Raw genomic sequence first — 121,896 nt, 5'->3', positions numbered from 1 at the left:
GCCTGACCAGAAAAATTGTAATGCAGGAAGATCTGCCTTGCCCATGGAGAAAAGGGTTTGTACATGGGGCGGGTCAAAGCCTTTTGAAGATGAGATTTTACATTGGTTTGAACAGGCCAGAAGCTCGCCTAGTTGTACACGATCCTCACAGGAGAGAGTTGCAGGCCTGCATGCGGTAGGGAAAGCCAGGGCTGCCTCTCTCATCGAACTGTCAAGAAATCAGCTCACACAGGTCACAAGCTGGGTCTGGATCTCTGGGTGTGATTCCTAGCTGTGGGAGTGAATCAATGGGACTTTGATCTTAAATGTGCTATGTAGGCAAAAACTGAGGAGAAATGATTTTAGTCAATCAAGGGGGGCAGGTATTTAAAGGCTTGAAAATCCCAGTAGGCATGAGTGGACATGCACAGACACTGAACCACCTTCCAAAATCTGCCCTCAAGCTGCTTTGCTTCTGTCCCACTCTCAGAAGTGACTGTAGGCCCCACCTAGTAGGGCCCACCAGCCTACTTTCAAAGGTCACTGCATGACCCATGTGATTCAGCTTGTAGATGGTGGTATAGACAAGGCAGTGACAATCTCTCTCCTGCCATTTACATCTGCTGTGGGTACAACTGTGAAGGCCAATAGCCCTGCTTGAGTTTTTCGGCTGGAGTTTAAGTGGTTTCTTCTAAGCTCCTCAAGAACACTCCTGCAAGGTGCTGGCCTATCCACAGTGAGAGTATGCTTTAATGTTATCTTCCTGGATTTCCAGCAGTGAATCCAAAGTTCTGTCATCAGGCATAGCTCGAAGGGATAGGAGCCCCAATTATGGAAGAGCAGTCTTAAGTTTCCTGTACCTGAATCAAAAATCTAGCTCCATTCATTGATAGCATCATGGAGGTGCCAGTTGGAAGGGAGCTCTGGATGTCATCTAGTCCATCCTTCTGCTGAAAGCAGACTGATGCAAATGCTAGATCAGGTCAGCCATGGCTTTGTCAAGCCAAATCCTGAAAACCTCCAAGGACAGAGAATCTACCACTTCTCTGCTGACTTATTTCACTGTTGCATCAACCTCCTGGTGAAGAAGCTTTTTCCTAATGTTCAGTCTGAACTCCCCAAGCTGCAGTTGTGGCCATTGCCCCTTGTTATATTTTCTGCCCCTACAGAGAAATGTCTTGTTCCAATATGCTTGTAAGTGCCATTCAAGTAGTTGTAGGCAGCTATTCAATCCCCCTCCTCTTTGCCAGATTAAACAAGCCCAGCTCCCTCTGTGTCGCTCTATGAGTCACATGCTCCATTCTCTGGCCAATTTGGTAGTCCTCTATTGGATTTTCTTCAGGTTCTTCTTCTCCAGTTTCTTCACATTCCTCTTGAACTGGAGGGTTCATCAGACCAGACACATTCCAAGTGCAGCCTCAGCAATGCCACGGAGAAAGGGATTGCAACTTTCCTTGATCTGATGACATGCTCCTCCAGCATTCATTGCCGTTTACAGAAGAACTTACCTTCCAAGAATGTTAGTATATGTCAGTTGGCTGTAGCAACATGCTCCAGGAAGAAGATTAAAAGCTCTGAAGATATTTGTTCAACCGCTTTACATGGAAGTGAACATACATGCTTCAAATCTCTTCAGTATTGGGAAAGTTTGAATCTAGAGAGGAGCCAAGTGCATCACTTAGAGTAAAATACCTTCCCTTGAAGAATAGTCAACTTTTGAGGCAACCTGATGTCTTTATTTCACATTTCTTGATCGTCTCTTTAGAATGATATTGAGAGGATGTGTCTGTAGAATGGAATACATAAAATAGGTTAGCATGCACATAAAATAGGTTAGCATGCACTGCACTGGACAATCCTAGGAGAGGCAAAGTTTTTGCTCTATTCACAAGGTAAACCAGGCAAGCTCAAAGACATGCTGGCGCATCCCAATGAGCAAGAAGTTGAGAAAAGGGGGAAGGAGATCTGCATGGATGAACAAGCAGCTCTTGGCAAAACGCAAACAGAAGAAGGAAGTGTACAGAAGGTGGAAGCAGGGACCGGCCGCTTGGGAGGAATATAGGGACATCATCTGAGTATGCAGGGATGGGACTAGGAAGGCCAAGGCCCATTTGGGGTTTAACCAAACAAGGGATGTTGAGGACAGCAAGAAGGGTTTCCTTAAATACATTGGTTACAAAAGGATGGGGAAATGTGGGCCCACTGCTCAATGGGGCAGGAGCTCTGGTGACAAAGGATACAGAAAAGGTTGAAGTACTGAATGCCTTCTTTGCCTCAGTCTTGATGGTAAGACCGGCCCTCAGGAATCCCAGGCCCTGGAGACCAACGGAAAAGTCTGGAGAAAGGAAGACTTTCCCTTGGTGGAGGATTAGGTTAGGGATCCCTTAAGCAAACTGGACATACAGAAGTCCATGGGCCCTGATGGGATACACCTACGAGTGCTGAGGCAGCTGGCAGACATCATTGCTAGGCCACTCTCCATTATCTTTGAAAGGTCATGGTAATCAGGAGAGGTGCCTGAGGACTGGAAGAAAGCCAGCGTCACTCCAGTCTTGAAAAAGGGCAAGAAGGAGGACCCAGGGAACTATGGGCCAGTCAGCCTCACCTCGAGCCCTGGAAAGGTGATGGAGCAGCTCATCCTGTATGCCATCTCCAAGCATATGAAGGATAAGAAGGTAATCAGGAGTAGTCAGCATGGTTTCACCAAGGGGAAATCATGTTTAACTAACTTGAGAGCCTTCTATGCTGGAATGACTCGCTGGGTAGATGAGGGGAGAGCAGTGGGTGTTGTTTACCTTGACTTCAGGAAGGCTTTCAACATTGTCTCATCCTCATAGGCAAACTCAGGAAGTGTGGGCTAAATGAGTGAACAGTGAAGTGGATTGAGAACTGGCTGAACGGAAGAACTCGAAAGGTTGTGATCAGTGGTGCAAAGTCCAGTTGGAGGCCTGTAACTAGCAGTGTCCCCCAGGGGTCAATACCAGATCCAGTATTGTTCAACTTATTCATCAATGACCTGGGTGACGGTACAGAGTGCACCCTCAGCAAGTTTGCTGATGATACAAAACAGGGAGGAGTGGCTGATATACCAGAGGGCTGTGCTGCCATTCAGAGGGACCGCAACAGGCTGGAAAAATGGGCAGAGAGGAACCTCATGAAGTCCAGTAAAGGCAAATGCAGCGTCCTGCACCCCAGGAGGAATAACCCCATGCACCAGTACAGGCTGGGGGCTGAACTGCTGGAAGGCAACTCTACAGAGAAGGACCTGGGAGTCCTGCTGGACAACAAGTTGACCATGAGTCAGCAACGTGCCCTTGTGGCCAAGAAGGCCAGTGGTATCCTGCACTGCACTAGGAAGAGTGTTGCCAGCAGGTCGAGGAAAGTGATCCTTCCCCTCTACTCAGTCCTGGTGAGGTCACATCTGGGACACTGTGTCTAGTTCTGGGCTCACCAAGAGTCTCTGGGCAGAGAAATGAGCACCCGGAACAAACCTTTAAATCCAATCCAAATATTTGGCTTGGCCAGAACACCTCGTCCCATCATCACTACCTTCTCCCATTCCTGAGAACTGGAACACAATATAATGACCACAAATCTCTGTCATGCCCTACAAAACAGGTGTAGCAACTCAGCAGGGTACCTCCTCTTCCCCAGCCAGCTCAGTCCTGTACATCACCCAAGGCAGTGGACAACAGACACTTACAGGGTGTGACCTCCAGTCCTCCACCCAGGGGTATATATTCTACCACTGCCCCAGCTTGTCACACTACAAACTACAACTCTCATCCTGCTGCTCCAACCCACTCCAACCCCACAACGTTAACACTATGTTGGGCAAGTCATGCAAGTTAGTAATAGGTGTGCAATGATACTACCCCAGGTAACAAACTTCCGATTACAGCACGTATGATTGGTGGAAGAGGGTAAATGATAGGTAATTTTTTCTGTCCTAAGACGACTTAGGGGAGATCTTATCGATGTGTATAGATATCTGAAGGGAGGGTGTAAAGGGGATGGGGGCAGAGTCTTTTCAGTGATGCCCAGCAATAGGACAAGAGGCAATGAGCACAAAGTGAAACACAGGCAGTTCCGTCTGAACATAAGGAAAAACTTCTTTACTGTGAGAGTGACTGAGCACTGGAACAGGTTGCCAGAGAAGTTGTGGAGTCTCCATCCTTGGAGATATTCAAAAGCCGTCTTGGACACAATCCTGGGCAACATGCTCTAGGCGACCCTGCTTGAGCAGGGGGGCTGGACTAGATGATCTCCAGAGGTCCCTTCCAACCTCAACCATTGTGTGATTCTGGGATGCTCCCTCACCTACATGCATCATGGTAAAAACAAGCTGTTTCCTCACTGGGGTTCTCCAGTAAAGTAACTGTTGAATTTCCTTCTATGGACCCTCCTGCAATTTTGACAATGCGGGCAAAGTCTCAGGCATTACTTCATAGGGTCTGACAACTTTGGGGGAGTGAGGGACAGCATCTTTACCTTCTTTTGATAGTTGAAGGGACTCTGGCACAGACAAAATTATTCATCCAAAGTAACGCAAACAAACAGTGGGTAAACTGGATGAAAACTCAAGCTTTTTAGTCCCTGCTATGCTGCTTAAAATATTTCTGTTTTCTTCCAGTTTTCTTCCCCAGGTTTGACTGTTACAGGCATGGTTCTTGAAAAGCAGATCTACTCTTCCTGGGAACACTTCCAGCTTACCCCCCTCAGCTCTGTGAACTCTACATGAGGCTCAGTAGACATCCACTCAGCTGGGTATGCAAAGGCCTGTATTTTCTCCTTGCTCTGCCCTGATTCCTCCATGTGTTACTTCTATGAATGTCAAGCCTTGCACACCCAGAGATATGCAATGGAAGGTGTTCTGTAAGTGACACTGTGAGGAATTTGCTGCTGCATTGCAATTGGATTTCTCAAAACTGCAATAAGCTGCTTCTCCCAACCAAGTGATGCAAGGACAATTTCAGTTATTTGAAAAAAAATCGCTGGGAGAAACATAAGCCCACCTTACACAGTTCTGACTGTCATGTGGAAAAACCTGGAAAAGAATGCACATCTGCTCTCCAGTCATCCTAACAAAACTAGCATTCAGGTAGATTTTCTGCAGCATAAAGACCCCAGTGAGATCCCACTCTCAGTGTTAGCTGTGTTTTGTGCTGTCCCACTCCCCAGCTTGTCTCTGCTCTATTGCATCTGAAAGCTCCTTGTAGTAGGACTTTGTCCAGTGCTTCCTCTGTCTGCAGTGTGAGACAGTGGTGAAGAAGGAAAGACATTCTTGGTTGATTCAATTATAATAATGCACAATTAACTCTATTCCTATGACTCCAAAAGTCAAGGCTCTTGACTAGCATGGTCAAAGTTGGCCTATAAAACATTATGTGCAGCTGACAGAAATAGAAATTTCCAATAGAAAAAAGAAATGACACAGATACACACTTTTGGTCCTCTACAGTACTGGAGGTTTATTTTCGTTGTTGGGTTTACAGAAGTTGCAGTCTCATTTCACCTTCCTTTCTCCCATTCAGAGCACTGGGATGCAAAGGAGACACTGGGAAAAGTCTGTTTATATGTTACTGGCAGCAAACAGCAGGCTCCATTTTCCAGGTCTTGCTGGCACCAAACAATTCAGACAATGGGAGAGGAAATAAAATCTGGTGCTCAGCAATGGAGAAAAACAGCCAAATCGATCTCAGAGATCTGAGGACCTAGTGTGTGTTGTGACAAAAGCCCTAGCCCTGGACACGATGAGGAAAGACAAGGACAAGAAATACATCCTAGATCTCATCTGGTCACAAACAGCAGTAAACCAAGAGATACAGATGTAGTACTGAGGATAACTCACCCTTAAGGGCAACAAGCCTGTCCCTGCACAGCACCTTGGTCAGGGTATGGAAAGAGCAAGGAACAGACCTCACTCTTCTGTACAGCTTTGGTTTGCAGGATCAAGATCGATCTGTGCCAGTGATGAGATAGCTGTGAGACAAATAAGTATAGGGATTTATCTAAGAGCTTTCTCACAAATCCATGGAGCAGAAAATTCACAACTGGACGCCTGAAAGTGATCTTTCATCAGGACAACACATTGCTGCACAGGGCTGTTGAAGAGGACCCTGCAAAAGACATAGAATAAAAGTGAGACCAAGCAGAATGCTGAGATTGTCTTCTGGAGGCAAGGAAGAAGAAACTTCTGATTTTGAAAGGTGAAGTCCAGAGGAGGTGACAGAACCCAGCTTCCAAAGGGCAACTATTACAGAAGGAGTAATGTACACCAAAATAAACTATCTACTTCAGAGATTGCATGCCCAAGTCATTTTACCATTGTGGAACCCAAATCCGAATTACACGGACATGATGGCCTGCAATGACAGTGTCGTACAGCCATTAGCATGTGAATGGCAATGTTGAGAGCTTCACTGAAAGATGATGGCCTTCAAGGAGCTTGCAAGAATAGAAAACTGAATTTATGAAAGGAAATAAGCCAAGTAGATAGAATACTGACCTACTGAGAGCATGATATTTGGCGAGTTTCCTTGAAAGTGGGAAGTGTTAGAGACTAACTCATTGTATTGAATGCTAGAAAAAGGAAAGGGCCAGGTCACTGGAACAAATCATAATGTGTTCCCTTAGGCAGAATGCTGAGTTTTGTCCAAGGAAAGACTGAGCCAAAATGAAAGTTCTACCTTGGGTTGGCACCAGCCAAACAACAAAGGGCCAAGTCCTTGCATCCACTCTATGACACTGGCATTTGGCATGCCCAGCTGGTCCATATGCTTTTCTGCCTACGCAGCTGTGGGCAGTGCAGGCAAATAACCTGAATGTCTAAACAGCTGGACAAAGCAGTGAGTGAGATACTAACATCACCTCTGCTTTTTACAGGTCCATGACTTTACAAGGTACAGGGCAGTAAAAAGCAGGCCTTTTGGAGTTCAGTGAAATACAGGTGATGGTAAGAAAAAAAAATCTGCCCAGGAAGAAAGCTTCTTAGATCTTATGCAGGAGTTCTGGCTGTCTAGTGCATCAGGCAATCTGAATTAGCACTGTTGTTTTTAAAATGGAATCAAACTCACTTTGTGCCGTTGAGTTTAGAGCCATCTTCCCAAACCCATCCAGAGCCTGTGCTGTTGCTCAGTCCAATCCAGAAACATCCTGTTTGAATACTCTTGAGCAGGTCCTAGAAGTGGTGAGGAATTATAGAGAGACTAATCAGAGCCAGCCTGAAAATGTAAGTAAGAATGAGTCAAGAGAAGAGAAACCAAGCTACTTCTGCCCCGCCTGCTTCTTTTGTGGCTGACAATACTGTTTCCCCGTATCTTCTAATCAGAAAGATCAGCCCTGCAGATCATGTCTGGAGTAACCAGTGTGTGAACACTCATGAGGAAGTAAGCATGCTTTCAGGGGTCCTGGGCTGATTCTTCACAGGACATTTCTCAGGAAACTAAGTGAACTAAATGCACATCAGTCTCCTGGAGTTTCCCATACAGAGCACTATGTAGGAATGTTTGTTACGAGTATTAATACTAATGCTCTACTACGTATCTACATAGCCAATACACAGCATTACCAATCATAGGGTAAAATCAGGTTACAGCAGGAAGTGAAGGCACCAAGAGATCTCTGCGAAGAGCTCAGGACCAAAGCTCATTAAAATTTTATAAAAACTTTCCTCCTACATTTTTTCAGTGTTCATTACCTTTTGCCTAACCTTTAACTCCTCTGTTAAAGAAGAAGCCTGTTATTGTTAAAAGGTGAAGCCTGCAACAGAAATTCAATCCTAAAGTAAATCCTATAAAAAAAAACAAGAGAGAGAAAATTGCCTCTCCCATATTTGCAATGAATCCCAACAAAAACAAGCTTTCAGTGACTGGGCTGGGCTCCATCCTTATTTCCTGCTGCCATAAAGAAAGCTCCAAGGCAGACATCTTCACACAGAAGCATTAACAAAGCTGGCTTGGTAAAGTGCTGGGAATAAGAGTTGTTTGAGGAATGTCTGAGTGTTGCTGGTGGCTTGGGAGTGGTTGTGCTTCCATCCCTGGAAGAGGGAAGGGACACTGAACACTGACAGCCTTTGCAGCACAGGGCATGTGTAGGTAGGAAAGTCCTGCTTATGTGGGGAAGTGTTAGCAGGGATACTGGGCAACACTCAGGTAGCAGAGACAGTGGTGGGAAAGCAGCAGGACCATGGAGGCTTTCTTCATGCAGAAAAATGGGTAATTGGAGAGGATGGTTGTTTCTTAAGGAGTCAGGATTTACCTTAAGCAAGTGCGAGGGCCTGGTGCATTCTCCCAGTCCAGCAGAGAGCTGGCTTTGTAAGTCTGCAGAACATCATACAATGCAACTTCTGTCCAAGGACTGAAGCATTCTAGCCACATTCACTGGACCTAAGCAAATAAGCTCTGGCTTGTACAGAGCCAGATCAAGTGTTTCTGCTCCACTGGTGCAGACGTGCCTCACTTCCCTCATGATCAATGACCTCAACCCATTTCTTCAGTGGTCATTAATGCCCTTGCCCCCAAGAAGCACTTGCTAGAAAATGAGCAGTGGAATAGACAGGTTTTGGTATCACTAGCACAACTGAGTTCTTGGCACGGAGAGGAAGTAAGCATTGAAAACAGACTGAGAAAGAAATATCTGTGCATGAAGACAGGGAGTGGCAAGTGTCACCGAGTAGGAGCTGGAGCGGGTTGCAGGGAGGAGAGTATTCTGAGTAGCTGCTGATGACCTTCCCCTCTCCTCCGTCCCATCTGCTTCTTTGCCTGCTGGGAACTTCTTAGATGTACACTGAGACTGGAAGTGCACTATAATGTCACAGTCTTAAATCCTTCCTCTGTTTTAACGTTATGATATTGCCAGAATGACAGCACCACCCAGATGCCTTGTTATTTGCAAGGAAATGGAAGGTCCTCAAATAATAAGACTGTAAACCATTACCATTTCCCTGGTATCACTGATCACCAGGAGATGAGCACCCTGTGCCCAGCAGGATTCTTGGCTGGAACTCCAATCCTTCCTCTCTTTGGAGAAGGTGTAGCAGCTCCCTCTGTAGGCTATCCACTGCTCAGGGCAGCGTGGATGGGAGTCATCTGTAAAGGAATCAAAGTACCAACTATTTTTTACCGTTAACCAATCTGAAGGGCACTTGCAAGCAAGGACCTACTGAAAAGCAACTCTCTTGGATAACGCCAAGGCAGAAATCACAAGTCAGGATAAATATCTAAAAATAACAAAACATGAACATGTAATCTCAGGCAGGCCCTTTGTGCAATTTCCACATCTTTGTATATGAGTCACATGCACTCTGCTGCTGATCAGAGGAAATACCCCTAGATTTCCTCTGAATTGCTCAGATACTTGAGAACCAAACTTGGCCATCTGAAAGCAAAAGACACTTGGGGTGTGCAAAAGTAAGTGAAAAAATTTCATCATTTTGTGGGTATGGTGTGATCATATCACACATCAGGTGAACAGATTTTAAGCAGCAAACACTAGGCTCTATCATATGGTTTAACACCTTTGGTGTGCATGCAATCGTGTTATACACCTAACATATTTGTTTTACAGTTTGCCACAATGAGTACAGCAGGCAGATCTACAAAGAGCATTCAGTATGTTTCACTGCTTTTTGCCACAGAGCCTGAGATGGATTGCCTGGGGTTGGCACAAGGAATATATTCCTCAAAATACAGGAATTAGAACTGGATAGGTGTTAACAGCTGGTAGACAGCTAGAACAACTTCTTGTTTAGCCCGATATAATGGAGTTCAGGATCTGAACTCTTTTGCTTAGATGAGTCTCCAATCCCTTGCTCTTGGGTGTTCACACTCAGCACCCCTTTGTGTACTTACTCATCTTCCAAATCAAAGTAGTCGCTAAGGAGATGCTCAGTATCCCAAAACCTATAGCCAAGCCCTGTACAACTGCTGACCACAGACGGGGAGCTATGAAAGACAAAAAAAAGAGAAAAAAAGAGAGAAAGAAACATGGTGAACAGAAGCCACAGGAAAACGAACAGTTTTCGGTAGTTTCCTTGTGTCAATTCTCTAAGGCAGTGGCATGTTCTGTAAGGCTTGGCAGTTCTGTAAGGAACTAAACTATTTAGAACATCCTTGTCCCAACATTCAGGATAGATACAACAGAGACTTTGTTTGACATGTTGCAAGTCTTCACCTCTGAAAGAAAGAGAAGGGATGCACTATAAAATCTTTCCACAAGTCCTTTAGTAATATACCCATGCTCTGTGTCTTCAAGAATGAGCTATGCACATTCTATGCTCTGTGCATCACAACCATTCTCCAGGGTAACACATTTCTGCATAAACTTGACACACTGTCAGGGCCCTGAGGCCAAAAACAGGCCTTATTGGTCCTGTCCAGCCACAGCTACTATTTTCTGGTTTGAATGCAAAACCAAGACCTTTCTCCCAGCTCTCTCAGCAAAAGCATCCTGTTCACAGACTTAGTCACATAATTGTGTTCCATCTTCCCAGGACACTCCCAAGTCAGCCCTATGTTCTTATCCATATATTTGTTGTGGAAGTACCAGGATGAGGGGACCAGCCCTGCAAGGCCTTTGGATGTCTCTCCACATTTTCATCACCACTACCAATTATTACTTTCTGCCCCTGGCAGAAAGTGGTTTCTTAGTGCAGCCTCCACCATGGTCTAGAACAACTTCCTTTCAAACGGCAGGACAGGACTGCAATTTAGAGGACTAACAAAACCATTTTCAGATAGTAAGACCAATTAATTTCTGATCTAATCTTATTTTCCATTGTCATGTACTGGAGCTTGTGTTTGACCCAAGAGATGTTCAGTTGCTATAAGCTGTTTGAAATCTCAACACTAAAATCTGCTCTCCCAGGGATGGAGAGAAGACTACATTTACTACCACAGCTGAGCTTTAGGGGGTTTTGGTTTGCTTGTTTTAGTTATTAATCTCAATATTACAGCTGAATAGACAATAAGACTTTCCATAAAGCACGGAATGTGCAGCTAATAATTGCTGATATTGAGGGATCGAAGATTCTCCTGTGTTTATATATTAAGTTTATATATCACATCCTTTTATTGTAGTATGCCAAAGCCTTCTATACAAATGCAATGGCAAAGTCCCTGGTGGAGCTCATGGAATCTCAGATGCTTTTCTGTTTGTATTGTCACAAAACCTAAACAAGCATATTTGTACTGCTAAACAAATGCTAGGCGTCTAAGGAATAAAATAGAAAAAAGTGAAGCCCTAGATTTAACCAAAGATACTGCCACAATAAGCATATCAAAAACTTGATAGAAGGGCTGTGAGTAGTATGTTATAAAACTAGAATACAAAATACACAGGGAAGACAGAGGAGGCTGGGTTTTTTTTCAAGAGTCAAATTAGATTAATAAGTTAACTGCATCAACAAGCAACAGTTAGAGGAACCCCGCAGACCAGGCAAATACCAGTAAATACACAGGATTAGAATTATATATGGATTGCCAGACAAGGATGATAACAGCAGTCATGGACTGGTGAAGAAAATAAGAATTACAGTGAAAGAAGCACAGAGATAATGACAGGCATCAACTAATAGCATTAAACTAATCAAATGTCATGTCAGAATATGATGCTGAGACTAAGTGTTTAGACAACATCAATAATCACAGAGCAGCAAGTCAGGAAACACACAGAAGTGGAAGCAGCTTGTGACTGTGTACATGCCCTGGCTTACCATGATTCCATCCAATAAATTCTCTGTCACAGTGACCACAAAGGCATTGAGATTCAACATCTTTGCAGGAGTAAAAAAAAGCCAAAAAATCACTGTAGTATAATAATTGCAAAATGGGAAACTTCAGGAAAATGAGAAAGTGTGTTAAAGACAAATTAAAATGGATAGCTAAAAGAATAAAGTTTTTTTAAGCAGTAGTGGGGACTATTTAAGGATCCCATTGTAGAGGCTGAAAACACACACACATCACATGTCAAGAATACTGTGGAAACATCAAAAAAAAAAATCCATGGTGCTAAAACCAAAGGGAAAAGGTCTTCACTCAAACACAAGAATGCATCCTTTAAGATTAGGAAGGTTGTCCAAACAAGGAAAATAGAACGGATCATGAACTCCAGCAGATCAGTGTTAAACTATAGAAAGGCAAAGAGATTATGGTGGGGAAAGATCACTCAGTATTTAGCCTGCTATTATGCTCTTTCCCCAAGGTCTAGCTATTAGTCACTTGCAGGGAAATGTTACCAACCATGATGGACCTTGAATAGACTAGAAAGGGCTATTCCTAAATTCTGTTCCTCGACTCTGTTTGAGAGACTGTGTTTTGTTTCTTACTTGTATTAATTTATTTTTATCTTTAGAGAGGTTTTTAGGTTTACTGGTTTTAATAGCTTTTCCTGTTTTACAGCAATATATTTTACACCTGCGGTTTTGGCTAAAAGGAGTTCCCAGTGTAACCAGGGAAACAGTGTGAGAGAGTTTAGTTGTGAGCACCATTCTTCTGGTAGAAAGATGTTTCCTAAGACAAAGGTTTTGAGTGTTTCTTGAAGGCCAATCAGCCTGGACTTGCAGTATTTTCTAGCTGCCTCACTTCTGATTAAAAAATATCAACATTTATTTTAAAATTATTATTGAAGAATAAAAAAAGCTTTTCAGTTACAAAAACAGAATCCTCTACTTTACACATAGAAGGACAATGGGAGAACTGAAGATCTTGAACTAAGTAGCTGTTCTCTCTACCTGTTCTCTATTCCTCTTGTAAGGCACCTTTGTATCTATGGTAACTTAGTTTTTGCCGTCAAATTAATCCTCAAGTTAATGGTGTCAGCCTGTGGTTAAGTGGCAGGGTGGAGCTGCTTCTCTGCAGATTACAAACTGAAAACTGAGCAAAAGGGGATAAATATCTGTTGAAACATAATTCTTTTTTCTGAGACCACACTTCTGAGCAACTGAGCATTCGCAGTTCTGTTTTCCTTCCTCTCTTGCATCTCAAAGAGGGTGTCGCCTGCATCCTCCAGATCACTGTTCCTGATTTTAGGGAAAACTACTTCCAGGACAAGGTTACTGGAACAATACACAGTGAAACAGCTAATCCTTAAATGTTAGCCCAGGTATCTGAGCTGGTGCCTACTAGCAATGAATAGAGCTGTTCATCCTCTATTGTTTCAAACCAAATGCAGAAAAAAAAGGAACTAACTTGAAACAGTTCAAAACAAAATCCCAGTGCATCTCCACATCCAGAAGAGGAGAACAGTTCACTTTTTTTTTTAATGAAAAATATAAGAAATGAAAAAATATGCAAATAATGAAAAAAATAGGCACTTACATAATTTATGAGGAAAAAAACAGTATGCAACTGACGGGAGCAAGTCATATTGAAGCTTTCAAGATGAATTTGAGCCTCACTTGAATGGCAGTGCTCAACTCAGGGAAGTGGAATAAAATTCGATAAATTAGCATTTTTCTCTTAAATGGAGTCCCTGCAGTTCCCCTTTTTAAAACAGACTCAAGAGTCTGTGCTTGACCTTCAGCCACTGGAATATCATGTGAAGCTCCTTCTGGGAAAGAGAGGGAGAAGTAGCCAAGATGAGTCTGAAACAGAGGGGGAAAGTCTGAGTGGAGCATTTAGAAATATTCTCCTGTAGTTGTCTGGGATACTGTGGAATAATCTCCCCAAGGGAAGACAGAGGTGGTCTAATTTGATATTTAGTGTAAAAATCCAATGTTATAATTTTCCTGTATAAAAAATATAAAGTTAGATCTGTTAGAGCTCTGGGGAGTTAACTGTGATAAACTGTATTCATCCACAATATGAACCAGTATTTTTAGGTTTGGGAGTCCAGATTCAGTTCAGAAACTGAAAATTGCTGTCATTTAGTAACTCAAGTCTTCAAGGACAATAAGAAGAATGTCATTGCACTGTCCCAGATAGATCCCCTCAGCTCGTCTCTACATTGCTATCACAGCAGCATGACTACATGGGGCAGGGTAGGAGGATTTGAGGGATGAAGACCTGGTTCCTTGCTGTTACCGCAAGCATGCTGCACTGGTGAACACTGTCTCAAGTGACTACTGGACTGGTATGCTGGTAGTGTGGAATATTTCAAACTCTCTGGCAGCCAGAGAGAACACAGCTAGTGCAACTATTCATGTTAGTGGAGTCTATGTGAGCCAGAACCAGTTGTTTTGACCCGGTTATACTGGGTCACAGGTGTGATTCAGTAGTAAGGGTGTGCTTAAGAAAGCACAGATGAAATAAATAAAACAGAGAGGCGGGGGGGGGGGGGGGGGAAAGCATGCAGAGAGAACTGAAAGTCAAAGCCTTACTAAAGAAAGGTACTTAAGCTGTGCTCAGAGCAGCAGTCCTTTGCAGGCAGAAGGGAGCCAGAAAATAAATAAATAATATGCACAGAAATATGTGTTCAAATAGTAGTTTCCTCTTTTCAGGCCCTCCTTTTTATCTCAGAAGGAACAGTTTGCCTATGGAGATTTGGAGAAGAGGAACATTAAAGAGAAAACTGTAAACATCTCAACAGGGTATCCTGGAATACCCACCTTTCATAGGATTGGATGAGCACAAGCAGTGAGGAATGAAGGGATGCTTCTGCATTTTCTCATGCATCTGAAAACATGCCTAAAAGCAAGATCACCTTCCAAGTAGGTTCAGTGTGGCTAGCAGATTATAACTTTGGGAGTTCTGTGCCAGCATTGTTTTTATAGCTCAGCAAGCAATGGGGCAGCACTAATAACTGAAGATGTATACAGTTACTCTGAACGGGGCACACAAATATATTCCAGAGTAAGATCCCTGGTTGCTATAACAGCTCTGAAAAAAGTTATGGACAGCCAGTAGTGTTGCAGCCAACACAAAGCACTTCACCTAAAGCATACAGGCATTTAGAGGAAAAGCAATCAACTTCTAGGTAGGAGACATTTATAAAGGTCACCAATGCAAAATCTCACTATTCAAAGGCACAAATAAGGGGCCAGAGAAATTGTTCAGTATGACACTTGCAGAGTTTAAACAGAGGGAATGAAATGGAAACTAAGAAAGAGAAAATTTAAAGTACTAAAAAAATCTTCCTGATAGTAAGCTGCCATGTAGAACTGTCTCAGAGGACAGGCTGAAATTTTGCTTACTAGGTAGTATATAAAACTGAGAAAAGCAAGCACAGAAAAAATGTATCACAGAACAATCCTGCAGAGCCCCATGGGAGAGAGAATGGATGATCTCATACGTCTCTTCTGTCTCCAATCTCTGATTAGCATATGCCTTTAATATTTTTCTGTAGCCACATCTCACCTGCCCTTCAAAGAACTATTGCTGACAAGCAGACAACTTTAAAATGTGCAAACCTCTTTTGGTGAAAGGGGTGCCTGAAATGAGTGCCCAGCAGGAGACAATGAGAGGAGTCTGATGGAGAGAGGGAAGGGAACAGTGCTGGGTCTCTGGCCCATTGGCTTTTGTCACAGGAGAATTCTCAGATAATTTTAAAATCAAAGCTACAGCACCCTGAGCTGGTTACTCAAAATCTGTGGCCAGCTCAGAGTGAGTTTGCTAGATATTGTGGAAATACCATGATATAAAATCCTTTGTTCGCCTCCCTCATCTAGCTTCCTTACCTGTCCTTTCCCATCTAGCTTTGGCCTGCAGTGGAGGGGTCTGAGAGAACTTGAGAGATGTATAGATTATATCTTCACTTGTTCCTGCTGCATAAGTTTCTGACCTGCTTCCCTCCATGCCAAAGCAAAGAGTGTGTATGACAAGATGTTTTGATCAGGCTGTTGAGAGACGGGGTTGTTGGTCTGTGAAACAGAAAACCTGAGGCTGCATTCAGAAGACAAGAAATGTGAAGTTGCAACCTATACCTACAGTTGTGCAAAATAAGCAAGCTCACACCAGAATGGAGAGCACTGGAGGTGCAACAACTTCCATTTCCTAATCTGCTGAGGGGTGACTATATATAAAGCAGTAGTAAGGGGAAGAGGTGATTAATCACAATGTTAATGGGTTTTCTAACTCTGAAGAACTCCCTCTCAGGAAATGGCATGAAGCAGGTGGATAGGGATAGTACACGGTAAAAAGGACCAGTGGGATAAACAATGGCTACAGCAAACTGGCAGTCCTATTGCTGTCAAAAGCTTTAGAGTGAAGTAGAGGTGCACACCATGGTTTTGAGAAGGAAGCCTGTGCACTTTGGACACTTACTGGGAACTCTTTCTACACCCAGTACAATGTGTGAAGGTGCCTAAGACACAGGCAGGCACTGAGAGCTAGCATCCCTCAAGACGCTCTGAGTTAATATCTCAGCAGCATCAGAGATAAGAGGACAGGATAGTTTTCTTCTGCAGTAGGAATGGTGGGGAGTACCAATGCTTCTAGCATGCTAAGAAACCCCTTTGTTGCATGGCTGCCTGATTATCCTTTTGGGTCTGGATTCTGATCCCCTCCAGTTCCTGCTCAATTTGAGGATGTTTGCTAGGTTTGGGGGATACACCTTTCTTACTGGTACAGCCCATTTATGGGAATTGCCTGGGCATTTTCACCAAAGGGCTTTGCCATGTTTTTAAGTTCTAAGACAGGGATGTTTTCTGTCTGTCCTTGTGGCACACTGTAAATTGGAGGAGTGGTTGTGGGGGAGGATGTTTCACTCAATATAGATTGCTGTGGACAATTTGCAACATGTGCATGTCCAGGAAGATAAGGACTGGCTATTCCTGCAAACTCTTCCATCACACAGTTGCCTCTAAGGGTGGCACATTGCATCTGTGAGATTCCTTCCAATCCTGTGTTTCTATGTGGGGCCTTTAGATGGGAAGACAGGGAGTCTGTACTTGAGGGAAAGGGGGAGTTAGAAGAGATCAAAGAAACATAAGAAGAGGAAAGCCTCCTGAGTGCTTTGAATGGATATTAGGGGAGTCTAAAGAGAGCTGTCAAGCCCACACAGGGAGAATTTGCTGTAGTCAGGATGAGAGCTTAGCTGGGAATGTAATCTGTGTGGCTGGAAAAAGCTGACAAGATTTAGAAGCTGCTTAAATGCCCAGACCAAGGGAAAAGGGCTGTGATCAAAGAGGGACCACTGGCTGGCTGCAGGGCCTGCATGTTAAGGAAGGAGCATGGCATTGTTATTTGTGAAGAAGCAGAGAAGTGAAGGCTGGTGTGGAAGCTCTGGTTTGATAGGTTTTACCTTATTCTCTCAAATATCAGTGATAAGTTGAGTTCTTTGTTTGAACAGGAAACAGTGAAGTGATCACACCATAGGAGGGTATAGGGGCAACACAGTTAATATCTAATTGTGAATATAAATACATCTGACTTCTGCTACTGAGATGTCTATGCTGTACTCCCAATGGAATCAATAATAGGACACAAATCAGCAGTACTAAAATGATCAGTTTGCCAGGAGCCAACAATGTTCCTTCCCACTACTATCAAGAAGCATAGCTTTGGGAAGTCTCCCAAACTCCTCACAAACAAGTGGCTTCTCTAGCATGCTTACAGACTCACCGAATCAAAGATTATTTTCCTACTAAAAGGTGAGGCAAGCCTCAGAGATCTCACAGAGAACTTCTGTCATTTGTCCCCATCCCTTCTAATAACACATCTCTGGAAACCAGACTCTTCTATCTCAGCAGTGAGAGTATGACTCAAGAAGAGAGGTATCTTTCAGATGGGTCACTCTCAGATCATTTATAGCCTTATAAATCATAGTCATGATATTCAAGTCCACCAAGTTTGCGCGTGATCAGCCAAGACCTGGAACTTGTCTGTGGCAGAAAAATTTGCAACAGCTGTGGGAGACACCTTTAATCAAAAATATAACAAAACAGCATGCCAGGCAGGAACAAAATCAGAAGGACCAAAGCCACAAAATGATCTTATGAACGATGGTACCCCTTGCCAGTTAAACAAGAAATCATTCTGGAAGTACATAAGTGGGATGGCAAAAGCCAAGGAAAGTGATGGTTTATTACCATCAGTAGAGGTGATGAGGGAAAAAGGCAAGCTACGGCTAGATGATGCTAAGAAGTATTTTTTCTTTATTGGTATATTTACCTGCTTATAGTTGATCTGAAGCTGTATTGAGGACAGGGGTGAGATTTCAGCTTCAAAGAGGAAAAGTTAGAAAGTATTAAATGACATGTTTTCATCTTGATACCTGGTTCGCTTCAGCCTACAGGACTGGCTCTGACTCTGGGCTCTATAGTGACTCTTAGGGCGTTCTGTAGAGCAGGAGAAGAGAGTACTAATGGCAATTTAGTACCTGTGTTTGAAAAGACACAAGAAAAAGGATGAATCCCAGAAAAATACCAGAGCAAGCAAGGTGTTTGTAAACACCTGGAAGAAAAAGGTAACAACTGAGATCAACTTGCCAGGAATGAGTTACATTAAGCCAATCTAATTCTATTCTGCTTCAGAGTAACTAATCCTATAGGCAGAGAAGCAGCAGAAAATCTTAGATTTTGACTTTACCAAGGTTTCTAATGGTGCCTTGCATCCTGTTCTCATGAACATGTTCTAGAATAAACTACAAAAAAGAGGGTGCAAAACTGTCTAGAAAACCATACCTCAGAGATTAACTGTCAACAGTTCACTGTCAACAGTGGAGAGAGGTACTGAGTGGAACGTGACCAATACCAATCTCTGTTAAGGACATGAACAATGTGGGGAAAAGTACAATTGCTAAACTGATGACAAATGACACCAACTTGGAAGAGCTGCAAGTTCACAGAAGTGCACAGGCTGACCAGATGAGCCAACGGGGAAAATAAAAGGGACACCATTCACGTCCAGATTGCAGGTACAGATCCGCACACGGCTGCTGGTATAGATAACTCCTCCGCTGAGGCAGCGGCGCCGTGGCCCAGCAACCGTCTAGCGCCCCAACAGCCGCCCCGCGCCGTGCGCAGCCGCATTACAGCCCCCAGCAGGTACCGCGCGCCGCCTGAGCCGACAGCAGAGGTATGTTCACGCGGTGGGGCGCCGCACGTGACGGTACCTTGAAGGCGCCACGAGGAGAGGTACAGCGGAGGCTTCTCTGCCATTGGGCTCCCGCCTCTAGCCGCGCTTCTCAGTGGCTATTGGGTGGGAGGGGTTAGTGGGCGGGCACTATGTGTTCCTTTCTGCCGGCCCTCATCACTCATTGGAGAAGATTAATTTGCAAGTCGGGGAGGTCTGCACGACTCTTTCACCGCCCGTTGGACGTGGATGGGGACGAAGGCGGGCTCCAGCGGGGCCGCTTTATTGGCTGGGGAGAGCTTTAGAACGCGCCTCTTTCCAGCCGCACTCCTCATTCGGTGAAGACTCTAAGGAGGGCGCGGAAACCCCAGCGGCTCCCGGGTTCTTATTGGCGGAAAGCTGTGGTTCTGTCATCCTCTTCCTGCTTCCGGTCCGGGAGGGGCGGGGGCAGGGGCAGGGGCGGGGGCGAGCGAGCGAGCGGAGCCGGCTGGCTGGCTGGCTGGCTGGTGGGGAAGGCGGCAGGCGGCGGAGGCTTGTCCTCCTCCCGCGTCAGCGGTCCCCCGGGAGGCCTCGCCGCCGAGCGCGCGCGCGCAGCGTGGGCCGCTCGTGAGCTCTGACTGACTCTGAGCGGGGCCGTGTCTGCCTGCCTGCCGGGCGGGCGGGGCGAGGCGAGGCCGCGCGTGAGGGGGGCTGCCACGGCACCAGGTGGGGCGCGCCGCGCGCGGGGCGGACCTGCCCCTCCCCGAGCCCTGAGCGCGGCCCGCGGCGCTTGGCGGGACGGTTGGCCCCAGCCGCGACCGGCGGGGTGGGAGACGCGGTGGGGACGGTGCTCCGGGCCGTGCCCTCACGTCCACCCCCCTCAGCCCACGAGCCTCGGCGGCCGCAGGGAAATGAGAGGCTGTGGGGGGAGGGGGCGGTCGCGTCGGGCTCCTGGGACTGCCGCGGGGTGAGACTGCTCCCTGCCTCGAGCCCTTCGGCGTGGTGCTGCGCCGCAAGCGGGCAGCTCTGTTTCAGCGATGGGCAATGGCCTGTGTAGAGGTGCTCTGTACTGAAATCTGTTTGCCTGAGGGATCCCAGGCAAGGGGCAAACAATAGTATTATGGCATCTCTTTGCACCTTAGCAAGTACATGAGTTAAATGTTTGCAAACAGGTTGCCCAGAGAAGTCTTCTCTAGTAGTAAGAGAAGACTTCTCCTTGCTGTCTTGTAAGAGGTAAATCATGAGCTGTTGAGTCAAGGGCTTCCCCAATTAAGTATGTCTAACCTCTTTATATTTACATCTATGATGATTAAAATGTTGGCTAAATAGTTGTAACTTCTCATGATGGACCCTGTGGGGGTGAAGGATGATAGTTATATTCAGCAAAACAGGCTGTCCACCTAAAAGGCTATCTGTCCACAGCTAGGTGCTTACTAAATTGTTGGTCTGTTGGTTAGCTCCCACCAGCATGTGGAACTATGCTGAAGTCTGTGATGGCAGAAGCAGAGGGGAATCTGTTGTGTAACTGCACGGGGGGGATGGGGCATGATCACTGAATGGTTCATGTATGATTACAGCAAAAGCCTGAAAGCCAAAGTTCCAGGTTTCATTCTCATCCTTGCTACTGCCTCTTCTGTTTATCTTACATAGACTGTTTCATTTTCTTTCTTCCCCCCTGTAAATGGAAGAAAACTGTTCTGTGAAGTTGCAGCTTTGTACAACTAAATGCTTTCAGATTCTCAGCTAACGTAATTAAAGAAGGATAATGTAATAATCGTTCAGTTATTAGGATTAAGGAGCTTGAACAGGCAGAGCCTGACTAATCATAGTTGCTGTACCCTGCAAGCTCTTTACACAAGAGCTGCTGAGACAATTGATTAGAGGGCTGGTAAATCATTTTCTGCTGGCTGGCTTCTCAGTGGGATGCAATAATAAACAATGGCTTATGTCTGAAACTTATTCTGGTGTTCAGTCTAGAGCTTATTGGTCTCTGCTTTGGCTGAATCAATGCTAATTAATGAGTTCAGCGGCAAAACTTAGAAAAGAAGCCCAAAGAGACCCTCTGTATCAGTGAATTGTTTTTGACTGTGCTGAACTCTGAGGTTTCTTGTCTCATGGGAACTTTGAGACATTTCTAGGTTTTGACTTCCCCCTTTTTGCAGTCCGGAATGAGTAAGTGGCCAATTGCCACCTTTTTAACTTTCAGGTTAGCTTGCTAGGTGATGAAATGGTTAATCCTTTGTGTTCTATGTGGTTGATATGTATCCAGGATGTCATCAGCTTGGCATACCTCTGGTCTGTTGGTAGTCCTTGTAGCCCTTGTTGTCAGTGTGTGGGCTGAAGAGGTGAAAGAGAACAGCTGTGATGTGATTGGTGATCAGAGCAGCGAGTCGCAAATGGAAAAAGCCCTGCTGAAGAAACTGGAACCTCTGAGCCAAATGAGGTACATTGCAAGCACATATCAACTCACTGCAAGTCTTAGGTCAGGGAGATCGAAAGCTTTGAGGCCAGACTGTAGAATGGGCTCCCCATGGTATGGGCTGTGGCTGGCTCCCAGGGTCCTGAATGACTGCTTTCGGCCTATTCTTTGTAGTTCAGTAGGCTATCTGTTCTCTGCCCTCTCTTTGTTGCAGGTTTAACACGACTGTGGAGCTAGGCACAACAGAAAATTACACCTATCACTTCAGAGTGTGCAGGGAGGTCGACAGCTCCTTGCATGATTTTGCTGGCCTAGTACAAATTGATAGAAAGACTGGGAAGACTACAGTGGTAGGAAGAATCAATGAAACCCAGGTTTTCAATGGAAGTAAGGTTCCACTTGATAACTTGCTTGCTCAATGTCTGCCTTTTACCTTTTGGTCTGAATCTATAGCCCATGTTCTTTTTCTTGGCAGGTGACTGGATCATGCTAATTTATAAAGGGGGTGACTCATATGGTAGACATTGCAGTGGTGAGAAGAGAAGAGCTGTGATAATGATTTCTTGCAAGCGGGAGGTTACAGCGGTGAGTGACATATGAGGTGGGAGAGGTTATCAAATGGTCAGTTATCAGCAGAAAGGCTTTGAGGAGGCAGTGAGGTTTTCTTCTGTTTTCCGGTATCCATTGCATAGCTGCACCAACAGTGATAGAACTACCTTCTTGTAAATTTCAGCATGCCTAGGCATGTTTTCACAAGACTTGACTTTTCCTAAATTAGAGTTCATTCAACATTATTTCGGAAGAGCGAGAAAAGGAGCAGGAGTGTTTCTACCTCTTTGAGATGGACAGCAGTGTGGCCTGCCCAGCTGAGGATTCCCGCCTGAGCATTGGCTCCATTCTGCTAATGATGTGAGTTATTGGAAGGGCTGTTCATTCCTAGGCCATAATCTCCAGTGCTATTTAGAAACATAGCAAATGCTGTACTAGACTAGACAATTGTAGTACAGCTGTCTGCAGCCACTGTTAAGTGCTACTGTATTTCTGAGCCTTTGCGCAGAAGTTGTTGCTTAAAGCATGATGGTGTAGAGCTGCCCTGCTCCCTATAGGCATTCTGCTTCCTACTTTACAGACAAGCATACTGAAACATGGAAGGTATGACCTCCTGAAATTGTACTCCAGCTCTTTGCCAGAGCTGGGAATTCAGCTTTACCAGAGCTGGGAGTCTTTACTCTCCATTTTCTGTGTTTGTGCTTAGAGGCATGACTTCATGTGATGCTGCTGAAAGATTTATACCTGCAGATCAATATTTTTGGGTACCTTTCCTGGCCTGGTCTCTGTTTGTTGCTCTCTTCTAAAATGGTGCTCAGTTACTTGCTCCAGTACCAATTTAAGGCAGGTAGCTGGCTATGAAGAACTCGTCTGTAGAATTTCCTCAACTCTGACTTTAGATTCTGTCTTCCAGATTTGCTTCACTGATTGCAGTCTACATCACTGGTGGGTTCCTCTACCAGCGCCTAGTGGTAGGAGCTAAGGGCATGGAGCAGTTTCCTCACTTTGCCTTCTGGCAGGATCTAGGCAATTTGGTGGCGGTGAGTGAAAAAAATTTATTTTTTTGCAGCCTGGCCCATGTGTTAGTGTATGAAGAAAATGGCAGTTGAGACTTGCCTTGTCTTCATGGACTGTGTCTGGGTAGACCAACCACAGAGTAACCTGAGGCAGAAGAGGGTGTGTGTCTTATTCTGTAGAGTGCTTGCTTCTTAAATGTTAAGAGTCTGATTTTCTCCCCTGTGGTGCTGATATCCTGTGATTGCCACATAACTACAGCATGTGCTCATTAGTGGCTAACACCTCTTGGGTAGGAATGGTAAGCTGGGGACTGTGAAATGTTCATGTCTGGTTCCCTGAAACCCTTCCTTGGTCACCTTAGGCTATGTTGTTTATCCTTCACTCTTGTCTCAGTGTGATGTCGCTGCATACTATTAATTGGTACCACGTTCTACCCCAGAGTTGACCAGTCTTCAAGACTGAGTAGTATCTCTGTATGCATGCTCCGCTTACCAAGACAAGTTTTGTGGATCTGTCCCAGATGGTTTGAGGACAGGCACAATCTCTTAACAAAAGAGAAGTCATAGAAGCAGCTTTGCTTTGGTGCTAAGTTAACTGTATATAGTCTGATTCCAGTGCTCTAATAACCTGTATTTGTAGGATGGCTGTGACTTTGTCTGCCGATCTAAGCCTCGAAATGCACCAGCTGCGTATCGTGGTGTGGGTGATGACCAGCTGGGTGAGGAGTCAGAAGAACGGGATGACCACTTGCTGCCAATGTGATAGGCTTTCAACACTTTTCTCTCTTCTTCCTCCCTGTCTCCCTGGTGCTCGTTTAGCCAGGTGCCTCCCAGACAGTTCTCCTCTTGCTTCTCATTTTCTTTAAACTATTTGCTTTTGCTCTTTCTGGTGTGTCATGTTCTTGGCATCATGAAAGCCTCTGGGTATGAGCACCACCAGTCCCTGAAGGCATGTCTTATGAATAAAATGCTGTTTTAGGCTTTCAAGGAATGCAGCAGAGCTGGGGGGAATATGTGTTGAGTGGAATAGGAGACAGCAAAAATGCATATTCAGCATTCAGTATTGAGCAGGGCCAGGAGATGAATTATTGAGAAGGGCATAGACGGGTGTAAAGAGGGGGTGGGGAAAGGAGACAGTGGGTTAAAATAGCTGAGATTCTAGGAGGAGCCTTTTATGTCTCTCCTAAGGCTTATTAGATCTGTAAGACACTGGCTTTATTCTTCACATGCATTTTTTTCAGCTTTTCTAGCTTCTGCACTGTTACGCAAGCCATTTTCTGCCAGCATAACCTACACAGGGTGCTCTATGCCAAACTCTCTGGGGATGAAAGAGGCATTAGCACTTCTCTCCTTTTCCTAATGGTAAAGTGTTGGAAAAATACACACCAGTTCTTTTGAAGAGATGCAGAGAGATGTAGGCTATCAACACGTATCCTTTCAGACTGGAAAGGGACAATGCTTGAAAACTATGGGAGTTAGAATACTGTTTCATGTCTTTCTCCTTCAGTCCAAATGACATCTTTGTCTTCTCAGTAACTGGGAAGTTGAAGGAAATGATGTGCTGCTAAGTAAAAGGGACATGTGCTGAAGGTGAAACAGAAATCAGGGCAAAATGAGAAAGTTAGAGAGAGCTGCAATTTGGGTTGTTAAAAGCCTTCCTGAGGTTAACTGCCCACACAGCTCAGTCACTGTCAGAATTCTGATCATATGCTTTTTAAAGTTTCATTGTCTGGTAGAGGGTTTTTCTGTGAAGCTACTAGATCTTTTTTCCTTTCAATAAAAAAAACAAATATAGAAGCCAAGGATAAGAATGCTAGCGCATTCAAAACTGTGTAAGGGACTCCTGAGCTTACAGTCAGTTTGGATAAACTACTGTCCCCCTAAGCATGATTCAGGTTAGTCTTATAACACTTGCCCATTGCAGGTGGTACTTGCATGCTGCTACTAGCTGGGAAAGATAACTTTCCCCTGGGGCCAAGGCAGCTTTAGCTGAGTTGTAAGACTTAATTGGAGTGTTCAGGTACTTGGCACCTTGTTTTCTAATTGCTTTTCATGTGAGGGGGTTAGACTCTAGCAATCATCTTCTGCCACACTGTAAACTGTCAGAGACCTGCCTTCAGTCTTGAGGACAGAGACTGAGTAAGCCACTGCTGCTAACAACAGGGAACAGAAAAGGTTTATGCATTCTTACACTGCAGGTGCAGTCTGAACAGTGAAACTGAGAAGCAAGTGACCCTGCCTTCTTGCTGGATTGAGTGGGCAAATAATTCCTGCTTTGACTTTTGTTATGGTCTCAATCTTTCTCATAACATGGGAAAAAAAGGAAGTCACTAAGTCTGCTGTTAATTTTTTTCATGGTGGTGTTTAAGATAAGTTGGGTTTTTTTGTACAAAACATAACTCTCAAAAATAAAACAATCAAAACCTGAACAAGTGGTGTGACAGCAGCTTTCTTTGGTGCCAGGACAATTTTGTTATCAGAGGTGGAGGGTCCTTACTATATAGTGTCTTGTGCCTGAATTACTCTTGGCAGGAATGGATAGCCTCTTATTAGCATAGGGTCATGGCTTCTACCTTGTATCAAGCCAGTTCCCTCAAGGCTTGACAAGAAACACATCTTTCTGGATTGAAACTTAAAAGCTCTGGCAGTTATGGATCAGAAAAATCTCCAATGCTGCCTACTTTTCTGCAACAATAAAATCAAAAGTAACTTCTTGATAAAAGATGAGGGGCTTTAATTGTTTTGGGAGGATGATATGATGAACAGATTAATGGTCAGGTTGGGTGGTTAAAAAGTAGCTAGACTTGTGAAGCCTTGAGTGTTTTCCTTTTTATTTTTTTTTTATTAAGAACCTTGAACATATACAATCAACTTTAGGTAAGAGGTAATACCTTTCCCTTTGGGTAAAATAAACCCTGTCTTTGGAAGGTGCTAGTAATTAAGATGCTGTCTTTCTCCCCTGCCCTGGGTTAAATTGAGTTTTGTTACACAAGCAACTTGCTAAGGCTAAAATGGTCTAAGGGTGGCCTTCCTCTGCTGATTGCTGTTACAGATACTAATTTCCCTCCCCAACTTATATTGGATCTAGTATTACTATCAGGGTACAAGAATGGGCAGCATCCCTTGGGCCTACTTTTAATAGACTGCAGAATCTTTCTTAGGCGTGAGGATGTCATTACCAATGTCACACTTAGCATTTGAACTAAGACTAGGAAGTTGCTTTCATGCTCTATAGCTATTTGCTAAGCACTGTGTGCTTCCTCTCAATAGTACTTTTGTCTAATGCGGGGTCAATACATAGCCCCTTCCAAAGACCTGTAATGTTTTCCTACCCATGCTATTAGGCCTCCTCATAAGAACCTAAAGCTCTCCTCCAACTGCAGGCACTTCCCATACAGAAGAGACTTACGGTTCTCTGGAAGATTCATCTGAAACTTACAAAAACAGAAGAACTGAGATGGTTTAGAAGATGTCTTGCTTTCAGGGCACTTACCTCTTAGTGCTTTGTGTAATTTCCTCAGTGTGTGTGTGTGTTGGTTTGTGGGTTTTTTTTTTTTTTTTTTAAAGCAGAGTTGCTTCTGGAAGAAGAGAAGAGAATTCTGCTCAGGCTCATCTCCTCTGGCAAACTGGCTAGAAAACTTTAGAATACCATATTTGGTCCTTAAAAAAAGAAATGGTGTGTGGGCTGGAAGGGAGGGTTCATCTAACACTACCACTTAGAAAGGAGAAGTAGCATTAAAGGATCAGAATTCAGTTGGTGGGAGGCTGTTTGTTTGTTTTTAAACTGTGGAAGAGAAATACTTGTTTTACAACAATGACAACCAAAAAAGAGCCTGAGGCAGGAGATACAATCCTGCCAGCTTAAACTTTGTCCCATAAGCTCTCTTGAGGATAATGAAGACAGACACAAAAAAACCCCCATGAACTGATAAGAGAACACACGCACCCCCTTCCCACCCCCTGAACTCCAGCCCATTTTATGAAGAGCCTTAGCACTTCAGAAGACTGCTTTGGATCTGTAAATTATGCCCTAGCACAATAGCAAAACAAACCCAGTGCTGCAGGGTTCCCTAAGGTAAAGCACCCTCCCCCTTTCTTTTTCTCATCACGTTGAACTTGGTATGAATCCTCCACTGACTACTGGCTTAAAGGGGAGCAGCTCGAATGAGCAGCTGCCACAACGCTTAGCCTTCAGTCTGCATCTCTACAGGAGACAATAAAGGCAGCTCCTATTGCCCTTGGTCTTCAGGTTTGGTATGCCTGCAGGAATGGCTATTAAACCCAGTTCATGAACAGCCTAGGTATTTTTAGAACAATGGAACAGAGGCAGCCCCTTCAGCTCTAACTCTCATTTTCCTACTTGTTCCCTTTCCTAAGTGTCTGAAGAACAGCTGCTCACAATATTAGTGCTGGGCAGGCTTCTCCCATGCCTCAAGTTCTGGCACAGCAAGATTCAAAAATAACTACATAGGATCTAACAGACCTGCTGTGGCAAAAGGGTCAGGGCAGTTCCCTGTTAGAAGTCTAGTAGAAAGAAGTCCTTTCCCCTTCTTTACATGGTATATGGAGAAGCATATTCAAAACCACAAAGAAGGAAAGAAGTTTCAAGGCCCAGGTGGGAGCTTTCCTCCCCCTTGTAGCACCATAAAGAGACCAAGACACAGGCTCGTGCATGGCAGTTCAACTCAGTTCATTTCCTTCTCATTCTTTTTTGTATGCAAGATCATGTGGGATGGTCCTCTCTTTCGCCACCTGAGCAGGACACTCCAAAGCTGGCAGCTGCACTGGGGTCAGAGCAAAAGTGAGACCTCTAGCTTCAGGGCTGTTAAGTCTCCTTGAGGACATTGATCTTGGCACAAATCTTGAGAGCTGGTCCCAGCTTGATGTTCATGGCACTCATGAGGTGCTCCTCCTTGAGGAGCAACAGAGCCTGGCCATCAATTTCCTGTGACCGAAACTCCTCAGCAATCTCCTGGCAGCCTGTGAAGCCAAGAAAATAGCACTGATAAACACATGTGCCCCAGGCGCTCTCCTCGGGACAGCTGGCAGGTACAGAAAGCAAGCTAGGAATCTAACCAGTTCCCCCTTCTCCCACCAAGCTCTATTCCACAGGCTGCCTGAGGCCACAGGCTGCTTGAGAAATTAAGGGGATCCACCAATATAGGCTGCTCCAGGTCAGAGACTGTACAGCATGCAATAAAAGCACCAGGCACCTCTCATTTGGACTTCCAGGGCCTCTCACTGCCAGAAAGACAGCCAACAATTTTTCCCATGCTGGATCACAGGACAGCAGGAGAGAGCTTAACTTCACCTTGCAGGGATGCAATGAACTCAGACACTTCCTCTACGCTCCAACGACTAGGATTGCTGGATAGGAAGACTGGGTTGATGCCATGTAGATCTGGGGTGGGTGGGGCCATACTGGAGTTTGACAGGTCCCTCTCTCCATGACTGGCCCTCACTGATAGGGGCCCTGGAGATGTAGGGGACAAAGCCTCATCATAGCTGGAGTTATCAGAGCCTCGACTGGAATCTTCTTGGCCCTACAAGCCCACAGGAAAGAAAGAAAAGCAAAGGTGTTTATAGGAAATTCACAATTATTAAGTGCAAAACACGACACTGGGAACAGCAGAAGTTGTCTCAACAGTCCCTGTCTCAGGCTGTTGGTCCAGAGGCAGCTGACACAAGAGCTCACTGATGCCAGAAGAGGCAGGCCTTGCCCTTTCCTCCCTTCCTTTTTGCTCTTCTTTCTCTCCACCCCTAGGCCATTCGTCTTCCTCATGCCAATTCTGGAACTCATTAGATCCCTTCTATGATCTGATTTAACTCATTAAGCTGGAAGAAAGCTAACCAAACAGGAAAAGTGAATTGTTTTCTACCAAGGTTTTCACTCACTGAGAGCTCTGTAACACATGCTGGAATTTAACATAGAGCAAACAGAACAAGTGCAAGTGTGAATCCACTATTTGCAGCTGATGTGCAATTGGAACAGTTCACTGTGTCTTGTGTAATAACTGTGTCAATGTGCACTTTGCACATGCTGTATGTCTACAGATGGGTCATGCATTTCACCTCAGCTGTGAATGCATTTACAACAAGCAAAACCACACTTCACATCATTGTCACTAAGACAGGAACAATACAGAGGCAGAGTGAGTTAGGTCTGAACAGTGTCTTGTGAAAGTTTGGCCTAAGCAATTGCAAGTGTCCAAGAACTTAGTCCTTGCCTCAGAGAAGAGCAACCAAGACCATCCAGCAGCTAACACAGCTACAGCACAATACAGGGGCAGAGCATGTCCACTGTAGAAAACCTATACATGCAGCAGTGACAACTTTTACAGTGAGATCTGCCTGGACAGAGGCAGACAGGACTATGTCCTTACCCTGTGATGCTTGCCCTGGATCTTTGCTCGAGCAATTTCAGAGCTGCTGCGCCGTGGTCCCCGTCGGCGCACGCGAGCATAGTTAACCTCCTGGAACTCCTTCATCTTCTTTCTCTGCAGCCGAAACTGATGGCTGCAGCTGACATTGTACCTCAAATAAGTAGAACCAGAGCAGCAGTTAGGAAACAGAAACTACTTAAACAGCAACTGCTTCTCCTTTCTCTAGATGGGAATAGGACTCCTCTTTACCATCAGGTTCTGTTCCTCTTCCTCCTAAGACTTCCCCTTGAACGGAACCAGTCCAGACTTCTGACACAAGCAATATTTGGACATCAGAGTTTTGATCTAACATGTGAAGGTTAAGTGATTCCCCTAAGGGGAAAAAGACCCATAACATGCCCTCTACTGTCAACAGGAGACAGCAATGACTAGTCCAACTTCTCCCCACATTCTTCTCCCTGTACTCCCTTGTGTCTTTGTCTAGTACCAAAATGCAGCAGACAGCTAACAGTAAGCATCTGATTAGTCAGCCAGATGTACATCTGACTGAAGAGTGGTTCTTCAGAGCCCAGTAAGAACTTCCCCCTTCCCATCTCATTTCCTGAACAACTCAAATCCTGTTTACACTCAACATCACATCTACCTCATCCAGGTCTAAAAGCATTCACAAACCATTAGGAGGTCCAATCCTAAAGGATCTCTATGGTCAGTGTATCCCATGGAGGGTAGATCAGATGTACTGAAGTACTGTACACTGCTTAGAGTAGAGGCAGATGCCCAGTTCCAGATAATGGATAGTCAGAGAAAAGGAAGATGTCTTGCTATTACCTTTTAGCACAGGTCATGGAACAAAATCTTTTGGAGCCACGGAACTGGGTGGCTGGGGCATACTTTCCACAGTATTCACACTTCAGCAAGTTTGCCTTCTTATCAAGCTCTAGTGAGATACAGAGATGCACACCACTTGATGGTTTGAACTGAAGCAAACCACACATCATCATTCATCATTCCACTACTGTTCCTCAGAACAGACTGACTCCAAATGCTATTTTCTATTCAGTATACTAAGCAGTTAGCTTGGGGAAGAATCTGGGAGAGGGGAGGCAGATGCCCCCTAAATAGGGCCCTACGATGTTGCACAGTACAGTGTATTTCTCCTTTTATTATCCTTTTGCTGAGCAAGTAAGAACTAGTATATCCCTCACATCCTACAAGGCTATGGGGAGATCTTCATCACTGCACCTCAGCTGTATCTACACATCTTTCACAGCCTTCAAAAAGTCACTAGGGACAGGAATGTTTCACAATCTCCTGCTTCTTACTGACATAGGGTGTATTAGATCACATTTAAGAAAAAAAAAAAAGTATTATCTTGTAGCGCTCAAGAAAAGGAGATCCTATGTCTGCAGCCTGAGTTTGAGTCTCTAGAGAGTTATCAGAAGGATAAGAAGGAATACAAGTTCATAATCTACGAAGTAGATAAGGAAGTATCAGAGAATAAAAAGCTTTCACTAACAGAGAATAAAAAACTTTCAGTAACATTTGCTAGATTTCCTGGTGCTGAAACTCACCCATAGAAGCACTGTCCCCTCCTGGGGAATTGCTGGACAGGTTTTCACTCTGTCCAGAGGGAGCCCCTCCCTGCAGTGGTTTCTCAGATTCTTTCAATAGCTGAGAACAACCAACCTGGACAGGAAGAGAAAGAGTTCTGCCCATCAGTAAAGGCATCTGTGTGCCTACCACCCTGTGCGAGGTATATGCCACTTGCATCTTGTTAGAGCTCAAAAGAATCTTTCTGCCTATGGGAGGAGGAGGGATGCTGAACAAAGTTATTACTTCCTTCCTGACCAACAGGCTTGGCAATACTGGATGATCTTTGATATCTGCTTTGAATATCCTGCAATTCCATGTAACTGTATTTCCCCTTACTTGCTTTAATTCACTTGCTGCGTGTTCAACATGCAGTGCATCTTTCCCTCCATTAAAAAACGGAGAGAAGAACCTTCTTATAATTCCTACATAAAACCTTCTTATAATTCCTACATAAATTATTGTTTTGAGAACTACTGGAGAAAACAATTCCCATCACTTCCCTCCAACCCACTTTCTTTAAAAACACCACTTAATGCTTGCTTCATGAATGAAACCTTCCTCCTTTTCCTTCCTCTTTTCACTGCCTGTATCTCAAGGAAAAAAAAGCAGACCTGGAGCACAGGGATCTCAAGGAAAAAAAGCAGACCTGGAGCACAGGGAAAGAAAGTCCTGTCCAAAGAAGGTAGATCACCACCCTCTCAGAAGAGAGATCTCCTTCTCTGCAGCAGTGGACACTTACCGGAAATGGCTCTGCTCCTTCCTGGATGACAAAGCCCTCTATAATGTGTGTGAGGATCTGGGGCTTCACGATGGCTTGTGGGGGTTTGGAGTCTCCCATCTGACGTGACACCATTGCCAGGTTTGGGGTGGGAGCTGAGGTGGGTGTGACTGATGTTGTTTCACTTGAGGTGGTATTTGGGGTTGCACTGGCAGCAGGATCAGATTTATCTGGAATGTTAAGACGATAGGAGTCACTCTAACCTTTGCTCTATCTACTTCTAATGTTCCCTTTGCAATATGAGATCAGATCATTAGCCAACATAACACATAGCTTTCCTTTGCACCTCACCTCCAAGGCCACTCTTCTCCTCCATGTTTTTGGGGCTGTCTGTCACAGGAGAGGATCTAGCAGGCAGGACTGCATTGACACTGGGTGATTCCTCCTTCTCCTCCTCTGACTCTGCCTTGCGCTTCACTGCTAAGGTCTGAGACTTGCCCTATGTGAAGAAAGAGGAATACCTAACCAGAAAGAGGACCCCACCAAATCACAGAACACCATAGACTGAAAGCAACAGGAGGATACACCCTGCTCCATCTTCCTTCCTCTTCTGCCTAGTTCCTTCCCCTGACACCTCAAGCTCCCTCAATAGTACACTCCTCTGCTTAAGGACATTTGCCTAGTGGGGAGCAAAACTTAGGATATTCACCAGCACAGCACTATGACTAGGATATGATGTCGCAATTCATCTTGATACACTGATATAACATCAAGACACTAGCACTGTCCCAGTCTCAAGAGATTACTCCAAGGAGAAGGGAGTGGAATGGCAGTCACCCACCAGTTTCCAAATAGGCCTTTAGCTAGATCACTGTTTCTACAAAGGAAGAGAGTCAGAACAGTAAGGGGAAAATGCTGGACAGAAGCAGAGCTGTCCTCTAGTTCTCAAAAATCAGGGAGCCATCACAGGATTTGCCTGAAGGAGGAGCCAGAGTTTAGGAACCAACTGGTGCATTCTGCCTTGACTACACAAGTGAAATCTCATTCAAATGAACAGTCTGAGGAGCCTGCTAAGGATACCTGGGCTAGTAAAGTGTTGTTGTCACAGGGAGTTGGGCAAGCTCTAGCTGGACAGTTCAGAGCAGCATGAAAGAAGCCTGTGAAGCGTGAGCCATCTTCATTTTCCTCTGCATAACCTGTTGCTAGGGAAACCTTAGAAGCCTAGAGCAAGCCCTAACTCTGTGGACAATACCACACACCAAGGGGTCTCTGACCTGGTGGTATCCACACCTACCAGGGAGAGAGGAGTTCAGTGTTCATGGCCCGCTCAGCCTTGGTCTCTCTCCTGAGAGAGACAACAAAGAGGCCAATTATTGCTAATTGTGATAGTATGTGATGAGGACAAATACTCCCATTTGAAGCAGGACTGAGTCTCACCAACACGTTTCATGCAAACCTTTGAATGATCATGTGAAAGAGAATTACTTGCAGTCAATAATCTCTAGGACTGGATTGGAATCAATGCATCTGAAAGGAAAAATCTCCATATTCCTTTCCCCAAGCACCTTACACATCCCACCTCACTGACCCAGGGCTGGACTGAAATTGGTGTCGTAGGAACAAACAAATAGAATCCATATGCTATCCTCTTTCTCAGCAGTGTCACTTACCGGTAACTGGACAGACTGCATGTAGAATGCTGCTGGCATCTGAGCCACAACTGGAGAGGAGGCTGTGCTCTTCACCATGTGGGCTGTGCCTTGAACTTGTGCCAAATTTACCCCTGTGGTGAGGGGAGGAGCTTCCTGCGAGGATGCTGGAGCAGAAGATGGGGAAGCAACATGGGCTTGGGAAACAGGCTGGACCACAGCTGGCATTCCCCGGGAGGAGGGCACGGCTGCAGCAATCTGAGCCAAACCCAGTGCCTGAGCTTGACCTGAGCCCTGCTGCCGTGTACCCACCACCTGCACTGGGATGTGTGGTGGAGGCTGCTGTGTTGCTGACATTTTGGCAGGCCCAAGCTGAGGTGGTTTGATGGGGGTGACCAGAGATTTTGACTGAATTGTAGCAGGTGATTTGGTGGCTGGCTGGCAAGGGCTGTCCTGCTGGAGCTGAACAGGCTGTGACTGGGACTGCAACATAGGTTGCACCACAAGGGTCTGGGCTTGCTGTTGGTTTTGAGATGAAACTTGCTGCTGTGGGCTTTGAGCTTGCTGCTGCTGCTGAGTCAGAGATGGCGCTTGCTGCTGTTGCTGCTGCTGCTGAGCCAGCTGGAGATGGGTAGCTGTATGGAGGAGCTGGGACTGGCGGTGTTGAAACTGCTGCTGGTGGTGAATGGCAATCTGCTGCTGGATCACTACTTGCTTCTGCAGGTGGATCTGCTGCTGCTGCTGTATCAGCGAGTGGGGCTGGATCTGTGTATATGTGGCTACAAACATGGGGCACGAAAAGAGGGCAGTACAGAAAATTAGCAGCAGGGCAGCCAGGAACAAAAAGGAGCAGGGATGGGAAATGAACTTTTTACCTCTCAACACTGGTTCAAATTGTTAAGCTCCAAAATGACTGACAGCTTATTGGCAGAGGAGACTGGGGACTGAATGGGCTGAGATCAAATTCTCTCATTCATAGAGAGGGATAATTCCTAGAGAAGAGCATCCTGGAAAACTGAGGCTGGGAGGCATGTCGGGAAACCTCTCACCACTGGGCTTTCAAAAGAGACTCTTGTGAAGGTCCAATGGGCTAAAAGAGGAGGAGCAGGTCCCCACTTACCTGAGCTGATCAATGTCTGGCTAGGTGCTGGTGTAGCTGTCCTGGTCAGGTTCATGCCCACTGTTTGCTGTCCACCACTGTCTGCTTCACCCTTCTTTGTGGCTGCATTCTCTGTTTCTGTTTGGCTTCCCTGGCTGACAGTCATTGCCTGGGCAGCTGCTACTGGTAATGGCTGAACCACCCCTGTGCCTTTCCTTTGGCAACTGCCAGCAGGGCCTGCTGAGGATGCCTGGCTCAGTCCTGTTGAGGTCTGGCTCCCACTGCTTGCCACCACACCCCCAGAGACACCATTGCTGCCTGTGGCCCCCTGGCTCAAATTAAGGGACTGGCCTGTGCTGCCAGAAGAAGCCTGAGCCACTGCCAACGTCTGGCCTGTATTTGTGGCCTGTGGTAGGCCTGAAGGCTGGGAGTTTCCTGGCAGAGCTGTCTTCTGAGCAGAGCCTTGGAGCTGGGCATTAGTGGCTGAGGTCTGCTGGCTCCTCACAGCCAAGTTCTGCACCTAGAAACACACATACAAAACAGTCCATTTGCTTTATGTATGTTACCTCCTGGGAGTTTAACAGAAGCAGAGAACTCAGATGCAATATGAGCTACTGGGATGCAGGCTAAGCTGATGCTTAAAGCCTCACACTGGGAGCTGGCTAACATTGCAGGGTAAAGTTCACGTGCAGCCCTCCCCAGAATTCTCATTAACCTGAACTCCCTTCTGCCCATCTCTGATGGAAGTTAAAGATCTCGTGGCACTTTCTGAACAGAACTTGAGGATAACACCATTCTCTCCATACAGTAGATTCCAACATCAGAAACTAAAAGGCATGGGACAGCCTTCAGACCTGCCTGCCTTGCTCCTGCATTGGTAGGATCCACTTTAGCATGGCTCAGAAAGCACTGAGATTCCCCTTTAAGTTCAGCAATTCCTTTTTAATTTTTGTGCCACCTGCCTCCTCTCTCTGTGCAGGGCTTTCCACTCAGGAGGCCCTCATCTCTTCTCATGGCATGCAGCCCTTCTGATTTCTCCAGTTTCTCTCTGCATTTTGGTGCTGCCATCCTCTGTATTTACTTCCCCTCCAAATGCAGTGTTATCTTCAAGTTTGATCGTGGCTGACTTCACTTGAAAGAAAGTGCTCCAGACAAGACAAATATGAGGTAACTGCAGCAGGGGCAGAAAGGAGCAGTTCAGGTTGTTCAAAAATGCCTCTGGAAATCCCCAGAATGGGAAGCCATGGCAGCTCCTTGACCTGGAGTAATATTTACAGATGAATGCAGGAGCTAAGACCTTGTGGTCTGTTCAGTCTTTGGCATCTTTACAACGGCAAACTAACTGGGTCAAGGAATACCACCACTGGCAGAGACTCTTCATTGCAGAGCACCTGTCCCACTGAAAACTGGACACGGAACCAACAATTCTTTCCACAAAAGGACAACCAAGAAATTGTGAAGACAGGATTTATCCAGCCTGTGGTTCACCCAAGGAATTTTAAGCAGAAATTAATCCTCTCTTTGAAGGCAAAAAGCAAACATAGAAACATAGTGGCAAGAAAGAACAGACCCTTCTGCATGCAGCAGTTATAGGGCTACAAGATGGGGATAAAATAGAGGTAATCGTCTACACAAGGAGGACTGGAAACAAAGACCAGAGTGTGGGGCGACTGAGTGCAGGAGAGAGGGAAGGACCCTTGGAGGGGGTATCACTGACCTGGTCTGTGTCTGCATGGACCCCAGGAGACTGAGTGGGTGGTACCTCCTGCTGGACAGCAGCCACGGCCCCATTAGGCATCAGGATGAGTTGGGAGGCAAGAGGCACATTGCGGCCCAAGGTCCGGTTTACCTGCAACAGGTTCCCCAGCTGCGGCTGTTGGGGAAGGGTCAGGTGATGTGGAATGAAAAGAACAGAGAGGAGGAGAGAAAGAAAGGCAGCGAACCACAAGCAAACAGATTACAAAGCAACACTGGGCTGCAATGTCACACACTGCAAAACCCCCAACCCTCCTTGCACTGTAATGCTGAGCACAACCTGCAGGAGCAGGAAACTGGAAACAATTTCCTTATGGAAATGAGTGATCTTTATCAAATGTGGGCCTGAGCTGACTCCCACAGACTGCCCAGCACTGGCTAGAAGGCTGAGGTATAATTTTCAGATATATATCCAGGACTGGTTGAGAAGCAGGCATACAAGAAGTACATCCAAGACGGGCTGTTTGAAAACAAGGGGATTACAGTCTGTACCTAAAGCCAGCCAAAGCCAGCTGAGCAGCAGAAAATATTTTTCAGGTAGATAACTAAACCCTAGATTAAATTTGACAATAATCAATGTTTTGTACATAGCAGCACCTCAAACTGACTTAAGGGATGAGATAATTTCTTCACATCAGTCTATGCACCCAGACTTGCTTGAATCATGACTTATGTGCCCAAGCTCAGCAGTGGTTGAAAAGAGTAATTTACCAGACATATATCTGTTCCAGCATTGAATGAGAAGAGTAGATTTATTTCTGTGAGCTATACTCAAGTCTAGGATATATATTTCACATCTATACTCTAGTGAGAAGTGCCATGGGATCTTTAACATCTATGCAGAGCAGAGACAAATGCAGTTCTTAAGGATCTCACCTGCACATCCCTAAACCACACAATATAAAGTTCACCTATTCTCAAAAGCTGAGCCGAGAGTCAAATCTGTGGTTTCAGGGACAAAAGATTCTCCATTTGCATTTAAAATATATCACATGATCCCTAAAGCTGGAGTTAGTCCAGAGGTAAGAATTTATGCTGGCAGTCCCACACAGCAAAGCACTGGAGTGGCTGGGAAATGGGGTTCATGATCAGGACATGCTTTGTGTATACATCTCTTACCCGGAGATACATCTGGGCCTGTGACTGGTTGAGAGGCGGTGAGGTGGTATTCCCAAGGAGCACAGACTGTGTCAGGGTTGTGGCACTGGGGGAACTCACACTCTGTGAGCGACTGATCAGCTGCGCAGCTGATGTGGTGGCTAGGTTGATCTTAAAACAGAGAAAAGCCCCAAATCACATAGGAAATGATGGGGGCAAAGAAGCAAGTACAAATTCTCTCATTGGGGCACAGCCAGAAGAGGCATTTTACAGCTTTTCCCTGCATCCTGCACGGGGGACAAGAAGAAAGAAACTATTGTCTTGAGGGGCTATGCAATCTAAACTTCTGGCTAGTTTAGATTTGTTTGCTGAGTCCAAGTATCACTGTTAACATGCAACTTTACAGAGATCCAAAAAAACAAACAAACAAAAAAACTCTTCTTCCAGCCTCTCAAGATAAAAAAAAGAATTAATCTACTCTACAAACTCTTCTATTCTTTAAATAAATCCCAGTTCCTCAACACTCAAGACAAACCCAGACCTCCTCTCACTCAACAAGCCACTTTTCCTCTGCCCAAGAAAAAGAACAATCCCTTTCAAATTGATCATAACTTCTTCTCCTTCTAAGAAGTCTTGATCCTCTCCTAATCCATGATAATGTATTCTCAAAGCCTCAGCAAAAAGAGATCAGTTTCTACCTTTCCAGCTAAGAGGCCTCTCCCACTCAGAAACCTTCTCTTGGCTCCTCAACCCCCACCAATAATGACAGCACCCCAAATCCTCAAAGTTGTCTGTATCATGTGGATTCCCAGCATCCTTAGCAGCTGTGTTTTCCTGGCTGATTTCCTTCCTAAAAGACAAAGAGGAGAAGGAACACGGGGGCAAGGCTTTGGTATGTCGAGGAAGCAATTACTTACAGAGGCCTGGGTAGTGGTGGTCTGCTGTGTGGTGCTGGTGTTGGGGGAGCTGGCCTGTCTACTGGCTGCAATTGTAGCCTGCAAGAGAGATTGGCAGAGAAATGAGCACCCGGAACAAACCTTTAAATCCAATCCAAATATTTGGCTTGGCCAGAACACCTCGTCCCATCATCACTACCTTCTCCCATTCCTGAGAACTGGAACACAATATAATGACCACAAATCTCTGTCATGCCCTACAAAACAGGTGTAGCAACTCAGCAGGGTACCTCCTCTTCCCCAGCCAGCTCAGTCCTGTATATCACCCAAGGCAGTGGACAACAGACACTTACAGGGTGTGACCTCCAGTCCTCCACCCAGGGGTATATATTCTACCACTGCCCCAGCTTGTCACACTACAAACTACAACCCTCATCCTGCTGCTCCAACCCACTCCAACCCCACAACGTTAACACTATGTTGGGCAAGTCATGCAAGTTAGTAATAGGTGTGCAATGATACTACCCCAGGTAACAAACTTCCGATTACAGCACGTATGATTGGTGGAAGAGGGTAAATGATAGGTAATTTTTTCTGTCCTAAGACGACTTAGGGGAGATCTTATCGATGTGTATAGATATCTGAAGGGAGGGTGTAAAGGGGATGGGGGCAGAGTCTTTTCAGTGATGCCCAGCAATAGGACAAGAGGCAATGAGCACAAAGTGAAACACAGGCAGTTCCGTCTGAACATAAGGAAAAACTTCTTTACTGTGAGAGTGACTGAGCACTGGAACAGGTTGCCAGAGAAGTTGTGGAGTCTCCATCCTTGGAGATATTCAAAAGCCGTCTTGGACACAATCCTGGGCAACATGCTCTAGGCGACCCTGCTTGAGCAGGGGGGCTGGACTAGATGATCTCCAGAGGTCCCTTCCAACCTCAACCATTGTGTGATTCTATGATTTCTGAACTGATATCTGAGGACTGCAACTACTGATGAAGATGTTACAGAGAGAACACTACTGTCACATCACACATAAAATTCATCTTCAACTGAGGATAAAGTCTGACAGGTGAACAAAGTTGCTAAAGAAAAAAACTGCCCAACAATTAGGCATCATACATCATTTTGATTTATACAAACAGATCTCAACTAAAGAAACACCCTCCTTGCTAGAGAAGACCTTCCCCAGATCCATCTTGCTAGAGAAGACCTTCCCCAGATCCATCTTGCTAGTAACTGATAAAGAAAACATGGGATACTAAGTATAAAGACATAGAAAATTCAGAGGACACCGTGTGAAATTTCATGTGCACAAGACCACATGCATTCTCACAGAAACAACAATCCATGGTTCACTTTAAGACAGTTTTAAAATTCTACTGTATCCACTACTGATGTAATCATCCATTTTTGATTTAAAGGAGGTGCAGAGGCTAATCATATCCCTCCAAAAAGTATGTTCCCTTACGGGGATCCCAGATTTTATCTTGTCCTGCTCTGTAACTGAAAGTCAAATGGATCTTTCCATCTAGTTTCCTGTTTCCTAGTTGTTTGCATTACCTTTAAATACATGTTTAGGGACTAGCTGTCTAATGAATCAGGACCTCATCATACAAGTTACTGCATAAACAGAGAATGAAGCTCTTCCCCAGAAAGGATTTCCTTTCCTTCTGCCCCTTGGTAACTCACCTGCTGGACAGCAGCCAAGCTGTGAAGCTGGGCACTGTTAAGCTGCTGCTGGAGCATAAACTGATGGAAGTATTGCGCAGCATTAGGCTGTCTCTGGAGTGCCTGAAGGGCCTGGAGAAAGATGAAAACCCAATTGTCAAAAATATTGTGCCCTTGAAAGATGATTAGACAGAAATCAGGATCTAAATAACAGCCACGAGACATCTCTGGTCCCCAGGAAAAAAGTGAAGCCACCAGATTAGAACATCAAAATACGTAGTACAAGTACAAACTCAGTAACAGACTGAATCACAGGTGTATTCCAGGACAGCAGGAAGTACACTTGTAAAACTTTAAAAAACTCTTGGAATTTGGGGATGTGCATAGCTGAGTGGGCAGACCAGTGTTGCTATATAGTACAGATGTTCCAGAGGAACTGGGATGATATACTGAAAGACTTGCTATAGGACAGCAGGCTAAGATCAATCTGCTGGATCACAAGACTGATTAAATTTAAGAGGCTAGACACTGGAGGAGTCACCTATAAAACATGACACAGAGCATCAGGCCATTTGGAGTAAATATCTGGCCTAGCGCGAGAATTCCTAAATCTGCAAACATGACAGTCCTCTACGCATGCTCCTACCTTGACACATGACAGCTCAGAGCAATACAGAAGGCTCACTGCCACCTTCCATGGACAAACATCCAGTTCTAGAATGTAACAGTGCCTTACCTGTACCGCCTGTCGCTCATACAGAGACATTTGTGATATCTGAGGACGGGTGCTTCCTCCGGAACTGGAGCTCCCACCGGTGGAACTGGAGTTCTGCTCACTTTCAGTCTCCATAGTGACAGGATCCTGGGAGCTCAAATTGAGATTGAATCCAGACCTAAATCAAGAGAATTAAAAAATAAGTCATGCTAGAGAAAGAACCAAACTGTACTTCATTGCGTTATACAGCTGTTTTACTTGAATATCTCAGTACTAAGCTTCTCACACCGCTTTGCCATGTCACAAGGCACTGGGGATGCCAGGGGTCTGAAATCACCCAGAAGTTATACTCATAGTTTAAATCTTTTATTACCACAGTGAAAAATATAACGTACATATTCTCACATTTTTATTGCCATGCTACAGTGGAAGCTACACCTATTCTGAATTCTTGAAAAGGCAGAGGGTTAGCTACCAGCTTCAGCTCATTCAGACAATCATTTCGTTTACAGATCTGATCACCTCTACTTCAAGGCTAGTAAATTGAGGCAAATTACACTGTGCTTCTAGTCTCCCATTTTCCAGCTTGTGATCCCCCTTTTCTCTAGTCCCAGAAGAAGTAAAATTATCCCACAACTCCACTGTCCTGCTGCAAATTTACCAACTCAGTCCCTCCTTCTCATAGTTTAGCCCCCAACCCCTAATTATTCTTTCTTTCTCTGACCACGCACACTTCTGGGTACTCATTGTTCCTGACCGTTCATGACTTAAATATTGGACTGGAATACATCATCTGTGGTGGCAAGTTGCTTTAAGGAGGAATGGAATGAGTGCAGAGTGAACAAAGGGATCAGTAGGAACAAATGCGAGGGGAAAAATTCTGAAGAAGTCATGCAGGGCCAGAGATATCTTCCAGCAGCAGAAAGATGGATTGTGGTGAACTACAGGACTGAGATAAGATTAGAGAAGGCTTTCATCAGCCAAGAAGAAGAAAAGCAAGACTGAAAAAAATGTTCAGCAGAAAAATAACATGTAGGGATGATGAAGGAGTCTCCAGCAAGAAAAAAGGTCTCCAGCAAGAAACATGGGTTACATAGGCAATAATAGTAGGAGGGATTAGAACCAGAATGGGGCAACAGCAAAAGTGATTAGATTTATTCAATGGAATTCCATTGAAAAATGGATTTCCTAGAAGCAAACCACCCCATGTAAGATGTAAAATATTTTTCAATAGTCTGGATAATACTAACAGCTTGTTTGTTTCGAACAGCACCAGCTGGCACCTCTGCAGCCTATCTGATACACCTTTAAATGAGACCCCTTACACTTCCAAGATCTCATAGCGCCAGCATAGATATTAATCCTTTTCAAACCCAGAAATTATGGGCTTCACAGCTTCACTCACAGCCTTCACTCTTCTTCACACTACTTTTTCCAGGCAACTAAACAAACAGACCAGCACAACAGAAAAGGAGGTACAGTAATATTCTCTCCCAGACATAAGTTCTTAAATTCTGGAATGGTATTAAGGGCAGCAGGTGACTTTACTTAAAGTAGGACAGTAGCATTAACACTGCTGAGGAAGGCTGACTAAATCAGGGAACTGTTGCTCCAAACTTATTCCTCAAAATCTAGAAAAAAAACCCCCCATCTATTTTCAATAAGCACATAGCTGCTGTTCCAGTTCTGGCTTCCATGTGTGCCTTTACCGCTCCGACTAAGTCCTGCCCAGGGATCTCCCTGCGATTCTAACACTACCTTCCTGTACTGCTTAAGCAGTACTATCAGTAATTCTGCCCTGCAATCATCTTTTCCCCAACTGTGAGACACAGCCTCTTAAGTGGCCACTGTCTTCATGCACAACTCTATTACAGTTAGAAACAGTTAGTCAATAAGCCTACCTAGAACATAAAGGCTCTGGAGAAGACAATTGCCTTAAAGATTTTCCCCAGGAGGCAGCACCACAAGTAAATAAAGCCTGAAAATGAATTAATTGAGCAACTGAGAAGGGAAAGAATACAGACTGTTACAAAGGAAGAAACTGGGGGAAATACATGAAGTACACTGAACGGGGTTAAAATGCAAGACAAAGTGAAGCTACACACATTACAACCAAGTTATCTAATAGCTCTGCTACCATTAGAAGGGGGAAACTCCTGCTCTCTTGCCAACCCTCAACCTCCCCTTGCAGGTTCTTCCTACACTTACCTTGCTTCTGGTACTCACTAGATCCCTCTATCAGTTGATTCAGCTTGCTAACTTGGCAGAAAAACTAACCTAAACAAACAAAGGACATCATTTTCCATCGAGTCAGTGATTTGAATCAGATCACTTGTGATCCCACAAGTGCAAGTGAGAGAAAAGGGAAGGAGGAAGCAGCAGGCAAGGAAACTAAGCTGTTAGATCCGCTTAGTTGTAGCATGTAACCTCACCCTCAACAGCTGCACTAGGAGGAGAAACCTGGCTTCTGACATGGTGTTCTGCTCACTAATGTCTGTTTCCTTGGTATACAACAGTAGCGATGCTCAAGATTTCCAGCATTTTTTGAGAGTTTCACACTGATCTAGATTTTCTTAAAAATCAGGCCCTATCATAAACAGAATCCTAGTGAAACACTGGTACCTCTGGGGTGGGAGATGTCAAAAAAAAAAAGGTCTCTGTGTAGGCAAAAGGCCTTTCGGGGACACTGATAAAGCGTCATATTGTCCTTTCGCAGAAGGATGATAAGAATTTTAACAGTCACTCATAACATGCAAGGTTATCTAACAAAATCCTTTCCAAATACAAAAATCAAGCAGCATAGTACTTCACCAAGCAAGTGGATGCAGTTCCATGTTAGGGTAATCTGACCCCAACATAGGCTACTCCTACACAAGATAGCCCTGATTTCACCCGCTCCCCTCCTCCAAGCACATCTTCCAGCACTCTTCTTTTACATCAGTCCAGTGATCACTGGGCTGCCAGACTACTTGATTCAGCTGGCTGCTGCATAAGAAGATAGATAATCTATCTAAAACAACCAAATGATTGTTTTTCCCAATAGCTTGAGTTAACCAACTCACCTTGCAAACATAATCAGTAGATCCCAAGCAAAAAAAATGAGGTAAAATATGTGGCCATTATAGGGAATTAACCTTTGAAGAGCTAAATTGGATTAAGCCTAATGCAGAACTGCACCCTAAAAGACAGACATGTAAGAATACAAAGGCCTATTAATAGCATGACAGGGATCACAGCACCGCAGAAATGAAGCAAACAGGTGAAAGCTAGCTCATGGAGCAGTATGAGCATAAGGACATGGGCTCAGCCTACAGCCTAACCTGCACTGCTGATTTCAACATTTAACAAAAAGAATACAGGTAGCCTGTCTACAACTTCTTGACCTTTCTCAAGTGCAACAGCAGAAAATTCAGGCCAGACATCTACACTAGAATGCTAGGTAGGAGGTAAAGTCTTATTTGCTCACCCCATCAATTCCTCCTTGCACAGGATTGCTGCCTGCAGAATACTTTCTAACCTTACAACTGGTTTTGCAGCTTCATCCTTGGGAAACCAAGTCAGTGAACAAGTAAGATATGCAAAGGATGGCCCACAAAATTTAGAGGGAAAAATTAGCTACCAAGAGTATAGCACACCCATCTCTCCTTGCTCTGTTACCATAGTTTCCTACGGCATACTCTCCAAACTTCACAAGCAGAGAATTGAAACTACAGGGACAGATAAATTTGCCTTCCCATGCTTTGGAAGCAGCGAGATCCTGTAGCACTGCACAAGCTGTGCATGGGAACACTACCACCTATTCCACACTTATGTCTGCTCTGCGCATCTGTGTTTCTAACACGAGTGTCCACCAGACGCCTCATGAAGTGGGGCACGAGTTCTCTAGAAGTGTACAGCACAACCCCAGCTCCCACGTTGCTCACAACTCCAAGACCAAACTTCAGCGAGTGCTGGCTCCATCCAACAGAGGGTGTGCACGCGTCCGTGTGCGCTCTGTGCGCAGACACTTCATTGCAACACGTATATACAATGCAACACGGCCCCACTGCAGAGGGAGGTGGGGAAACCGCCGCAGGATGCTAGCGATGACGGAGGGCAGGGAATGAAATAAACACAAATTTTTAAAGCAAAGTCAACAGCGCGAAGGAACGAGAGACTCCGGAGTTACTTGGACGGCGGCAGCGGGGCTGAAAGGCGAAGTTGTTCCGTCTGCTGTTCCCGATGCCCGGCGCAATCCGACACGGGGCAGGGCAGACAATGGCTGCTCCACAGGCGCTGTCAACTTACAGCCCGCCCTGACCCCACGAAACTCTCGTCGCCGCGGCAGCCCGCAGCGGCCCGGCCTCACCTGCGCCTGCCCGCGCCCGAAGCGCCCCGCGCCCGCCGCGGCACCGCCCCCCCACGCCGCGCCTGCCGGGCCCCCCGCGCCCGCCGGGGGCCGCGCTGCCGGCACAGGCGTTACCGCAGCCCGGGGCCGCCGCCGCCACCTGACACGCCCCCGCGCGCGGGCGGGTGGGCGGGCAGTCGAGCTGCCGGGCCGAGCCAAGCCGGGGCGAGGCGGTCCGGGGCTCCTCCGTTCGGGGAGGGAGGCGGGAGGGGCGTTACCTCACACAAGCTCCCCGCGGCCCCGGCCCGGCAACAGCCTCATAGGGCAGCCCCGGGGCCCTGCGCTGCCGCTGGGGCTGGCGGGGCGGGGCGGCGGGGGCGGAGCCGGCCCGCGCGCACCTCGCCCAACGCTCCGCGCGCGCCTCGGCCTCGGCCGGTTCCGCCCCTCCCCCTGCCTTCCCCCCCTCCCTCCTTTTTTTTCTTTTTTAATATGTTGCCCTCTGAGGCTCCCGCGCTCCGTCACTTCCCCCTCCAGGCGCTTCCGGGGCATGTGATCCCCCTCCCGCAGGCGCCCTTTCTTTGCCGTTGCCTTGGCGATGAGGGCCGGGGCCTGGCGAGAGGCCGCGCTGGGGCCGGCGGGCGATGGAAACAGCGAGGGGTAAGGCGCGAGCCGGCCCCGCCGCTTCCCGCCCCCCTCGTCCGCCAGCGGTGGCCGGCGGCGCTGACGGGGAGGGGCTCGGGGCTGCTGCCGCCGCTCCCTGCTGTGCGTGGAGGCGTCTAAAGGGCTGGGGCAGGCGCGGGGCCGCGAGGGGCGCTGGCAGGAACACGGGGCTCAGCCGACCCCGACCCGCTGCATCCTGGCCACTGCTCTGTGGCAGTGTCACAGGCAGGGAAACAGCTGGGAAAATGCTTGTAGGGGAGAGCTCGTGTCCGTAGTACATGTTTTATGTTCTTGTTTGAATTAAATGACTCAAGGTGTTGAAAACCATCTGTGCTTCCCACGCAGCCCTGAAAATTCTTTCATTGTATGTGCTGCCCCAGGTGCTCCATGCCCCTCACCCCTCAGCTTCTGCTGAACCAAAAGGCTCTGGCCAGGCTTCAGCTTGTGCCATCTCCTAGCCCACTGTCTCAGAAGGTTGCAGGGGAAGGGGCCAAGGGACCAAAGACAGGCTGGGGTCATGATAAGCATCATGACCTGGCTGTACAGCTGTCACACAGTACTTTTCTCCATTTAGGGCAGGTGTCCTCTCTGCTGAGACACACTTTCCTATTGGTCCTTGTTGAGACTTGTTAACTTTAGTAAACATTAATAATTTTATGTAGGTTGTTAGCTGTTTATCTTAGTATTTGGAACAAATCATGGTGAACTAACAGAACACAGTGGTAATAACCATTACTGGAATGATTTCTGGCCAGGTGACTTAGAGCATGTGTACAGGTGCACAGTGGGGAGTATAAAGAGACCTAAGTGCCAGGGCTTACTGGCAACCTTTAGTCATGAGAAGAGAAGATATGCCGTACAGCCACTTCAGCCTTGCTTCATTTGATTACCTAAGAACTGATCACTTGACTTAGGGTAACCATGGCTGGTTAGATAAGTTGTTACTCATTTGTAATGACAGTGTTGTCATAAGCATGACTGTTTCTAAGAACATGAGGAGTGCTCTACTGGGTCAGACCAGTGGCTCATCTTGAGCAGGCTTGAGTTTCCTTTAAAGATGGTGGCTTATGCACCAAGGAAGGGTGGAAAGAAGTTGATCACTGAATCATGCTCCATCTACATGTAGAATGTGCTGAAGCAGGTTCAACCTGACTCAAGTATCTCTAAGGCTATGAGCATCATAAATTCTCCTGCAAGTGACGTGTTTGAGATTTATGCATCTGACCCAGTAAAACAAGGGCTGAACTATCAATTCACTGGAGATCAAGTCCCCATTCAATTAAAATCACAGACTATTTGCTATTGCCTGAAAAGCTGGCAAAACACACCATAGAGGAAGGTGTTTGAGATATTATCAAACACTGCAGCTCTAAATACTTGGGAATTCTTTTTTAATTCAGATGGAAAAGTGTCTGGCTGATTCTCTTAAAAAAGAGGAGTGATAAGAGATATTTATGAAGCAAACAGCTATTCAAAATAAAGACAAAGGTCAGCGAGTGATCAGACGGACAATGACAAGATGGGGAACCCAGCCACCTTAATCCCTCTGAATCAACCACTCCACTGGATGAAAGACTAAACCATTTGTCCCTGTTGCAAAACCTACTGAAGGTGATTTAACAGAAGAAACTCTCTAGAATCTATGCAAACTAAGGGAAGCTACTGCAATAAAGGGGCATTAAGACTTTTTATGGGGTGTTTTGAGGAGGGGGATTTGGGGACTGAACAAGAGACTTTGGGGCTTTACAGGACTATAATGGGATGTTTAGAATCAGGACCACAGAAATGGAGGGATCAAGGTGGATCAGAGATGAGCGAGCATCAAACAAGCATCAGAAAATGAAGAGAAAGCATAAACTGGGCTGGTCATATGTAAGCAGCTACTTGTCAGTGTGCTCATCTGGACAAATTCTGCATATGATCACCACAGTCTGTATTATATTCTTAATAAAATATTTTTAATTATTTCCTTTGTGATTGTGCTCTCTATTTTGTGTGCATGTGTCTGTGTGATCTACTAGCAAACTTCAAGTCTGACTAGCCAAAAAGTAGGAAGAAAGGTTTGGGGGCCAGAGACCCAGGAAAGGAGGTTTCTCTGTGCACTAATCCTTAGTAACAGGATTGGGCTATTCATGCTGTCTGTGTTTATATGGGTGCTTTAAAGTATTGTCTCCTGTCTGTGTTATTATGTGTGTGGCCAGCCATCTCTCTACAGGATGTGTGCACATCTTTTGGTTATTTCTGCTCCACCATGCTACTGAAGAAATGAAGGTAAGAAGCTGCCACTCAACTTCATCAGCCCAAGAAAGAATGAATCCTGTGGGTCTTTTAGTCCTCCAGATTTGGCTGCCATTAATACTTTTTAGGGAGAGCAGAGGAACCTGGCCACTATCTACATTCCATTACCCTTGTTCTACTCCAGCATCCAAGCACTGTACTAAGGATGTTAGAGCACACATCACTATCTATTACCTTTAGTATATGTTAATGGACCATTTTTTCCATTAATTTGTGTAATACCTTTTTGAACGTGCTGATATTATCTGCTCCTATAACTCCTATAGCAACCGGTTCTTTTGCATAAAGTACTCTCCCAGTCCCCCCCTTTTTTTGGTTGAAACTGATTTCCTACTGATTTCTGTTTTTTTGGTTGAAATTGATCTCCTACTGAAACTGGTTTCAGGATTTGCTGAAAAACTATTTTTTCACCTTAACCAGTGCCTTCATTATTTCTGTAAATCTCAATCCCACATCAGCCTGCTGCTCACCAAATAGTAGAGTCCCAGCCTTTTCAGTTTCTCCTCATGAAGCATGTGTTCCATCCCATAATTATTGTCATCAAGTCTCATGCTATAATTTTTTAAACTTGCTAATAGAAACTGGCTGGAATCCTTTCTAGCAATGTACATAAATATAAGCCAAGATTCATTCCATAGGTAGCAGCTCTTGCTTACCCTTTAGGAGCATTCTGTATATTTCCATAGCACAGAGTGTCCGGGGAACAATTTGCAGACCTTCCCAGCTCCGGGCTTTTGAGCAAGCTAGGGCTTTTGAAAACTATTTTAGCAGAGGACTTTTACTGGAGAAACTGCATCTTACAGAGCAAGCCATGGAGTGATGGTGACACTCAGTGGCCATACAGAAAAAGTGCACCTTCTGAGTTCACATGTGTTTTCCAAGTTATCAGGAAGACAGTGGTAGGGAATGAACCTCATACATAGGTAAGTAAACAGCATTACTTAACATGAGGATGAGTCTGTACACTCTGCTGTACAGATTCATATAGTACAAGCATATAAACGGACACCTATCCTATGTATCTGCATTTGCCTTCTTTCCCTTACACACACTCCCTTACTCACTTTAGTCTGGAAGTGAGACAATAACCTGCAGATACCTCAGATGGAAAAGTCTTTCTCTTGTGATGGGGAAGACTGGAGTTTTCATACATACTGTCAGGGAACATGACAGGTTGTAGGGATATTTAGCCTCAGTCTTCAAGAGTTAGCTCCTTAGACCTATAGTATGGAAAGTGCAAAGGGAGCCAGAAGTCCCATTCAGACTGACTTCCAGGCATGGGATGATTTCCTGCTCAGAGAACAGGCTGACTTGACACGACCCAGTGAACTGGGAATAAGTGAGATAAGTCAACACTGCAGTCACTGTTGTGACTGTAGGTCACACATATGCATCGAGCTAGTTTCATAACAGCTAGATCCTGCGATACTAATATAGTAACAGCATGGAGTTTGATGCAGACTAAACATCAGCGATTTCTCCACCTCCTCAAGTAAGTTCTGTAAGCCACACTCTGCTGCAGTAGCAATATTAACAGCACCATCCAACCTACCAAATTTGGAGCTGTTTGTGATTTGTGGTAACTTGCAATGTCTCAAAGACTACTTCCAAAGGGGCATTTGTTTAGTTTGGTGAGTCCTCTCACCACAAGTCAGTACTTCTAGAGGTCACACACGAATGAGAGGAAAGCCAGTTTAGCTACAGCATTGGAATGCCTACTAATTATGAAAAACTTGCTGTCTATTATTACTGAATATGAGAATTAATAATGTACACAAATGTACCTAATAATGGTTTCTTATAAAGCATGGCTTACCTGTGGGAGTCACAGACTGTCTGGACATACAGGCAGCTCACCATAAGCACTTTCTACCTACCACAACTGCTTTAAGATAAGATTAATGATAAATGATTCACTGAATCCATCTTCCTATACGGGGCTGTTGAGGTGAGTCAGGAAAGCAGTTTGATAGCTCCAGATAAAACTGTCTTCCTCAAGGTGTGGACTAGCTGTTGGTTTCCACAATGCTTGCTTCTGGAAAATCCATGTAGATGTCCAAGAAGGATGAGACAGTTGTTTTCTCTATTCATTCAGAACGGGGGGGGGGGGGGGGGGGGGGTGTGGTTCAGTGTGGATAAAAGGTACTACCAGGTGAGAAGACAGCACTGCTCCTACCAATACCTTCCACTGCTCACCAGAGATCCCACCTTCCAGTCACCAGTCTTGCCTGCTAAGCCTCAGAAAAAAGCAAGTCTCCCCCCTACCTGGTTACCTCTTACAGGCTGCCCAGATCTCCCCCCTCTTGGTATCTGCACCTTCTCACACATACACTAGCCTACCCACAGCCTCATCACATCATTGGAAATCTTCATCAACCTCCTGCTAGCCCTGACCAGTTGGCCTATCACTAGCTTCAGAAGGAAGAAGCTGGACAGGAAATATTCCTAGCAGTCCCAGGGTCTAGTGCCATTCTGTCCTGTCTCTAAGCAAGGAAGCTCATCTGAATGTGCTTGCTTCTAAGTCCTCCTCCTGCCCTCTCCAGCTCCACGTTTCACACAAGTCTGAAGATGTGGCCATGTCTTCCTTCCCTTCTCTACATTCTGTTTCCTCTAAGAATGATCCTAGTGTGAATCTGCACTTCTGCCATGACCAGACTTCTCCATGTTTGCCAGCTGAGAAAGGAGAGAGGCTGCAATTTCTCCGCACCTTTGTTTCTCATCCCTCAAAATGCAGACGGATGCATGCCAGATGGCCTCTCTGCTCCCTGCGGTGAGTGGGATGTTAGAAAACATAAGAGAGAGAGATTGGAATGCTTTGTCTATGTGTAAGCAGCCAACATCAGGTGTCAGTTACCTGCAGTACCCTGAAGGCACCCTTCTCCTCTCCACCCTCTTTAAAATGTGAACTGCATATAGAAAGCAAAACAGATCAACAAGCAAAAACTGATACATATCAATCTACTTTCCAAAGTTACTGGGCCTGGCCACTAAGACAACACGAACTGTGTCGACTATCAGCATAACAGAGAGAGATTTTAATGGGCTGACCCACTATTTAGAGTGACCCATATGAGAAACAATCTGGCAAACTGTACAGCTCAGAAAGTCACGTATTTTGGACATTTCTGAGTGTCAGGAAAGAAAACGCTTTGGATGTCAAAGACAAGCAACATTCCAGGGCCTTTACCCTTAAATTAAAACAAACTAGCTGAACAAAGAAAATATATGCATGCTTAAGAATTACTTATTTATCTGCTGTATGTCTTCGCTCAAACTCTGAGATGAGACAAACATCTTGATGCAGCTGTTTGAGCTCAGTAGAAAACTAACCTCTAGAATAAGATAAAAGACTAGCAAGCCATTGCATGTGGGTCCACAGGTATGCTTGGCGTGCATAGAGACAGTACAGATCATGAGATCGGTTCATGGAGATCTACATGGTTCTCAGTGATAGCTATATAAATGCCTATTATTGTCCTGCAGCTATTAGGTAAAAATCTAGGTCATTGTGTACCTCAAAAAAGGGGAGGAATGCTTGGAACAAATGTGAGATTCAATCCGATATTGTCCAGCATTCCCAGATAACAGCAAGCCTTAACATTCCAACCTACAGGTCTATAGCGTTGCATTTCTTTACTGTTTTGGGAACTAAAAGTCAGAGAAATAAGAGGCAGATTCACAGCACATTGCTCTGTCTCCAAACAGGGTATATGCTGGCTGAGTGTACGATAGAGTCAAGAAAGCAGGCATGTGTCCAAGCTTCTAGGAGAGTTTGCAATTGAGGGAGCAAGATAGAAGTGACCAGGATCTTCTGAGACCTAAGGAGATGTCAGGTGTTCTCCTTTTCAGAAAGAAAAGGGAGGACGTTATCAGGCACAGCTCAGTGTTTTAGGTTTCCATAGATGTATAAGAAGTTCAACTTTCAGGTAGATACCTACCTAATATTCTACCAGGATTAGAGCCTGAGGGTTTTCTAAGCATAAGTAGGTGTTCAGAGTATCAGGACACAGGTAACTCACCCATCCTGTGTCCTAATTTCTCTTTGTATGAGGGCTCCTTTCAGTTTTCCATATGACCATCGCAAAGACTCTGTGAAAACCTAGGAAATGGATCTCTTCCAAACTCACCAGAAGCAGTGCAGTCTTCCAATCCTATTTGTACGCTACTGGCAGATGTCCAAATAAACCATATTCAGCAAATTTTTATGAGTATTTCATCAGCTCCTTGCCTGTTCTTTACACAAACTATCTTCTTCATATATAGATTTTAAGTATGCTATGTATTTTTAAGAACAGCTCCCTAACAAGTTCAGAATCCTTTTGGGGCCATGTCATGTGCTTACATTCCCACCTACTTCCTACTCCAGTTAGGTGCTTTTCTCCACAGAATAATCTTTTGGTATTTGAAATGCTATTGCATTTCAGATGCAGATTGCCTGTTAGTTGCCTTCTGGATTGCGTTCTCCAGGAGCTTGTTTTTGTAGGCTGAAGCTGCAAAACTTTCCAGGAAGTTTCCCCATTGCTTCCAGGCTGTCTGGACAGTCAAATCCTGTCCAGCTACTGTTGTGAGGTCATGGGAGGAAGTCTCCTGACCACCTGACTGCTACTCGTACCCCACCTTTGTTTACACATAGCAAAGGTCTCCTTCTTGTACTGGAGGATGTTTCTGATGGATATCACCAAGAATATGGAGCACTTATCCTACAGTGAGCAGAACTGGGCAGGCTTCAGATTGCCCACCTAGCACATAGACTAGTCACTTATCAAATCCCCTAACATTTGCTCCAAGAGGCAAAGATCACACTGACTCTTAAAATACACTCCTATCTTAAGAAAGCTTGCTACAGGTTAGCTCTTTTTCAACCCTCTGCCTTCTCAGCTTCCTCAGCTTCCTCTTATCATTTAAATAGCTGAACAATATCCAGTCAATCTGATTTGAAACCACAGCCCAGAAACATCTGTTTGCATTCACATTTCACACACTCCATTTCCTTACCTACCTACCGCATCCAGACACAAAGTAGCAAGACTTCTTACCATCAGATGAAGAAGGGGAAACTTGGTGGGCCAATTTCTATTCAGACCTAATTTCATGGCCCTTTAATGATACAAGCTTGAAAATAGTTCCTTGTCATGTGCCCATTCAAAGGCAGCAGAGACACAGTGTGCTCTTGTGCACAGTGAATGTAATGGGCTACAGTCTTCTCTTTTGTATTTACAATCACCCTGTCTGCAGTCCAAGCTATCCTTATCCAATCTCTTTCTATCCAGCCTAAATACCCAGAAAAGGAAACTTGCCAGGAGGGCACCTTGGAGATTTTGTGGTCCACTTTTGCTCCCTTGTCCTGTTCTGTCCATGGGCAGAGCAACACAGGGAAATACCTAATGCCTCCCAGGATGTCTTGGGAAGTGGCAATGCTCGAGTAACTCTGCTTAGAGACCTTTTTCAGTTTCCTCATGTTTTTGATCCTTTGAACTCAGTCCTGTCCTCTTTCTGTATCAGCTGGCCGCAGAATCACTTAGTTGCTCAGGTTTTCTGCCTCCCCAAAATGCTCGTTAGCCACTGCTTTGAGTTTTTCATTTTCATTTTTTTTCCTGTCCCTACTGGACAGCACCAAGAACATGGCTGTGGGAGAGGGTTGAAAGACCTGGCTCTGCCCATTTTTTTGGACAGATGCTACAGATGGTCAGAACAAAACCAAATTTCTTGTCCTCCTCCAAGCTGTTTTGATCAAGCCTAAGCCTAACTCTAAGCCTGAGCCTAAGCCTAAACCATGTCTATCCTTTCTCTTTCTCCAAACCATAATCTTAACCTTAATTGGACACTAGCCTTTCCCTTTCTCAAAACCCTAACCCTAACCTGTCTGTAGCCTTTCTCCAAACCCTAACCCTAACCATTCTCTCTACCTTTTCACTTTCTCCAAACCCCAACCCTAACCCCAACCCCAAACCCAAGCCCAACTGCAAGCAGAAGCCCAAGCCTAAACACTCTCTAGCCTTTCTGTTTCTCCAAACCCTCATTCTAATGCTAAGCCTAAGCCTAAGACTAAACCTAAACCTTCTCTAGCTTTTCTTTCTCCAGACCCCAACCCTAACCCAAACCTTGACCCCAACCTGAAACAATCTCTAGCCTTTCTTTCTCCAAACCCCAACCCTAACCCAAACCTTGACCCCAACCTGAAACAATCTCTAGCCTTTCTTTCTCCAAACTCCAACCCTAACCTCAACCTCACCCTAAACAATCTCTAGCCTTTTTTCTCCAAACCGTAAGCCTAACCCTAAGCCTAGACCATTGCTAGCCCTTCTATTTCTCCAAACCTCAACCCCAACCTCAACAGCAAACCTAATTAGAACTCTAACCCCAACTGTGATCACAACTGCAACCCCAACCCCAACCCTAATCCATCTTTAGCCTTTCTCTTTGTCCAAACCCTAAATCTAAACCTAAGCCTAAGCATAAACTTAGGGCTAAGCCTAAATCTAGGCCTAAGCCTAAGCCTAACCATAACCCATCTCTAGCCTTTCTCTTTCTCCAAATCCTAAACCTAAACCTAAGCATAAACCTAGGCCTAAGCCTAAACCTAAGGCCAAAGCACCTATAGACTTTCTCTTTCACCAAACCCTAAGCTAAACCCTAAGCCAACAATAACCCTAACACTAACTGTAACGCTAACCCATTTTCTAGGCCAATACTGGCACTGCGAGCCCCACGACTGCCCTACAGCAGAACCTCCTCACAGAACAGCTCTCTTGCCACCACACACCTTCCCTTGGCAGCCCCTTTCCAGACCCAATCCAACAGCACCTCTCGCCTTTCACTTTCTCAAAAACTTTACCCCGCTAAAATGTTTTTTCAGGCCAATGCTAGCACTGAGACCCCCGTTGGCTGGCCCACAACAGAAGCTCCTCACAGAATAGCTCTCTTGCACACCTTCCCCAGCCAGCCCCTATCCAGACCCACTCCCATGCTGTCTCTACTGTTTCTCTTTCTTCAAAATCTAACCCAAACCCTAAGTCTAACCCCAAACTCTAAACCTGCCCCAAACCCTAACCCGACACTAGCCTTTCTCTTTCTTCAAACCATAAGCATTAGCCTATGACTAAGTCTACACCTACACCTACGCCATCTCCAGCCTTTCCCTTTTCTCCAAACCGTAACCTGAACCTCAACGCCAACCCCAACCCTAATCTGTGTATGGCCTTTCTCTTTCTCCACACCCCAACCATAACCCTAACCTGTCTAACGCCTTTCTCTTTCTTCATACCCTAAACCTAAGCCTAAGCCTAAGTATAAACCTAGGATTAATCGTAAACCTAGGCCTAAACCTAATCCTAACCCTAACCCGTCTCTAGGCTTTCTACTTCACCAAACCCGAAGCCTAAACCAAACCCAATCCCTAACCCAAACCCTAAACCAAAGTTTAAGCCTAACCCCAAACCCTAAAACTAACCCCCAAACGTAGCCCCAAGCCCTAAACCAAACCCTAACCCTAACCCCCAAACCTAAACCTAATGCCTAAACCTAACCAAAACCCTAACTCCAAACCCTAACCCCAACCCTAACCTATCCTAACCTAAAATAACACTAATGATAACCCTAACCTTAAACCATAACCGTAAACCTAACCTTAACCCAACCCTAACAAAGCCTAAACCCTAACCATAACACTAGCCATAACCCTGACCCTAGCCCCAAGACCTAGCCCTAGCCCCAAGACCTAGCACTAAGCCCTAAACCTAAACCCTAAACCTAATAACCGTAACATTAACCCCTAACGCAACCATAATCCTAATCCTAACGCTAACCCCATACCCTAGCCCTTACAACAAGCCTAACCCTAACGCCTAACCCTAAACCTATCACCTAACCCTAACCGAAACCCTAACCGTAACACAACTGCAACCATAACCCTAACCCTAAACCTAACCCCTAACCTGACCATAACCTTAACCCTTAACCCTAACACTAACCCTAAACCATAACAGTAACACTAACCCTAACCTTAAGACTTAACCATAACCGTAACCCTAAACCATAACACAAACCCTCACCTTAAGACCTAACGCTAACGCTAATATTAAACATAACACTAGCCCCTAACCCTAACCCTAATGCTAACCCAAGCCCGTAATCCTAACCCTAACCCTTACCTTAACCCAAACCTAACTCTAACCCTAACTCTAAACCCAAAATTTAACTGTAACTGTAATCCTAACCAATCCCTAACCCTAACCCTAACACCTAAAACCTAACCCTAACCGGAACACTAACCCCTAACCCTATCCCTCACCCTAAATCCTAAACCTTACCCTACCAAAACCCTAAGTGTAACCATAAAGCCTAACCCTAACTCCTAATGATAACCCCTAAACCTAACCCTAAGCCTAACCATAACCCAACCTAACCTAAAATACCCCTAATGTTAACCCTAACTCCCAACCCTAACCCTAACCTCAATCATAACGTAACTGTAAGCATAGCCCTAAGCCTTATCGTAACCCTAAGCCTAACTTCTATGCCAAATGCTAACCCTAACCCTAATCCTAACCCTAATCCTAACCCTAATCCTAACCCTAACCCTAAGCTCTAAACCCTAACCCTAAGCTCTAAACCCTAACCCTAACACTAACCTGAGCCCTAAGACCTAACCCTAACCATATCCCTAAACATAACCCTCAACCCTAACCATAACAATAACCCTAAAACCTAACTCTAACATTAACCACAACACTAAACCCTGATGCGACCATAACCCTAACCCTAATGGTACCCCATACCCTTAACCCTTACAATAAACCTAACCGATCCCTAACCCTAACCCTATCCCCTAAGCCTGACCCTAATACTAACCCTAAACCTAAACCTAACCCTAACCTTAAATGCTAACCCCTAAAACTTAACCGTAACATCAACCCCAACTCTAATCCCTAAAACTTAACCCTAACCCTAACATCAACCCCTAACCCTAATTCTAACCCTAACCCCTAAAACTTAACTCTAACTGTAACATTAACCCCTAACCCTAACCCTGACCATAACCCTAATCATGACACTAACCCTCACCCCTAAATCTAACACTAACCCAAACCCTCACCCCTAACCCCAACCCTAAGTCCTAAACTTATCCCTAACCCTAACCTAACTGTAAGGATAGCCATAAGCCTTACCCTAACACTAAGCCTAACCCTTACGACAACTGCTAACCTGAACCCTAGCCTTAAATCCTAACCCTAACCCTAACCCTAATACTAGCCCTAACCCTAATACTAGCCCTAACAATATCATTAACGATAACCCTAACCCCTAAACCTAAGCCTAATCATGACCCTAACCCTCATCCCTAAACCTAACACTAACCCAAAACCTAACCCAAAACCTAAATCTAACCCTAACCCCTAACCCTAACCCTAACCCAAAACCTGAACCCAGGCCCTAACCCTAACCCTGAAACCTAAATCTAACACTAACCCTAACCTCTAAAACCTAACCCTAATCCCAACACTTACCCTAACTCCTAACCCTAACCTTATCCCTAACCCCTAACCCTAACCTTAAACCTAACCTAACCGTAAGCATAGCCCTAAGCCTTCCCCTAACCCTAAGCCTAAACCCTATGCCAAACGCGAACCCTAATCCTAAATCCTAACCCTAACCCTGACCCTAACCCTAACCCCTAACCCTCACCCTGACTCTGACCTGACCCTGGCCCTAACTCTAAGCATAACCCTAACCCCTAATCCTAACACTAACACTAATCCTAAACTTAACCCTGACCTACCCCTAACCCTAACCGATGCCTAAGCCTAACCCTACCACTAACCCTAACCCCTAACCCTAACCCTAGCACTAATCCCTAACCCTAACACTAACCCTAACCCCTAACCCTAATCCTCACCCTGACTCTGACCTGATCCTGGCACTAACCCTAAGCATAACCCTAACCCTAACACTAACATCCTAAACTTAACCCTGATCCACCCCTAACCCTACCGCTACCCCAAGCCTAAGCCTAACCTCTAACCCTAAACGTTAACACTAACCCTAACCCCTAAAACCTAACCCTAACCCCAACTCTAACCCTAACCTTAATTATAAGGTAACTGTAAGCATAGACCTAAGCCTTACCGTAACCCTAAGCCTAACCTCTACGCCAAATGCTAACCCTAACCCTACCCTGAACCCTAACCTAACTGTAAGCATAGCCCTAAGCCTTCCCCTAACCCTAAGCCTAACCCCTATGCCAAACGCAAACCCTAACCCTAACGCTAACCCAAACCCCTAATCCTAACCCTAACCCTTACTCTAACCCAAACCTAACTTTAACCCTAAATCTAAACCCAAAATTTAACCCTAACTATAACCCTAACCAATCCTGAACCCTAACCCAACCCCTAAGCCTAACCCCTAACCCTAACACTAACACTAACCCAGCCCTAAACCCTAACCCTAAAACTAACCCTAGCCCTAAGACCTAACCCTAACCATAACCACAATACTAAACCCTAACGTGACCATAACCCTAACGGTAACCCTATACCCTTACAATAACCCTAACACTATTGCCTAACCCTAACCCTATCCCGTAACCCTACTACCAACCCTAACCCTAAACCTAATCCTAACCCTAACAGTAACCCGACCCCTAACTGTAACTGTAACCCTAACCTTAAATGCTAACCCCTAAAACTTAACCCTAACCCTAATGGTAACATTAACCCCTAACCCTAACCCCCAAATCTTTACCCTAACGGTAACATTAACCCCTAACCCTAACCCCTAACCATGACCCTAACCCTCACCCCTAAACCTAACGGTAACCCTATCTCTAACCCCTAACCCCAAACCTAAAGCTAACCCTAACCCTAACCAAAACCCTAACCGATCCCTAACACTAACCCTAGCCTCTAAAACCTAACCCTAACACTAACCCTAACCCCTAACCCTAACCCTAACCTAACCATAAGCATAGCCTTAAGCCTTACTCTAACCCTAAGCCTAGCCCCTACACCAACTGCTAACCGAACCCTAGCCTTAAACCCTAACCCTAACCCTGACCATAACCATAACCCAAACACTCACCCTAATCCCTAACCCTGATCCTAATAATAACTCTAACCCTAACCCCTAACCCTAACTCTAGCGTTACCCTAACCCTAACACAAACCCTAACCTAATCCCTAATCCAAAACCTAAAGCCAACCCTAACCCTAACCCCTAACCCTAAGCCTAACCCTAACCCAACCTAGCCTAAAATAATGCTAACCCTAACCCTAATGCTAACCCTGACCCAAGCCCAAACCTATCCCTAACCCTAAACCCTAACCCTAACCTAATTCGAGCCTTAAACCTTGACCCTAACCCTAAGCCTAAATCCTAACCCTAAACCTCACCCTAACCTTAAATCTCTAGCCTTTGTTTCTCCAAACCCTAGCCCTAATACACCTCTAGCCTGTCTCTTTCTCTAAACCCTAACCCTAACTCTGCACATGACCCTAAACCTAACTGTAAACCCTAAACCTAAGCATAACCCTAAGCCTAACCCTAATCCAACCTAACCTAACACTAACCCTAACCCAAAACCTAACACTAACCCTAACCGTAACCCTAAAGCCTAACTGTAATCCTAACCCTAACCCTAACCCTAACCCCTAAGCCTAAGCCCAACCCTATCCACAGCTCTAGCACTAACTTTAATCCTAAACCTAACCCTAAACCCTACCCCAAACCTGAGCCCAGAGCCCATGCCCCAGAGCCCACAGCCCACTAGCCCCATTCCAGGCCCAAACCCCAAAGGGGCCATGAACCCCAAAGGGACCCCGACCCCGTCCCCCACCCTGGTCCTGCCAGCACTCTCCCTCCAGCCCCACATTGTCTCAGCTAGACACAATCCACACGGGGCTTGACACCTCCGCTCTCTCCTAACCCTCACCCTGTAACCCTAACCTGAGCCCACAGCTCACAGCCCAGAGACCACAGTCCAGACACGACAGCCCACCAGCCCCATTCCAGGCCCAAACTCCAAAGGGGCCCCAAAACCCGAAGGGACCCTGGCCCCAGCCCTGCCAGCACTCTCCCTCCATCCCCACATTGCCTCAGGCAGACCCACTGCACACAGGGCTAGACACCTCGGCTATCTCCTAACCCTCACACCCAAGACCTAACCCCTATCTCTAACCCTAACCCCTATCCCTAACCCTAACCCCTAAACCATAACCACTAAGCCTAACCTAAACCCTAAACCTAACCACTAACCCTAACCAAACCCTAACCCTAAATCCCAACACTAACCCCTAGCCCCAACCCTAATCCCAACACCTAACCCTAACACTAAGCGTAACCCAACCCTAACTCTAAACCCTAACCCTAACCCCTAACCCCTAACCCCTAACCCTAGTCCTAAACTCTAACCCTAACCATTAATCCTTGCCCTAACCCTAACCCAAAGCCTAACTCTAACCCCTAACCCTAAGCATAATGCAACCCTCACCCTAACCCTTACCCTAATCCAACCCTAACCCAACCCCAACCCTAAAGCTAACCCCTAACCCTAGCCTAAACCCTAATCCTGACAACTAACTCTAATGACTAACCCTAACGAATACCCATAACCCTAAACCCTAACAACTAACCCTAACCCCTAAACCTAATCCCTAACTCCAACCTCAAAGCACTAACCCTAAGCATAACCCAACCCTCATCCTAACCCCTCACCCTAACCTAACCTTAACCCCTACCCCTAACTGAACCCTAACACCTAACCCCAAACCTAAACCCTAACCCAACCTAACAACTAACCCCAACCCAAACCCAACCCTAACCCTAAACCCTAAGCCTCACCGTCACCCTAACTTTAAATGCTCACCCCTAACCCTAGCTCTTGAACTCTAGCCTCTAAACCCAAGCCCATAACCCTAACACTAACCCCTAACCCTAACCTGAGCCCACAGCTCACAGCCTGGAACCCACAGCCTGGAGCCCAGAGACTACCAGCCCCATTCCAGGCTGGAACCCTGAAGGCGCAGTGAACCCCAAAGGGGCACCAGCCCTGGCCCTGCCAGCGCTCTCCCGCCAGCCCCACATTGCCTCAGGCAGCCCCATTCCACACAGGGTTCAACACCCCTGCTCACTCCTAACCCTCACCCCCTAGCCTCTAACCCCTAGCCTCTAACACCTAGCCTCTAACCCCTAGCCCTAAACCTTAACCACTAACCTAACCCTAATCCCTAACCCTATGCCACCATACACCTTCCCCAGGCAGCCCCTTTGTAGACCCATTCCCATGCTGTCTCTACTGTTTCTGTTTCTTCAAAATCTAACCCAAACCCCAAACCTAACCCCAAAGCCACAGCCACACCCCAAAGCCACAGCCACACCCCAAAGCCCGAAGGCAAGCCCTTATCCAAGCCCTTATCCAAAACTAAATCCTAACCCTAACCTGACAGTAGCCTTCCTCTTTCTCTAAATCCTAAGCCTAAACCTGCACCTACGCCTACACCATCTCTAGCCTTTCTCTTTCTCCAGACTCTAACCCTAACCCCAACCCCAAATCCAGCCCCAAGCCCAACCCTAACCGCTCTCAGGCCTTTCACTTTTTCTTTCTCCAAACCCTAACCCCATGCATATGCCTAACCCTAACCTCATCTCTAGTCTTTCTCTTTCTCTGAATCCTACCCCTCAACCTACGCCTTAACCTACAGCTAAACCTATGCCACGTTTAGACTTTCTCCAAACCCTACTCCTAACCCTAAACCGTCTCTAGCCTCTCTCTTTCTACAAACCCTAAGCCTAAACTATATCTAGCCTTTCTCTTTCTCCAAACCTTAACCCCAACCCTCAACCCTAAACGTAACCCAATTGCCAACCCTAACCCTAACTCAAATCCTAACCCCAACCCCAAGCCTAAACAATCTCTAGCCTTTCTCTTTCTCCAAACCCTAAGCCTAACCCTAACTTGAACCTGTCTGTAGCGTTTCTGTCTCCAAACCCTAAGCCTCATGCTAAGCCTCATGCTAAGCCTCATGCATTTGTAGCCTTTCTCTTTCTCCAAACCCAAACACTAACCCTGAACCATCCCTAGACTTTCTCTTTCTCCAATGCCTAAGCCTAAGGCTAAGCCTAAGCCTAAGCCATCTCTAGCCTTTCTCTTTCTTAAAACCCAAACCCTAAGACTAAGCCAAACCCAAACCCTAAGGCTAGGCCATTTCTAGCATTTCACTTTCTCCAAACAAAAAGCCTAAGCCTAAGCCTAAACCATCCCTAGCCTTTCTCTTTCTCCAAACCCTAAGCCAAACCCAAACCCTAAGGCTAAGCCTAAGTGAAACCCAAAGCCTAAATCAAACACTAAGCCTAAGTGAAACCCAAAGCCTAAATCAAACACTAAGCCTAAGTGAAACTCTAATCCTAAGCCTCAGGCCCAGCCAAAGCCAAAGCCTCAGCCCCAGCGCCAGCCAAAGCCCCAGCCGTTTCTAGCCTTTCTCTTTCTCCAAACCCAAACTCTCAGCCCAAGCTGAACCCAAAACCTAAGCCTAAGCGGTCTCTAGCCTTTCTCTTTCTCCCAGTCCTATGCCTAAACCCTAAGCCTAAACCAAATCCTAAGCCTAAACCTAAACCATCCCTAGCTTTTCTCTTCCTCCAAACCCTATGCCAAAGCCAAACTGTAAGCCAAAGCCAAAGCCAAAGCCAAAGCCCCAGCGTAGAGCCAAACCCCCAACCTAAGCCTAAAACTAAGCCAAAGCCAAACCCTAAGCAAAACACTCAGCATAAGCCAATTCCCAAGACTAAGCCAAAGCTAAACCCTTAGCCTAAACCTAAGCCTAAGCCATCTCTAGCCTTTCTTGGCCTTTCTCCAAACACAAACCCTCAGCCTAAGCCTAAACCCTAAGCCTAAACCTAAACTGTCTTTAACCTCTTTCTCCAAACCCAAAAGCTGAGCCTAAGCCACGTCTAGGCTTTCTCTTTCTCCAAAGCCAAACCCTAAGCCGAACCTTCAGCCTAAGACAAACCTCCAGCCTAAGACAAACTTCCAGTCTTAAGCCTAAGACAAACCTTAAGCCTGAGCCCTCTCCAACGCCAAACCCTGAGCCAAACCCTAACCCTAAGCCAAACACTGAGCCATATCCATAGCCAAAACCTCAGCCTTATACAACGCCTGAGCCAAAGCCACACCCTGAGCCTTCTCCAACGCGAAGCCCTGAGCCAAAGCCTGAGCCTTCTCCAACGCCAAACCCTGAGCCTTCTCCAACGCCAAAGCCTGAGCCAAAGCCTGAGCCTTCTCCAACGCCAAACCCTGAGCCAAACCCTGAGCCTTCTCCAACGCCAAAGCCTGAGCCTTCTCCAAGGCCAAACCCTAAGCCAAGCCCTGAGCCTTCTCCAACGCCAAACCCTGAGCCTTCTCCAACGCCAAGCCCTGAGCCAAACCCTGAGCCTTCTCCAATGCCAAACCCTGAGCCAAACCCTGAGCCTTCTCCTACGCCAAACCCTGAGCCTTCTCCAACGCCAAACCCTGAGCCAAACCCTGAGCCTTCTCCAACGCCAAACCCTGAGCCTTCTCCAACGCCAAACCCTGAGCCAAAGCCTGAGCCTTCTCCAACGCCAAACCCTGAGCCTTCTCCAACGCCAAACCCTGAGCCTTCTCCAAAGCCAAACACTGAGCCAAACCCTGAGCCTTCTCCAACGCCAAAGCCTGAGCCAAAGCCTGAGTCTTCTCCAAGGCCAAAGCCTGAGCCAAAGCCTGAGCCTACTCCAACGCCAAACTCTGAGCCAAACCCTGAGCCTTCTCCAACGCCAAACCCTGAGCCTTCTCCAACGCCAAACCCTGAGCCAAACCTTGAGCCTTCTCCAACGCCAAACCCTGAGCCTTCTCCAATGCCAAAGCCTGAGCCAAAGCCTGAGCCTTCTCCAACGCCAATCCCTGAGCCTTCTCCAATGCCAAACCCTGAGCCAAACCCTGAGCCTTCTCCAACGCCAAACCCTGAGCCAAACCCTGAGCCTTCTCCAATGCCAAACCCTGAGCCTTCTCCAACGCCAAACCCTGAGCCAAACCCTGAGCCTTCTCCAAGGCCAAACCCTGAGCCTTCTCCAACGCCAAACCCTGAGCCAAAGCCTGAGCCTTCTCCAACGCCAAACCCTGAGCCTTCTCCAACGCCAAAGCCTGAGCCAAAGCCTGAGCCTTCTCCAACGCCAAACCCTGAGCCTTCTCCAACGCCAAACCCTGAGCGAAACCCTGAGCCTTCTCCAACGCCAAACCCTGAGCCTTCTCCAACGCCAAACCCTGAGCCTTCTCCAACGCCAAAGCCTGAGCCTTCTCCAAGGCCAAACCCTGAGCCAAAGCCTGAGCCTTCTCCAACGCCAAACCCTGAGCCTTCTCCAACGCCAAACCCTGAGCCAAAGACTGAGCCTTCTCCAACGCCAAACCCTGAGCCTTCTCCAACGCCAAACCCTGAGCCAAAGCCTGAGCCTTCTCCAATGCCAAACCCTGAGCCTTCTCCAACGCCAAACCCTGAGCCAAACCCTGAGCCTTCTCCAACGCCAAAGGCTGAGCCTTCTCCAACGCCAAACCCTGAGCCAAAGCCTGAGCCTTCTCCAACGCCAAACCCTGAGCCTTCTCCAATGCCAAAGCCTGAGCCAAACCCTGAGCCTTCTCCAACGCCAAACCCTGAGCCTTCTCCAACGCGAAACCCTGAGCCAAACCCTGAGCCTTCTCCAACGCCATACCCTGAGCCTTCTCCAATGCCAAACCCTGAGCCTTCTCCAAGGCCAAACCCGGAGCCTTCTCCAACGCCAAACCCTGAGCCAAACGCTGAGCCTTCTCCAAGACCAATCCCTGAGCCAAAGCCTGAGCCTTCTCCAACGCCAAAGCCTGAGCCAAAGCCTGAGCCTTCTCCAACGCCAAACCCTGAGCCAAAGCCTGAGCCTTCTCCAACGCCAAACCCTGAGCCAAAACCTGAGCCTTCTCCAGCGCCAAACCCTGAGCCTTCTCCAACGCCAAACCCTGAGCGAAACCTTGAGCCTTCTCCAACGCCAAACCCTGAGCCTTCTCCAACGCCAAACCCTGAGCCAAACCCTGAGCCTTCTCCAACACCAAACCCTGAGCCTTCTCCAATGCCAAACCCTGAGCCAAACCCTGAGCCTTCTCCAACGCCAAACCCTGAGCCAAACCCTGAGCCGTCTCCAATGCCAAACCCTGAGCCAAACCCTGAGCCGTCTCCAATGCCAAACCCTGAGCCTTCTCCAACGCCAAACCCTGAGCCAAAGCCTGAGCCTTCTCCAAGGCCAAACCCTGAGCCTTCTCCAACGCCAAACCCTGAGCCAAACCCTGAGCCTTCTCCAACGCCAAACCCTGAGCCTTCTCCAACGCCAAAACCTGAGCCAAAGCCTGAGCCTTCTCCAACGCCAAACCCTGAGCCTTCTCCAACGCCAAACCATGATCCAAAGCCTGAGCCTTCTCCAACGCCAAACCCTGAGCCTTCTCCAACGCCAAACCCTGAGCCAAATCCTGAGCCTTCTCCAACGCCAAACCCTGAGCCTTCTCCAACGCTAAACCCTGAGCCAAACCCTGAGCCTTCTCCAATGCCAATGCCTGAGCCTTCTCCAACGCCAAAGCCTGAGCCAAAGCCTGAGCGTTCTCCAACGCCAAACCCTGAGCCAAACCCTGAGCCTTCTCCAACGCCAAAGCCTGAGCCAAAGCCTGAGCCTTCTCCAACGCCAAACCCTGAGCCTTCTCCAACGCCAAACCCTGAGCCAAACCCTGAGCCTTCTCCAACGCCAAACCCTGAGCCTTCTCCAACGCCAAACCCTGAGCCAAAGCCTGAGCCTTCTCCAACGCCAAACCCTGAGCCTTCTCCAACGCCAAGCCCTGAGCCAAACCCTGAGCCTTCTCCAACGCCAAACCCTGAGCCTTCTCCAATGCCAAAACATGAGCCAAAGCCTGAGCCTTCTCCAACGCCAAACCCTGAGCCTTCTCCAACGCCAAACCCTGAGCCAAACCCTGAGCCTTCTCCAACACCAAACCCTGAGCCAAACCCTGAGCCTTCTCCAACGCCAAAGCCTGAGCCAAACCCTGAGCCTTCTCCAAGGCCAAACCCTGAGCCAAAGCCTGAGCCTTCTCCAACGCCAAACCCTGAGCCTTCTCCAACGCCAAACCCTGAGCGAAAGCCTGAGCCTTCTCCAACGCTAAACCCTGAGCCAAACCCTGAGCCTTCTCCAACGCCATAGCCTGAGCCAAAGCCTGAGCCTTCTCCAACGCCAAACCCTGAGCCTTCTCCAACGCCAAACCCTGAGCCAAAGCCTGAGCCTTCTCCAAGTCCAAACCCTGAGCCTTCTCCAACGCCAAGCCCTGAGCCAAACCCTGAGCCTTCTCCAACGCCAAACCCTGAGCCTTCTCCAACGCCAAACCCTGAGCCAAAGCCTGAGCCTTCTCCAACGCCAAACCCTGAGCCAAAGGCTGAGCCTTCTCCAACGCCAAAGCCTGAGCCTTCTCCAACGCCAAACCCTGAGCCAAAGGCTGAGCCTTCTCCAACGCCAAACCCTGAGCCAAACCCTGAGCCTTCTCCAACGCCAAACCCTGAGCCTTCTCCAACGCCAAACCCTGAGCCAAAGCCTGAGCCTTCTCCAACGCCAAACCCTGAGCCTTCTCCAACGCCAAACCCTGAGCCAAAGCCTGAGCCTTCTCCAACACCAAACCCTGAGCCTTCTCCAACGCCAAACCCTGAGCCTTCTCCAACGCCAAACGCTGAGCCTTCTCCAACGCCAAACCCTGAGCCAAAGCCTGAGCCTTCTCCAACGCCAAACCCTGAGCCAAAGCCTGAGCCTTCTCCAACGCCAAGCCCTGAGCCAAACACTGAGCCTTCTCCAACGCCAAACCCTGAGCCTTCTCCAACGCCAAACCCTGAGCCAAAGCCTGAGCCTTCTCCAACGCCAAACCCTGAGCCAAAGGCTGAGCCTTCTCCAACGCCAAACCCTGAGCCTTCTCCAACGCCAAACCCTGAGCCAAACCCTGAGCCTTCTCCAACGCCAAACCCTGAGCCAAAGGCTGAGCCTTCTCCAACGCCAAACCCTGAGCCTTCTCCAACGCCAAAGCCTGAGCCAAAGCCTGAGCCTTCTCCAACGCCAAACCCTGAGCCAAACCCTGAGCCTTCTCCAACGCCAAACCCTGAGCCAAACCCTGAGCCTTCTCCAACGCCAAACCCTGAGCCTTCTCCAACGCCAAACCCTGAGCCAATGCCTGAGCCTTCTCCAACACCAAACCCTGAGCCTTCTCCAACGCCAAACCCTGAGCCTTCTCCAACGCCAAACGCTGAGCCTTCTCCAACGCCAAACCCTGAGCCAAAGCCTGAGCCTTCTCCAAGTCCAAACCCTGAGCCTTCTCCAACGCCAAGCCCTGAGCCAAACCCTGAGCCTTCTCCAACGCCAAACCCTGAGCCTTCTCCAACGCCAAACCCTTAGCCTTCTCCAAAGCCTGAGCCTTCTCCAACGCCAAACCCTGAGCCAAACCCTGAGCCTTCTCCAACGCCAAAGCCTGAGCCAAAGCCTGAGCCTTCTCCAACGCCAAACCCTGAGCCTTCTCCAACGCCAAAGCCTGAGCCAAAGCCTGAGCCTTCTCCAACGCCAAACCCTGAGCCAAACCCTGAGCCTTCTCCAACGCCAAATCCTGAGCCTTCTCCAACGCCAAACCCTGAGCCAAAGCCTGAGCCTTCTCCAACGCCAAACCCTGAGCCTTCTCCAACGCCAAACCCTGAGCCAAAGCCTGAGCCTTCTCCAACACCAAACCCTGAGCCTTCTCCAACGCCAAACCCTGAGCCTTCTCCAACGCCAAACCCTGAGCCTTCTCCAACGCCAAAGCCTGAGCCAAAGCCTGAGCCTTCTCCAACGCCAAAGCCTGAGCCAAACGCTGAGCCTTCTCCAACGCCAAACCCTGAGCCTTCTCCAACGCCAAACCCTGAGCCAAACCCTGAGCCTTCTCCAACGCCAAACCCTGAGCCTTCTCCAACGCCAAACCCTGAGCCAAACCCTGAGCCTTCTCCAACGCCAAACCCTGAGCTAAAGGCTGAGCCTTCTCCAACGCCAAACCCTGAGCCAAACCCTGAGCCTTCTCCAACGCCAAAGCCTGAGCCAAACCCTGAGCCTTCTCCATCACCAAAGCCAGAGCCAAAGCCTGAGCCTTCTCCAACGCCAAACCCTGAGCCTTCTCCAACGCCAAACCCTGAGCCAAACCCTGAGCCTTCTCCAACGCCAAAACCTGAGCCTTCTCCAACGCTAAACACTGAGCCAAAGCCTGAGCCTTCTCCAACGCCAAACCCTGAGGCTTCTCCAACGCCAAAGCCTGAGCCAAACCCTGAGCCTTCTCCAACGCCAAACCCTGAGCCAAAGCCTGAGCCTTCTCCAACGCCAAACCCTGAGCCTTCTCCAACGCCAAACCCTGAGCCAAACCCTGAGCCTTCTCCAACGCCAAAGCCTGAGCCAAACACTGAGCCTTCTCCAACGCCAAACCCTGAGCCTTCTCCAACGCCAAACCCTGAGCCAAAGCCTGAGCCTTCTCCAACGCCAAACCCTGAGCCTTCTCCAACGCCAAGCCCTGAGCCAAACCCTGAGCCTTCTCCAACGCCAAACCCTGAGCCTTCTCCAACGCCAAACCCTGAGCCAAACCCTGAGCCTTCTCCAAGGCCAAAGCCTGAGCCAAACCCTGAGCCTTCTCCAACGCCAAAGCCTGAGCCTTCTGCAATGCCAAACCCTGAGCCAAAGCCTGAGCCTTCTCCAACGCCAAACCCTGAGCCAAAGGCTGAGCCTTCTCCAACGCCAAACCCTGAGCCTTCTCCAACGCCAAAGCCTGAGCCAAAGCCTGAGCCTTCTCCAAGACCAAACCCTGAGCCTTCTCCAACGCCAAACCCTGATCCAAACCCTGAGCCTTCTCCAACGCCAAACCCTGAGCCAAAGGCTGAGCCTTCTCCAATGCCAAACCCTGAGCCAAACCCTGAGCCTTCTCCAACGCCAAAGCCTGAGCCAAACCCTGAGCCTTCTCCAACGCCAAACCCTGAGCCTTCTCCAACGCCAAACCCTGAGGCAAAGCCTGAGCCTTCTCCAACACCAAACCCTGAGCCTTCTCCAACGCCAAACCCTGAGCCAAACCCTGAGCCTTCTCCAACGCCAAAGGCTGAGCCTTCTCCAACGCCAAACCCTGAGCCAAACCCTGAGCCTTCTCCAACGCCAAACCCTGAGCCAAAGCCTGAGCTGTCTCCAATGCCAAACCCTGAGCCTTCTCCAACGCCAAAGCCTGAGCCAAAGCCTGAGCCTTCTCCAACGCCAAACCCTGAGCCTTCTCCAACGCCAAACCCTGAGCCAAAGCCTGAGCCTTCTCCAACGCCAAACCCTGAGCCTTCTCCAACGCCAAACCCTGAGCCAAAGCCTGAGCCTTCTCCAACGCCAAACCCTGAGCCTTCTCCAACGCCAAACCCTGAGCCAAACCCTGAGCCTTCTCCAACGCCAAACCCTGAGGCAAAGCCTGAGCCTTCTCCAAGCCCAAACCCTGAGCCTTCTCCAACGCCAAACCCTGAGCCAAAGCCTGACCCTTCTCCAACGCCAAACCCTGAGCCAAACCCTGAGCCTTCTCCAATGCCAAACCCTGAGCCTTCTCCAACGCCAAAGCCTGAGCCAAAGCCTGAGCCTTCTCCAACGCCAAACCCTGAGCCTTCTCCAACGCCAAACCCTGAGCCAAAGCCTGAGCCTTCTCCAACGCCAAACCCTGAGCCTTCTCCAACGCCAAACCCTGAGCCAAAGCCTGAGCCTTCTCCAACGCCAAACCCTGAGCCTACTCCAACGCCAAAGCCTGAGCCTTCTCCAACGCCAAACCCTGAGCCAAAGCCTGAGCCTTCTCCAACGCCAAACCCTGAGCCTTCTCCAACGCCAAGCCCTGAGCCAAAGCCTGAGCCTTCTCCAACGCCAAACCCTGAGCCTACTCCAACGCCAAAGCCTGAGCCTTCTCCAACGCCAAACCCTGAGCCAAAGCCTGAGCCTTCTCCAACATCAAACCCTGAGCCTTCTCCAACGCCAAACCCTGAGCGAAAGCCTGAGCCTTCTCCAACGCCAAACCCTGAGCCTTCTCCAACGCCAAACCCTGACCCAAAGCCTGAGCCTTCTCCAACGCCAAACCCTGAGCCTTCTCCAACGCCAAACCCTGAGCCAAACCCTGAGCCTTCTCCAACGCCAAACCCTGAGCCTTCTCCAACGCCAAGCCCTGAGCCAAAGCCTGAGCCTTCTCCAACGCCAAACCCTGAGCCTACTCCAACGCCAAAGCCTGAGCCTTCTCCAACGCCAAACCCTGAGCCAAAGCCTGAGCCTTCTCCAACATCAAACCCTGAGCCTTCTCCAACGCCAAACCCTGAGCGAAAGCCTGAGCCTTCTCCAACGCCAAACCCTGAGCCTTCTCCAACGCCAAACCCTGAGCCAAAGCCTGAGCCTTCTCCAACGCCAAACCCTGAGCCTTCTCCAACGCCAAACCCTGAGGCAAAGCCTGAGCCTTCTCCAACGCCAAACCCTGAGTCTTCTCCAAGGCCAAACCCTGAGCCAAAGCCTGAGCCTTCTCCAACGCCAAACCCTGAGCCAAAGCCTGAGCCTTCTTCAAGGCCAAACCCTGAGCCTTCTCCAATGCCAAACCCTGAGCCAAAGCCTGAGCCTTCTCCAAAGCCAAACCCTGAGCCTTCTCCAACGCCAAACCCTGAGCGAAAGCCTGAGCCTTCTCCAACGCCAAAGCCTGAGCCGTCTCCAACGCCAAACCCTGAGCCTTCTCCAACGCCAAAGCCTGAGCCAAAGCCTGAGCCTTCTCCAACGCCAAACCCTGAGCCTTCTCCAACGCCAAACCCTGAGCCAAAGCCTGAGCCTTCTCCAACGCCAAACCCTCATCCAAAGCTTGAGCCTTCCCAAGGCCAAACCCTAAGCCAAAGCCTGAGCCTTCTCCAACGCCAAACCCTGAGCCAAAGCCTGAGCCTTCTCCAACGCCAAAGCCAAAGCCAAAGCCTGAGCCTTCTCCAACACCAAAGCCTGAGGCAAACCCTGAGCCTTCTCCAACGCCAAACCCTGAGCCTTCTCCAACACCAAACCCTGAGCCAAACCCTGAGCCTTCTCCAACGCCAAACCCTGAGCCTTCTCCAACGCCAAACCCTGAGCCAAAGCCTGAGCCTTCTCCAACGCCAAACCCTGAGCCTTCTCCAACGCCAAACCCTGAGCCAAACCCTGAGCCTTCTCCAACGCCAAAGCCTGAGCCAACGGCTGAGCCTTCTTCAAGGCCAAACCCTGAGCCTTCTCCAACGCCAAACCCTGAGCCAAAGCCTGAGCCTTCTCCAACGCCAAACCCTGAGCCAAAGGCTGAGCCTTCTCCAACGCCAAACCCTGAGCCAAACCCTGAGCCTTGTCCAACGCCAAAGCCTGAGCCAAACCCTGAGCCTTCTCCAACGCCAAAGCCTGAGCCAAACCCTGAGCCTTCTCCAACACCAAACCCTGAGCCAAACCCTGAGCCTTCTCCAACACCAAACCCTGAGCCTTCTCCAATGCCAAACCCTGAGCCAAACCCTGAGCCTTCTCCAACCCTAAAACCTGAGCCTTCTCCAACGCCAAACCCTGAGCCAAATCCTGAGCCTTCTCCAACGCCAAACCGTGAGCCTTCTCCAATGCCAAACCCTGAGCCAAACCCTGAGCCTTCTCCAACGCCAAAGCCTGAGCCAAAGCCTGAGCCTTCTCCAACGCCAAACCCTGAGCCTTCTCCAACGCCAAACCCTGAGCCAAAGCCTGAGCCTTCTCCAACGCCAAACCCTGAGCCTTCTCCAATGCCAAACCCAGAGCCAAACCCTGAGCCTTCTCCAACGCCAAACCCTGAGCCTTCTCCAACGCCAAACCCTGAGCCAAACCCTGAGCCTTCTCCAACGCCAAACCCTGAGCCAAAGCCTGAGCCTTCTCCAATGCCAAACCCTGAGCCAAACCCTGAGCCTTCTCCAACGCCAAACCCTGAGCCTTCTCCAACGCCAAACCCTGAGCCAAACCCTGAGCCTTCTCCAACGCCAAACCCTGAGCCTTCTCCAACGCCAAACCCTGAGCCAAACCCTGAGCCTTCTCCAACGCCAAAGCCTGAGCCAAAGCCTGAGCCTTCTCCAACGCCAAACCCTGAGCCAAAGCCTGAGCCTTCTCCAACACCAAACCCTGAGCCTTCTCCAACGCCAAACCCTGAGCCAAACCCTGAGCATGCTCCAACGCCAAACCCTGAGCCTTCTCCAACGCCAAACCCTGAGCCAAAGCCTGAGCCTTCTCCAACGCCAAACCCTGAGCCTTCTCCAACGCCAAACCCTGAGCCAAACCCTGAGCCTTCTCCAACGCCAAACCCTGAGCCAAAGCCTGAGCCTTCTCCAACGCCAAACCCTGAGCCTTCTCCAAGGCCAAACCCTGAGCCAAAGCCTGAGCCTTCTCCAACGCCAAAGCCTGAGCCAAAGCCTGAGCCTTCTTCAAGGCCAAACCCTGAGCGAAAGCCTGAGCCTTCTCCAACGCCAAACCCTGAGCCAAAGCCTGAGCCTTCTCCAACACCAAACCCTGAGCCTTCTCCAACGCCAAACCCTGAGCCAAACCCTGAGCATGCTCCAACGCCAAACCCTGAGCCTTCTCCAACGCCAAACCCTGAGCCAAAGCCTGAGCCTTCTCCAACGCCAAACCCTGAGCCTTCTCCAACGCCAAACCCTGAGCCAAACCCTGAGCCTTCTCCAACGCCAAAGCCTGAGCCAAAGCCTGAGCCGTCTCCAATGCCAAACCCTGAGCCTTCTCCAACGCCAAAGCCTGAGCCAAAGCCTGAGCCTTCTCCAACGCCAAACCCTGAGCCTTCTCCAAGGCCAAACCCTGAGCCAAACCCTGAGCCTTCTCCAACGCCAAAGCCTGAGCCAAAGCCTGAGCCTTCTCCAACGCCAAACCCTGAGCCTTCTCCAAGGCCAAACCCTGAGCCAAACCCTGAGCCTTCTCCAACGCCAAACCCTGAGCCAAAGCCTGAGCCTTCTCCAACGCCAAACCCTGAGCCTTCTCCAACGCCAAACCCTGAGCGAAAGCCTGAGCCTTCTCCAACGCCAAACCCTGAGCCTACTCCAACGCCAAACCCTGAGCCTTTTCCAACGCCAAAGCCTGAGCCAAAGCCTGAGCCTTCTCCAACGCCAAACCCTGAGCCTTCTCCAATGCCAAACCCTGAGCCAAAGCCTGAGCCTTCTCCAACGCCAAACCCTCATCCAAAGCTTGAGCCTTCCCAAGGCCAAACCCTAAGCCAAAGCCTGAGCCTTCTCCAACGCCAAACCCTGACCTAAAGGCTGAGCCTTCTCCAACGCCAAACCCTGAGCCAAAGCCTGAGCCTTCTCCAAAGCCAAACCCTGAGCCAAAGCCTGAGCGTTCTCCAACACCAAACCCTGAGCCAAACCCTGAGCCTTCTCCAACGCCAAAGCCTGAGCCTTCTCCAACGCCAAACCCTGAGCCAAACCCTGAGCCTTCTCCAACGCCAAACCCTGAGCCTTCTCCAACGCCAAACCCTGAGCCAAACCCTGAGCCTTCTCCAACGCCAAACCCTGAGCCTTCTCCAACGCCAAACCCTGAGCCAAACCCTGAGCCTTCTCCAACGCCAAAGCCTGAGCCAACGGCTGAGCCTTCTTCAAGGCCAAACCCTGAGCCTTCTCCAACGCCAAACCCTGAGCCAAAGCCTGAGCCTTCTCCAACGCCAAACCCTGAGCCAAAGGCTGAGCCTTCTCCAACGCCAAACCCTGAGCCAAACCCTGAGCCTTGTCCAACGCCAAAGCCTGAGCCAAACCCTGAGCCTTCTCCAACGCCAAAGCCTGAGCCAAACCCTGAGCCTTCTCCAACACCAAACCCTGAGCCAAACCCTGAGCCTTCTCCAACATCAAACCCTGAGCCTTCTCCAATGCCAAACCCTGAGCCAAACCCTGAGCCTTCTCCAACGCTAAAACCTGAGCCTTCTCCAACGCCAAACCCTGAGCCAAATCCTGAGCCTTCTCCAACACCAAACCGTGAGCCTTCTCCAATGCCAAACCCTGAGCCAAACCCTGAGCCTTCTCCAACGCCAAACCCTGAGCCAAAGCCTGAGCCTTCTCCAACGCCAAACCCTGAGCCTTCTCCAACGCCAAACCCTGAGCCAAACCCTGAGCCTTCTCCAACGCCAAACCCTGAGCCTTCTCCAATGCCAAACCCAGAGCCAAAGCCTGAGCCTTCTCCAACGCCAAACCCTGAGCCTTCTCCAACGCCAAACCCTGAGCCAAACCCTGAGCCTTCTCCAACGCCAAACCCTGAGCCAAACCCTGAGCCTTCTCCAATGCCAAACCCTGAGCCAAACCCTGAGCCTTCTCCAACGCCAAACCCTGAGCCTTCTCCAACGCCAAACCCTGAGCCAAACCCTGAGCCTTCTCCAACGCCAAACCCTGAGCCTTCTCCAACGCCAAACCCTGAGCCAAACCCTGAGCCTTCTCCAACGCCAAAGCCTGAGCCAAAGCCTGAGCCTTCTCCAACGCCAAACCCTGAGCCAAAGCCTGAGCCTTCTCCAACACCAAACCCTGAGCCTTCTCCAACGCCAAACCCTGAGCCAAACCCTGAGCATTCTCCAACGCCAAACCCTGAGCCTTCTCCAACGCCAAACCCTGAGCCAAAGCCTGAGCCTTCTCCAACGCCAAACCCTGAGCCTTCTCCAACGCCAAACCCTGAGCCAAACCCTGAGCCTTCTCCAACGCCAAAGCCTGAGCCAAAGCCTGAGCCGTCTCCAATGCCAAACCCTGAGCCTTCTCCAACGCCAAAGCCTGAGCCAAACCCTGAGCCTTCTCCAACGCCAAACCCTGAGCCTTCTCCAACGCCAAAGCCTGAGCCAAAGCCTGAGCCTTCTCCAACGCCCAACCCTGAGCCTTCTCCAACGCCAAACCCTGAGCCAAAGCCTGAGCCTTCTCCAACACCAAACCCTGAGCCTTCTCCAACGCCAAACCCTGACCGAAACCCTGAGCCTTCTCCAACGCCAAACCCTGAGCCTTCTCCAACGCCAAAGCCAGAGCCAAAGCCTGAGCCTTCTCCAACGCCAAACCCTGAGCTAAAGGCTGAGCCTTCTCCAACGCCAAACCCTGAGCTAAAGGCTGAGCCTTCTCCAACGCCAAAGCCTGAGCCAAAGCCTGAGCCTTCTCCAACGCCAAACCCTGAGCCAAACCCTGAGCCTTCTCCATCACCAAAGCCAGAGCCAAAGCCTCAGCCTTCTCCAACGCCAAACCCTGAGCCTTCTCCAACGCCAAACCCTGAGCCAAACCCTGAGCCAAACCCTGAGCCTTCTCCAACGCCAAAACCTGAGCCTTCTCCAATGCTAAACACTGAGCCAAACCCTGAGCCTTCTCCAACGCCAAACCCTGAGCCTTCTCCAACGCCAAAGCCTGAGCCAAACCCTGAGCCTTCTCCAACGCCAAGCCCTGAGCCAAACCCTGATCCTTCTCCAACGCCAAAGCCAGAGCCAAACCCTGAGCCTTCTCCAACGCCAAACCCTGAGCCTTCTCCAACGCCAAACCCTGAGCCAAACCCTGAGCCTTCTCCAATGCCAATCGCTGAGACTTCTCCAACGCCAAACCCTGAGCCAAACACTGAGCCTTCTCCAACGCCAAACCCTGAGCCTTCTCCAACGCCAAACCCTGAGCCTTCTCCAACGCCAAAGCCTGAGCCAAAGCCTGAGCCTTCTCCAACGCCAAAGCCTGAGCCAAACCCTGAGCCTTCTCCAACGCCAAAACCTGAGCCTGCTCCAACGCCAAACCCTGAGCCAAAGCCTGAGCCTTCTCCAACGCCAAACCCTGAGCCTTCTCCAACGCCAAACCCTGAGCCAAAGCCTGAGCCTTCTCCAACGCCAAATCCTGAGCTAAAGGCAGAGCCTTCTCCAACGCCAAACCCTGAGCCAAACCCTGAGCCTTCTCCAACGCCAAAGCCTGAGCCAAACCCTGAGCCTTCTCCATCACCAAAGCCAGAGCCAAAGCCTGAGCCTTCTCCAACGCCAAACCCTGAGCCTTCTCCAACGCCAAACCCTGAGCCAAACCCTGAGCCTTCTCCAACGCCAAACCCTGAGCCAAACCCTGAGCCTTCTCCAACGCCAAAGCCAGAGCCAAACCCTGACCCTTCTCCAACGCCAAACCCTGAGCCTGCTCCAACGCCAAACCCTGAGCCAAACCCTGAGCCTTCTCCAACGCCAAACGCTGAGACTTCTCCAACGCCAAACCCTGAGCCAAACCCTGAGCCTTCTCCAACGCCAAACGCTGAGACTTCTCCAACGCCAAACCCTGAGCCAAGCCCTGAGCCTTCTCCAACGCCAAACCCTGAGCCAAAGCCTGAGCCTTCTCCAACGCCAAACCCTGAGCCTTCTCCAACGCTAAACCCTGAGCCAAACCCTGAGCCTTCTCCAACGCCAAGCCCTGAGCCTTCTCCAACACCAAACCCTGAGCCTTCTCCAATGCCAAAGCCTGAGCCAAAGCCTGAGCCTTCTCCAACGCCAAACCCTGAGCCTTCTCCAACGCCAAACCCTGAGCCAAACCCTGAGCCTTCTCCAACGCCAAACCCTGAGCCAAACCCTGAGCCTTCTCCAACGCCAAACCCTGAGCCAAACCCTGAGCCTTCTCCAACGCCAAACCCTGAGCCTTCTCCAACGCCAAACCCTGAGCCAAAGCCTGAGCCTTCTCCAACGCCAAACCCTGAGCCTTCTCCAACGCCAAACCCTGAGCCAAAGCCTGAGCCTTCTCCAACGCCAAACCCTGAGCCAAAGCCTGAGCCTTCTCCAACGCCAAACCCTGAGCCTTCTCCAACGCTAAACCCTGAGCCAAAGCCTGAGCCTTCTCCAACGCCAAGCCCTGAGCCTTCTCCAACGCCAAACCCTGAGCCTTCTCCAACGCCAAACCCTGAGCCAAAGCCTGAGCCTTCTCCAACACCAAACCCTGAGCCTTCTCCAACGCCAAACCCTGAGCCAAACCCTGAGCCTTCTCCAACGCCAAAGCCTGAGCCAAACCCTGAGCCTTCTCCAACGCCAAACCCTGAGCCTTCTCCAACGCCAAACCCTGAGCCAAAGCCTGACCCTTCTCCAACGCCAAACCCTGAGCCAAACCCTGAGCCTTCTCCAATGCCAAACCCTGAGCCTTCTCCAACGCCAAACCCTCATCCAAAGCTTGAGCCTTCCCAAGGCCAAACCCTAAGCCAAAGCCTGAGCCTTCTCCAACGCCAAACCCTGACCTAAAGGCTGAGCCTTCTCCAACGCCAAACCCTGAGCCAAAGCCTGAGCCTTCTCCAAAGCCAAACCCTGAGCCAAAGCCTGAACGTTCTCCAACACCAAACCCTGAGCCAAACCCTGAGCCTTCTCCAACGCCAAAGCCTGAGCCTTCTCCAACGCCAAACCCTGAGCCAAACCCTGAGCCTTCTCCAACGCCAAACCCTGAGCCTTCTCCAACGCCAAACCCTGAGCCAAACCCTGAGCCTTCTCCAACGCCAAACCCTGAGCCTTCTCCAACGCCAAACCCTGAGCCAAACCCTGAGCCTTCTCCAACGCCAAAGCCTGAGCCAACGGCTGAGCCTTCTTCAAGGCCAAACCCTGAGCCTTCTCCAACGCCAAACCCTGAGCCAAAGCCTGAGCCTTCTCCAACGCCAAAACCCTGAGCCAAAGGCTGAGCCTTCTCCAACGCCAAACCCTGAGCCAAACCCTGAGCCTTGTCCAACGCCAAAGCCTGAGCCAAACCCTGAGCCTTCTCCAACGCCAAAGCCTGAGCCAAAGCCTGAGCCTTCTCCAACACCAAACCCTGAGCCAAACCCTGAGCCTTCTCCAACATCAAACCCTGAGCCTTCTCCAATGCCAAACCCTGAGCCAAACCCTGAGCCTTCTCCAACGCTAAAACCTGAGCCTTCTCCAACGCCAAACCCTGAGCCAAATCCTGAGCCTTCTCCAACACCAAACCGTGAGCCTTCTCCAATGCCAAACCCTGAGCCAAACCCTGAGCCTTCTCCAACGCCAAACCCTGAGCCAAAGCCTGAGCCTTCTCCAACGCCAAACCCTGAGCCTTCTCCAACGCCAAACCCTGAGCCAAACCCTGAGCCTTCTCCAACGCCAAACCCTGAGCCTTCTCCAATGCCAAACCCAGAGCCAAAGCCTGAGCCTTCTCCAACGCCAAACCCTGAGCCTTCTCCAACGCCAAACCCTGAGCCAAACCCTGAGCCTTCTCCAACGCCAAACCCTGAGCCAAACCCTGAGCCTTCTCCAATGCCAAACCCTGAGCCAAACCCTGAGCCTTCTCCAACGCCAAACCCTGAGCCTTCTCCAACGCCAAACCCTGAGCCAAACCCTGAGCCTTCTCCAACGCCAAACCCTGAGCCTTCTCCAACGCCAAACCCTGAGCCAAACCCTGAGCCTTCTCCAACGCCAAAGCCTGAGCCAAAGCCTGAGCCTTCTCCAACGCCAAACCCTGAGCCAAAGCCTGAGCCTTCTCCAACACCAAACCCTGAGCCTTCTCCAACGCCAAACCCTGAGCCAAACCCTGAGCATTCTCCAACGCCAAACCCTGAGCCTTCTCCAACGCCAAACCCTGAGCCAAAGCCTGAGCCTTCTCCAACGCCAAACCCTGAGCCTTCTCCAACGCCAAACCCTGAGCCAAACCCTGAGCCTTCTCCAACGCCAAAGCCTGAGCCAAAGCCTGAGCCGTCTCCAATGCCAAACCCTGAGCCTTCTCCAACGCCAAAGCCTGAGCCAAACCCTGAGCCTTCTCCAACGCCAAACCCTGAGCCTTCTCCAACGCCAAAGCCTGAGCCAAAGCCTGAGCCTTCTCCAACGCCCAACCCTGAGCCTTCTCCAACGCCAAACCCTGAGCCAAAGCCTGAGCCTTCTCCAACACCAAACCCTGAGCCTTCTCCAACGCCAAACCCTGACCGAAACCCTGAGCCTTCTCCAACGCCAAACCCTGAGCCTTCTCCAACGCCAAAGCCAGAGCCAAAGCCTGAGCCTTCTCCAACGCCAAACCCTGAGCTAAAGGCTGAGCCTTCTCCAACGCCAAACCCTGAGCTAAAGGCTGAGCCTTCTCCAACGCCAAAGCCTGAGCCAAAGCCTGAGCCTTCTCCAACGCCAAACCCTGAGCCAAACCCTGAGCCTTCTCCATCACCAAAGCCAGAGCCAAAGCCTCAGCCTTCTCCAACGCCAAACCCTGAGCCTTCTCCAACGCCAAACCCTGAGCCAAACCCTGAGCCTTCTCCAACGCCAAAACCTGAGCCTTCTCCAATGCTAAACACTGAGCCAAAGCCTGAGCCTTCTCCAACGCCAAACCCTGAGCCTTCTCCAACGCCAAAGCCTGAGCCAAACCCTGAGCCTTCTCCAACGCCAAGCCCTGAGCCAAACCCTGATCCTTCTCCAACGCCAAAGCCAGAGCCAAACCCTGAGCCTTCTCCAACGCCAAACCCTGAGCCTGCTCCAACGCCAAACCCTGAGCCAAACCCTGAGCCTTCTCCAATGCCAATCGCTGAGACTTCTCCAACGCCAAACCCTGAGCCAAACACTGAGCCTTCTCCAACGCCAAACCCTGAGCCTTCTCCAACGCCAAACCCTGAGCCTTCTCCAACGCCAAAGCCTGAGCCAAAGCCTGAGCCTTCTCCAACGCCAAAGCCTGAGCCAAACCCTGAGCCTTCTCCAACGCCAAAACCTGAGCCTGCTCCAACGCCAAACCCTGAGCCAAAGCCTGAGCCTTCTCCAACGCCAAACCCTGAGCCTTCTCCAACGCCAAACCCTGAGCCAAAGCCTGAGCCTTCTCCAACGCCAAATCCTGAGCTAAAGGCAGAGCCTTCTCCAACGCCAAACCCTGAGCCAAACCCTGAGCCTTCTCCAACGCCAAAGCCTGAGCCAAACCCTGAGCCTTCTCCATCACCAAAGCCAGAGCCAAAGCCTGAGCCTTCTCCAACGCCAAACCCTGAGCCTTCTCCAACGCCAAACCCTGAGCCAAACCCTGAGCCTTCTCCAACGCCAAACCCTGAGCCAAACCCTGAGCCTTCTCCAACGCCAAAGCCTGAGCCAAAGCCTGAGCCTTCTCCAACGCCAAACCCTGAGCCTGCTCCAACGCCAAACCCTGAGCCAAACCCTGAGCCTTCTCCAACGCCAAACGCTGAGACTTCTCCAACGCCAAACCCTGAGCCAAGCCCTGAGCCTTCTCCAACGCCAAACCCTGAGCCAAAGCCTGAGCCTTCTCCAACGCCAAACCCTGAGCCTTCTCCAACGCTAAACCCTGAGCCAAACCCTGAGCCTTCTCCAACGCCAAGCCCTGAGCCTTCTCCAACACCAAACCCTGAGCCTTCTCCAATGCCAAAGCCTGAGCCAAAGCCTGAGCCTTCTCCAACGCCAAACCCTGAGCCTTCTCCAACGCCAAACCCTGAGCCAAACCCTGAGCCTTCTCCAACGCCAAACCCTGAGCCAAACCCTCAGCCTTCTCCAACGCCAAACCCTGAGCCAAACCCTGAGCCTTCTCCAACGCCAAACCCTGAGCCTTCTCCAACGCCAAACCCTGAGCCAAAGCCTGAGCCTTCTCCAACGCCAAACCCTGAGCCTTCTCCAACGCCAAACCCTGAGCCAAAGCCTGAGCCTTCTCCAACGCCAAACCCTGAGCCAAAGCCTGAGCCGTCTCCAATGCCAAACCCTGAGCCTTCTCCAACGCCAAACCCTGAGCCAAAGCCTGAGCCTTCTCCAACGCCAAACCCTGAGCCTTCTCCAACGCCAAACCCTGAGCCAAAGCCTGAGCCTTCTCCAACACCAAACCCTGAGCCTTCTCCAACGCCAAACCCTGAGCCAAACCCTGAGCCTTCTCCAACGCCAAAGCCTGAGCCAAACCCTGAGCCTTCTCCAACGCCAAACCCTGAGCCTTCTCCAACGCCAAACCCTGAGCCAAAGCCTGACCCTTCTCCAACGCCAAACCCTGAGCCAAACCCTGAGCCTTCTCCAATGCCAAACCCTGAGCCTTCTCCAACGCCAAAGCCTGAGCCAAAGCCTGAGCCTTCTTCAAGGCCAAACCCTGAGCCTTCTCCAACGCCAAACCCTGAGCCAAACCCTGAGCCTTCTCCAACGCCAAAGCCTGAGCCTTCTCCAACGCCAAGCCCTGAGCCAAAGCCTGAGCCTTCTCCAACGCCAAACCCTGAGCCTACTCCAACGCCAAAGCCTGAGCCTTCTCCAACGCCAAACCCTGAGCCAAAGCCTGAGCCTTCTCCAACATCAAACCCTGAGCCTTCTCCAACGCCAAACCCTGAGCCAAACCCTGAGCCTTCTCCAACGCCAAACCCTGAGCCTTCTCCAACGCCAAGCCCTGAGCCAAAGCCTGAGCCTTCTCCAACGCCAAACCCTGAGCCTACTCCAACGCCAAAGCCTGAGCCTTCTCCAACGCCAAACCCTGAGCCAAAGCCTGAGCCTTCTCCAACATCAAACCCTGAGCCTTCTCCAACGCCAAACCCTGAGCGAAAGCCTGAGCCTTCTCCAACGCCAAACCCTGAGCCTTCTCCAACGCCAAACCGTGAGCCAAACCCTGAGCCTTCTCCAACGCCAAACCCTGAGCCTTCTCCAACGACAAAGCCTGAGCCAAAGCCTGAGCCTTCTCCAAAGCCAAACCCTGAGCCTTCTCCAAGGCCAAACCCTGAGCCAAAGCCTGAGCCTTCTCCAACGCCAAAGCCTGAGCCAAAGCCTGAGCCTTCTGCAACGCCAAACCCTGAGCCTTCTCCAACGCCAAACCCTGAGCCAAAGCCTGAGCCTTCTCCAAAGCCAAACCCTGAGCCTTCTCCAACGCCAAACCCTGAGCCGTCTCCAACGCCAAACCCTGAGCCTTCTCCAACGCCAAAGCCTGAGCCAAAGCCTGAGCCTTCTCCAACGCCAAACCCTGAGCCTTCTCCAACGCCAAACCCTGAGCCAAAGCCTGAGCCTTCTCCAACGCCAAACCCTCATCCAAAGCTTGAGCCTTCCCAAGGCCAAACCCTAAGCCAAAGCCTGAGCCTTCTCCAACGCCAAACCCTGACGTAAAGGCTGAGCCTTCTCCAACGCCAAACGCTGAGCCAAAGCCTGAGCCTTCTCCAACGCCAAAGCCTGAGCCAAAGCCTGAGCCTTCTCCAACACCAAAGCCTGAGGCAAACCCTGAGCCTTCTCCAACGCCAAACCCTGAGCCTTCTCCAACGCCAAACCCTGAGCCAAACCCTGAGCCTTCTCCAACGCCAAACCCTGAGCCTTCTCCAACGCCAAACCCTGAGCCAAAGCCTGAGCCTTCTCCAACGCCAAACCCTGAGCCTTCTCCAACGCCAAACCCTGAGCCAAACCCTGAGCCTTCTCCAACGCCAAAGCCTGAGCCAACGGCTGAGCCTTCTCCAACGCCAAACCCTGAGCCTTCTCCAATGCCAAACCCTGAGCCAAAGCCTGAGCCTTCTCCAACGCCAAACCCTGAGCCAAAGGCTGAGCCTTCTCCAACGCCAAACCCTGAGCCAAACCCTGAGCCTTGTCCAACGCCAAAGCCTGAGCCAAACCCTGAGCCTTGTCCAACGCTAAAGCCTGAGCCAAAGCCTGAGCCTTCTCCAACGCCAAACCCTGAGCCAAACCCTGAGCCTTCTCCAACACCAAACCCTGAGCCTTCTCCAATGCCAAACCCTGAGCCAAACCCTGAGCCTTCTCCAACGCTAAAACCTGAGCCTTCTCCAACGCCAAACCCTGAGCCAAACCCTGAGCCTTCTCCAACGCCAAACCGTGAGCCTTCTCCAAGGGCAAACCCTGAGCCAAACCCTGAGCCTTCTCCAACGCCAAACCCTGAGCCAAAGCCTGAGCCTTCTCCAACGCCAAACCCTGAGCCTTCTCCAACACCAAACCCTGAGCCAAACCCTGAGCCTTCTCCAAGGCCAAACCCTGAGCCTTCTCCAATGCCAAACCCTGAGCCAAACCCTGAGCCTTCTCCAACGCCAAACCCTGAGCCTTCTCCAACGCCAAACCCTGAGCCAAACCCTGAGCATGCTCCAACGCCAAACCCTGAGCCAAACCCTGAGCCTTCTCCAATGCCAAACCCTGAGCCAAACCCTGAGCCTTCTCCAACGCCAAACCCTGAGCCTTCTCCAACGCCAAACCCTGAGCCAAACCCTGAGCCTTCTCCAACGCCAAACCGTGAGCCTTCTCCAACGCCAAACCCTGAGCCAAACCCTGAGCCTTCTCCAACGCCAAAGCCTGAGCCAAAGCCTGAGCCTTCTCCAACGCCAAACCCTGAGCCAAACCCCAAGCCTTCTCCAACACCAAACCCTGAGCCGTCTCCAACGCCAAACCCTGAGCCAAACCCTGAGCATGCTCCAACGCCAAACCCTGAGCCTTCTCCAACGCCAAACCCTGAGCCAAAGCCTGAGCCTTCTCCAACGCCAAACCCTGAGCCTTCTCCAACGCCAAACCCTGAGCCAAACCCTGAGCCTTCTCCAACGCCAAACCCTGAGCCAAAGCCTGAGCCGTCTCCAATGCCAAACCCTGAGCCTTCTCCAACGCCAAAGCCTGAGCCAAAGCCTGAGCCTTCTCCAACGCCAAACCCTGAGCCTTCTCCAACGCCAAACCCTGAGCCAAAGCCTGAGCCTTCTCCAACGCCAAACCCTGAGCCTTCTCCAACGACAAAGCCTGAGCCAAAGCCTGAGCCTTCTCCAACACCAAACCCTGAGCCTTCTCCAACGCCAAACCCTGACCGAAACCCTGAGCCTTCTCCAACGCCAAACCCTGAGCCAAAGCCTGAGCCTTCTCCAACGCCAAACCCTGAGCCTTCTCCAACGCCAAACCCTGAGCCAAACCCTGAGCCTTCTCCAACGCCAAACCCTGAGCCAAAGCCTGAGCCGTCTCCAATGCCAAACCCTGAGCCTTCTCCAACGCCAAACCCTGAGCCAAAGCCTGAGCCTTCTCCAACGCCAAACCCTGAGCCTTCTCCAACGCCAAACCCTGAGCCAAAGCCTGAGCTTTCTCCAACGCCAAACCCTGAGCCTTCTCCAACGCCAAGCCCTGAGCCAAAGCCTGAGCCTTCTCCAACGCCAAACCCTGAGCCTACTCCAACGCCAAAGCCTGAGCCTTCTCCAACGCCAAACCCTGAGCCAAAGCCTGAGCCTTCTCCAACGCCAAAGCCTGAGCCTTCTCCAACGCCAAACCCTGAGCCAAAGCCTGAGCCTTCTCCAACGCCAAAGCCTGAGCCTTCTCCAACGCCAAACCCTGAGCCAAAGCCTGAGCCTTCTCCAACGCCAAACCCTGAGCCTTCTCCAACGCCAAAGCCTGAGCCAAAGCCTGAGCCTTCTCCAACGCCAAACCCTGAGCCTTCTCCAATGCCAAACCCTGAGCGAAACCCTGAGCCTTCTCCAACGCCAATCCCTGAGCCTTCTCCAACGCCAAACCCTGAGCCAGACACTGAGCCTTGTAAAACGCCAAACCCTGAGCCTTGTAAAACGCCAAAGCCTGAGCCAAAGCCTGAGCCTTCTTCAACGCCAAACCCTGAGCCTTCTCCAACGCCAAACCCTGAGCCAAACCCTGAGCATTCTCCAACGCCAAACCCTGATCCAAAGCTTGAGCCTTCCCAAGGCCAAACCCGAAGCCAAAGCCTGAGCCTTCTCCAACGCCAAACCCTGAGCTAAAGGCTGAGCCTTCTCCAACGCCAAACCCTGAGCCAAACCCTGAGCCTTCTCCAACGCCAAAGCCTGAGCCAAACCCTGAGCCTTCTCCAACGCCAAAGCCTGAGCCATAGCCTGAGCCTTCTCCAACACCAAACCCTGAGCCTTCTCCAACACCAAACCCTGAGCCAAAGCCTGAGCCTTCTCCAACGCCAAACCCTGAGCCTTCTCCAATGCCAAAACCTGAGCCAAACCCTGAGTCTTCTCCAACGCCAAACCCTGAGCCAAAGCCTGAGCCTTCTTCAAGGCCAAACCCTGAGCCTTCTCCAACGCCAAACCCTGAGCCAAAGCCTGAGCCTTCTCCAACGCCAAACCCTGAGCTAAAGGCTGAGCCTTCTCCAACGCCAAACCCTGAGCCAAAACCTGAGTCTTCTCCAACACCAAAGCCTGAGCCAAACCCTGAGCCTTCTCCAACACCAAACCCTGAGCCATAGCCTGAGCCTTCTCCAACACCAAACCCTGAGCCAAACCCTGAGCCTTCTCCAACGCCAAAACATGACCCTTCTCCAATGCCAAACCCTGAGCCAAAGCCTGAGCCTTCTCCAACGCCAAACCCTGAGCCTTCTCCAACGCCAAACCCTGAGCCTTCTCCAACGCCAAAGCCTGAGCCAAAGCCTGAGCCTTCTCCAACGCCAAACCCTGAGCCAAACCCTGAGCCTTCTCCAATGCCAAACCCTGAGCCTTCTCCAACGCCAAAGCCTGAGCCAAATCCTGAGCCTTCTTCAAGGCCAAACCCTGAGCCTTCTCCAACGCCAAACCCTGAGCCAAAGCCTGAGCCTTCTCCAACGCCAAACCCTGAGCCTTCTCCAACGCCAAACCCTGAGCCAAAGCCTGAGCCTTCTCCAACGCCAAACCGTAAGCCTTCTCCAACGCCATAGCCTGAGCCAAAGCCTGAGCCAAACCCTGAGCCAAAGCCTGAGCCTTCTCCAACGCCAAACCCTGAGCCTTCTCCAACGCCAAACCCTGAGCCAAACCCTGAGCCTTCTCCAATGCCAAACCCTGAGCCTTCTCCAACGCCAAACCCTGAGCCAAAGCCTGAGCCAAAGCCTGAGCCTTCTCCAAGGCCAAAGCCTGAGCCTTCTCCAACGCCAAACCCTGAGCCAAAGCCTGAGCCTTCTTCAAGGCCAAACCCTGAGCCTTCTCCAACGCCAAAGCCTGAGCCAAACCCTGAGCCTTCTCCAACGCCAAACCCTGAGCCTTCTCCAACGCCAAACCCTGAGCCAAAGCCTGAGCCTTCTCCAACGCCAAACCCTGAGCCTTCTCCAATGCCAAACCCTGAGCCTTCTCCAACGCCAAACCCTGAGCCAAAGCCTGAGCCTTCTCCAAGGCCAAACCCTGAGCCTTCTCCAACGCCAAACCCTGAGCCAAAGCCTGAGCCTTCTCCAAGGCCAAACCCTGAGCCTTCTCCAACGCCAAACCCTGAGCCAAACCCTGAGCCTTCTCCAACGCCAAACTCTGAGCCTTCTCCAACGGCAAACCCTGAGCCAAAGCCTGAGCCTTCTCCAACGCCAAACCCTGAGCCTTCTCCAACGCCAAACCCTGAGCCAACGGCTGAGCCTTCTTCAAGGCCAAACCCTGAGCCTTCTCCAACGCCAAACCCTGAGCCAAAGCCTGAGCCTTCTCCAAGGCCAAACCCTGAGCCTTCTCCAACGCCAAACCCTGAGCCTACTCCAACGCCAAACCCTGAGCCTTCTCCAACGCCAAACCCTGAGCCAAACCCTGAGCCTTCTCCAACACCAAACCCTGAGCCTTCTCCAATGCCAAACCCTGAGCCAAACCCTGAGCCTTCTCCAACGCCAAAGCCTGAGCCAAAGCCTGAGCCTTCTCCAACGCCAAACCCTGAGCCTTCTCCAACGCCAAACCCTGAGCCAAAGCCTGAGCCTTCTCCAACGCCAAACCCTGAGCCTTCTCCAACGCCAAACCCTGAGCCAAACCCTGAGCCTTCTCCAACGCCAAACCCTGAGCCAAACCCTGAGCCTTCTCCAACGCCAAACCCTGAGCCAAACCCTGAGCCTTCTCCAACGCCAAAGCCTGAGCCAAACCCTGAGCCTTCTCCAACGCCAAACCCTGAGCCTTCTCCAACACCAAACCCTGAGCCAAAGCCTGAGCCTTCTCCAACGCCAAACCCTGAGCCTTCTCCAATGCCAAACCCTGAGCCAAACCCTGAGCCTTCTCCAACGCCAAACCCTGAGCCTTCTCCAACGCCAAGCCCTGAGCCAAACCCTGAGCCTTCTCCAACGCCAAACCCTGAGCCAAACCCTGAGCCTTCTCCAATGCCAAACCCTGAGCCAAACCCTGAGCCTTCTCCAATGCCAAACCCTGAGCCAAACCCTGAGCCTTCTCCAAGGCCAAACCCTGAGCCTTCTCCAACGCCAAAGCCTGAGCCAAAGCCTGAGCCTTCTCCAACACCAAACCCTGAGCCTTCTCCAACGCCAAACCCTGAGCCAAACCCTGAGCCTTCTCCAACGCCAAACCCTGAGCCTTCTCCAACGCCAAACCCTGAGCCAAACCCTGAGCCTTCTCCAACGCCAAAGCCTGAGCCAAAGCCTGAGCCTTCTCCAACGCCAAACCCTGAGCCTTCTCCAACGCCAAACCCTGAGCCAAACCCTGAGCCTTCTCCAACGCCAAACCCTGAGCCAACGCCTGAGCCGTCACCAATGCCAAACCCTGAGCCTTCTCCAACACCAAACCCTGAGCCAAAGCCTGAGCCTTCTCCAAGGCCAAACCCTGAGCCTTCTCCAATGCCAAACCCTGAGCCAAACCCTGAGCCTTCTCCAACGCCAAACCCTGAGCCTTCTCCAATGCCAAGCCCTGAGCCAAAGCCTGAGCCTTCTCCAACGCCAAACCCTGAGCCTTCTCCAACGCCAAACCCTGAGCCTTCTCCAAGGGCAAATCCTGAGCCAAACCCTGAGCCTTCTCCAACGCCAAACCCTGAGCCAAAGCCTGAGCCTTCTCCAACGCCAAACCCTGAGCCTTCTCCAACGCCAAACCCTGAGCCAAAGCCTGAGCCTTCTCCAACGCCAAACCCTGAGCCAAAGCCTGAGCCTTCTCCAACGCCAAAGCCTGAGCCTTCTTCAACGCCAAAGCCTGATCCAAAGCCTGAGCCTTCTCCAACGCCAAAGCCTGAGCCTTCTCCAACGCCAAACCCTGAGCCAAAGCCTGAGCCTTCTCCAACGCCAAAGCCTGAGCCTTCTCCAACGCCAAACCCTGAGCCAAACCCTGAGCCTTCTCCAACGCCAAAGCCTGAGCCAAACCCTGAGCCTTCTCCAATGCCAAAGCCTGAGCCAAAGCCTGAGCCTTCTCCAACGCCAAACCCTGAGCCAAACCCTGAGCCTTCTCCAACGCCAAAGCCTGAGCCAAACCCTGAGCCTTCTCCAATGCCAAAGCCTGAGCCAAAGCCTGAGCCTTCTCCAACGCCAAACCCTGACCTAAAGGTTGAGCCTTCTCCAACGCCAAACCCTGAGCCAAACCCTGAGCCTTCTCCAATGCCAAACCCTGAGCCAAAGCCTGAGCCTTCTCCAACGCCAAACCCTGAGCCAAACATTGAGCCTTCTCTAACACCAAAGCCTGAGCCATAGCCTGAGCCTTCTCCAACGCCAAACCCTGAGCCTTCTCCAACGCCAAAGCCTGAGCCAAACCCTGAGCCTTCTCCAACGCCAAACTCTGAGCCTTCTCCAATGCCAAAGCCTGAGCCAAACCCTGAGCCTTCTCCAACGCCAAACCCTGAGCCTTCTCCAACGCCAAACCCTGAGCGAAACCCTGAGCCTTCTCCAACGCCAATCCCTGAGCCTTCTCCAACGCCAAACCCTGAGCCAGACCCTGAGCCTTCTAAAACGCCAAACCCTGAGCCTTCTCCAACGCCAAACCCTGAGCCAAAGCCTGAGCCTTCTCCAACGCCAAACCCTGAGCCTTCTCCAACGGCAAACCCTGAGCCAAACCCTGAGCCTTCTCCAGCGCCAAACCCTGAGCCAAAGCCTGAGCCTTCTCCAATGCCAAACCCTGAGCCTTCTCCAACGCCAAAGCCTGAGCCAAAGCCTGAGCCTTCTCCAACGCCAAACCCTGAGCCAAAGGCTGAACCTTCTCCAACGCCAAACCCTGAGCCAAACCCTGAGCCTTGTCCAACGCCAAAGCCTGAGCCAAACCCTGAGCCTTCTCCAACACCAAACCCTGACCCAAACCCTGAGCCTTGTCCAACGCCAAACCCTGAGCCAAAGCCTGAGCCTTCTCCAACACCAAACCCTGAGCCTTCTCCAACGCCAAACCCTGAGCCAAACCCTGAGCCTTCTCCAACGCTAAACCCTGAGCCTTCTCCAATGCCAAACCCTGAGCCAAACCCTGAGCCTAATCCAACGCCAAACCGTGAGCCTTCTCCAATGCCAAACCCTGAGCCAAACCCTGAGCCTTCTCCAACGCCAAATCCTGAGCCAAAGCCTGAGCCTTCTCCAACGCCAAACCCTGAGCCTTCTCCAACGCCAAAGCCTGAGCCAAACCCTGAGCCTTCTCCAACACCAAACCCTGAGCCTTCTCCAACGCCAAAGCCTGAGCCTTCTGCAACGCGAAACCCTGAGCGAAACCCTGAGCCTTCTCCAACGCCAATCCCTGAGCCTTCTGCAACGCCAAACCCTGAGCCAGACCCTGAGCCTTCTAAAACGCCAAACCCTGAGCCTTCTCCAACGCCAAAGCCTGAGCCAAAGCCTGAGCCTTCTCCAAGGCCAAACCCTGAGCCTTCTCCAACGCCAAACCCTGAGCCAAACCCTGAGCCTTCTCCAACGCCAAACCCTGAGGCAAAGGCTGAGCCTTCTCCAACGCCAAAGCCTGAGCCTTCTCCAACACCAAACCCTGAGCCAAACCCTGAGCCTTCTCCAACGCCAAACCCTGAGCCTTCTCCAACGCCAAAGCCTGAGCCACACCCTGAGCCTTCTCCAACGCCAAAGCCTGAGCCAACGGCTGAGCCTTCTCCAACGCCAAAGCCTGAGCCTTCTCCAACGCCAAACCCTGAGCCAAACCCTGAGCCTTCTCCAATGCCAAACCCTGAGCCAAAGGCTGAGCCTTCTCCAACGCCAAACCCTCAGCCAAACCCTGAGCCTTCTCCAACGCCAAAGCCTGAGCCAAACCCTGAGCCTTCTCCAATGCCAAACCCTGAGCCAAAGCCTGAGCCTTCTCCAACGCTAAAACCTGAGCCTTCTCCAATGCCAAACCCTGAGCCAAACCCTGAGCCTAATCCAACGCCGAATCCTGAGCCTTCTCCAATGCCAAACCCTGAGCCAAACCCTGAGCCTTCTCCAACACCAAAACCTGAGCCTTCTCCAACGCCAAACCCTGAGCCTTCTCCAACGCCAAACCCTGAGCCAAACCCTGAGCCTTCTCCAACGCCAAACCCTGAGCCTTCTCCAACGCCAAACCCTGAGCCTTCTCCAACGCCAAACCGTGAGCGAAACCCTGAGCCTTCTCCAACGCCAATCCCTGAGCCTTCTCCAACGCCAAACCCTGAGCCAGACCCTGAGCCTTCTAAAACGCCAAACCCTGAGCCTTCTCCAACGCCAAAGCCTGAGCCAAAGCCTGAGCCTTCTCCAACGCCAAACCCTGAGCCTTCTCCAACGCCAAACCCTGAGCCAAAGCCTGAGCCTTCTCCAACGCCAAACCCTGAGCCAAACCCTGAGCCTTCTCCAACGCCAAACCCTGAGCCAAACCCTGAGCCTTCTCCAACGCCAAAGCCTGAGCCAAACCCTGAGCCTTCTCCAACACCAAACCCTGAGCCAAACCCTGAGCCTTCTCCAACGCCAAACCCTGAGCCTTCTCCAATGCCAAACCCTGAGCCAAAGCCTGAGCCTTCTCCAACGCCAAACCCTGAGCCTTCTCCAACGCCAAACCCTGAGCCAAAGCCTGAGCCTTCTCCAATGCCAAACCCTGAGCCAAACCCTGAGCCTTCTCCAACGCCAAACCCTGAGCCAAACCCCAAGCCTTCTCCAACACCAAACCCTGAGCCGTCTCCAACGCCAAACCCTGAGCCAAACCCTGAGCATGCTCCAACGCCAAACCCTGAGCCTTCTCCAACGCCAAACCCTGAGCCAAAGCCTGAGCCTTCTCCAACGCCAAACCCTGAGCCTTCTCCAACGCCAAACCCTGAGCCAAACCCTGAGCCTTCTCCAACGCCAAACCCTGAGCCAAAGCCTGAGCCGTCTCCAATGCCAAACCCTGAGCCTTCTCCAACGCCAAAGCCTGAGCCAAAGCCTGAGCCTTCTCCAACGCCAAACCCTGAGCCTTCTCCAACGCCAAACCCTGAGCCAAAGCCTGAGCCTTCTCCAACGCCAAACCCTGAGCCTTCTCCAACGACAAAGCCTGAGCCAAAGCCTGAGCCTTCTCCAACACCAAACCCTGAGCCTTCTCCAACGCCAAACCCTGACCGAAACCCTGAGCCTTCTCCAACGCCAAACCCTGAGCCAAAGCCTGAGCCTTCTCCAACGCCAAACCCTGAGCCTTCTCCAACGCCAAACCCTGAGCCAAACCCTGAGCCTTCTCCAACGCCAAACCCTGAGCCAAAGCCTGAGCCGTCTCCAATGCCAAACCCTGAGCCTTCTCCAACGCCAAACCCTGAGCCAAAGCCTGAGCCTTCTCCAAGGCCAAACCCTGAGCCTTCTCCAACGCCAAACCCTGAGCCAAAGCCTGAGCTTTCTCCAACGCCAAACCCTGAGCCTTCTCCAACGCCAAGCCCTGAGCCAAAGCCTGAGCCTTCTCCAACGCCAAACCCTGAGCCTACTCCAACGCCAAAGCCTGAGCCTTCTCCAACGCCAAACCCTGAGCCAAAGCCTGAGCCTTCTCCAACGCCAAAGCCTGAGCCTTCTCCAACGCCAAACCCTGAGCCAAAGCCTGAGCCTTCTCCAACGCCAAAGCCTGAGCCTTCTCCAACGCCAAACCCTGAGCCAAAGCCTGAGCCTTCTCCAACGCCAAACCCTGAGCCTTCTCCAACGCCAAAGCCTGAGCCAAAGCCTGAGCCTTCTCCAACGCCAAACCCTGAGCCTTCTCCAATGCCAAACCCTGAGCGAAACCCTGAGCCTTCTCCAACGCCAATCCCTGAGCCTTCTCCAACGCCAAACCCTGAGCCAGACACTGAGCCTTGTAAAACGCCAAACCCTGAGCCTTGTAAAACGCCAAAGCCTGAGCCAAAGCCTGAGCCTTCTTCAACGCCAAACCCTGAGCCTTCTCCAACGCCAAACCCTGAGCCAAACCCTGAGCATTCTCCAACGCCAAACCCTGATCCAAAGCTTGAGCCTTCCCAAGGCCAAACCCGAAGCCAAAGCCTGAGCCTTCTCCAACGCCAAACCCTGAGCTAAAGGCTGAGCCTTCTCCAACGCCAAACCCTGAGCCAAACCCTGAGCCTTCTCCAACGCCAAAGCCTGAGCCAAACCCTGAGCCTTCTCCAACGCCAAAGCCTGAGCCATAGCCTGAGCCTTCTCCAACACCAAACCCTGAGCCTTCTCCAACACCAAACCCTGAGCCAAAGCCTGAGCCTTCTCCAACGCCAAACCCTGAGCCTTCTCCAATGCCAAAACCTGAGCCAAACCCTGAGTCTTCTCCAACGCCAAACCCTGAGCCAAAGCCTGAGCCTTCTTCAAGGCCAAACCCTGAGCCTTCTCCAACGCCAAACCCTGAGCCAAAGCCTGAGCCTTCTCCAACGCCAAACCCTGAGCTAAAGGCTGAGCCTTCTCCAACGCCAAACCCTGAGCCAAAACCTGAGTCTTCTCCAACACCAAAGCCTGAGCCAAACCCTGAGCCTTCTCCAACACCAAACCCTGAGCCATAGCCTGAGCCTTCTCCAACACCAAACCCTGAGCCAAACCCTGAGCCTTCTCCAACGCCAAAACATGACCCTTCTCCAATGCCAAACCCTGAGCCAAAGCCTGAGCCTTCTCCAACGCCAAACCCTGAGCCTTCTCCAACGCCAAACCCTGAGCCTTCTCCAACGCCAAAGCCTGAGCCAAAGCCTGAGCCTTCTCCAACGCCAAACCCTGAGCCAAACCCTGAGCCTTCTCCAATGCCAAACCCTGAGCCTTCTCCAACGCCAAAGCCTGAGCCAAATCCTGAGCCTTCTTCAAGGCCAAACCCTGAGCCTTCTCCAACGCCAAACCCTGAGCCAAAGCCTGAGCCTTCTCCAACGCCAAACCCTGAGCCTTCTCCAACGCCAAACCCTGAGCCAAAGCCTGAGCCTTCTCCAACGCCAAACCGTAAGCCTTCTCCAACGCCATAGCCTGAGCCAAAGCCTGAGCCAAACCCTGAGCCAAAGCCTGAGCCTTCTCCAACGCCAAACCCTGAGCCTTCTCCAACGCCAAACCCTGAGCCAAACCCTGAGCCTTCTCCAATGCCAAACCCTGAGCCTTCTCCAACGCCAAACCCTGAGCCAAAGCCTGAGCCAAAGCCTGAGCCTTCTCCAAGGCCAAAGCCTGAGCCTTCTCCAACGCCAAACCCTGAGCCAAAGCCTGAGCCTTCTTCAAGGCCAAACCCTGAGCCTTCTCCAACGCCAAAGCCTGAGCCAAACCCTGAGCCTTCTCCAACGCCAAACCCTGAGCCTTCTCCAATGCCAAACCCTGAGCCAAAGCCTGAGCCTTCTCCAACGCCAAACCCTGAGCCTTCTCCAATGCCAAACCCTGAGCCTTCTCCAACGCCAAACCCTGAGCCAAAGCCTGAGCCTTCTCCAAGGCCAAACCCTGAGCCTTCTCCAACGCCAAACCCTGAGCCAAAGCCTGAGCCTTCTCCAAGGCCAAACCCTGAGCCTTCTCCAACGCCAAACCCTGAGCCAAACCCTGAGCCTTCTCCAACGCCAAACTCTGAGCCTTCTCCAACGGCAAACCCTGAGCCAAAGCCTGAGCCTTCTCCAACGCCAAACCCTGAGCCTTCTCCAACGCCAAACCCTGAGCCAACGGCTGAGCCTTCTTCAAGGCCAAACCCTGAGCCTTCTCCAACGCCAAACCCTGAGCCAAAGCCTGAGCCTTCTCCAAGGCCAAACCCTGAGCCTTCTCCAACGCCAAACCCTGAGCCTACTCCAACGCCAAACCCTGAGCCTTCTCCAACGCCAAACCCTGAGCCTTCTCCAACGCCAAACCCTGAGCCAAACCCTGAGCCTTCTCCAACACCAAACCCTGAGCCTTCTCCAATGCCAAACCCTGAGCCAAACCCTGAGCCTTCTCCAACGCCAAAGCCTGAGCCAAAGCCTGAGCCTTCTCCAACGCCAAACCCTGAGCCTTCTCCAACGCCAAACCCTGAGCCAAAGCCTGAGCCTTCTCCAACGCCAAACCCTGAGCCTTCTCCAACGCCAAACCCTGAGCCAAACCCTGAGCCTTCTCCAACGCCAAACCCTGAGCCAAACCCTGAGCCTTCTCCAACGCCAAACCCTGAGCCAAACCCTGAGCCTTCTCCAACGCCAAAGCCTGAGCCAAACCCTGAGCCTTCTCCAACGCCAAACCCTGAGCCTTCTCCAACACCAAACCCTGAGCCAAAGCCTGAGCCTTCTCCAACGCCAAACCCTGAGCCTTCTCCAATGCCAAACCCTGAGCCAAACCCTGAGGCTTCTCCAACGCCAAACCCTGAGCCTTCTCCAACGCCAAGCCCTGAGCCAAACCCTGAGCCTTCTCCAACGCCAAACCCTGAGCCAAACCCTGAGCCTTCTCCAATGCCAAACCCTGAGCCAAACCCTGAGCCTTCTCCAATGCCAAACCCTGAGCCAAACCCTGAGCCTTCTCCAAGGCCAAACCCTGAGCCTTCTCCAACGCCAAAGCCTGAGCCAAAGCCTGAGCCTTCTCCAACACCAAACCCTGAGCCTTCTCCAATGCCAAACCCTGAGCCAAACCCTGAGCCTTCTCCAACGCCAAACCCTGAGCCTTCTCCAACGCCAAACCCTGAGCCAAACCCTGAGCCTTCTCCAACGCCAAAGCCTGAGCCAAAGCCTGAGCCTTCTCCAACGCCAAACCCTGAGCCTTCTCCAACGCCAAACCCTGAGCCAAACCCTGAGCCTTCTCCAACGCCAAACCCTGAGCCAACGCCTGAGCCGTCACCAATGCCAAACCCTGAGCCTTCTCCAACACCAAACCCTGAGCCAAAGCCTGAGCCTTCTCCAAGGCCAAACCCTGAGCCTTCTCCAATGCCAAACCCTGAGCCAAACCCTGAGCCTTCTCCAACGCCAAACCCTGAGCCTTCTCCAATGCCAAGCCCTGAGCCAAAGCCTGAGCCTTCTCCAACGCCAAACCCTGAGCCTTCTCCAACGCCAAACCCTGAGCCTTCTCCAAGGGCAAATCCTGAGCCAAACCCTGAGCCTTCTCCAACGCCAAACCCTGAGCCAAAGCCTGAGCCTTCTCCAACGCCAAACCCTGAGCCTTCTCCAACGCCAAACCCTGAGCCAAAGCCTGAGCCTTCTCCAACGCCAAACCCTGAGCCAAAGCCTGAGCCTTCTCCAACGCCAAAGCCTGAGCCTTCTTCAACGCCAAAGCCTGATCCAAAGCCTGAGCCTTCTCCAACGCCAAAGCCTGAGCCTTCTCCAACGCCAAACCCTGAGCCAAAGCCTGAGCCTTCTCCAACGCCAAAGCCTGAGCCTTCTCCAACGCCAAACCCTGAGCCAAACCCTGAGCCTTCTCCAACGCCAAAGCCTGAGCCAAACCCTGAGCCTTCTCCAATGCCAAAGCCTGAGCCAAAGCCTGAGCCTTCTCCAACGCCAAACCCTGAGCCAAACCCTGAGCCTTCTCCAACGCCAAAGCCTGAGCCAAACCCTGAGCCTTCTCCAATGCCAAAGCCTGAGCCAAAGCCTGAGCCTTCTCCAACGCCAAACCCTGACCTAAAGGTTGAGCCTTCTCCAACGCCAAACCCTGAGCCAAACCCTGAGCCTTCTCCAATGCCAAACCCTGAGCCAAAGCCTGAGCCTTCTCCAACGCCAAACCCTGAGCCAAACATTGAGCCTTCTCTAACACCAAAGCCTGAGCCATAGCCTGAGCCTTCTCCAACGCCAAACCCTGAGCCTTCTCCAACGCCAAAGCCTGAGCCAAACCCTGAGCCTTCTCCAACGCCAAACTCTGAGCCTTCTCCAATGCCAAAGCCTGAGCCAAACCCTGAGCCTTCTCCAACGCCAAACCCTGAGCCTTCTCCAACGCCAAACCCTGAGCGAAACCCTGAGCCTTCTCCAACGCCAATCCCTGAGCCTTCTCCAACGCCAAACCCTGAGCCAGACCCTGAGCCTTCTAAAACGCCAAACCCTGAGCCTTCTCCAACGCCAAACCCTGAGCCAAAGCCTGAGCCTTCTCCAACGCCAAACCCTGAGCCTTCTCCAACGGCAAACCCTGAGCCAAACCCTGAGCCTTCTCCAGCGCCAAACCCTGAGCCAAAGCCTGAGCCTTCTCCAATGCCAAACCCTGAGCCTTCTCCAACGCCAAAGCCTGAGCCAAAGCCTGAGCCTTCTCCAACGCCAAACCCTGAGCCAAAGGCTGAACCTTCTCCAACGCCAAACCCTGAGCCAAACCCTGAGCCTTGTCCAACGCCAAAGCCTGAGCCAAACCCTGAGCCTTCTCCAACACCAAACCCTGACCCAAACCCTGAGCCTTGTCCAACGCCAAACCCTGAGCCAAAGCCTGAGCCTTCTCCAACACCAAACCCTGAGCCTTCTCCAACGCCAAACCCTGAGCCAAACCCTGAGCCTTCTCCAACGCTAAACCCTGAGCCTTCTCCAATGCCAAACCCTGAGCCAAACCCTGAGCCTAATCCAACGCCAAACCGTGAGCCTTCTCCAATGCCAAACCCTGAGCCAAACCCTGAGCCTTCTCCAACGCCAAATCCTGAGCCAAAGCCTGAGCCTTCTCCAACGCCAAACCCTGAGCCTTCTCCAACGCCAAAGCCTGAGCCAAAGCCTGAGCCTTCTCCAACACCAAACCCTGAGCCTTCTCCAACGCCAAAGCCTGAGCCTTCTGCAACGCGAAACCCTGAGCGAAACCCTGAGCCTTCTCCAACGCCAATCCCTGAGCCTTCTGCAACGCCAAACCCTGAGCCAGACCCTGAGCCTTCTAAAACGCCAAACCCTGAGCCTTCTCCAACGCCAAAGCCTGAGCCAAAGCCTGAGCCTTCTCCAAGGCCAAACCCTGAGCCTTCTCCAACGCCAAACCCTGAGCCAAACCCTGAGCCTTCTCCAACGCCAAACCCTGAGGCAAAGGCTGAGCCTTCTCCAACGCCAAAGCCTGAGCCTTCTCCAACACCAAACCCTGAGCCAAACCCTGAGCCTTCTCCAACGCCAAACCCTGAGCCTTCTCCAACGCCAAAGCCTGAGCCACACCCTGAGCCTTCTCCAACGCCAAAGCCTGAGCCAACGGCTGAGCCTTCTCCAACGCCAAAGCCTGAGCCTTCTCCAACGCCAAACCCTGAGCCAAACCCTGAGCCTTCTCCAATGCCAAACCCTGAGCCAAAGGCTGAGCCTTCTCCAACGCCAAACCCTCAGCCAAACCCTGAGCCTTCTCCAACGCCAAAGCCTGAGCCAAACCCTGAGCCTTCTCCAATGCCAAACCCTGAGCCAAAGCCTGAGCCTTCTCCAACGCTAAAACCTGAGCCTTCTCCAATGCCAAACCCTGAGCCAAACCCTGAGCCTAATCCAACGCCGAATCCTGAGCCTTCTCCAATGCCAAACCCTGAGCCAAACCCTGAGCCTTCTCCAACACCAAAACCTGAGCCTTCTCCAACGCCAAACCCTGAGCCTTCTCCAACGCCAAACCCTGAGCCAAACCCTGAGCCTTCTCCAACGCCAAACCCTGAGCCTTCTCCAACGCCAAACCCTGAGCCTTCTCCAACGCCAAACCGTGAGCGAAACCCTGAGCCTTCTCCAACGCCAATCCCTGAGCCTTCTCCAACGCCAAACCCTGAGCCAGACCCTGAGCCTTCTAAAACGCCAAACCCTGAGCCTTCTCCAACGCCAAAGCCTGAGCCAAAGCCTGAGCCTTCTCCAACGCCAAACCCTGAGCCTTCTCCAACGCCAAACCCTGAGCCAAAGCCTGAGCCTTCTCCAACGCCAAACCCTGAGCCAAACCCTGAGCCTTCTCCAACGCCAAACCCTGAGCCAAACCCTGAGCCTTCTCCAACGCCAAAGCCTGAGCCAAACCCTGAGCCTTCTCCAACACCAAACCCTGAGCCAAACCCTGAGCCTTCTCCAACGCCAAACCCTGAGCCTTCTCCAAGGCCAAACCCTGAGCCAAAGCCTGAGCCTTCTCCAACGCCAAACCCTGAGCCTTCTCCAACGCCAAACCCTGAGCCAAACCCTGAGCCTTCTCCAACGCCAAACCCTGAGCCAAACCCTGAGCCTTCTCCAACGCCAAAGCCTGAGCCAAAGCCTGAGCCTTCTCCAACGCCAAACCCTGAGCCTTCTCCAACGCCAAACCCTGAGCCAAAGCCTGAGCCTTCTCCAACACCAAACCCTGAGCCTTCTCCAACGCCAAACCCTGAGCCAAACCCTGAGCCTTCTCCAACGCCAAACCCTGAGCCTTCTCCAACGCCAAACCCTGAGCCAAACCCTGAGCCTTCTCCAACGCCAAACCCTGAGCCAAAGCCTGAGCCTTCTCCAATGCCAAACCCTGAGCCTTCTCCAACGCCAAAGCCTGAGCCAAAGCCTGAGCCTTCTCCAACGCCAAACCCTGAGCCTACTCCAACGCCAAAGCCTGAGCCTTCTCCAACGCCAAAGCCTGAGCCAAACCCTGAGCCAAACCCTGAGCCTTCTCCAACGCCAAACCCTGAGCCAAACCCTGAGCCTTCTCCAATGCCAAACCTGAGCCAAACCCTGAGCCTTCTCCAACGCCAAACCCTGAGCCAAACCCTGAGCCTTCTCCAACGCCAAACCCTGAGCCTTCTCCAACGCCAAAGCCTGAGCCAAAGCCTGAGCCTTCTCCAAGGCCAAACCCTGAGCCTTCTCCAACGGCAAACCCTGAGCCAAAGCCTGAGCCTTCTCCAACGCCAAACCCTGAGCCTTCTCCAACGCCAAAGCCTGAGCCAAAGCCTGAGGCTTCTCCAACGCCAAACCCTGAGCCTACTCCAACGCCAAAGCCTGAGCCTTCTCCAACGCCAAAGCCTGAGCCAAACCCTGAGCCTTCTCCAAGGCCAAACCCTGAGCCTTCTCCAACGCCAAACCCTGAGCCAAACCCTGAGCCTTCGCAAACGCCAAACCCTGAGCCAAAGCCTGAGCCTTCTCCAACGCCAAACCCTGAGCCTTCTCCAACGCCAAACCCTGAGCCAAACCCTGAGCCTTCTCCAACGCCAAACCCTGAGCCAAATCCTGAGCCGTCACCAACGCCAAACCCTGAGCCTTCTCCAACGCCAAACCCTGAGCCTTCTCCAACGCCAAACCCTGAGCCAAACCCTGAGCCTTCTCCAATGCCAAACCCTGAGCCAAACCCTGAGCCTTCTCCAACGCCAAACCCTGAGCCTTCTCCAACGCCAAACCCTGAGCCAAACCCTGAGCCTTCTCCAACGCCAAACCCTGAGCCAAACCCTGAGCCTTCTCCAACGCCAAACCCTGAGCCAAAGCCTGAGCCTTCTCCAACGCCAAACCCTGAGCCTTCTCCAACGCCAAACCCAGAGCCAAAGCCTGAGCTTTCTCCAACGCCAAACCCTGAGCCTTCTCCAACGCCAAACCCTGAGCCAAACCCTGAGCCTTCTCCAAAGCCAAAGCCTGAGCCAAAGCCTGAGCCTTCTCCAATGCCAAACCCTGAGCCTTCTCCAACGCCAAAGCCTGAGCCAAAGCCTGAGCATTCTTCAAGGCCAAACCCTGAGCCTTCTCCAATGCCAAACCCTGAGCCAAAGCCTGAGCCTTCTCCAAGGCCAAACCCTGAGCCTTCTCCAACGCCAAACCCTGAGCCAAAGCCTGAGCCTTCTCCAACGCCATACCCTGAGCCTACGCCAACGCCATACCCTGAGCCTTCTCCAACGCCAAACCCTGAGCCAAACCCTGAGCCTTCTCCAACGCCAAACCCTGAGCCAAACCCTGAGCCTTCTCCAACGCCAAACCCTGAGCCAAACCCTGAGCCTTCTCCAACGCCAAACCCTGAGCCTTCTCCAACGCCAAAGCCTGAGCCAAACCCTGAGCCTTCTCGAACGCCAAACCCTGAGCCTTCTCCAACGCCAAACCCTGAGCCACACCCTGAGCCTTCTCCAACGCCAAACCCTGAGCCAAACCCTGAGCCTTCTCCAACGCCAAACCCTGAGCCAAAGCCTGAGCATTCTTCAAGGCCAAACCCTAAGCCTTCTCCAACGCCAAACCCTGAGCCAAAGGCTGAGCCTTCTCCAAGGCCAAACCCTGAGCCTTCTCCAACGCCAAACCCTGAGCCAAAGCCTGAGCCTTCTCCAACGCCAAACCCTGAGCCTACTCCAACGCCAAAGCCTGAGCCTTCTCCAACGCCAAAGCCTGAGCCAAACCCTGAGCCTTCTCCAACACCAAACCCTGAGCCTTCTCCAACGCCAAACCCTGAGCCAAACCCTGAGCCTTCTCCAACGCCAAACCCTGAGCCAAACCCTGAGCCTTCTCCAACACCAAACCCTGAGCCTTCTCCAACGCCAAACCCTGAGCCAAACCCTGAGCCTTCTCCAACGCCAAAGCCTGAGCCAAAGCCTGAGCCTTCTCCAACGCCAAAGCCTGAGCCTTCTCCAACGCCAAACCCTGAGCCAAACCCTGAGCCCTCTCCAACGCCAAACCCTGACCCTTCTCCAACGCCAAACCCTGAGCCAAAGCCTGAGCCTTCTCCAACGCCAAAGCCTGAGCCTTCTCCAACGCCAAACCCTGAGCCAAACGCTGAGCCTTCTCCAACGCCAAACTCTGAGCCTTCTCCAACGCCAAACCCTGACCCAAACCCTGAGCCTTCTCCAACGCCAAACCCTGAGCCAAACCCTGAGCCTTCTCCAACGCCAAACCCTGAGCCAAAGCCTGAGCCTTCTCCAACGCCAAACCCTGAGCCTTCTCCAACGCCAAACCCTGAGCCAAACCCTGAGCCTTCTCCAACGCCAAACCCTGAGCCTTCTCCAACGCCAAACCCTGAGCCAAACCCTAAGCATGCTCCAATGCCAAACCGTGAGCCAAACCCTGAGCCGTCTCCAACTCCAAAGCCTGATCCAAAGCTTGAACCTTCCCATTGCCAAACCCTGAGCCAAACCCTGAGCCTTCTCCAACGCCAAACCCTGAGCCAAACCCTGAGCCTTCTCCAACGCCAAAGCCTGAGCCAAAGCCTGAGCCTTCTCCAACGCCAAAGCCTGAGCCAAAGCCTGAGCCTTCTCCAACGCCAAAGCCTGAGCCTTCTCCAACGCCAAACCCTGAGCCAAACCCTGAGCCCTCTCCAACGCCAAACCCTGACCCTTCTCCAACGCCAAACCCTGAGCCAAAGCCTGAGCCTTCTCCAACGCCAAAGCCTGAGCCTTCTCCAACGCCAAACCCTGAGCCAAACGCTGAGCCTTCTCCAACGCCAAACTCTGAGCCTTCTCCAACGCCAAACCCTGACCCAAACCCTGAGCCTTCTCCAACGCCAAACCCTGAGCCAAACCCTGAGCCTTCTCCAACGCCAAACCCTGAGCCAAAGCCTGAGCCTTCTCCAACGCCAAACCCTGAGCCTTCTCCAACGCCAAACCCTGAGCCAAACCCTGAGCCTTCTCCAACGCCAAACCCTGAGCCAACGCCTGAGCCGTCACCAATGCCAAACCCTGAGCCTTCTCCAACACCAAACCCTGACCCAAAGCCTGAGCCTTCTCCAAGGCCAAACCCTGAGCCTTCTCCAATGCCAAACCCTGAGCCAAACCCTGAGCCTTCTCCAACGCCAAACCCTGAGCCTTCTCCAATGCCAAGCCCTGAGCCAAAGCCTGAGCCTTCTCCAATGCCAAACCCTGAGCCTTCTCCAACGCCAAACCCTGAGCCTTCTCCAACGCCAAACCCTGAGCCAAAGCCTGAGCCTTCTCCAACGCCAAACCCTGAGCCTACTCGAACGCCAAACCCTGAGCCTTCTCCAACGCCAAACCCTGAGCCAAACCCTGAGCCTTCTCCAATGCCAAACCCTGAGCCAAACCCTGAGCCTTCTCCAAGGCCAAAGCCTGAGCCAAAGCCTGAGCCTTCTCCAACGCCAAACCCTGAGCCTTCTCCAACGCCAAAGCCTGAGCCAAACCCTGAGCCTTCTCCAACGCCAAACCCTGAGCCTTCTCCAACGCCAAACCCTGAGCCAAACCCTGAGCCTTCTCGAATGCCAAACCCTGAGCCAAAGCCTGAGCCTTCTCCAATGCCAAACCCTGAGCCTTCTCCAACGCCAAAGCCTGAGCCAAAGCCTGAGCATTCTTCAAGGCCAAACCCTGAGCCTTCTCCAACGCCAAACCCTGAGCCAAAGCCTGAGCCTTCTCCAAGGCCAAACCCTGAGCCTTCTCCAACGCCAAACCCTGAGCCTACTCCAACGCCAAAGCCTGAGCCTTCTCCAACGCCAAACCCTGAGCCTTCTCCAACGCCAAACCCTGAGCCAAACCCTGAGCCTTCTCCAACACCAAACCCTGAGCCTTCTCCAACGCCAAACCCTGAGCCAAAGCCTGAGCCTTCGCAAACGCCAAAGCCTGAGCCAAAGCCTGAGCCTTCTCCAACACCAAACCCTGAGCCTTCTCCAACGCCAAACCCTGAGCCAAACCCTGAGCCTTCTCCAACGCCAAAGCCTGAGCCAAAGCCTGAGCCAAACCCTGAGCCTTCGCAAACGCCAAACCCTGAGCCAAAGCCTGAGCCTTCTCCAACGCCAAACCCTGAGCCTTCTCCAACGCCAAACCCTGAGCCAAACCCTGAGCCTTCTCCAACGCCAAACACTGAGCCAAATCCTGAGCCGTCACCAATGCCAAACCCTGAGCCTTCTCCAACGCCAAACCCTGAGCCTTCTCCAACGCCAAACCCTGAGCCAAACCCTGAGCCTTCTCCAACGCCAAACCCTGAGCCAAAGCCTGAGCCTTCTCCAATGCCAAACCCTGAGCCTTCTCCAACGCCAAAGCCTGAGCCAAAGCCTGAGCCTTCTCCAAGGCCAAACCCTGAGCCTTCTCCAACGCCAAACCCTGAGCCAAAGCCTGAGCATTCTTCAAGGCCAAACCCTGAGCCTTCTCCAACGCCAAACCCTGAGCCAAACCCTGAGCCTTCTCCAAGGCCAAACCCTGAGCCTTCTCCAACGCCAAACCCTGAGCCAAAGCCTGAGCCTTCTCCAACGCCAAACCCTGAGCCTACTCCAACGCCAAAGCCTGAGCCTTCTCCAACGCCAAAGCCTGAGCCAAACCCTGAGCCAAACCCTGAGCCTTCTCCAACGCCAAACCCTGAGCCAAACCCTGAGCCTTCTCCAATGCCAAACCCTGAGCCAAACCCTGAGCCTTCTCCAACGCCAAACCCTGAGCCAAACCCTGAGCCTTCTCCAACGCCAAACCCTGAGCCTTCTCCAACGCCAAAGCCTGAGCCAAAGCCTGAGCATTCTTCAAGGCCAAACCCTGAGCCTTCTCCAACGCCAAACCCTGAGCCAAAGCCTGAGACTTCTCCAAGGCCAAACCCTGAGCCTTCTCCAACGCCAAACCCTGAGCCAAAGCCTGAGCCTTCTCCAACGCCAAACCCTGAGCCTACTCCAACGCCAAAGCCTGAGCCTTCTCCAACGCCAAAGCCTGAGCCAAACCCTGAGCCTTCTCCAAGGCCAAACCCTGAGCCTTCTCCAACGCCAAACCCTGAGCCAAACCCTGAGCCTTCTCCAACGCCAAACCCTGAGCCAAAGCCTGAGCCTTCTCCAACGCCAAACCCTGAGCCTTCTCCAACGCCAAACCCTGAGCCAAACCCTGAGCCTTCTCCAACGCCAAACCCTGAGCCAAATCCTGAGCCGTCACCAATGCCAAACCCTGAGCCTTCTCCAACGCCAAAGCCTGAGCCAAAGCCTGAGCCTTCTTCAAGGCCAAACCCTGAGCCTTCTCCAACGCCAAACCCTGAGCCAAACCCTGAGCCTTCTCCAATGCCAAACCCTGAGCCTTCTCCAACGCCAAAGCCTGAGCCAAACCCTGAGCCTTCTCCAACGCCAAACCCTGAGCCTTCTCCAACGCCAAAGCCTGAGCCAAACCCTGAGCCTTCTCCAACGCCAAAGCCTGAGCCAAAGCCTGAGCCTTCTCCAATGCCAAACCCTGAGCCTTCTCCAACGCCAAAGCCTGAGCCAAAGCCTGAGCCTTCTTCAAGGCCAAACCCTGAGCCTTCTCCAACGCCAAACCCTGAGCCAAAGCCTGAGCCTTCTCCAAGGCCAAACCCTGAGCCTTCTCCAACGCCAAACCCTGAGCCAAAGCCTGAGCCTTCTCCAACGCCAAACCCTGAGCCTACTCCAACGCCAAAGCCTGAGCCTTCTCCAACGCCAAACCCTGAGCCAAAGCCTGAGCCTTCTCCAACACCAAACCCTGAGCCTTCTCCAACGCCAAACCCTGAGCCAAAGCCTGGGCCTTCGCAAACGCCAAAGCCTGAGCCAAAGCCTGAGCCTTCTCCAACACCAAACCCTGAGCCTTCTCCAACGCCAAACCCTGAGCCAAACCCTGAGCCTTCTCCAACGCCAAAGCCTGAGCCAAAGCCTGAGCCAAACCCTGAGCCTTCGCAAACGCCAAACCCTGAACCAAAGCCTGAGCCTTCTCCAACGCCAAACCCTGAGCCTTCTCCAACGCCAAACCCTGAGCCAAACCCTGAGCCTTCTCCAACGCCAAACCCTGAGCCAAATCCTGAGCCGTCACCAATGCCAAACCCTGAGCCTTCTCCAACGCCAAACCCTGAGCCTTCTCCAACGCCAAAGCCTGAGCCAAAGCCTGAGCCTTCTCCAACGCCAAACCCTGAGCCTTCTCCAACGCCAAAGCCTGAGCCAAAGCCTGAGCCTTCTCCAAGGCCAAACCCTGAGCCTTCTCCAACGCCAAACCCTGAGCCAAAGCCTGAGCATTCTTCAAGGCCAAACCCTGAGCCTTCTCCAACGCCAAACCCTGAGCCAAAGCCTGAGCCTTCTCCAAGGCCAAACCCTGAGCCTTCTCCAACGCCAAACCCTGAGCCAAAGCCTGAGCCTTCTCCAACGCCAAACCCTGAGCCTACTCCAACGCCAAAGCCTGAGCCTTCTCCAACGCCAAAGCCTGAGCCAAACCCTGAGCCAAACCCTGAGCCTTCTCCAACGCCAAACCCTGAGCCAAACCCTGAGCCTTCTCCAATGCCAAACCCTGAGCCAAACCCTGAGCCTTCTCCAACGCCAAACCCTGAGCCAAAGCCTGAGCCTTCTCCAACGCCAAACCCTGAGCCTTCTCCAACGCCAAAGCCTGAGCCAAAGCCTGAGCATTCTTCAAGGCCAAACCCTGAGCCTTCTCCAACGCCAAACCCTGAGCCAAAGCCTGAGCCTTCTCCAAGGCCAAACCCTGAGCCTTCTCCAACGCCAAACCCTGAGCCAAAGCCTGAGCCTTCTCCAACGCCAAACCCTGAGCCTACTCCAACGCCAAAGCCTGAGCCTTCTCCAACGCCAAAGCCTGAGCCAAACCCTGAGCGTTCTCCAAGGCCAAACCCTGAGCCTTCTCCAACGCCAAACCCTGAGCCGAAACCCTGAGCCTTCTCCAACGCCAAACCCTGAGCCAAACCCTGAGCCTTCTCCAAGGCCAAACCCTGAGCCTTCTCCAACGCCAAACCCTGAGCCAAAGCCTGAGCCTTCTCCAACGCCAAACCCTGAGCCAACGCCTGAGCCGTCACCAATGCCAAACCCTGAGCCTTCTCCAACGCCAAAGCCTGAGCCAAAGCCTGAGCCTTCTCCAACGCCAAAGCCTGAGCCTTCTCAAACGCCAAACCCTGAGCCAGACCCTGAGCCTTCTCCAACGCCAAACCCTGAGCCTTCTCCAACGCCAAACCCTGAGCCAAAGCCTGAGCCTTCTCCAACGCAAAACCCTGAGCCTTCTCCAACGCCAAAGCCTGAGCCAAACCCTGAGCCTTCTCCAACGCCAAACCCTGAGCCTTCTCCAACGCCAAAGCCTGAGCCAAAGCCTGAGCCTTCTCCAACGCCAAACCCTGAGCCAAACCCTGAGCCCACTCCAACGCCAAACCGTGAGCCTTCTCCAATGCCAAACCCTGAGCCAAACCCTGAGCCTTCTCCAACGCCAAACCCTGAGCCTTCTCCAACGCCAAACCCTGAGCCTTCTCCAACGCCAAAGCCTGAGCCAAAGCCTGAGCCTTCTCCAACGCCAAAGCCTGAGCCAAACCCTGAGCCTTCTCCAACGCCAAACCCTGAGCCTTCTCCAACGCCAAACCCTGAGCCAAACCCTGAGCCTTCTCCAACGCCAAACCCTGAGCCTTCTCCAACGCCAAACCCTGAGCCAAAGCCTGAGCCTTCTCCAACGCCAAAGCCTGAGCCAAAGCCTGAGCCTTCTTCAAGGCCAAACCCTGAGCCTTCTCCAACGCCAAACCCTGAGCCAAACCCTGAGCCTTCTCCAACGCCAAACCCTGAGCCTTCTCCAACGCCAAACCCTGAGCCAAACCCTGAGCCCACTCCAACGCCAAACCGTGAGCCTTCTCCAATGCCAAACCCTGAGCCAAACCCTGAGCCTGCTCCAAGGCCAAACCCTGAGCCTTCTCCAACGCCAAACCCTGAGCCTTCTCCAACGCCAAACCCTGAGGCAAAGCCTGAGCCTTCTCCAACGCCAAAGCCTCAGCCAAAGCCTGAGCCTTCTCCAACGCCAAACCCTGAGCCAAACCCTGAGCCTTCTCCAACGCCAAAGCCTCAGCCAAACCCTGAGCCTTCTCCAACGCAAACCCTGAGCCTTCTCCAACGCCAAACCCTGAGCCAAACGCTGAGCCTTCTCCAACGCCAAACCCTGAGCCTTCTCCAACGCCAAACCCTGAGCCAAAGCCTGAGCCTTCTCCAACGCCAAATCCTGAGCCTTTTCCAACGGTAAACACTGAGCCAAAGCCTGAGCCTTCTCCAACGCCAAACCCTGAGCCTTCTCCAAGGCCAAACCCTGAGCCAAACCCTGAGCCTTCTCCAACGCCAAACCCTGAGCCTTCTCCAACGCCAAACCCTGAGCCAAAGCCTGAGCCTTCTCCAATGCCAAACCCTGAGCCAAACCCTGAGCCTTCTCAAACGCCATAGCCTGAGCCTTCTCCAACGCCAAACCCTGAGCCTTCTCCAAGGCCAAAGCCTGAGCCAAACCCTGAGCCTTCTCCAACGCCAAGGGCTGAGCCAAACCCTGAGCCTTCTCCAAGGCCAAACCCTGAGCCTTCTCCAACGCCAAACCCTGAGCCAAACCCTGAGCCTTCTCCAACGCCAAAGCCTGAGCCAAACCCTGAGCCTTCTCCAATGCCAAACCCTGAGTCAAACCCTGAGCATTCTCCAACGCCATACCCTGATACAAAACTTGAGCCTTCTCCAACGCCAAACCCTGAGCCAAACCCTGAGCATGCTCCAACGCCAAAGCCTCAGCCAAACCCTGAGCCTTCTCCAACGCCAAACCCTGAGCCTTCTCCAGTGCCAAACCCTGAGCGAAAGCCTGAGCCTTCTCCAACACCAAACCCTGAGCCTTCTCCAACGCCAAACCCTGAGCGAAACCCTGAGCCTTCTCCAACGCCAAACCCTGAGCCAAAGCCTGAGCATTCCCCAACGCCAAACCCTGAGCCAAACCCTGAGCCCACTCCAACGCCAAACCGTGAGCCTTCTCCAATGCCAAACCCTGAGCCAAACCCTGAGCCTTCTCCAACGCCAAACCCTGAGCCTTCTCCAACGCCAAACCCTGAGCCAAACCCTGAGCCTTCTCCAAGGCCAAACCCTTAGCCTTCTCCAAGGCCAAAGCCTGAGCCAAAGCCTGAGCCTTCTCCAACGCCAAACCCTGAGCCTTCTCCAACGCCAAACCCTGAGCCAAACCCTGAGCCTTCTCCAAGGCCAAACCCTTAGCCTTCTCCAACGCCAAAGCCTGAGCCAAAGCCTGAGCCTTCTCCAACGCCAAACCCTGAGCCTTCTCCAACGCCAAACCCTGAGCCAGACCCTGAGCCTTCTCCAATGCCAAAGCCTGAGCCTTCTCCAACGCCAAAGCCTGAGCCAAACCCTGAGCCTTCTCCAACGCCAAACCCTGAGCCTTCTCCAACGCCAAAGCCTGAGCCAAAGCCTGAGCCTTCTCCAAGGCCAAACCCTGAGCCAAACCCTGAGCCCACTCCAACGCCAAACCGTGAGCCTTCTCCAATGCCAAACCCTGAGCCAAAGCCTGAGCCTTCTCCAAGGCCAAGCCCTGAGCCTTCACCAACGCCAAACCCTGAGCCTTCTCCAACGCCAAACCCTGAGCCAAAGCCTGAGCCTTCTCCAACGCCAAACCCTGAGCCTTCTCCAACGCCAAACCCTGAGCCTTCTCCAATGACAAAGCCTGAGCCAAAGCCTGAGCCTTCTCCAACGCCAAACCCTGAGCCTTCTCCAACGCCAAAGCCTGAGCCAAACCCTGAGCCTTCTCCAACGCCAAAGCCTGAGCCTTCTCCAACGCCAAAGCCTGAGCCAAAGCCTGAGCCTTCTCCAACGCCAAACCCTGAGCCTTCTCCAACGCCAAACCCTGAGCCAAAGCCTGAGCCTTCTCCAACGCCAAACCCTGAGCCTTCTCCAACGCCAAAGCCTGAGCCAAACGCTGAGCCTTCTCCAACGCCAAACCCTGAGCCAAAGGCTGAGCCTTCTCCAACGCCATAGCCTGAGCCAAACCCTGAGCCTTCTCCAACGCCAAACCCTGAGCCAAACCCTGAGCCTTCTCCAAGGCCAAACCCTGAGCCTTCTCCAACGCCAAACCCTGAGCCTTCTCCAACGCCAAACCCTGAGGCAAAGCCTGAGCCTTCTCCAACGCCAAAGCCTCAGCCAAACCCTGAGCCTTCTCCAACGCCAAACCCTGAGCCAAACCCTGAGCCTTCTCCAACGCCAAAGCCTCAGCCAAACCCTGAGCCTTCTCCAACGCAAACCCTGAGCCTTCTCCAACGCCAAACCCTGAGCCAAACCCTGAGCCTTCTCCAACGCCAAACCCTGAGCCTTCTCCAACGCCAAACCCTGACCCAAAGCCTGAGCCTTCTCCAACGCCAAATCCTGAGCCTTTTCCAACGGTAAACACTGAGCCAAAGCCTGAGCCTTCTCCAACGCCAAACCCTGAGCCTTCTCCAAGGCCAAACCCTGAGCCAAACCCTGAGCCTTCTCCAACGCCAAACCCTGAGCCTTCTCCAACGCCAAACCCTGAGCCAAACCCTGAGCCTTCTCAAACGCCATAGCCTGAGCCTTCTCCAACGCCAAACCCTGAGCCTTCTCCAAGGCCAAAGCCTGAGCCAAACCCTGAGCCTTCTCCAACGCGAAGGGCTGAGCCAAACCCTGAGCCTTCTCCAAGGCCAAACCCTGAGCCTTCTCCAACGCCAAACCCTGAGCCAAAGCCTGAGCTTTCTCCAACGCCAAACCCTGAGCCTTCTCCAACGCCAAACCCTGAGTCAAACCCTGAGCATTCTCCAACGCCATACCCTGATACAAAGCTTGAGCCTTCTCCAACGCCAAACCCTGAGCCAAACCCTGAGCATGCTCCAACGCCAAAGCCTCAGCCAAACCCTGAGCCTTCTCCAACGCCAAACCCTGAGCCTTCTCCAGTGCCAAACCCTGAGCGAAAGCCTGAGCCTTCTGCAACACCAAACCCTGAGCCTTCTCCAACGCCAAACCCTGAGCCAAACCCTGAGCCTTCTCCAACGCCAAACCCTGAGCCAAAGCCTGAGCATTCCCCAACGCCAAACCCTGAGCCAAACCCTGAGCCCACTCCAACGCCAAACCGTTAGCCTTCTCCAATGCCAAACCCTGAGCCAAACCTTGAGCCTTCTCCAACGCCAAACCCTGAGCCTTCTCCAACGCCAAAGCCTGAGCCAAACCCTGAGCCTTCTCCAAGGCCAAACCCTTAGCCTTCTCCAAGGCCAAAGCCTGAGCCAAAGCCTGAGCCTTCTCCAACGCCAAACCCTGAGCCTTCTCCAACGCCAAACCCTGAGCCAAACCCTGAGCCTTCTCCAAGGCCAAACCCTTAGCCTTCTCCAACGCCAAAGCCTGAGCCAAAGCCTGAGCCTTCTCCAACGCCAAACCCTGAGCCTTCTCCAACGCCAAACCCTGAGCCAGACCCTGAGCCTTCTCCAACGCCAAACCCTGAGCCTTCTCCAACGCCAAACCCTGAGCCAAAGCCTGAGCCTTCTCCAATGCCAAAGCCTGAGCCTTCTCCAACGCCAAAGCCTGAGCCAAACCCTGAGCCTTCTCCAACGCCAAACCCTGAGCCTTCTCCAACGCCAAAGCCTGAGCCAAAGCCTGAGCCTTCTCCAAGGCCAAACCCTGAGCCAAACCCTGAGCCCACTCCAACGCCAAACCGTGAGCCTTCTCCAATGCCAAACCCTGAGCCAAAGCCTGAGCCTTCTCCAAGGCCAAGCCCTGAGCCTTCTCCAACGCCAAACCCTGAGCCTTCTCCAACGCCAAACCCTGAGCCAAAGCCTGAGCCTTCTCCAACGCCAAAGCCTCAGCCAAAGCCTGAGCCTTCTCCAACGCCAAACCCTGAGCCAAAGCCTGAGCCTTCTCCCACGCCAAACCCTGAGCCAAAGCCTGAGCCTTCTCCAACGCCAAAGCCTCAGCCAAAGCCTGAGCCTTCTCCAACGCCAAACCCTGAGCCTTCTCCAACGCCAAAGCCTGAGCCAAACCCTGAGCCTTCTCCAACGCCAAACCCTGAGCCTTCTCCAACGCCAAACCCTGAGCCAAACCCTGAGCCTTCTCCAACGCCAAACCCTGAGCCTTCTCCAACGCCAAACCCTGAGCCAAACCCTGAGCCTTCTCCAACGCCAAATCCTGAGCCTTCTCCAAGGCCAAAGCCTGAGCCAAACCCTGAGCCTTCTCCAACGCCAAACCCTGAGCCTTCTCCAACGCCAAACCCTGAGCCAAAGCCTGAGCCTTCTCCAATGCCAAACCCTGAGCCAAAGCCTGAGCCTTCTCAAACGCCATAGCCTGAGCCTTCTCCAACGCCAAACCCTGAGCCTTCTCCAAGGCCAAAGCCTGAGCCAAACCCTGAGCCTTCTCCAACGCCAAGGGCTGAGCCAAACCCTGAGCCTTCTCCAAGGCCAAACCCTGAGCCTTCTCCAACGCCAAACCCTGAGCCAAAGCCTGAGCCTTCTCCAACGCCAAAGCCTGAGCCAAACCCTGAGCCTTCTCCAATGCCAAACCCTGAGTCAAACCCTGAGCATTCTCCAACGCCATACCCTGATACAAAGCTTGAGCCTTCTCCAACGCCAAACCCTGAGCCAAACCCTGAGCCTTCTCCAACGCCAAACCATGAGCCAAACCCTGAGCCTTCTCCAACGCCAAACCCGGAGCCTTCTCCAGTGCCAAACCCTGAGCGAAAGCCTGAGCCTTCTCCAACACCAAACCCTGAGCCTTCTCCAACGCCAAACCCTGAGCCAAAGTTTGAGCCTTCTCCAACGCCAAACCGTGAGCCTTCGCCAACGCCAAAGCCTGAGCCAAACCCTGAGCCTTCTCCAATGCCAAACCCTGAGCCAAAGCCTGAGCCTTCTCCAATGCCAAACCCTGAGCCAAACCCTGAGCCTTCTCCAACACCAAAGCCTGAGCCAAACCCTGAGCCTTCTCCAACGCCAAAGCCTGAGCCTTCTCCAACGCCAAACCCTGAGCCTAACCCTGAGCCTTCTCCAACGCCAAAGCCTGAGCCTTCTCCAACGCCAAACCCTGAGCCTTCTCCAATGGCAAACCCTGAGCCTTCTGCAACGGCAAACCCTGAGCCAAACCCTGAGCCTTCTCCAACGCCAAACCCTGAGCCTTTTCCAACGGCAAACCCTGAGCCAAACCCTGAGCCTTCTCCAATGCCAAAGCCTGAGCGAAACCCGGAGCCTTCTCCAACGGCAAACCCTGAGCCAAACCCTGAGCCTTCTCCAACGCCAAAGCCTGAGCCTTCTCCAACGCCAAAGCCTGAGCCAAACCCTGAGCCTTCTCCAAGGCCAAACCCTGAGCCTTCTCCAACGCCAAACCCTGAGCCAAACCCTGAGCCTTCTCCAACGCCAAACGCTGAGACTTCTCCAACGCCAAACCCTGAGCCAAAGCCTGAGCCTCCTCCAACGGCAAACCCTGAGCCTTCTCCAACGCCAAACCCTGAGCCTTCTCCAATGCCAAACCCTGAGCCAAAGCCTGAGCCTTCTCCAACGCCAAAGCCTGAGCCAAACCCTGAGCCTTCTCCAACGCCAAACACTGAGCCTTCTCCAACGCCAAAGCCTGAGCCAAACCCTGAGCCTTCTCCAACGCCAAACCCTGAGCCTTCTCCAACGCCAAACCCTGAGCCAAACCCTGAGCCTTCTCCAATGCCAAACCCTGAGCCAAACCCTGAGCCTTCTCCAATGACAAAGCCTGAGCCAAACCCTGAGCCTTCTCCAACGCCAAACCCTGAGCCTTCTCCAACGCCAAACCCTGAGCCAAACCCTGAGCCTTCTCCAACGCCAAAGCCTGAGCCAAACCCTGAGCCTTCTCCAACGCCAAACCCTGAGCCAAACCCCGAGCCTTCTCCAACGCCAAACCCTGAGCCAAAGCCTGAGCCTTCTGCAACGCCAAAGCCTGAGCCTTCTCCAATGCCAAACCCTGAGGCAAAGCCTGAGCCTTCTCCATCACCAAACCCTGAGCCTTCTGCAACGCCAAACCCTGAGGCAAACCCTGAGCCTTCTCCAACGCCAAACCCTGAGCCTTCTCCAACGCCAAAGCCTGAGCCAAACCCTGAGCCTTCTCCAAGGCCAAACCCTGAGGCTTCTCCAACGCCAAACCCTGAGCCAGACCCTGAGCCTTCTCCAGCGCCAAACCCTGAGCCTTCTCCAACGCCAAAGCCTGAGCCAAAGCCTGAGCCTTCTCCAACGCCAAACCCTGAGCCTTCTCCAACGCCAAACCCTGAGCCTTCTCCAAGGCCAAACCCTGAGCCAAACCCTGAGCCTTCTCCAACGCCAAACCCTGAGCCTACTCCAACACCAAACCTGAGCCAAACCGTGAGCCTTCTCCAACGCCAAACCCTGAGCGTCCTCCAACGCCAAAACCTGAGCCTTCTCCAACGCCAAAACCTGAGCCAAACCCTGAGCCTTCTCCAATGACAAACCCTGAGCCTTCTCCAATGCCAGAGCCTGAGCCTTCTCCAACGCCAAACCCTGAGCCAAACCCTGAGCCTTCTCCAATGCCAAACCCTGAGCCAAAGCCTGAGCATTCTCCAACGCCAAACCCTGAGCCAAACCCTGAGCCCACTCCAACGCCAAACCCTGAGCCTTCTCCAATGCCAAACCCTGAGCCAAAGCCTGAGCCTTCTCCAACGCCAAACCCTGAGCCTTCTCCAACGCCAAACCCTGAGCCAAACTCTGAGCCTTCTCCAAGGCCAAACCCTTAGCCTTCTCCAACGCCAAAGCCTGAGCCAAAGCCTGAGCCTTCTCCAACGCCAAAGCCTGAGCCTTCTCCAACGCCAAACCCTGAGCCAGACCCTGAGCCTTCTCCAACGCCAAACCCTGAGCATTCTCCAACGTCAAACCCTGAGCCAAAGCCTGAGCCTTCTCCAACACCAAACCCTGAGCCTTCTCCAACGCCAAAGCCTGAGCCAAAGCCTGAGCCTTCTCCAACGCCAAAGCCTGAGCCTTCTCCAACGCCAAAGCCTGAGCCAAACACTGAGCCTTCTCCAACGCCAAACCCTGAGCCTTCTCCAACGCCAAAGCCTGAGCCAAAGCCTGAGCCTTCTCCAACGCCAAAGCCTGAGCCTTCTCCAACGCCAAAGCCTGAGCCAAACCCTGAGCCTTCTCCAACGCCAAACCCTGAGCCTTCTCCAACGCCAAAGCCTGAGCCTTCTCGAAGGCCAAACCCTGAGCCAAACCCTGAGCCCACTCCAACGCCAAATCGTGAGCCTTCTCCAATGCCAAACCCTGAGCCAAAGCCTGAGCCTTCTCCAAGGCCAAACCCTGAGCCTTCTCCAACGCCAAACCCATAGCCTTCTCCAACGCCAAACCCTGAGCCAAACCCTGAGCCTTCTCCAACGCCAAACCCTGAGCCAAACCCTGAGCCTTCTCCAACGCCAAACCCTGAGCCAAACCCTGAGCCTGCTCCAACGCCAAAGCCTGAGCCAAACCCTGAGCCTTCTCCAACGCCAAATCCTGAGCCTTCTCCAACGGTAAACACTGAGCCAAACCCTGAGCCTTCTCCAACGCCAAACCCTGAGCCTTCTCCAAGGCCAAACCCTGAGCCAAACCCTGAGCCTTCTCCAACGCCAAACCCTGAGCCTTCTCCAACGCCAAACCCTGAGCCAAAGCCTGAGCCTTCTCCAATGCCAAACCCTGAGCCTTCTCAAACGCCATAGCCTGAGCCTTCTCCAACGCCAAACCCTGAGCCTTCTCCAAGGCCAAACCCTGAGCCAAAGCCTGAGCCTTCTCCAAGGCCAAACCCTGAGCCAAACCCGGCGCCTTCTCCAACGCCAAGGGCTGAGCCAAACCCTGAGCCTTCTCCAACGCCAAAGCCTGAGCCAAACCCTGAGCCTTCTCCAATGCCAAACCCTGAGTCAAACCCTGAGCATTCTCCAACGCCAAACCCTGATACAAAGCTTGAGCCTTCTCCAACGCCAAACCCTGAGCCAAACCCTGGGCCTTCTCCAACGCCAAACCCTGAGCCTTCTCCAGTGCCAAACCCTGAGCGAAAGCCTGAGCCTTCTCCAACACCAAACCCTGAGCCTTCTCCAACGCCAAACCCTGAGCCAAAGTTTGAGCCTTCTCCAACGCCAAACCGTGAGCCTTCGCCAACGCCAAAGCCTGAGCCAAACCCTGAGCCTTCTCCAACGCCAAACCCTGAGCCAAAGCCTGAGCCTTCTCCAATGCCAAACCCAGAGCCAAAGCCTGAGCCTTCTCCAATGCCAAACCCTGAGCCAAACCCTGACCTTCTCCAACGCCAAAGCCTGAGCCTTCTCCAACGCCAAACCCTGAGCCTTCTCCAATGGCAAACCCTGAGCCTTCTCCAACGGCAAACCCTGAGCCAAACCCTGAGCCTTCTCCAACGCCAAACCCTGAGCCTTCTCCAACGCCAAACCCTGAGCCAAACCCTGAGCCTTCTCCAATGCCAAAGCCTGAGCGAAACCCGGAGCCTTCTCCAACGCCAAACCCTGAGCCAAAGCCTGAGCCTTCTCCAACGCCAAACCCTGAGCCTTCTCCAACGCCAAAGCCTGAGCCAAAGCCTGAGCCTTCTCCAACGCCAAACCCTGAGCCTTCTCCAACGCCAAAGCCTGAGCCAAAGCCTGAGCCTTCTCCAAGGCCAAACCCTGAGCCTTCTCCAACGCCAAACCCTGAGCCAAACCCTGAGCCTTCTCCAACGCCAAACCGTGAGACTTCTCCAACGCCAAACCCTGAGCCAAAGCCTGAGCCTTCTCCAACGGCAAACCCTGAGCCTTCTCCAACGCCAAAGCCTGAGCCTTCTCCAACGCCAAACCCTGAGCCTTCTCCAATGCCAAACCCTGAGCCAAAGCCTGAGCCTTCTCCAAGGCCAAACCCTGAGCCAAAGCCTGAGCCTTCTCCAACGCCAAACCCTGAGCCTTCTCCAACGCCAAAGCCTGAGCCAAACCCTGAGCCCTCTCCAACGCCAAACCCTGAGCCTTCTCCAACGCCAAAGCCTGAGCCAAACCCTGAGCCTTCTCCAACGCCAAACCCTGAGCCTTCTCCAACGCCAAAGCCTGAGCCAAACCCTGAGCCTTCTCCAACGCCAAACCCTGAGCCTTCTCCAACGCCAAACCCTGAGCCAAAACTTGAGCCTTCTCCAACGCCAAACCCTGAGCCTTCTCCAACGCCAAAGCCTGAGCCAAACCCTGAGCCTTCTCCAACGCCAAACCCTGAGCCAAACCCTGAGCCTTCTCCAACGCCAAACCCTGAGCCAAAGCCTGAGCCTTCTCCAATGCCAAACCCTGAGCATGCTCCAACGCCAAACCCTGAGCCTTCTCCAACGCCAAACCCTGAGCCAAACCCTGAGCCTTCTCCAACGCCAAACCCTGAGCCTTCTCCAACGGCAAACCCTGAGCCAAAGCCTGAGCCTTCTCCAACGCCAAACCCTGAGCCTTCTCCAACGCCAAAGCCTGAGCCTTCTGCAACGCCAAACCCTGAGGCAAACCCTGAGCCTTCTCCATCACCAAACCCTGAGGCTTCTCCAACGCCAAAGCCTGAGCCAAACCCTGAGCCTTCTCCAACGCCAAACCCTGAGGCTTCTCCAACGCCAAACCCTGAGCCAGACCCTGAGCCTTCTCCAACGCCAAACCCTGAGCCTTCTCCAACGCCAAAGCCTGAGCCAAAGCCTGAGCCTTCTCCAACGCCAAAGCCTGAGCCTTCTCCAACGCCAAACCCTGAACCTTCTCCAACGCCAAAGCCTGAGCCAAAGCCTGAGCCTTCTCCAACGCCAAACCCTGAGCCTACTCCAACACCAAAGCCTGAGCCAAACCGTGAGCCTTCTCCAACGCCAAAGCCCGAGCGTTCTCCAACGCCAAAACCTGAGCCTTCTCCAACGCCAAACCCTGAGCCAAACCCTGAGCCTTCTCCAACGCCAAACCCTGAGCCTTCTCCAACGCCAAACCCTGAGCCTTCTCCAACGCCAAACCCTGAGCCAAACCCTGAGCCTTCTCCAACGCCAAACCCTGAGCCAAAGCCTGAGCATTCTCCAACGCCAAACCCTGAGCCAAACCCTGAGCCCACTCCAACGCCAAACCCTGAGCCTTCTCCAATGCCAAACCCTGAGCCAAACCCTGAGCCTTCTCCAACGCCAAACCCTGAGCCTTCTCCAACGCCAAACCCTGAGCCAAACCCTGAGCCTTCTTCAAGGCCAAACCCTTAGCCTTCTCCAACGCCAAAGCCTGAGCCAAAGCCTGAGCCTTCTCCAACGCCAAACCCTGAGCCTTCTCCAACGCCAAACCCTGAGCCAGACCCTGAGCCTTCTCCAACGCCAAACCCTGAGCATTCTCCAACGCCAAAGCCTGAGCCAAAGCCTGTGCCTTCTCCAACGCCAAACCCTGAGCCTTCTCCAACGCCAAACCCTGAGCCAGACCCTGAGCCTTCTCCAACGCCAAACCCTGAGCATTCTCCAACGCCAAACCCTGAGCCAAAGCCTGAGCCTTCTCCAACGCCAAACCCTGAGCCTTCTCCAACGCCAAACCCTGAGCCAAACCCTGAGCCTTCTCCAACGCCAAACCCTGAGCCTTCTCCAACGCCAAAGCCTGAGCCAAAGCCTGAGGCTTCTCCAACGCCAAACCCTGAGCCTTCTCCAACGCCAAACCCTGAGCCAAAGCCTGAGCCTTCTGCAACGCCAAACCCTGAGCCTTCTCCAATGCCAAAGCCTGAGCCAAACCCTGAGCCTTCTCCAACGCCAAACCCTGAGCCTTCTCCAACGCCAAACCCTGAGCCAAACCCTGAGCCTTCTCCAACGCCAAAGCCTGAGCCTTCTCCAACGCCAAACCCTGAGCCAAACCCTGAGCCTTCTCCAACGCCAAACCCTGAGCCTTCTCCAACGCCAAACCCTGAGCCAAAGCCTGAGCCTTCTCCAACGCCAAACCCTGAGCCTTCTCCAACGCCAAACCCTGAGCCAAACGCTGAGCCTTCTCCAATGCCAAACCCTGAGCCTTCTCCAACGCCAAACCCTGAGCCAAACCCTGAGCCTTCTCCAACGCCAAACCCTGAGCCTTCTCCAACGCCAAAGCCTCAGCCAAATCCTGAGCCTTCTCCAACGCCAAACCCTGAGCCTTCTCCAATGCCAAACCCTGAGCCAAACCCTGAGCCTTCTCCAACGCCAAACCCTGAGCCAAACCCTGAGCCTTCTCCAACGCCAAATCCTGAGCCTTCTCCAATGGTAAACACTGAGCCAAAGCCTGAGCCTTCTCCAACGCCAAACCCTGAGCCTTCTCCAAGGCCAAACCCTGAGCCAAACCCTGAGCCTTCTCCAACGCCAAACCCTGAGCCTTCTCCAACGCCAAACCCTGAGCCAAAGCCTGAGCCTTCTCCAATGCCAAACCCTGAGCCAAACCCTGAGCCTTCTCAAACGCCATAGCCTGAGCCTTCTCCAACGCCAAACCCTGAGCCTTCTCCAAGGCCAAACCCTGAGCCAAAGCCTGAGCCTTCTCCAACGCCAAGGGCTGAGCCAAAACCTGAGCCTTCTCCAACGCGAAACCCTGAGCCTTCTCCAACGCCAAAGCCTTAGCCAAACCCTGAGCCTTCTCCAACGCCAAACCCTGAGTCAAACCCTGAGCCTTCTCCAACGCCAAACCCTGATACAAAGCTTGAGCCTTCTTCAACGCCAAACCCTGAGCCAAACCCTGAGCCTTCTCCAACGCCAAAGCCTCAGCCAAACATTGAGCCTTCTCCAACGCCAAACCCTGAGCCTTCTCCAACGGCAAACCCTGAGCCAAAGCCTGAGCCTTCTCCAACGCCAAACCCTGAGCCTTCTCCAACGCCAAACCCTGAGCGAAACCCTGAGCCTTCTCCAACGCCAAAAACTGAGCCAAAGCCTGAGCCTTCTCCAACGCCAAACCCTGAGCCTTCTCCAACGGCAAACACTGAGCCAAACCCTGAGCCTTCTCCAACGCCAAACCCTGAGCCTTCTCCAAGGCCAAACCCTGAGCCAAACCCTGAGCCTTCTCCAACGCCAAACCCTGAGCCTTCTCCAACGCCAAACCCTGAGCCAAACCCTGAGCCTTCTCCAACGCCAAACCCTGAGCCTTCTCCAAGGCCAAACCCTGAGCCTTCTCCAACGCCAAACCCTGAGCCAAAGCCTGAGCCTTCTCCAACGCCAAAGCCTGAGCCAAACCCTGAGCCTTCTCAAACGCCATAGCCTGAGCCTTCTCCAACGCCAAACCCTGAGCCTTCTCCAAGGCCAAAGCCTGAGCCAAACCCTGAGCCTTCTCCAACGCCATAGCCTGAGCCTTCTCCAACGCCAAACCCTGAGCCTTCTCCAACGCCAAACCCAGAGCCAAACCCTGAGCCTTCTCCAACGCCAAGGGCTGAGCCAAACCCTGAGCCTTCTCCAACGCCAAACCCTGAGCCTTCTCCAACGCCAAGCCCTGAGCCAAACCCTGAGCCTTCTCCAATGCCAAACCCTGAGCCTTCTCCAACGGCAAACCCTGAGTCAAACCCTGAGCCTTCTCCAACGCCAAACCCTGAGCCAAACCCTGAGCCTTCTCCAACGCCAAACCCTGAGCCAAAGCATGAGCCTTCTCCAACGCCAAACCCTGAGCCTTCTCCAACGGCAAACCCTGAGCCAAACCCTGAGCCTTCTCCAACGCCAAACCCTGAGCCTTCTCCAACGCCAAACCCTGAGCCAAACCCTGAGCCTTCTCCAACGCCAAACCCTGAGCCAAACCCTGAGCCTTCTCCAACGCCAAACCCTGAGCCAAAGCCTGAGCCTTCTCCAACGCCAAACCCTGAGCCTTCTCCAACGCCAAACCCTGAGCCAAAGCCTGAGCCTTTTCCAACGCCAAACCCTGAGCCAAACCCTGAGCCTTCTCCAAGGCCAAACCCTGAGCCTTCTCCAACGCCAAACCCTGAGTCAAACCCTGAGCCTTCTCCAACGCCAAACCCTGAGCCATCTCCAAGGCCAAGCCCTGAGCCAAACCCTGAGCCTTCTCCAACGCCAAGCCCTGAGCCTTCTCCAACGCCAAACCCTGAGCCAAAGCCTGAGCATTCTCCAACGCCAAACCCTGAGCCAAACCCTGAGCCTTCTCCAATGCCAAACCCTGTGCCTTCTCCAACGCCAAACCCTGAGCCAAACCCTGAGCCTTCTCCAAGGGCAAACCCTGAGCCTTCTCCAACGCCAAACCCTGAGCCAAACCCTGAGCCTTCTCCAACGGCAAACCCTTAGTCAAACCTGAGCCTTCTCCAACGCCAAAGCCTGAGCCTTCTCCAAGGCCAAATCCTGAGCCAAGCCCTGAGCCTTCTCCAACGCCAAACCCTGAGCCTTCTCCAACGCCAAACCCTGAGCCAAACCCTGAGCCTTCTCCAACGCCAAACCCTGAGCCTTCTCCAACGCCAAACCCTGAGCCAAACCCTGAGCATGCTCCAATGCCAAACCGTGAGCCAAACCCTGAGCCGTCTCCAACTCCAAAGCCTGATCCAAAGCTTGAACCTTCCCAATGCCAAACCCTGAGCCAAACCCTGAGCCTTCTCCAACGCCAAAGCCTGAGCCAAACCCTGAGCCTTCTCCAACGCCAAACCCTGAGCCTTCTCCAACGCCAAAGCCTGAGCCTTCTCCAACGCCAAACCCTGAGCCAAAGCCTGAGCCTTCTCCAACGCCAAACCCTGAGCCAAACCCTGAGCCTTCTCCAACGCCAAACCCTGAGCCTTCTCCAACGCCAAACCCTGAGCCAAAGCCTGAACCTTCTCCAACGCCAAACCCTGATCCATAGCTTGAGCCTTCTCCAAGGCCAAAGCCTGAGCCAAACCCTGAGCCTTCTCCATCGCAAAACCCTGAGCCAAAGCCTGAGCCTTCTCCAATGCCAAACCCTGAGCCTTCTCCAACGCCAAAGCCTGAGCCAAAGTCTGAGCATGCTCCAACGCCAATCCCTGACCTTCTCCAACGCCAAAGCCTGAGCCAAACCCTGAGCCTTCTCCAACGCCAAACCCTGAGGCAAAGCCTGAGCCTTCTCCATCACCAAACCCTGAGCCTTCTCCAACGCCAAACCCTGAGGCAAACCCTGAGCCTTCTCCATCACCAAACCCTGAGCCTTCTCCAACGCCAAAGCCTGAGCCAAACCCTGAGCCTTCTCCAACGCCAAACCCTGAGGCTTCTCCAACGCCAAACCCTGAGCCAGACCCTGAGCCTTCTCCAACGCCAAACCCTGAGCCTTCTCCAACGCCAAAGCCTGAGCCAAAGCCTGAGCCTTCTCCAACGCCAAACCCTGAGCCTTCTCCAACGCCAAACCCTGAGCCTTCTCCAACGCCAAACCCTGAGCCTTCTCCAACGCCAAAGCCTGAGCCAAAGCCTGAGCCTACTCCAACTCCAAAGCCTGAGCCAAACCGTGAGCCTTCTCCAACGCCAAACCCTGAGCCTTCTCCAACGCCATAGCCTGAGCCTTCTCCAACGCCAAACCCTGAGCCTTCTCCAACGCCAAACCCAGAGCCAAACCCTGAGCCTTCTCCAACGCCAAGGGCTGAGCCAAACCCTGAGCCTTCTCCAACGCCAAACCCTGAGCCTTCTCCAACGCCAAGCCCTGAGCCAAACCCTGAGCCTTCTCCAACGCCAAACCCTGAGCCAAACCCTGAGCCTTCTCCAACGCCAAACCCTGAGCCAAAGCATGAGCCTTCTCCAACGCCAAACCCTGAGCCTTCTCCAACGGCAAACCCTGAGCCAAACCCTGAGCCTTCTCCAACGCCAAACCCTGAGCCTTCTCCAACGCCAAACCCTGAGCCAAACCCTGAGCCTTCTCCAACGCCAAACCCTGAGCCAAACCCTGAGCCTTCTCCAACGCCAAACCCTGAGCCAAAGCCTGAGCCTTCTCCAACGCCAAACCCTGAGCCTTCTCCAACGCCAAACCCTGAGCCAAAGCCTGAGCCTTTTCCAACGCCAAACCCTGAGCCAAACCCTGAGCCTTCTCCAAGGCCAAACCCTGAGCCTTCTCCAACGCCAAACCCTGAGTCAAACCCTGAGCCTTCTCCAACGCCAAACCCTGAGCCATCTCCAAGGCCAAGCCCTGAGCCAAACCCTGAGCCTTCTCCAACGCCAAGCCCTGAGCCTTCTCCAACGCCAAACCCTGAGCCAAAGCCTGAGCATTCTCCAACGCCAAACCCTGAGCCAAACCCTGAGCCTTCTCCAATGCCAAACCCTGTGCCTTCTCCAACGCCAAACCCTGAGCCAAACCCTGAGCCTTCTCCAAGGGCAAACCCTGAGCCTTCTCCAACGCCAAACCCTGAGCCAAACCCTGAGCCTTCTCCAACGGCAAACCCTTAGTCAAACCTGAGCCTTCTCCAACGCCAAAGCCTGAGCCTTCTCCAAGGCCAAATCCTGAGCCAAGCCCTGAGCCTTCTCCAACGCCAAACCCTGAGCCTTCTCCAACGCCAAACCCTGAGCCAAAGCCTGAGCCTTCTCCAACGCCAAACCCTGAGCCTTCTCCAACGCCAAACCCTGAGCCAAACCCTGAGCATGCTCCAATGCCAAACCGTGAGCCAAACCCTGAGCCGTCTCCAACTCCAAAGCCTGATCCAAAGCTTGAACCTTCCCAATGCCAAACCCTGAGCCAAACCCTGAGCCTTCTCCAACGCCAAAGCCTGAGCCAAACCCTGAGCCTTCTCCAACGCCAAACCCTGAGCCTTCTCCAACGCCAAAGCCTGAGCCTTCTCCAACGCCAAACCCTGAGCCAAACCCTGAGCCTTCTCCAAGGCCAAAGCCTGAGCCTTCTCCAACGCCAAACCCTGAGCCAAACCCTGAGCCTTCTCCAACGCCAAACCCTGAGCC

At 51.4% G+C, this 121,896-nt stretch overlaps 7 protein-coding genes and 1 long non-coding RNA gene across 16 annotated transcripts; 6 read left to right on the top strand and 2 right to left on the bottom strand.

Annotated features, from left to right (window-relative positions):
- Positions 1–5,424: 5,424 nt before the first annotated feature.
- LOC112994449 (killer cell lectin-like receptor subfamily G member 1) lies at positions 5,425–19,269 on the bottom strand. The gene is made up of 5 exons (XM_026118798.2): positions 18,970–19,269; positions 9,831–9,923; positions 8,917–9,068; positions 7,056–7,159; positions 5,425–6,098 (listed from the first exon to the last, which is right to left on the bottom strand). The coding sequence occupies exons 1-5, from the start codon at positions 19,013–19,015 to the stop codon at positions 5,987–5,989; spliced, it is 507 nt and encodes a 168-aa protein (XP_025974583.2). The 5' UTR covers positions 19,016–19,269; the 3' UTR covers positions 5,425–5,986.
- Positions 19,270–19,340: 71 nt separating this feature from the next.
- M6PR (mannose-6-phosphate receptor, cation dependent) lies at positions 19,341–25,324 on the top strand. 2 transcript variants are annotated; one of them, XM_064518557.1, is made up of 7 exons: positions 19,341–19,359; positions 21,178–21,351; positions 21,542–21,714; positions 21,803–21,912; positions 22,106–22,236; positions 22,790–22,916; positions 23,533–25,324. In XM_064518557.1, the coding sequence occupies exons 2-7, from the start codon at positions 21,179–21,181 to the stop codon at positions 23,653–23,655; spliced, it is 837 nt and encodes a 278-aa protein (XP_064374627.1). In that variant the 5' UTR covers positions 19,341–19,359; position 21,178; the 3' UTR covers positions 23,656–25,324. The 2 variants fall into 2 exon arrangements, with proteins under 2 accessions (XP_064374627.1, XP_025974580.1); XM_026118795.2 differs by lacking the exon at positions 19,341–19,359 and adding an exon at positions 19,375–19,634.
- Positions 25,325–25,706: 382 nt separating this feature from the next.
- PHC1 (polyhomeotic homolog 1) lies at positions 25,707–45,228 on the bottom strand. Of its 8 annotated transcripts, none has more exons than XM_026118789.2 (16): positions 43,530–45,052; positions 42,369–42,445; positions 40,489–40,645; positions 39,774–39,884; positions 38,105–38,182; positions 37,209–37,358; positions 36,052–36,207; positions 34,356–34,854; positions 33,257–34,014; positions 31,938–32,085; positions 31,608–31,816; positions 30,847–30,961; positions 30,104–30,212; positions 29,276–29,426; positions 28,204–28,435; positions 25,707–27,872 (listed from the first exon to the last, which is right to left on the bottom strand). In XM_026118789.2, the coding sequence occupies exons 3-16, from the start codon at positions 40,600–40,602 to the stop codon at positions 27,718–27,720; spliced, it is 2,985 nt and encodes a 994-aa protein (XP_025974574.2). In that variant the 5' UTR covers positions 40,603–40,645; positions 42,369–42,445; positions 43,530–45,052; the 3' UTR covers positions 25,707–27,717. The 8 variants fall into 8 exon arrangements, with proteins under 8 accessions (XP_025974574.2, XP_025974572.2, XP_064374596.1 ...); XM_026118787.2 differs by lacking the exon at positions 42,369–42,445 and having other exon boundaries at positions 43,530–43,645; positions 44,636–45,052; XM_064518526.1 differs by lacking the exons at positions 42,369–42,445; positions 43,530–45,052 and adding an exon at positions 45,073–45,228.
- On the top strand, positions 45,186–47,419 carry LOC135329626 (uncharacterized). Its single transcript, XR_010391167.1, has 2 exons — positions 45,186–45,451; positions 46,855–47,419. It is a non-coding gene; the product is annotated as an uncharacterized LOC135329626 (long non-coding RNA).
- A 21,933-nt stretch (positions 47,420–69,352) lies between these two features.
- Positions 69,353–70,761, top strand: LOC135328994 (protein TsetseEP-like; the record flags this gene model as incomplete). Its single annotated transcript, XM_064515603.1, has 2 exons — positions 69,353–70,074; positions 70,668–70,761. Coding segments are annotated over 2 exons (816 nt in total), but the record flags the coding sequence as incomplete, so codon positions are not given.
- A 15,237-nt stretch (positions 70,762–85,998) lies between these two features.
- LOC135323564 (cell surface glycoprotein 1-like) lies at positions 85,999–87,865 on the top strand (the record flags this gene model as incomplete). Its single annotated transcript, XM_064497306.1, has 2 exons — positions 85,999–87,152; positions 87,820–87,865. Coding segments are annotated over 2 exons (1,200 nt in total), but the record flags the coding sequence as incomplete, so codon positions are not given.
- Positions 87,866–93,575: 5,710 nt separating this feature from the next.
- On the top strand, positions 93,576–94,649 carry LOC135328969 (uncharacterized; the record flags this gene model as incomplete). The annotated part of the gene is made up of 1 exon (XM_064515539.1): positions 93,576–94,649. A coding segment is annotated over one exon (1,074 nt), but the record flags the coding sequence as incomplete, so codon positions are not given.
- A 7,888-nt stretch (positions 94,650–102,537) lies between these two features.
- Positions 102,538–104,157, top strand: LOC135328927 (cell surface glycoprotein 1-like; the record flags this gene model as incomplete). The annotated part of the gene is made up of 1 exon (XM_064515497.1): positions 102,538–104,157. A coding segment is annotated over one exon (1,620 nt), but the record flags the coding sequence as incomplete, so codon positions are not given.
- Between the last annotated feature and the right edge of the window lie 17,739 nt (positions 104,158–121,896).

This window comes from Dromaius novaehollandiae, chromosome 1 (assembly GCF_036370855.1).
Source record: "Dromaius novaehollandiae isolate bDroNov1 chromosome 1, bDroNov1.hap1, whole genome shotgun sequence".
Taxonomy (NCBI): Eukaryota; Metazoa; Chordata; class Aves; order Casuariiformes; family Dromaiidae; genus Dromaius; species Dromaius novaehollandiae.
The sequence above is the reverse complement of the archived record's forward strand: the minus strand, read 5'-3'. Positions and strand labels throughout refer to the sequence as shown.

Excerpts from the sequence above, each read along its gene's own strand:
- LOC112994449 (XM_026118798.2), bottom strand. The coding sequence starts at position 19,015 with ATGGCAGAGAAGCCTCCGCTGTACCTCTCCTCGTGGCGCCTTCAAG. Across the intron at positions 9,069-9,830 it reads TACTTTGATTTGGAAGATGA|ATGACTCCCATCCACGCTGC; the intron begins GTAAGTACACAA and ends ATTCCTTTACAG. Across the intron at positions 6,099-7,055 it reads TCTAAACTCAACGGCACAAA|GGTCCTCTTCAACAGCCCTG; the intron begins GTGAGTTTGATT and ends TGTCTTTTGCAG.
- M6PR (XM_064518557.1), top strand. The coding sequence starts at position 21,179 with ATGTCATCAGCTTGGCATACCTCTGGTCTGTTGGTAGTCCTTGTAGCC. Across the intron at positions 22,237-22,789 it reads GGCTCCATTCTGCTAATGAT|ATTTGCTTCACTGATTGCAG; the intron begins GTGAGTTATTGG and ends TCTGTCTTCCAG. Across the intron at positions 22,917-23,532 it reads ATCTAGGCAATTTGGTGGCG|GATGGCTGTGACTTTGTCTG; the intron begins GTGAGTGAAAAA and ends CTGTATTTGTAG.
- PHC1 (XM_026118787.2), bottom strand. Across the intron at positions 37,359-38,104 it reads CCACCACTACCCAGGCCTCT|ATCAACCTAGCCACCACATC; the intron begins GTAAGTAATTGC and ends CTCTGTTTTAAG. Across the intron at positions 31,817-31,937 it reads GGAGAAGAGTGGCCTTGGAG|ATAAATCTGATCCTGCTGCC; the intron begins GTGAGGTGCAAA and ends TTAACATTCCAG.